The sequence below is a fragment of the Salarias fasciatus genome, chromosome 23, assembly GCF_902148845.1.
Source record: "Salarias fasciatus chromosome 23, fSalaFa1.1, whole genome shotgun sequence".
Taxonomy (NCBI): domain Eukaryota; kingdom Metazoa; phylum Chordata; class Actinopteri; order Blenniiformes; family Blenniidae; genus Salarias; species Salarias fasciatus.
The window spans coordinates 16,477,589-16,621,051 of record NC_043766.1 but is presented as its reverse complement, the minus strand read 5'-3'; the positions used below and the strand labels follow the sequence as shown (position 1 = coordinate 16,621,051).

The 143,463-nt window shown below is 40.5% G+C and overlaps 9 protein-coding genes across 11 annotated transcripts in view; 3 read left to right on the top strand and 6 right to left on the bottom strand.

Annotated features, from left to right (window-relative positions):
- Window positions 1-4,681, top strand: part of tab3 (TGF-beta activated kinase 1 (MAP3K7) binding protein 3) — a 16,201-nt gene extending 11,520 nt beyond the window's left edge. The window contains exons 4-7 of the mRNA XM_030082413.1: window positions 181-341; window positions 434-527; window positions 3,015-3,098; window positions 3,816-4,681. Of these exons, the coding sequence (XP_029938273.1) occupies window positions 181-341; window positions 434-527; window positions 3,015-3,098; window positions 3,816-3,961 (485 nt within the window). The 3' untranslated portion in view covers window positions 3,962-4,681. The remainder of the gene's footprint in view (window positions 1-180; window positions 342-433; window positions 528-3,014; window positions 3,099-3,815) is intronic.
- A 1,402-nt stretch (window positions 4,682-6,083) lies between these two features.
- On the bottom strand, window positions 6,084-11,196 carry tmem47 (transmembrane protein 47). The gene is made up of 3 exons (XM_030082419.1): window positions 10,750-11,196; window positions 6,440-6,580; window positions 6,084-6,268 (listed from the first exon to the last, which is right to left on the bottom strand). The coding sequence occupies exons 1-3, from the start codon at window positions 10,973-10,975 to the stop codon at window positions 6,090-6,092; spliced, it is 546 nt and encodes a 181-aa protein (XP_029938279.1). The 5' UTR covers window positions 10,976-11,196; the 3' UTR covers window positions 6,084-6,089.
- A 5,479-nt stretch (window positions 11,197-16,675) lies between these two features.
- On the top strand, window positions 16,676-22,744 carry prrg1 (proline rich Gla (G-carboxyglutamic acid) 1). The gene is made up of 4 exons (XM_030082418.1): window positions 16,676-16,754; window positions 17,491-17,531; window positions 18,336-18,496; window positions 19,961-22,744. Exons 2-4 carry the CDS (start codon window positions 17,522-17,524, stop codon window positions 20,423-20,425), a joined length of 636 nt encoding a protein of 211 aa, XP_029938278.1. The 5' UTR covers window positions 16,676-16,754; window positions 17,491-17,521; the 3' UTR covers window positions 20,426-22,744.
- A 251-nt stretch (window positions 22,745-22,995) lies between these two features.
- On the bottom strand, window positions 22,996-27,663 carry cpox (coproporphyrinogen oxidase). The gene is made up of 7 exons (XM_030082417.1): window positions 26,987-27,663; window positions 26,675-26,818; window positions 26,364-26,474; window positions 26,119-26,260; window positions 25,273-25,491; window positions 23,872-23,976; window positions 22,996-23,777 (listed from the first exon to the last, which is right to left on the bottom strand). The coding sequence occupies exons 1-7, from the start codon at window positions 27,537-27,539 to the stop codon at window positions 23,693-23,695; spliced, it is 1,359 nt and encodes a 452-aa protein (XP_029938277.1). The 5' UTR covers window positions 27,540-27,663; the 3' UTR covers window positions 22,996-23,692.
- Window positions 27,664-27,854: 191 nt separating this feature from the next.
- Window positions 27,855-33,729, top strand: ccdc181 (coiled-coil domain containing 181). Of its 2 annotated transcripts, none has more exons than XM_030082415.1 (7): window positions 27,855-28,068; window positions 28,638-28,666; window positions 30,470-30,574; window positions 31,155-32,135; window positions 32,243-32,389; window positions 32,757-32,914; window positions 33,357-33,729. In XM_030082415.1, the coding sequence occupies exons 1-7, from the start codon at window positions 28,005-28,007 to the stop codon at window positions 33,526-33,528; spliced, it is 1,656 nt and encodes a 551-aa protein (XP_029938275.1). In that variant the 5' UTR covers window positions 27,855-28,004; the 3' UTR covers window positions 33,529-33,729. The 2 variants fall into 2 exon arrangements, with proteins under 2 accessions (XP_029938275.1, XP_029938276.1); XM_030082416.1 differs by having other exon boundaries at window positions 30,464-30,574.
- A 4,406-nt stretch (window positions 33,730-38,135) lies between these two features.
- Window positions 38,136-42,179, bottom strand: LOC115381707 (uncharacterized). Its single transcript, XM_030083268.1, has 10 exons — window positions 42,109-42,179; window positions 41,661-41,801; window positions 41,365-41,546; window positions 40,983-41,119; window positions 40,782-40,875; window positions 40,296-40,631; window positions 40,115-40,173; window positions 38,992-39,125; window positions 38,682-38,809; window positions 38,136-38,492 (listed from the first exon to the last, which is right to left on the bottom strand). The coding sequence occupies exons 3-10, from the start codon at window positions 41,452-41,454 to the stop codon at window positions 38,172-38,174; spliced, it is 1,299 nt and encodes a 432-aa protein (XP_029939128.1). The 5' UTR covers window positions 41,455-41,546; window positions 41,661-41,801; window positions 42,109-42,179; the 3' UTR covers window positions 38,136-38,171.
- Window positions 42,180-44,615: 2,436 nt separating this feature from the next.
- p3h2 (prolyl 3-hydroxylase 2) lies at window positions 44,616-97,341 on the bottom strand. The gene is made up of 15 exons (XM_030083490.1): window positions 96,716-97,341; window positions 59,548-59,700; window positions 59,030-59,219; window positions 54,709-54,840; window positions 52,961-53,088; window positions 49,768-49,857; window positions 48,927-48,967; window positions 47,787-47,878; window positions 47,542-47,669; window positions 47,356-47,451; window positions 46,971-47,121; window positions 46,714-46,831; window positions 46,550-46,625; window positions 46,088-46,228; window positions 44,616-45,907 (listed from the first exon to the last, which is right to left on the bottom strand). Exons 1-15 carry the CDS (start codon window positions 97,130-97,132, stop codon window positions 45,815-45,817), a joined length of 2,046 nt encoding a protein of 681 aa, XP_029939350.1. The 5' UTR covers window positions 97,133-97,341; the 3' UTR covers window positions 44,616-45,814.
- Window positions 97,342-102,333: 4,992 nt separating this feature from the next.
- On the bottom strand, window positions 102,334-103,934 carry LOC115381876 (claudin-7). The gene is made up of 4 exons (XM_030083503.1): window positions 103,705-103,934; window positions 103,157-103,321; window positions 102,628-102,706; window positions 102,334-102,533 (listed from the first exon to the last, which is right to left on the bottom strand). Exons 1-4 carry the CDS (start codon window positions 103,904-103,906, stop codon window positions 102,368-102,370), a joined length of 612 nt encoding a protein of 203 aa, XP_029939363.1. The 5' UTR covers window positions 103,907-103,934; the 3' UTR covers window positions 102,334-102,367.
- A 13,280-nt stretch (window positions 103,935-117,214) lies between these two features.
- On the bottom strand, window positions 117,215-138,333 carry ccdc50a (coiled-coil domain containing 50a). 2 transcript variants are annotated; one of them, XM_030083329.1, is made up of 12 exons: window positions 138,019-138,333; window positions 134,798-134,860; window positions 131,989-132,118; window positions 128,741-128,831; window positions 127,908-128,010; window positions 122,858-123,763; window positions 121,898-122,049; window positions 121,602-121,646; window positions 121,189-121,332; window positions 120,953-121,035; window positions 120,752-120,861; window positions 117,215-120,148 (listed from the first exon to the last, which is right to left on the bottom strand). In XM_030083329.1, exons 1-12 carry the CDS (start codon window positions 138,071-138,073, stop codon window positions 120,129-120,131), a joined length of 1,902 nt encoding a protein of 633 aa, XP_029939189.1. In that variant the 5' UTR covers window positions 138,074-138,333; the 3' UTR covers window positions 117,215-120,128. The 2 variants fall into 2 exon arrangements, with proteins under 2 accessions (XP_029939189.1, XP_029939190.1); XM_030083330.1 differs by lacking the exon at window positions 122,858-123,763.
- Window positions 138,334-143,463: the final 5,130 nt, after the last annotated feature.

Here is a 143,463-nt window from a genome sequence, read left to right as displayed (position 1 = left end):
ATTATTTGAAACTGATGCTTTATTTCACAACGTTGAATAAATGTTTTTGCTGTTTGTCATCATGATAGTGGTTATCTCTCACCCTTTGTGTGATATCAAAGTCGATATGTTAAAAGCCACTTCTTTGCTGTTCCTCTGTTTTTCATTTGACATGTCAAATATTTGTCCGTTTCTTTTAAGCTCTTCTGCTCCATCAGCGTGCAAGGATGGAGCGCCTAAAGAAGGAGCTTCTGCTGGAAAAGCAGAAGCTAGAACAACTGAAGGCTGACGTCAACAACATGGAGTATGATGCTCTTCAGAGACGCTTTCGAAGAGTCAACGCCACCAGTCTTATCCCAAGAGTAAGAACTGAACTTTTCTTTACTATTTACATACAAAATCTTATCTGTTTTCTCGGTAAGTTAACTGGGTTGTGTGTTTATGTTGATTGCAGCCAGAAGAGATGACACGACTGCGAAGTATGAACAGGCAGCTTCAGATTGATATTGACTGTACCCTGAAGGAAACTGATGTACTGCAGTCAAGAGGTACACACACACACACACACACACACACACACACACACACACACACACACACACACACACACACACACACATTTCTACACAAACCTTTGATGTGTGTCTCTTATTTATTTGAAAGCATTAATCTTGAGAGGAAAAAAAAACCATGCCTGTAAGCAGATAGAGTGGGTCCAAGTCAGTGAGTTAGGATTCATCAGTGTCATTGTGAAATTTCTAAACTGTTACTCTGGTCACTAGTCGAGCTGAGCCTGATCCGTGCTACAACTGTCACCGTCGTCCAAGCACTGTGTGACTGATACACGGTCCTTGTTGATTGTCTTGGAAATCAGTGGTTAAATTGGTTATGTAATGTGTGGAATTGAGTTGCAATCGTCTGTTCACCAGACCTGCTGATTTTGGAAGGCTGAAAAGCCTGTCTGGAAGCAGACTGAGACCAGTTTTCTTGCCATAAGCCCAGTGCTAGAAAACTTTTGGGCATTGTTACTCCTCGGGGGGGGAATCCTTTCCAAAATATTGGTTATCTTGTAAACTGTAGCAATGCACGTTGCTTGGCTTTCTCTAGCATAATAAAAACCTTTCACGCCTGTAAACAAATGTAATTTATTGAAATTTATAATTATTGTTAATATTACTGTTAGAATTTTGCCATTGTGTTTGTACTTTAATACCTCCTTTTTAATGTCTGACTCTTGCAACAAAAAGCTTTTGCAATTAAGATTCAATTTTATAATTCTGCTTTTAGAGCGCCATGGGTTGTTTTGTCTTTTTTGTTTTTTGTTTTTTAAGAATTTTATGCCGATTGTTTGGGAGAAATTCATTTTAATAATGGTGTGCAAACTATTTTGGTCCTGATTTTTAAATTCAAGAATTCCTTTAACTTAGCGTTAGTGGTGCAATGGATCAGTAAACTCACGGATCGGATCATTTTTCGGATCGGCAAAAAAAAAAAAAAAAAATCTGTTTTGTCTGTTTCTTAGAAACTTAAATTATGAAATTTAAATATATAAGAGTAGTGCAGAAGGCATAATAGCTTCTTTTTAACATAATTATTATTGAAAAACAACTTAAAGTGCAATTTATATGAATATCTCCTTCATTTAAAATATAATAATGAACCAAAAATCAATTTAAAGTACAACAGCAACATAAAAAGGCTGGTTCAAAAGACCATTAGTAAAATAAACTCAAAGGTAAACATAAGAAAACATCTTCCTTGAAACAAGGAGAATGAAAGAAACTGACCGGTCGGACTGCACAGGGAGAGGCTGCTTAAATGTTGCAGTGTCGCTTCAAATGTGCGGACATGCTCGATGTGTTTCCACTTTCATATGGCTTTTTTATGCCACAGCGCCGACACACACCGTCGCGGTTTTGCCCACTGACCTCTTTCCTTCGTTGTCATATTTGACAGGGAAACCAAAATGCAGGGGATTTAAGTGTCGCGGGGCGTTCAAGCTCCTCCTTTCCTCCGCTCGCTATGTCTGCTCTCCTCCTTTCTCCGCTTGCCACAAGCTGTGTGCGGACTGAGCACAACTTTCTCTTTTCTTTTTTTTTTTTAATTTTTTTAGAAATCGATCCGTGGGTCACGTTGGGCCGAACCGATGATGTTGATCCGAACGGCTCACGGATCAATGATGATCCGTTGCACCACTACTTAGCGTTCACGTTTTTTTTTTTTTTTCCCTAAGATATTTCTTCTTCTTTAAATGACCTTTGAAGTCTTTTTAAAAATGGTGATTGTTTCTTGCTTTGACAAGAGTTAATGCAAATATTTTTTGTTTTTTCCACAAGCTCCTCTTTCGTTTTCACACACAAATCCAGTTTATTGTACCTGACAAGTTTATATTTAACTTGCATATTTTTACAGCTGGATGGGGCTTTCTTCAAACATCTGACAATTTGTCCTGTTCTTTTTTTTATTTAACTTTTATTACCTCATTTCAATGAGGCACTAAAATTTTATGTTTATAAAAGGTAATATATTAGATTTTGACACGTGGAGTTTGGAACAAATTTGATCAGAATATTACAGGCAAGAATTTTTTTGAATGATGTTGCACTGTGTACTGCCCATGTTCCACATGAAGGCTACAACAAATACTATGTCAATAGGTTCATATGTAGAGATGAACTACAACCCAGCATATTCATTTTGAGTAATGGATCCATGAATTAAAACATTTAAAGACCAAACCACTGAAGGGTTGCATTGAATTCTTTTGAGGCAGAATTTTACAGCTCTGGAAATATATCAGCCATTATTCTGAGTAAGATGACACTGTTTCTGTTTCAAATCGTTCTTAAAGTAGTATGGGTCTGTGCTCTGCTTGCTCAGTGGGTGACGGGAGTTTCTCAGTCTTGTAATGCTGTATGAGTTCAGTGGCTGAGAGGGGAGTGGCTGGAAGCAAGACGTATTATATCCTGGCTGGAATGGGTGCTCCTAAACAAACAAATTAAACGTCTGTATCTGATTTCTGCTTTCCTCCACAGAAAAGTTTGACCCCAAAGCAATGAACAACTTTTATGACAATATTCAGCCTGGTCCAGTAGTGCCACCAAAATCTGGGAAGAAAGGTGAGAACTGCTGCTTTTTCCAGGGGGTGAAATGGGGCTTTTTGTTCACAAAATGAATGTGTGTGTGTTTTACCGGGTAGAGTCACGCGTTAATATTGCCAAGATACAGATTTGGGTTTCAGTGAAAGACCATTCAGTGCATCTTTTTTCATATTTGTCTTATTTGGCTTCCAGCAAGGAGAAGATTTGGGACGTTAAAAAAAAAAAAAAAAAAAAAAGCAGGACTAAGCTTAATTGACTTTGGGCTTTGTTGGCCTCCACAAATCTGTTGGCATGGAAACTAGTCGAGAAACCTTGCCCATGTCCGTCAACATTTATACTTGAATAGTCGATTCTTTCTTCATGTCTGCTGAAATCACAGCCGTGGTTAATTGTAGCCCTAAGTTAATGACGCGTAATTTGTTGGCATCATATAATGGATATGAAGATGGATGACTTATCTTTGCGCTTTGTGGAAGTGAAACAGAAATAACCCAGACATTGGCACTGCTGTTTTTTATTTGTGGCATTGTTTGTAGCTACATTATGCAGCATAGTCACAGAGCACTTTAGCATACGCAGTTGTCCAATTCAGTCACAAAGTGAGTTTAAATGGCTCACTAGCACTGAAGATATTTGTGGAAAAACTTGCAAACACTTTTCTGTGATTCATGTCCTTAATCACATGAGTGTGCAATCCCTTTTTAAAATGACACACATGCACTTTGTTGTTGTCAGATGGAGAGCAGAGCTCGAAGCCGGTGCCCAGGCCTCAGAGGGACGAGGACTTTGAAGGGGCTCAATGGAACTGTGAAAGCTGCACCTTCCTCAACCACCCTGCACTCAACCGCTGTGAACAGTGCGAGATGCCACGCTACACCTGAGCTTAGCACTGTATGACACACCCCACGCCTCCCAACCTTTTCACATTTCTTGGATGCTATCGCCCCTCCGCTCCAGAATCTGCCTAGAGGTCTTTCCCTGTCAGTCACTATATAAGCCCCTCCTACCTGCTGAGGAAGAGCCAGTATCCTCCTGTGCCCACTATTCCCGCGCCCATCCAGAAGTCCTTTGCACTTTGACCTTTTGCTCCTTAGAAGGATGATGAATCATTTTCGGGACAGTTTGAGACTTCTCTCATGGCAAACATATGAAGGAGGGAGTGATGCAGCGCAGCTTCGGCTGTGGCAGGACCAGGTTTGGAGAGGTCAAATTGATTTGAGAAAGAGGAGCAGCTATGGTTTACCTAGCGAACATTCCACGCAGAATGAATGACTGCAGTGTTTACACAACTGTGCCCATTCCTGAACTCAAAATGGAGGCACCTCCACTTAAATCCAGGACATCTGACACTTTCTCAGACAGTGACTCGATAAAAGCAATGGTATAAAAGTTCTGACTAATGCGAAATGTAGACTGTACACTGTATCTGGCTCTGTTGTGGAGCTTGTTTCACTGAAAGAACACTAAAGACACTTGCATATAAGTATATTCCTGGTACTTTTATGCATATTAAGCAACTCTGTATTATGTGTTCAAGAGATGTTGATTTCCTGTGCAAATGCCTCAACTTGCTGTACTTAATAAAGGAGCTGATTCTATGTGACTTTATCGGACACAGTTGCACCACTTGTTATGTATGAACCGATATTCCTTTAACCCAAAACGACGTGTTTTTTCTTCAGTACATGTTTATTATGTTGTGATCAAACCAGCAGGAGTCAGAAAACAGCAGCAAACAGTTATAGCATGCACACACTCACTTCAGCTGAGGTTGCAAGGAGGATAGACTTATCACAGTGAGAGACTGGAGAGGAGAGTCATTACCAGAATGGAGGTTTTCCAGCACATGGTCTTCCTCACACTTATACACAGCAGTGGCGTTCATTTCAATGTTATTGACCTTAGCGATAATGAAAAACGGAAGTGTTCTGCTGTTTTCAGATGTAGTCCCTCTCTCTGGTGGGAGAACAGATGAGTTCTTTATGGTGGCTGCTCCACTGGCAGTCTTTCTTGGAGGGTGGGAAGATAAGGAGGCATCACATGGGGGGGTCTGTGAGCACATGCCGGTTGGTATGATCATGCAGAAAGGTGTGCATGCTCTGCAAACATGGTCATTTGCCATCTTCCCTGATATGCTTTGAATGAACATTAATGTGTACTACACATACTTACATATGATACAACCATTTTCCAAGGAAGCCATGTGACTGGGCTGAAGGATTGTGGGAATGCTTATCTAGTACATGTTTTCCTCAATAGTGTGATATAATTTGTAAGCTAGCTGGAATGTTATAGTCTAAGGTAACCTTGGCTTATTGTTAGTAGTCCTGGTGTTTTTATTTGTTTTTTTTTTTCTTAAAGTTTAAATACCAGGAAAAAAAAAAGCATTGCCACTCCACTTCATCTCTATCACATGCTTTACCCATTCTTCTATACGAGAGAAAAAAACGTTTGGCCATGTTTCAGGTGCGGTATATATGAGGAAAAGTAGCTTGTATTCCCGAAGTGTGTCTTCCTCACTTTGTAATCCTTGGGATGTCTCTTCAATGACACATTTTCCTCTCCTATTTTACAGCAGCCTTTTCCCTTAACACTGACTGGTTTGTTGGTCCACCGATTTGTCTGTGCATGGGGTCAGTTGATCCATCTGTTCTGTCCAGATTTGCCTCCCAAGTGTAAGACCTACTGGAGTTTGCCTTAAAGGGGACGCAGAATGATCCGACTAGTGACATTCTCTCCCAAACAAACCTTTCTGGTTTCAGATGGATGTGCTGCCAAATCGCTTAAGACAGCTTAGAGCCCCAGTCCAGAGAGTGAAGATAGTCTTTGAGACAAAAAGTTCACAGTATTGAACAAAAATTTTCCTTTCCAGTCCTGAAACTATCAATAAGCACATTTTTCTATTGCTAGCTGTGGTTGTGCACTGTGGAATACACAGAGAATACCTATCACTATGTGGACAGAATGAAACAGAAAGTCCAGGTTTCATCCTCTTGTCTGACATTTTTTTTAGTAGTAGTCTTCATAATTCTTGGGGTTCAGGCAGTATAGGATGGCACCTCCGAATGAGAAGATAGTGGATCCCCAGGCCAGGCCATAGCCCCAATTAAACTCATGATACACTCTCAGACTGACTGTTTCGATGAACTTGATGGGGAACAGCACCAAGCTGCACACCTGAAGTACCACTGCAAAGGAAAGAGAGAAAAATATATCAAAAGACAAGCTTTGTAAAAATGGATTGCGTATAAGCTACAAACATCAACTTCTTCTGTCTCCCTTGAGAAGATGCAGTCATTGTTTTACTTTGTGTACTGAAAATTTTCTTTCTTAGGAAAAGACACTACCTCTGTACATACCTGCAGAGAACAGCATGATGGCCACAGGCTTGTAACAGCGACTCCTGGAGCCAAAGCACAGGGAGACGAGTGCAACGAGGAAGGCATGCAGGGTGAGGCCTGCACCCCCAACCAGCAGGGCCAGTGTGGCGATCTGCCAGTCTGAGACAAACAGACACAGGGACAGAGAGGAGGGAGGGGGCAAGGGAATTAGGAAAGCCATGAAATCACACTGAGATAGACGGTGGCATAGGTAGCTAAAAAGAGGTTACTCTGGAGAGCCGTGTCTGTGCCGCTGACAGTAGGGAGAAAAGTGGAAGGATAAAAGTTAAAAGAGACAGCAGAATAGGTCATAGGCTACAATGGATAGCGAGAGTAACACTGAAATGTTCGGTCTCATATGAGAAAAATGATTTGCCTGTTGAAGCCTGTAGTGACTTACCACAGTGTAAACAGAAACTATTTGTGGTTCAGGGGCTCGAGAGTGCTCCTCTTGCATATTTTGAGAAGCTGGTGATGGCTCATACTGTTTTGATGTGAGACCCTGGGGATCTATGGTTAGTGGCAGATGAAGAATGTGAACCATGCAGTGAGCAACCCTCTAAACCAAGCACAGCACTTTTGGGGTTGACAAGAAAACAAACAAATGCACACACGCTTGGCTACTCAAGGATCTCACTGGTTCGATAATGGATCCCAACGCAGCACAATGACTGAAAGTGAGTCTGTGAGGTGACTCAGATAATGAGCACCACTCACCCATCACCCCTACCCCCTCTTGGCTGATGCCAGCTCAGCAGCGTTCTCAGCATTTCATTAAAATTTACTCCAAAAACACTCAAGTAGGGAGAAAGTGTCTTCTCAATCTTGTCTGCATCTCTTCTTTGAGTGGAAACAAAACTACTTACAAAAGAAAGACGAAAGAAAGCACAATCATAGGCTGGGTTTTTTGTTTGCCTAGTGTTGTGCCAAAAAACCAAAACAAAACAAAACAAGGAAGCAGTACAATTTCCTGACAGCAGGTATTAAGAGTGTGCATTAACCATGAGAAACAAACTGGACTGCTGATATACAGTACACGTGAATGTTAAAATATTAAGAGTATCTTCAAGTCTTCACTGTGAATTGGTAGAAACAGGAGCTCGTTATGTAAAAAAAAATGAGGATATAATGATAAGGTATTTGATTACACAGGAGGAAATTATTTAAAGCACAATGGCTTTAAAAACAAACAAAAAAACCACAACTACCATCAAGGGAGAAAGGGGATTGGTCACTACACAAGTTTTTCAATAGTACTAGAAAGGTTAACAAATGACTGACTTCAGTTCAAATATGTCTCATCTACATATACAAAACACTGTCTATTATGTAGCCCTAGAAAAAAAAAAAAAAGATTAAACACTGCCAAGAATATTTCCTCATTGAAGCAGAACATCATTAAAACACTCACCAGTGGGGAAACAGTAACAGAACATAAGCTGCTTAAAATACAGTTCCCACTCCTGTTGGAGTGACACTTTATTCCAGAGGCCAAGCAGCTCAAATATAAACAAACACCAACTACTTTTGACCAAATATGGTTCAGGATTTAGAGTTTAAAAATGGGTTCTGTCACCACAGGATGTTGGATAGAGCCCACAATAAGCAGAACACCCGTTCCCTTCGACCGCCAGCTTGCACAACACGAGACCCCCTTAAAGAATGACCCCTTGACATTCCCTGTCTCAGTATCACTGGCTGCCTTGCAGCACACAAGCCACAGTCACTTGACCTGCAGTTGTCACATCTCATCCCTGCTATCTTCTCTGGGTCAGTTTGGTGCCTTAAGCTCAACCAGTTAACATCTAAAACCGTTATCAGTACGTTAGTGAGCAGCAGGGTGCGGGAAGTCATCTCATCTCAAATTTGGAACAAACCCTGTAAGCTGTGCAAGAAACACAGCCAGAGTCAGAGTGCTTAAAGGCTTTGATGAGCAGGAAGCGCCAAACTATTAATCTGAGCCCTGCATGATGACAGATGGAAAAGGAGATACAGTATGCAAGATCCAATCTGAGCATTAATTATGGTTCCCTGTGTGCATGTCAGAGACTGCTTAAGTGTTTATCGAAAAGATCCTTCAGGGCCCCAATTCACTGTCTTTGTATGAGACAATGGAGGAAGATCTGTGTCACAGAAGTGCTGCAAGTATCTTTCCCGCTGTCGCACACTCTCAGCCTCACTGTCTGGGCAGCAGGATGGAGGAGTGTTTGGAACGGGAAGACCTTCAAGCAGAGGTCTCTGGTTCAAGCCCTTGGTTTCTCTGAGCAAGACACTAACCCGCAACCATCACTGTGGGAGCAGTGCTGTGTTGTGGCTGCTTGTGGCCTCTGAGGGAAGACAAGGATTGTCAAATGAGATTGATAGCGTATTGCATTGCGAGCATGCTTTGCCACCGCTGCGTCTCTCTGAATTGGACTCAGTCTCACACACTGGCTCCACATTCGCCTCCTCATCTCACACCAACACGGCATCAGCATGCACTGCCCTTGCGTTACTGTTCCACATTCCTAACCCAGTTTCGAATCTGTACCTTTTACACTTGACCTTCAACTTACTCCTCAATTTTTTTGTGTATGTGTGTGTGTGTGAGAGAGAGATATTCCATATGTGAGTAAATTCTAAATACTTGAGCATGTAGTAAGACAATACCTCGTGTTAGTACTCCATATTACTGTGGTTTCCAGGGCACACACACCCATAGTCCTTGCAGAACAAGATCAAAACATCTGAGTGGCCAGCTGGTGTTTCAAACTAACAGGATTTATTTAATGCCCAGAGCATGACACTGAGGAAATATTGGGGGTTTGAAGAAGGGGTAGAAACTGATTACTGGGATTCAAATCAATAAGCCTAGCCAAGCACAAGCCCGAGGAAATGGGAAGTTTGCTGTGTGCATTTACTGTGGTATGCTGGTGCTGAGAGCTGAGCGCTGACATGGAGACTTCATGTCTTTATATGGCACCAAAGTGCACTTTGTCTGCACTGACAGGGAAGGAACGGGGCCAGCATGACCCACAGTTACTCATCTCAGACAGAAAGAAAACATTTTGTGAGACTAACAAAACACAGTACATCACTCAGCCGGCAGGAGTAGGTCAGGCAGCCAAAAATGATGTATTTCTATAAATATATATTCATCCAGGAGCACAGAGACAGAAGTTTCCCACAAGCAGTTCAATTCACAGATGTAACAGGATTAACAAATTTAACATAAACCCAGGCTTACCTGTGTGTGCATGCTTAGACAACTTTTACTGAAGATGAGAATAATCATCATATTAACATTCCCCACAATATTACCTGCAGCAGTTTAGTAGAACAATAAAAGGTATTTTTTCAGGATTTTCCATTGCACAACACTGAACTGAAAGGGATAATATTTTCCAGGGTTGTTTCCAGTATGACAGAAATCATTTCTCACCATGTTGCTCTGAAATTGATGGACTGAACTCTTTAAAAGTCCAGATAAATTCTTGTGCTGTCACTGATTTTTATGGAAATATGTCATGCTTCCAGAAATGCCTCCATGAAGAAATTTCCTTAATAGAGGAAATCAGCATTTTTAGAGTGCTACTCTTGTCTCCCTGGTTACTAATCTCCAGGCATCTGGATCTCTGGGGAGCTCTCTACTCTGTGCTGCCCTTGCTCCTTGGCCGGTGAAGAAACCCACACAAAGGCTCATTTTGTACGCAACAAAAGGCCAAATGAAACCCCAGCTGGACTGCTCCCGGCGAGGCGAAATTCCCACATCATCCCGTGGCGCACAAGGAAAATGTTGCAGGGAAAAAAAGAGAAAAGTTAACTAGTCCAGATATAAAACTAATGTATCCATTCTTTATCAGAAGTCCACACTTTTAAGACTTATAGGGATGAAGTCCCCCACCTCCCATAATCGTTTAAAACCTTCTTGAAAAGCAATGTGCCGCTCATTGTTCACTATCTCATTTCACTTAGTGAAGTTCCTCACTTTGAATTAACCAGGCAATAGCTAATTATAAAGTAATTAACATCTTGCGCTCTCCTGAGCTATGTTTTATAATTGTCACCCACGGAACAGATGGTTCAGCAGAGCAGTGTCTGCGGGGACTCTTTGTTATCCCCCAGTATCACACTTTCATTTGAATACCAACGTGGGTATCGGGCTGCATCCACAATTGTGTTTTTTCAGGAAGAAAACATCCACAAAACTACTCAAATTCAACTGGATCTAAACTTCTAAACAGACATTGTCGGGGAGCCATCCCGTGAGGATGAGCGTGTCTGGAGGGACACCGGAGCGTCTTTCTCACCGGTGGCCAGCGTGCTGTTGCAGGACCACTCCACGGAGCTCACGGGCTTCCAGCAAGACACCCACAGCGACAAGTAGTACTGGTCATCCGCCGTGACCCACGCCGGGCTCAGCATTGCCCCAACATCCAAACACAGCGCGAGAAAGACGCACACCAGTCCCACCAACTTCAGGGGCGTCAACGCAGACACCCGCACCTCCTCTGTGCCGCTCACGGATGAAGCCATAGCCCACCTAAAGTATGTCACTCATTAAAAAGAAAAAAATAGGATCAGGTAGAGGGCACCATGCGTGGCGTGTGTAGTCCCTTAAGTGCCACGGACGGAGTCAGTGCGAACTTGAAGTTGCTCCCCGTGTCCGTGCTTCGGGCTGCGGGATGGGGAGCGCGCGCTCACTTGGTCCACAGTCCCGAGGACGCTGCTGCTGCTGCTGTGTGGAGCCACACTCTGCTGATGGGACTGAGCTGCAGAGCACTGAAATAACACCGAGCTGCACCTGCTGGGTCCTAGTGCCTAGACCCAGAATCCACGAGTCAGTGTTCATATATGAACCAATGTGGCTTTATTCAGTGGCATGTTTATTATCACTGAACACCACACATGGTTTCAGGATTCGTCTGGGTCTTTCATTTGGTAAGGACATCTTCTTCAATCTTTCTTGTTAGGCATATACACATGTAAGTGAGTGTGTTGCTCTACAGTGAGGTCAGAGGTTCAGATGCAGCAAGCGGAGGAGGCAGAGGTGCAATGTTCAAAAACGTTTTTAATGAAAGAGTAAATCCAAGAAAACATAAAACAGTCCGAGATGCAGAGTGTTGAGCGGATAGTTCAGGACGGACTCACAAACTCGTGTCCTCCTGGAGTTATGGGCTGCAGCGGAGCCAGAGTGGGGCAAGGGGGGCGGTCGCCCCAGGGCCCACAAGGTCATAGGGCCCCGTTGTGAATAAATTATTATAATAAAATGTACAGTGTGTGCGAGAAGGTATACGCATATGATTGTGGGCTCCAATTTGCCAATTCTTACATTATGACTGTCCATGAATGCATCAGAGCTGTAAGCCAGCGCTGATTGGCTGTGCGGCATGAACCAGTTTTTCTTTTGCGCTTGATCTGAACTCTTTGGAGGGAAGTTAAACAGTATGCTAAACACTATGCTAGCCGCTAGCGGTACTACCCAAAACCTAACATCGGAGCCATTGGTGAGTCAGTGAAACCTTCAAAAATATTATCTTTATCAGAATGCTGTGGTCTTAAACACCTGCCTATTTGAATGTGTCTTGTGTTGCTCTCAACTATAAGAGAACACCGAGTCTATTTTTTTTTCTAATAAACGTGAGTTCCAAAAGATATAGATAGCTGTGTCTGTATCTATCTGAATAGATTGTGTAATTTTAGACCAGCTGTGTTCATTTTATATTTAAGCTGTATCAGAGATGGTACAGATTTAGCCCGTGAGTTTCTATTTGAGTTTTCAGCACCATGGACAGCGGATGCTCTGAGATTGACAGCTGTCTATCAGGCTGCATTTGTGTGTGTGTGTGTGTGCGTATGTGCATTTGTTCTTCAGAACAAGTTTGTGAACTGGTTTGTGACTTTATTCTGCTTTCTGAGGCATATAGGTTTGCTTGGCCTAATAAAAGTGAGCATTAGTGTGTTGTTTGATGGTAGCATGAGGTATTGTTTGAATGGTAAAATTACTATCTTAATGGCCCGTCGAGAATGCTCCGCCCCCTCTGTACTGAGACCTGCTTCGCCTCTGGTTGTGGGTGCAAGTTCTGAGCGGACTTGTGGTCAGTGCATGGACAGGTGAACAGGTGAGTGAAGCTTAGGATCTCGCACCAATAAGATCTGAGGCCAGTTAAATAGAGCCACAGTTGATCAAGGGCCTGATCCTCACCAGGCACCACAAGTGATAAAATGACTGCAGGAGCACAGAACATGACATTATAGGTGTCTCTAAGATTTAGTTATAAATATGTTATTATTATTATATTATTATTATTATTATATTATTATTATTATTATTATTATTATTATTATTATTATTATTATCATTGTTGTTATTATTATTATTATTATTATTATTATTATTACATTTCTTGTCACAGGGAAAAGTTATACATTCATTTAATTCTTTTCAATTGTGTAAAAATGTATGTCCACAAAATTGTTAACAAATATATATAACAACGTCAACTGGAAAAATTACATTCTAGTTGAGTCTGTATTCATGGAAAAACTTTTTCTTCTTCTTATATTGGGTATTGTAGGTATTTCTGTTTCATGTAAAATCTGCCGTGATTCAGTTCTTTAAGGTTTAATCCATCAAATACAGCATAAACATCAAGTAATATAGTTTTGAGATATTTTAATACGGGGAAAATGCAATTTTAGTAAGTAAGGGCATATTGCCATTTCTGTACCATTTCATTTATTTAGCTGACAACTAAAAACTATATTCTGAATTATTCTTATTTACTTTCAAACTAAGCAATCTACCTTGTATGTAAATTTGAAAAATATTGTTTTTTTAATACATTGATTTATTACTAATATTATAATTTTTTGTGCTACTTGGCTTATTATTTTCACATTACCAAAAGGTTATGGCTCAAGAATGTGTCCATACGTGTACATTTACACAGATATGTTTGAAATAGTTGATTTTGCAATTGTTGTTTGTTTGGTTTTTTTGTTCTTTTCTTTTTTGCTTCAGTTTTCTTTCATCTGCAGATAAATACAGTGTTAAAGTGCTCAATACTGGTGTGATAAAATGCATATTTGTCTTTTCTTTATTTTTTTCACGATGGCGGTTGTTGGTTATGTACAGTGATTTGAGAAAATTTGCCAATTGCTGACAGAATAAATCCAACAAAACCATCAGTTGGAGCGTGGCTTTCTCTGGTCCAAATGAAAAACTTTGGGAGCAGTTACATCATGAAAGAAATTACATCTAAGTATAAGCAGGCAATGCAATGATGAATTCCTCATATCAGTTTAACAATGCAATCACCAAAGGCTCTCAGTGGCTCATGGCACACTTCTTGATTTCGCTGACAGCCATGATTCTTGTTCAGTGTGAATGGACTTTCATCAGGGAACAGCACTGAGGTGCACCACACCGGTCCCTCATCCAGTGTAACAAATGCTCCCTGGCCCATAAGACGATGACATGTGTGCCTTGAAATGTATATATGTGGATGAAGATACAGACATCAAATGGAGGACTCTTGAGTATCTTAAATGAAATTGAAGCTTTTTTCTAAAACAAAAGGCTAATCCATCTCATTTGCCTGATTTAACATCAAATGCTTCTTAATCCTTATACAGCTCAAATAACCAATGACATGTCACACTTAATGCCTGAAACTTACACACAGAAATATTTCATTTTTTTTCCCCCTTTAATTGAACTAAGTCCTCAGGGTGGTATCTCAAAATTAAGTCATACTGATTAAAAAATGTGCATATGCCCATGAACACACACACACACACACACACACACACACACACACACACACACACACACACACATTAATAGGTACGAAACAAATGCGCTGTTGTTTGGTTAATTTCCTCAAGCAAAGGTAAACAATAAAAAAAAAAACCATTTGACTGTTGAAGACCAATAGAATAACACAATTATGAGGTTAAAAGTTACTGTTATTTGATATGTGCATTTAAGACAGAGAAGCATTTGTGTTTGCTGTTCCGTTTGTGACCGTCCAGCCTCAACTATCTGTACTCAGTGAAGATGATGAAAAACTCTGCTGCCAGGAAGACTTGACCTATAGTCTTTGGTAATGCTATTGCTCTACTTTCTTTCCTTTGCAAGGTCAAAGTTTCTTAAATCAGGTACTGGGACCATATATAATTTGCAGGTATTTTTAAAGTGTAAGCTTTTGAGATTAACAAGGTTTTTTAAAGGCCTTCAGTTGAGGCTTTGTTTCCTGGGGGGCCAAAAATAATTTCTGAGGGAACCAAAGCATAAACAAAAATGTGTGGCAGAGCACATACATAACGGTATGATGTGAAAGAGAGAGGTTACTATTGTCACCATTTTTATTGATATGGAATAATGCTTTGTTTTCAAGTTCATAGGAACACAGTGCGAAGGACGCTCTGTTTTGTCTGAAGTCACTTGGTCTAGGGACTGTTCCCCTGAGAACCAACCTGTTTTCCCCTGAGACTATAATTATTATTATGAGTAAGACAGTTATACATATTACCCATACAGATATTGTAATGGGCTTATCAAGTTTGCAAAACATGCTCATGCTGCCTTAATCACTTTATTATCCTGTTAACTTTTCTACATTTTTTTTTTACTGTACTCATGCTCTGTAGCACTGTTGTCACCTTGGCTGTTGTGGTTTTTGTTTTTGTTTCCAGTGGGTTTTGCATCTATAATGGGACTTTTGCTGTTGTGTTGTTGCATTATTCTCCTGGGCCACCCCATCATTATCTAACAGGTTGTAGACAACCTCATAGGAAACATTCTTCTGCATGGTACTACATGGAATTTTAATTTAAATATTCATGTAAGTAGAAGCCATAGTTATCATCCTTTTGGTTAATGAACTGAACATTTGTCATTGTTTTGTTCTGTTTCATTGTTCATTGTTCTGTTGACAGCTCCACTTGCATTGGGAGCAATTTGTGGTTTAGTGTCTTGCTCACAGAGAACCAGATGGAGATCAAGAATCAAGAACAAGGCACTTGTAAAAACAACTTGGCAACAATTTAACCATCTTCAAGTTGGGATGAGATTTTGACATTTTTGTCACCCTCACTATGACAAGCTTGTTTCTTGGTCTAGATCCAGGGTTCGCAATAGGCGGACAGCGGTCCATGTCCGGACTGCAGACCACCTCTTTGACACACTTTTTTTCTAACATGCAGAGAGAGGGTGCTTCAGGGGTCCCTCTTCTTCTGTGGTGTCTGTGTAAAATAAGGTTGAACACCCAAACAGCACACTTAGTGGCATGAAGGGAAAATGCATGTGACCAAAACGGCATCCTATCCTAAAAAAGTCATACTCGGCTTATGAGTCATGTGAGGACTTTGTTAATCTGAGGATGTGAGGGTTTGTTGAAATGGACATTTTGTTTTATTTTTGATCTCATATATGCAAATATTTGAATTTAGGAGACAATTGATTCACCTTTAATGGAAGAAAAGCAGTTTCCCTCTTCTTTCCCAGTGTGTGTATTTAAAAAAAGGGGTATCTTTAATGAATGTGCCATCGTTTTTTTTTTGTTTTTTTTTTTGCACCTTAATGACTGAGGTCTTGTCATTTGTTTACCAAATAACAGTATGAGGGTTTGTTTTGGTTCATTTGCAAAAGGAAAAGGACACTTTGTTTTACTGTTGAGATAAATGTGAACATTTGAATTCTCAAGACACTTGATTTGACTTTCGTGAAAGTTGTTTATTTAGTTTTATTTTACTGAGTAATGCTAAGTAAGAAAGAATATCAGTGTGATGCTGAAAATAATTGTTTTTGTGCCTTCCACTAACTCCTGATTATTACAGTACAGTACACCAAGCCTCAAACTGCATGAAAACATAAAAAAAGAAAGTCCAAAAATTTTCACGGACACGCATGCACTGTATACCTATGACTTCCTCAAAACTTATTTTCTGGACCTTTTACATTTCTAATTGAGAACCCCTGGTCTAGATCTTCAAATTCATCAATGTCCATTTCTCAGCTGAGCTCAGCTGGACATATAAACAATTACCGTTATTTGACACAGAGACCTTTTCTCTAAACTCTCAATGTTCCTCAAAAGGTTGAAAAAACAAAAAACAAAACAAAACCCAAAAAATTCGGAGCATTTTGTTGGCGTTCATGGGCGCTTCCTGTCCTGTCTCTTTAATCCAGGGGAGGGGGATTACAGGATGTCCAAGAAGCACACTGCGCATGCGCAATCTACATAGCAACTCTCTGGAGCAGAGGAGGAGGCGAGGGATCGCTAATGCGCATTTTGGGGGACGAAATAAGGTAAACTGGACCGATAAAGTTTATGTCTGTAGGAATAGACGGTTCTTACAAGATGTAAAACCTTCCATGTTTATCGGGCGGCTGCCTTTCGACCTCTTTTTATCGGTTCTTCCCGTCGTTTGTGTCATGTGTTGCTCGTTAAGCTGCATCCAAAGCTGGAGGTGATCGGATCCAACAATTCATCCCCGCCTGCCTGTGTACACACCGGGGTCGACAACCGGCTAACGGCCGCCGCGCGCACTCCGCCGGGGCCGGGTGGCAGCGTCTCGGTGGTCGCGGTTGTTTGTCATTGTTCCAGCGGGCCAGCGGCGCTTTGTCGGGGATGTTTCCGCTGCTGGTCATCTATTTCTGGCAGCAGCCAGCAGTATTCCGGGTACACACGTCCATGTGAAAGAGCGGTCAGCGGCCGCCATTGGTCACTGTTGCTACAGGCGGGGATGCCTCATCCACACCGTCATGTCGTTCTATGCGCTCATCGAGCTGCTGTTTTCACCTAGATTGACGTGGGAAAGGTGGAGATTTTACTGAGCTCTGGGTCAAAGAGAACCTTCGTCGATTAATTCATGTTTACATTAAGTGTTCCCATTCAGTATTATGGGAACTTGTTATATTTGCTTAATATGTCCTGATTCTCTGTGTATCACAAGTTCTTTCTGTTGTTGTTCATGACAATCTGGCTTGTTCCAGCAAGTACAGGCTGTCGATTCATGTCTGAATTTCTCTTGCATGTGTGCAGATAAACCACCCCAAACAGACCTGCGGGAATCATGGGGAGTGGTAAGTGTTTTAATGCTGTGCTCATGGATATACCCCACAGGCACCTAAAGTATGGTGCTGATCTTAAGCATTGTTATACAGATGGAGTACATGCCTGGAATGTGCCCTTTCTATGTTTTTTCCTCAGATTTTCTTGACCCAGTAACAATCCTTATTATTTCCCAGGGGAAATTCCTTCCTTTCTGCATGATGTCCTTGTTTATTTCCTTCTCACATCCCTGTATTCACGAGTCATGCATGGCATTAGTTGTTGAATAAGTAGAGCATCAAACATTCCTGAGGCATGTTTTGGCATTTTGTTCTCAGTTTTCTTTGGAGAGTTTATGTTTATATTCTGGATGTGTGAAACAGAGGGGCGCTCTGTCTCTCAAAGTTCATTCTTCCACTTTCTCTTATGTGGCCCAGGGATGGATGCCTAAATCAAAGGAGCTTTTGTTTTTATGCAGAAATGTGGGCACCGAGCAGCGCTGGGCTCTGTGCTACTGCCTTTGTTTCAGTCCCCACCTCTCTCCCTCTCAGTTTTTTTTTTTTTGGTTCTCCCTTTTTTTCAGTATCTCCATCCTTTTTGTCTCACTCTCAATTAACTCTCTCTTTGCTTAATTCCTCCCTTTCTTCTGCTTCCACCCCTTGCTGTTCTGCTTGCCAACTCACCCCTAATTTACTAACTTTTTCCTAATTTTATGGCGTATGCTTTATTATTGATTCCTGTATTTTTTTTTCTTGCACTTCTCAAACTCTAACATCCTTGTCTTCACGCTGCCTTTGTCTTTGTCTCCCTCATTTCCACTTGTGACCTCCTCTCAGTGTTCCTGCCAGCAGATGCAGCCCACTCAGTGCTGCGGAGGCTGCGCAGGGCCAACTTCCTCTTGGAGGAGATGAAGCAGGGTAACATCCAGAGGGAGTGCCGTGAAGAGATTTGTACTTATGAGGAGGCCCGTGAAGCTTTTGAGAATGAAGAGAAGACGGTAAGGGAATGAAACTGGCGTCACTTTAATCAGATATTTCCTAATTTTGAAGACTGTGCATACACAAAGGATCAGACATGTGGAACTCATTAAAATACCTGGCACACATGAGAACCCATGTAAACGGCATTGAAAAGATTTTATCTTTGCATGGTAATTATGCTCATAGTTTCCTTGAAAAAATAATCTGTTATAGTACTTACATTTGAAAGATTCTGTATGAGTAGAATTATCATTACTTGTAGCATTAGCTTTCTGTTACTGTGTGCATTATTTGAGGTACATAGTTACTGCCTAAACCTAACATGTGCCAACATGTTTGCTCACTTTTTAATAGAATATATACACAATAACTTTTGAATGTTTTTATATTAAAACCGTATTGCACACATGACAAATCAGGGAAGAACACCCCAAAGTGCACTATAAAGAAAAAATATAGAAAGAAAAACTCTTGCTGCTGATATAGTCTGCCCAATACTAGTAAAATTATTTCCTTTTGCTGAGCAAGTTCTCCGTGACTCAAGATGGCTTAAGGTTTTCTCATTTCCTGTGCACCCTCTATGATTAATTTTTTCAACATAGTTAATTTGTGTTGAAGTAATTGTTGCAAAAAGAATACGTGTTTAGTGTGAATAAAAGGCAGGTTTAATATATCAATGATTGCAGATAATTAGAAACTATATATAACACATTTTTCATTATAGCCACCGGTAGTGTATTATTGAATTCTCAACTGCTTTCGTGGGGAAAAAAAAAAAAACCCAGTGCAACTGAAATTAAGATACATTTTGGAATACATTACAAGCAAGGATGATTATCACTTTTGTTACCTGGACATGGACGATTTACTTGACAATGTGTAACCAGCCTTTCTAAAATGTACTTCAACTAATTTGTGTATTACAACACATACTTTCAAATCATTACAGGAAAAACAGAGAAGTAATTCATGTAGTTTCCTTCAGTATTTGATTCATTCTTACTTTGCTTTCTTACTGTAGATTGATGCCAACAGACTACTGAAACATGATTCCTGTTTATAGCATTCATAAATCAATATTACTACTGTTGAGTAACTCAAAGTAAATACTCACCCTTTTAATTCTTCAAATGGATTTGTGCATCCAGCAGAGGAACAGTATGAGAAGAGTGGCAGCTTGTGGAATGTGGTGTGTTTTTTCAGGAAGTGATTACTATCAGCAGGAAGAACAGCCCAGTGTATGCAAGAGAGGGAGCCGAATTTGAAGAACAATTGTGAGACACCAGGGAGCAAATTCTCAGATATACATACACAATCGTGCTTATGTGTTTCTTTGTTATATTTATGATGAGGAAAGAAGGAATCAATCGGCATGTGTACTGTAGCTTTGATGTTTGAAGAAAACTTTAGACAGTGTGCAGCTATCTATCATCTCTTTATGATTCTCACAAAAAGCATGTCTGTGGTCTGACTGTCTGCAGAGGCGCTTCTGGGACGAATACGTTCGGGAAAGCAGTCCATCGGGGGGGCTGGAGACGGTGGTTGGTGGAATCCACTCTCTGTACTTGCTCGTGCCATTGCTGCTCGTTGTGTTCATCATTGCCGCAGTAGCCATCAGCGTGTGGCGTTGCCACTCACTTAAGCGCTCACAGCGCAGCCCCAGTCTGGGACACTCGCATCACAACCACGTCCTGTCGGTGGTCTCTATGGACCAGTGGGGGCGAGATTACCACCCTGGTGATCATTCAGAACTGAGTGTCCACAGCAGCCCAGCCTACCCAGGCTCAGAGCTCACATCAGGGAGAGGGAGTGCCGGAGACCCACCACCATCCTATGAGGAGGCCGTGGGTCATACAGATGTCCAGATAGAGACGGAGCCCCCTCCTCAGTATGAAGATATTGTCAACACCAGCTCTACAAGTGTCAGCGGTGGCCATGCGAAATAAAGGTGACTTGAACGACCGCCCCAACAAAAGCCCCAACTCACACAACGACTCATGTTATTGTTTAGCAGTGCTACTGCTGTGATATCACCAGCCTCCCCTGTTCAACACATGCACCAGAAACACCTATTAACTGTATGGTCAGTTGACAAATGCAATCATTACCAGCCAACGCTGTGAATTTTGCACTAACCTTTTATTGTGAAGGTGAAGTGATCGCAGAAAGAAGCAAGAGACATTACAATACCAAAACCAATCACCACCTCTACAGCATTTCCTCACGTTGCAATTATGCTGAAGCAGATGCTGTAAGCCAGCATATAAGAACGATGTTGCATGTGGCGGGAAGCAAAAAAGGTAATTATTGCCATGAGATAAGTGTAGGCGGAGGTTGGACTGATGTTTAGTGTCACAGCAGTGGTGGTTTTATTTCTAGCTGAGGGGATAATGTCAGGATATTTTGTAATGAGTTTTATTAACTTAAAATATGAGCACTTTGTTGTAGAAAATAGTGTGTAATGTTTTCACTTATAAGGTGACTTATGATAGATTTTGCATTGCAATGCTCATAAAAAAGCATCTACTCAAGAACACAGCTGATTTAATAAATTACACAGCCATTTGTGACTACGAAGTTAAAAAAAAAAGTGATGCACATTGCAGATATATTGCTTGTTGTGGTGATTTGAGTCAATCTCACATTTAGTGACATGAATTCTCTCTGTGTGAGCATCCGACTTACTCAAGTTCAGTGTTTACTTTTACCTCAGTTTTAGATGGCAAATTCACAAATAGTCATAGTCGGTAACTTATGAAGGGAGTTTTTTGGTTTAGTTATTATTTGGCTGTGTGCTGTTTTCATTGAAAGGAGCATTAAGATCTCCGACAGCCCTTTTGTTCAGTGTGGAGTCAGTTTGGGCTGAAATAGCTATTATTGGTTGAATGACAGGTGACACACACCCCTACGCCTGTGGCTAATTGAGAGCATAATAATCACATTTGACTGTGGGAGGAAGCAGGGACTCCTCGAGGAACCTCAAAAAACCACAGAGAGATAAATAAGCCTCACTTTAGATTCAAATCTGGACCATTTTGATGGGAGGTGATGGTGCGTCATACTGTTACAGTGCTGCCAGGCATCAAGGCTTAACGACAGTGTTGTGGTCAAAACCACGTGAAGGTAAAGCCGATCCTCACTGCATTCAGCTGTAATGTCAGGCAATCCCTTAGGTGTTGGTTTGTTGGTTTCAACAATGTGCTGTGATACTGTTATGTATTCATAACTGTCAATTTGCCAAATCAGTGCATTAGTCCAACTTCAGCATACACTTGTGAAGGTTTTGGAGGTTGCGAGTTACAAAAGGGGCTCTGTTGTATGTGTGTCATATGTGCTTGTGTCTTGGTAATGCATGCATCTCAGCCTGTATACATGAAGTTGTCTGTCTCTGCACTGTTTATCGATGGTCAGGGCTCATGCCATCTGTGGGTCACTGACTTCTGCTCAGAGCCTGCTTTAACTGTGAAACCACCCTTCTCCTTTTTCGTTTAAGCAACTGTAACCTCTGTATTTGAATACAGTCTTCTTCTTTTACCGTCACTTGCTGAAGTGGAACTTGTGTTCCATATCACTGTAGCAACAGGAGCTTTTTGGAAAAATCACTGAGATCTGTATTTAACGTCACTATGGACAAAGTCCATGCCTAGCATGTGTAATGCACCTCTATATAAATGTATATAGTTTATATGTTTGAAAGTTACAGTAAGATTGTTGTTTTTGTTTGTTTTTTTTTACTGGATGTGAATGCAGTGATTGCATTGGTACTAATGCAAGAAATTTACACTAGGTTGTGAATAAGTGAAGGCACTTGTATTAAAGGTTAAGTGAGCTGTTAAAGGTAAAGGACAGTCTGGTTTGACGTCTCCGGCGTCACTCTCAGCAGTAATGTTATAAAGTGCTCATTAACTACATGCAATATTGCTGCATATTCTTTCATACCAAATACACCAAATTTTCAAGATAAATCTTACACACTTCCTGTCTACGCCGCCTAAATTTTGAGCACTGATTTTTATTATACTTTTTTGTGAGTTGACCTGTGAACCTCAGCACTTGCTATGACATTGGATCGAGTTGTGCTGATAAAGGTTGTTGTTTTGGTTTGGCCAGGTACACTATTACCTGCAAAGCTTTTTTCTTTTTTTTTTTTACAATGCCTTATCAGAATATTATATAACAATAAATGCAAGAGAACTTGTGATAAATAATTGACTTGTGCAAGAGCTTGAATTAATTTGTAATAAAACATTTAAATGTGCTCTGTGCTGGATTACCATTTTTCTTTGCTTTGCATGCATTCCTTTAAATTTCCGTATCACCCCTTGATTTTTTTTTTTTTTTATGTGACATTTGTACAGTCAACTGAACCCATAAACACATTTGTCGAATGAGTCAGAAAATTTTCAAGAAGCTGTTGAGATATATGATTGAATAGTTAGCTATAGCTTCTCTTGGATGCTAGAACAAAAACAATATAATTTAGTAGAAAAACAAAGATGGTTTATAAAGGGTTGGTCCCTCCCAAAGTTGTTTCACTTTGATTCATAATCATGATCCATAGTCCAAGTATTGTTTGGGACCATTCAAATAAACCAGACAGTAACTCATTAACAACGAATGAAAGACCAAGTACAATGCAAATGAAGCTCAACGGAACGTTTCGCTCTCATTATTTAACCACCACTGTGGAAAATAATCCATTGTTTCACATTTGAACACCAAAATGAAATTTATTAACAATGATTGGTGAATGAATCAACAATGAATCATTGGTGACACATGCACTCAGTGGCTCAGGTTTTTTCCCGTTCAGTGTGTCATGACAGGAGAGTAAAGCTCTGGCAGCTTCAAGTAGAGCAAGCCACATTTAGCCCAGACACGCAAAAAGACAGCAGCCACTTCACACAAACACCTGTCGAGGAGCACATTATCAGTCTGAGTTGACCAAAAAAGCAGACTGAGTGAGGCCGAAAAAAAAAATCTGATAAAAATGTTATAAGGCTGATCTGAAAAAAAGACACAGAGAGAACAGAAAGAAAAAGTACCAGCTCAAATCATTTCAAACAATTGCAGTGCAACTTCATCTTATTTGGGTAAACCTAGACTTGACTGGTTCAACCTTTACAAAGAGACCACGCCTTTATAAAATGCAACAATGACATTTTTCCCTGGCTGTTTTGTCCACATCGACGTGCAATGAATGAGCACGGTGCTCACACCCACTCCTTGGGGTTTTTCAAGACTTCCAGCATCTCGGCCTCCTGGGTACCTTTGGCAGGTTCGTGCATGTACTCCCACCTGAGGATGAAGAGTGCGTCGGTTACCGGGCAACACTGGCAGCTTTATACTGTCATCCAAGAGCAACTGCTGCATTTAGTTGGTGTCAGCTTACCTGGCAGTGAGCGGGAGGGACATGAGGATGCTTTCAATTCGAGAGCCAGGTGTGGCCAAGCCAAACTTCACTCCCCGGTCATACACCAGGTTGAATTCCACATATCTACAATGCACACACACATTGAGATACAACGCTTTATATGATTTATCACGATTAGCTTTAGGTTTACGCTCTTCAGTAAACAGCTATTTAGAAACTCACTTGTTTTTCACTTTTTAAAATTGCTTGAAATAAAGTTTGAAAACTCATGGTGTGAATACTGTCATTGCTGATTGTTAGGGAATCTAATTCAGTCTGGATTTAAAACAAGAAACTTGCAAACCAAATTTATTTCAGTTTTCATGTCTTTGTTTATTGCTTGTTTTTAAGCCTGTACCAAGACCATTCTAAACCAAATAACAGTTGACCTGAATACAGTTGTGCAATTTCACCTCTAGAGGCATGAAACTTTAATCGCTCAGTGTAAGTCACTTCAGTTCAATGATGAGACAAAGTTCAGACTCATTCACAGTTAAGTCTCATCTTTTTCCTCCCACTGCACCTAAACCAGCCAATCGCTGACTTGCTTTCTAACTCACCATCACATTTCTTCCCATTGTAAAACTGTACCCTTCAGTTTGTTCTTTGTTCTGTCGCTCTCTTTATTGAGGACTCCCAACTGTGGCATTGAGCTCTGCCAGGATGTGAACCATCAAGGCTGAGCACCGAGTGCAACTTCAGTCAGACACAGTTGGCAGAGGTGAAAAGTAATGAACTACAAACATTTTCTGCACTCCACGTACTTTTTTTCTTGACAAGTTGTGACTTTTGATATGGTTCCATAAACAACTGTACTTTTATTCTTATGTTTTCCAAACAAATAATTTATAAATTGGGTTTGGATATGAGAGAAAAAAAAAGATTCTACATGATAGCAAAATCACTTTTTGATCACACTTTTTTTAAAACAATTACACAGAAAAAAAAAGTATTTCTTGTATCTATTTTCACTTTTGATGCTGCTTTATTAAATTTGTAGGGTGTAACGACTGATTCAAGCCGACTTTTGGCAAATTTCTGAAGTCCATTTCATTGAAATTGACTTAAATAAAATTAACTCTTTACATTCGGTAGTGCAGACTTTTTTCAACTTTATTTTATAAGATAAATAAGTACCCTTAGTTGTATTGTTATTTTGATACTAATATCTACGTCTCTGAAATTTTGTACCTTGACACATCATCTCATTTTCAGGTGGGTCCCAAAACATAACAACCAAGAAATTAACAAGTTTTTAATCTGATGAATGATTGAATGAAAGCATAAGAATCATGACTCAAAATTCAATGTGTTCTGGACAGTATCTCATGTAAAGCTGATGCATTCTTCAAAAAATACCTGTGTGGATTTTTTACTCACCTGCCTCGTCGTACCTGCTGCCAGTCCTTCTCTTCATCCGTAAAAGAGTCACTGAGGTGTTTGTATACGATGGGTAGGTAACAGGGCACCACAGTGCGGGCACAGCTTTTCACAAAGCTAAATGCCTCTTCTTGACTTGGGGAATCCAAATCGTCAAAGAAGATCCCTCCAATCCCGCGAGTCTCTCCTCTATGGCGGATGTAGAAGTACCTGTCACACCTGGAGAGCAGAACAACAGTATCGCAAAGTTATTTATTTTCGAAGCTGAGCTACAGAATAAATCAGCATATCAAGTTTGAAGGCATGAAAGGGCGAACAAATTAAACAAAAACATAAATAAATCAGAGCTCAATTAAAAAGAAAGCGATGCTGAAATTTTATTTACAATATGTAAAGCACATCCATCATGAGTGAATAGATAAAAAACAAGGATGATGCAATGCCAAAGGCAAAACCACAACATTTTTTATGTTAGCATAAAGGCTGGGGAGCATGTTTCATATCTGATAAAGATATATTTAAATGTTCTCCCAAACATTAAACATGCTTCATCTCTTGATTCATTGATTAAAATTTCAAAGAAACTCAACAGAATTTTTCTTTATTGCAACATCTGATAAGCCACACCCATCCTTCCCATGACCATTTACTGGTCATTTACTGACTGCTGTCATTACTCAACGGTTTTTTTTTTTCTGTAACTGCAGATTTTAGGCTGAGTCTTCCTCTTATCATCATCCTCCAGTGAGGATCCTCCCATTGTAAACCACACACACGTCCACATTTACTCAGAAATCATGCACACCGATGAGTCAGTGCCGACAGACACAGGATGAATCTAACTACCATTTCTTGAAGTCAGTGTAGTACTGCGAGTGGTGCTTGTCACACGCCTCCTTTAGGGTGTTGTGAAAGTGAAAGGCATCTTCTTTGTTAATGTAAACTGGGGTCAGGTCTGTGCCGCCACCAAACCACCACTGCTTATTGCCTGGAAATCACACACAAAGCACAACAAGACAAGGGTTATCATTCATCCAAACAATCAATAGTGTCACTGACACAAGAGACTAGAGTCTCGCACCAGCACTCACCATCTTCCTCTTCAATCTCAAAGTATCTGTAGTTGAAGTGCACTGTTGGAATATGGGGATTCTTGGGGTGAATTACGGAACTCACGCCCATGGCACAAAACGGCAGCTTACCTGGTAGAAAACACAGAGTACATTGTGAAAAGTGAATAAATAAATAAAAAAGATTACATCGGCCCATTCAGATTGTGCTTTAGTCTCAGTAAAGCATATTACAGGAAGTGTTGCAGCAGATACAACAGTAAGTTCATATTGTCTGTGCTTCAGGCAAAAGCTGTTTACTCCATGAGAAGACCTCACCCACCAGAACTCACCATCTTTTCCTTTGAGTACTTTGCCTCTACTTCTCATCTGCTTTGCAGCTTCCTCTGTCAGATTCCCAAACACCACTGACACATTGACCCCTGCTTTCTCAAACACCTTTCCATCCTGCATCACACAGCTGATTCCTCCTCCACCTGACAGACACACGGACAAACATATGGTTACAATAAACACATCCAGGAAGATAAGTTTACACAAGTTTAAAATGTAGAAATGATAGAGGAAGCACAGTTAAATGAGGTGAAATGGCCCCTTCTGGCCCATGCTGTGGTTCGTGTATTCAGGATTAAGACCCCCCTCACCTTCCTTCCTGTCCCAGCGGTCCACCTTGAACGTCCCACCGTCCACCTCCTCCAGGGCTCTGCAGAAGTCGGCCTGCGTCTCCATGATCAGCATCTCCATCCTAGTCCGCATCTCCCCTTTCATCTGCTGCAGCACACTGATGTCGGTCACGGGAGGAGACATGAACCCTCGGCATCGCTCCAGGATGTCCCCTTCTTGCTCCTTCTCCTCTTTGGCCAAGGCTGGGGAGACACTCGTTGCCATCTCTGCCCGCTGGAAGTGGTTCGCGTTGGCCAAAAACCCCGCTACGGCCGCTGCTGCAGTCAGTGCCGCGGCTCCGCCGAGCGCCACGGCTCCCCTTCTGGTTCCTCCGGCGGAAGACCCTCCCGCGGTCCCATGGGACATGAACCGCACGCCGGCACCTCTGGAAGACCATCTCGGAGACGGAAGCCAAGTCAGCGACACACAGCGAGAGGGGGAGGACGGCAGAGGAGAGTCTCCTGCACCTGGCAGGTTCTTTAAACGCGACAGCAAACACCGTCTCTTGACGGAGCAACGAATAATGGAGGCCATTTGTGGGAGAGAGCCTGCTCCGTCCTCGGCGCAGCGACAGTTATCAAATTAAGAGTACTTAATAACAACTCCAAACATTGTGACAAGTGGTGCCTACGTGCTATCAGTGGTGCGTTAGTTCAGGAGGCGGGGACTCCCCGCGACTGATAACAGCGGTTTGGGAAATGTAGTTTCTGTCCTCTCGTGCTAGCTTGATGCAAAGAGCTGGAAGAGGATACTAAACACTTCAAGACCCACAATGCAGTGCGTTTGGTCAAGCCCACACGCTCAGACTTCTTGCGCACATTCAAAGTTCTTCCGTTTTTCCCCAAACGTCACACGTCATAGAATTTGTAATAATAATAATAATAATAATAATAATAATAATAATAATAATAATAATAATAATAATAATAACTAAATGTCCATATATTGAATTAGATCAGCAGGATGGCCTCTTTTCGTTTATGGAGTTTCCTATGAGCAATGACTTTTCGAAATTTCTTTCTTTTCTGTACTTTACATTGTGGATTGTTTCATTGTTCACAGGGTAAGTCTCAGGTGATAGTCTATGTGTTCCCGAAACAGATCTTCATTAAATCTGAAATGAAAACTTAGGCAATTTACAAAAAAAGAAGATGTCTCGTGCAAATTTTAAATAGTAGCTTTTTTTTACTTTAATTGGGTACATATCACAAGTAGTCGCCTTTGTTTTAGAACAAGTTCTTCTTTATCTTTATCAGACGACAAATTGATATATCATTTCAGGTGCTATAGTGTTCTTTTATTTAACTTTCGCTGTGGTCTAATAAAAGTAATTGCAGAACACTAACAATGGTGGTATTTTCTGCTCAATACACATCTGGAGGGCTCTTTTCCTTCTGTTTTTTAATTGCTGAGGCTTCTGTGATGAGCTGTGTGCGCATGCCCAAGTGGTAAAGCGTGTTGTCCGTCTCCATGGCGATGGCTGTGTTAAACCTTTTAGAGCTGCAGGCTAGAAGCAGCTTACAGGTGCTGCTCTGCACACACTCACACAGTGTGTGGAGTAGGTAGACTGGGCAATAGTGCTAGGCTAAAAAGACCAGCATAATATGCCCTTTTATTGCATTTACCCAACAGCACAACTCCACGGGAGGAACCTGCTGGCGGTGAGTTGAATGAATACTATTTTCTATTGCTTTTCCCCCCCACATCAGACCAAAAACAAAGGAACAAACAAACAAAAAACACATTAATGTCACGTGCTGGCTGCAAATTTTGCTCAGCAGCTGTCACCATTTGTTCTCTTTATTAATATAAAGCCTTGAGCTATAACAGGATTCGTCTATTTTACTTGACTCTCGTTCAGAAGCTGGTGACAGTGGTTCCTAACTGGCTGCACTTACATAGATAAAAAGGCTGTAGCAAAAAGACACATTATGCCAGTAAGTGGGACCTATTTGTGCACAAAAAGAACAATGTTTTCTACCAACTCTGCAGCAGTAATATATAACCAGTAGATGGCGGCAGAATATATTCACAGCCCTGTAATATCTGAAAATACTGTTAAAGTTAACAACAAATAAACAAAAAATTCTCAAAATACTCGACCATGCTGAAAGATATTTTTTCACCAAAAAAAGAATCACCTCATAATCCATTAACAAATATTGTTATTATAGAGCTTTGTTTGTATTGAAATTATTTTTTTGTTTTTGTTGTTGTTGTGTGCGTTTGGCCCTCAAAACTATGTAATACCATTTGTAACCGCTAACCAGTATTTGAACATTTTTATAATAGCAAAACCTTATTTGAAAGAGCAGAGAAAACTGGAAGCTGACCCTGCAATTACAAGTTTATCTTCAGTAAGAATGAACTTAAGCCTAACAATGATATTTCAGTTGAACAACCAAAAAAAAAAAAAAAAAAAAAAAGTAAATCTTTGTCATACTATGGAAAAAAGAGTGCGGCAGCAGGAATAATATTGCAAAAACACCCCAACCCTAAGCTGCATGGGTTGAATGTTAGTGCAGTTCAACACACCTCAGTGCACTGACTGACTTCTTATCAGGATTTCTGCAGAGCTTCATGATGAGACATTAACGAAATTGTTTTGCAGCAGGGAAACATTGAAAACATGCAGGACCGTGGCCCTCCAGGATCTGTCTCACACCCTGATATGCCCATTAATGGTGAATTGAAGCTTGTGGAGTCACATAGAAATACAGTGTAACAGATCACAGTGTAAACACAGATAGTATTCTTTTGTGTTTCACCTTCAGTAAGCTATAAAGTTAATAAGATCTTCAGAAGAATTTCACATTGTAAGAAAAATGATGAGCTATTGTTCTTCACCACGGTCACTGATCCTTAAAAAAGTCTTGATATAGATAGATGTTTTATTGATGCATAAGTTTAACTCTACTTCCTTGACTGTAGAGTTGATATGGTTGCAGTTGGGTGGGCATCTGGGGTGAAAACTAGGCTTACCTACAGTGCAAGTTGCGATGATTTGCTGCAACAGCGCTTGTTAAAGGGAGACAGTATCCAGTACAATCTCTCTCTCTTATATCCTCTTCAGGGTCACAAGTTGCTGGACCCAAATCCTGATTATGGGTAGGAGACACTGGACAGGTCTCCAGTTCATCAGAGTGCAAGCACAGAGAGACAGACAACCACACACACTCACATTCACACTTAGTGGAATCTTAGTCATCATTTAACTTCACATACATGTTCTTGGACTGTGGGAGGAAACCCACACTCACACAGGGAGAACATGCAGATCTTTTTGCTGTGAGACCAGAGCACTAACAGCAGCTGAAAGGTGGCACTTTCTGTGCACAAACTAAACCAACAGATAATTTCTAGGTGAATAATGTTGTCTCAGACTGTGTTATACTTTCGTTAGTGTCTGGAGCTCTGGGGAAAACATCCTTCAAATTTTCTATCTGTTTGTTTTCCAGTTGTAGATTATGAGTGAAGTGGTTTACACAAAGTCTCAGGAGGAGTATGAGGATGACTTTGAAAAGGATCTAGACTGGCTGATCAGTGAGGAAAGCCGAAACGAGGACCAGGTAAGTATTAGCTCACTATAGGTTAACATACTCAAGAGGATTGGAGTAGCAGAAAGCTGCGACCTCTGAACCTGGTCCTGAAAGGTTTCTTCCTTTTAAAAGAGAGTGTTTCCTTTCCTCAGTCACTTGTGCTTGCTCATGTGGATCTGTTGGGTTTTCTTTGTAATAGTGTGTAGAAATGAAGAAATGAATTGAATTGAATTGAATTGAATTGAATTGAATTGAATTGAATTGAATTGAATTGAATTGAATTGGAAAGATACATTCTTAATCAACTTTCTGAGAAAATATGCTTGAAGTGCTGCTTTATTTATCGAAGCCCATGTGCTTCATGTGTCTGTGCCTTTGCTCTTTGAAAGTATGTTGGCGAGTCGTGTTTAGTTACTCGTCCTGGCACTTGATGGCATGTGAAACCTGTGGTGTTGACATACAGTGACATACTTTCACTGTTCCTCCTGGATGCAATATTGATGAACCAACGTACACATATCTATTATCACCACTACTCGTACTTACTGGTGCTGCTCTTTCACCTACATTCAATCAGTAAACAATGCGGCACTCTTTTCCTTACTCACAGGGTCCTGACTATGAGGACATCGAGGCAGAGATCGACAAAGAACTGGAGGAAGATGAAAAACGACAAGGAGTAAAAAGAAAAGATAAAGGGTACAAGCAAGAGGCGAAACCTAAAAAAGCAGAGCAAATGGAAGACGATGAAGAGAGGTGGCCGTCGCCTATGGAGCCGTTGGAGTATGATTCAGACAGAGACAGTCCGAGAAAGTCCCCACCTACAGACCAACCGCCTCTGGGGATCGGTGATCAGACAGATGAAGAAAAAAAGTATATTCTTGAGAAAATCCAGCAGGCTAATCGAGAACTGAGGGACCAAGAAGCACCAGATGCAACAAGACGGAGGCGACTGCATTTCAAAGACACCCTGGTGGACCTTGTGGTTCCTCCGCTGCAGTTTGTTAAAAATATAGTTCAGGTACAGGAAGGGAAGATGAAGAAGGACAGAGTGGATAACGAAGATACTGAAGTGTCTGGGAAGCTGTCTGAGCTAAAGCTTTCTCCCCGCAATGAAAATGGGGCATATGGAGGCAAAGCGTCTGAGAGCAGTGGAGGAGGACAGAGAGTGAAAGAGGGCAGGGTCCTTGTGGAGAAAGATGGAAAGTTTGACTTAGTTAATCTCAACGAGGTAGAAAGTCAGAATCTTCTCCCTCCTATAACAAACAGCTTCAGCGACTATCCATGCAGCTCCCCTCGGGCTGCGGAGCAGACTACAAACCCCACTAAAGCCTACAGTGTGGCCTCTTCGCCTCGCCCTCGGTCAGGCACTTCTTCTATTGATCACCTTTGTGCGCCGAGACCTCCTGCACAGCCCAGGAGCAGGCCCAGCTCAGCCAGCCAGAGCCAGAAGGGCAGCCAGAAGAAAAATGCCAAGCGGCGAGTGCAGTCCGCCACAGGGACCCCCTCCCAGGCCACGTACACACTCTCCCCCCAGCAAAAAGAAGTGCTGCAGAAGATCCAGGAGAGGAGGGAGAATCTGGCCAGGGAGGTCAGGAATAGTTAGTGAAATAATGGTTGATAGAAGACATTTTTAAATTGTCGGTTAGTTTGTCACTGGTAATAGTTTCTTCTTCTTCTCTTCCTTTGGGTGACCAGGCCGAGCAGAGGAAACGCGAGGAAGAGGAGATGAAAAGACAGGAAAACGAGCTTGCATTCAAAGCCTGGTTGATGAGAAAGAGAGGACAGCTTCAGGAGGAGCGAAGAATCCACCGTGCACAGGAAATGGAAAGGATGAATTCTAAAGTATGACCACACATTGCACAACAACAAGTTGAAACTTGAATTCAGTTTCTATTACTAAAATATGAGAGCATGAAAGCGCTATAATGTGTGAGGAATTAGCTGCTACATTTTCAGGACTGTATTTTATCAAGCATACATTACTGTTGAAGAAAGACATAATGCTAGTAAATCTTCATTAGGCATACATTTTCAAAAGTGCTACATTAATTTGTGAACTTTTTTTAGACAAAGGGACTTTTTTGGTTCTGATGTTTTTCTTTTTTTTTTTTTCGACTAAATGCAGTTTTTTGTGGTGGGTGTCAGTACTATGAATATGGCAATGCAATGCTGAAGATGTTTGTGCATGTCTGTTTGCTTCCACTCACAGAAAGACAGCAGCAATCCAGAGGAAGCCTTCCGGCTGTGGCTTCAGAGGAAACATGAGCAGCAACAGAAGGAAAAGCAGCTAACAGAGCTGAAGAGGCTGGAGGAGGACAGCAGTTATCTGTTACACAGCCGGGAGGAATGTGAACGTGCTTTCAAACTGTGAGTTCACCTCTGTCGAAGTCTGGAATATCATTGAATGAGTTTATGATAAATGTGTTTAATCTGATTTTCATGGGTAACCACTTTTATATGTAACACTATCAACTATCAACATTATAGAGTGTAAAAGTACCGTCAGTTGGTCTGTTTGACCAGAGGTTTTCTGCTTCTTCAAGAACTGGCCTGGACAAAAACAAAACCATGTTTACCAAAAAATGTCACAGGTCATTAATATCGGTAAGAGCTGCAACAGAAATTAAAGCTTTTGAAAACACTTCAGTTACATAAGAACAAATAAGTCAAATAAAACACTCGGTTCTCTCTTAGCCACCAGAGGGAATCTGGCCCTCAACTTTCAAGAAACAGCACGGTTAATGGCCATCATTTGACTGATAATGCTTGCAGTGACTCGTCTCCCCCATGGCCGTGCTCTCATTCGCAGGTGGCTGAGGCGTAAGCGGGTGGAGAAGAGGGCCGAGCAGCAGATGGCTCGAGAGCACTCGCGCAGGCTGGTGCTGGAGGAACGACGTGCACGGCGCATGAGGGACCTCATATGCACAGCTAACGAAAACAAGCCTTTCAGATTTACTGACCAGCTGGCTTATCACTTCTGAACAAAACAGCCCCAAACTCACTTCACCAAAAACACCACCAATAAATGCATCAGAAATCTTTTTATGATAGAAATTTTGTTTCTATTGTAATTTGGATTTATTTTGGGATTTACTTTAGTATTTATAACTCTGTGCTGCTTTAAAAAATGTTTTTTCAAAAAGTATCCTAAAGTGACTTATAGTAACTGTAAATAAACTATTTTCCGAATTCATAAACTCTATTTACATTTGTGATTAAAAAAAAAATGTATTTTTTACTATGTTAACTTCATGTAGAAGCATATGCACCTCACTTTAAATGAACCACCATTTCTCACCATCTGCCTTTCATCATGATAGTGTTTGTTGGGATATTTACATTCTTTCTCTATTAAGACACTGTTCCTGAAAAACAGCACACATTTCCCAAAACACTGCACCCTATTTTCTTTATTAGGACACAATTTTCAAAGCACTGCACACTTTGTCAAATTTTGAACTTTGTTTTTTTTTTTAGATTATCACACGCAGCAGAAGTACGTCGTAAACACAAACACATCCTATAAATGAATCTGGGGTGCCTGACTGTACATTACAAAATAAAAATTATGGTAGAAAAAAAAATCAGCACTGTATGTAAACATTTATACCAAATCTGCATCATTTCAACCTGGTCAGGCTACAGGACCTCTTCAGCATCACAAGTTATGTTTTCTCAGACCAGACACATGGAGAGAAAGACCTGGGGTGTTTGATCCAACCCTGACATGCATCGACAGAAACACCACCACATGCCAAGACCACTGATTGCAAGAGATTTTTCAGAATTTATGGCTGCCGCTCAAATACCTTCCACCTCCATGTGGAGGAGAATTCTTCTGTAGTATTCACAATGAGAGAAAATGGCGGCAGAAAAACCACAATGCAGTACCAGTGACAGAGGAACTGATTTAATCTGGAACCGTATTTCTTTGCTTGGGTCTTTGTCTCTGCCTAGGCCTTGGTTTTTAGTCATGGTCCAGGACCAGGTGAAGAGGCTCGGTCAGGTTCTGGACCAGGCACACGGGCAGGTCCAGGTTCTGGCTGCAGTCTGGGTCATGCACAATCACATCCTCCTCTTCCAACATGACTTCCTGCTCCTCTGACATCCATCCTGAACAGCTGATGTTGTTTCCCAGCAGGGTTCTTGGTGTGCAGTTCATTGGCAGAAGTGTTTTCATTTTTGACCTGTTGTGTCTCAATTATGACAACTGGGTTGGAACAGTGTCAGAATTCTGTCTCCTCATACTCACTTTTTGAAAGATGTGTGCTCTGAGTGTGTTCAAATGAGCAAAAAGCATGTTCAGTCTTTTGCAAAAACAGTGCAAGAGTTTTGAAAGCTGTGCAAACCATAAATAGTGTTCAAGCTTTGACACCAGCGTTCTGTTTCTGAGAGATGCGTGCAGTCAGCTGGTGCACAGTAAAATTGCCAGTGTAAATACAACACTTAAAGAGTCAATTTTAACACTACCTCAGTGAACATATGGTCCCTATCTACAGAGTGTTAAATTTACACTGAACATAGAGTTAAATTTTCAGAGTTAATTTTACTCTGTCAGGAGTTAATATTTTACACTACACTACACTAATCAGTGTCAATCAAGTTTTACACTATGTGGGAAGTAACAATCATAGTGTTATTTACATTTAACACTGAAGAGTTAAGTGTTAAGTTTTGGTGTTAAATAACTGTTCTAGTGTTAAACCTCCTTAACACTATGTGGATTAAGAAATTACTCTACAGAGTGTTGATTTTTAACTGACTCCTACCAGTGTAATATAATGTATTTGCGTAGTTTGCAGTGGTGAAAAAACACACATTATATTTTTTACCAAATTTATTCAAAGCACACTTTAAATTGACATCTTAATTACTACATTCTCCAATAAAAACAGGGAGAAAAGATCACACGGAAAAGCTCATTCTCCACTAAAAAATAAGGAGAAAATTACATGTAGAAGCTCAGTCTCCATAAGAAAAACATGGAGAAAATTGCATTTTAAAAGATTGAATAGCTCGAGCTTCAACACTACACCCTTACAAAACAAAAACAAGACAATGGTTTTCAGCTGGAGAGAATACAAACTGGAATCCAAAAACTGTTCAAGGTTACATCAAATGGCAATAAGGCACTACAAATGAGGATAAATCTGTTGGTCCATATGCCGTCTGAATGTCCATTGGTTTGAAATAAATCAACTCTCGGACACTGAAGACCTTAAGTGCTGAGGATGGCTTACAGACAATTTTGAAGGCATGGTAATGTTCATCAAAACAAACAGTTTCCACAACAGTGCCAGTAAATACAACTTGCTCATCTTTGATTACAATAAAACTGATTTTACAAAATACTGGCAACTCCTCACACATCTCAAGACACACTAGTAAACCAGGGCGATATTCAGAACCATAATGCTTCACCCATTTGACCAACAGAACATTAGCAGATGTGTCTACATTAAGTTTGGCAGCAATTTCATGGCCTCCTTGCACCTCTGTCAGCTGTAGCATCTTTCCTGGACCGTTACTCACTCTGCTCAGATTAAAAGATTCCCAGTGCAAGGCCATGTATCTCTGGTGTTTCCTGGCCAGTGTCTTTGTGATATTTTTGAAACTTTTGAGTTGAGTTTTAAAGAAGTTATGCTTTGCTTCGTACCGCATGCACCACACATGCAGAAGAGGTCCTATGTTTCTTACACATCGAGGATAGTGGATCATGAGATGATGTTTAGGCAAGAGATTTCTGGTAGGAAAAAGGCGTTTAAAAAGCTGATGATGGTCAATAATAATGTGCTTCAGAAAGATAGTCATACCATGTGTTATGATGGGAGAAAACACAATATTTACTATCTGCAGCAACAATATTAACAGACGCCAGCACTCATCGTCTCTCTGCACTAGATCACCAAATATCAATGGCATGTTTCGCAGTAAACACCAGGACTGAATGGCATTAAGACCCAAATCATTACTTCCATCAAGTAACTTAACTGCAGGAGGGCGATTTCTTCTCTCACTGTACCCATAGTTAAACGACTCTATTCTACTGGCCAGTTGCTTTGCAGTTAGGAAATTTTCCAGGAAATACTCCAATACAAGTTTAACTTCTAACTGTGCAACACCCTCTAAAATGTCATGCATTATGTCGACGGAAAAATTATCAGCTGTGTTGAAATATTTCAGAGAGTTTAACAAACAAGAACGCTTCACACCATATACGTGAGGTAGATGTGGATTTGTTTGTATAACCTGGCAATGTTCAGCATGCATGTCTTTCGTCCGTAATATCACAGTTGAGTCATCTTCACTGAAGACAGTTTGAAATTCACTTTTCTCAATGATACAAAAACGACAGCAATTACGGGCACTGAACGATTCCACAAACCCAAAAAGTCCATGCATAGCAAGATTATCACCAGTAACCTGCACAATACTGCCATGAACTTCACTTCCGAACAAGGGAACTTTGATCCCATTGGTTTCAAGCACTTTTATGTCATTTATGATGGGCTCAAGGATGGTGTCAAAACCATATGTTTTGATGTCCTGGGCATGAAAAAGTGCACACAAATGTATGTTTACTAAAGATGAATTTAACTTTGGTGGAAAGTTTCTGAGCGTAAAATATATAGCACCCAATTTGTGTATGCCTTTTTTGGAGCCTAAAGGATTAGCAGTCTCGAACTCGTCAAAAAACAGTTGAATTTGCAATGCATTATTTTTTTGAGAAAAAAGAGGATTCTTCTTCATATGCAACCCATCATTAATGTCAAAATACACATTGTCCTTGAGAGGGTGACTTGACATAAACATATCACTGATGTTTGGATTTCTGAGAATAGATTGCAGTGTTTCAAGAATTGGAACATATGAAAATTTGTCTGTTACAACTACCTGATCATAAGTTCCAGTGCTTCTGTTTCTTCTATTTTCCAATCTGACACCAAGTACTTTTTCGACAGGGTCAACAGTTCTCCATTTTTGTTTGAAATATGCATCACGTTTTGACTGAGTGTTCAATGCTGTGAAAGGGTTTTCAAGTTTTTTAAAAGTTTGTTCAATTTTAGACTTCACATTAGTATCCACAGAAGATAAGCTTTTCAAAACTGCATCTTTAGTTTGATTCTGTACATCCATTATTATTTCTTCCATGGATGAAACAAAATTGTTTAAAGTGGACTGGCCTACACCAGCTACTTGAAGCTGAGCAATCGCAGACGCACACATATCATGAGTACTGATGTTGGATGCTGGCAGGACTACAGAGCTACTAGCCGCTCCTTCAAGATATTCTGACAGAGTGTTATCTGCAGTCTCACAACTGTCAGTAACGTTACCTGTTTCAACTTCACTCTCAATGTTCTCAGCATGCTTAGAGTTTAAATGTTTCCTTAAACCAGAAAAGGTACTAAAAACATGACAACATCCTTTCTGAACACATTTAAGGCGAAGTGATTTGCCTGGATACAAACCATGACTCAAGCGCATATGCCTCACAAGTGCATTGGTTCCCACAAAATGACAACGGCAAACAAAACAAATCAGGCCCATTGTATCAGTTACTACTGAATGACAGGAAAGTCACTCACAATACTGATAGTGGGTGAAACGTGACAAATGTCTACTAATTATGCAGCAGCCTGGCCCTCACCTCAGCAACACGTGGGCTCTCCTGGACTTTACCAACATCTATGTTGTAAATGGTTGTCTGAATGAAGGTGTACATGTTGTGGAGCATCTGGTGGTACATGGTACCGAATACAAAGTGTGCCTTGAACAGTTCGTCAAAAGCTCCTAGGGAACTGGTTGAGTTGCATGGTATGACTTGCTTGTCCAGGATGATGAAATACTCATGGATGGTGCTCCTCCTCATCCCAACAGCAAGAAGGTATGGTTGAGTGGTGCATTTGATTGCATCAACATGTTCTTGAATACTTGTTCCATTCTGAAAATAAAGAGTAAGTCAAAATTAAAACTTGAAAATAACTGATAAAAACAGGTCCATTCTCTTAGTGCTAACTGTAAAGATAAAAAGCTTTGTCTATGACAAATAATCAATGTTGCTGAACAAGATTTCTGCGGAACAGTTTTGCACCACAACATTTTTAACATCCTCTGAAGCAAAACCACAAACCTTCTTGAACAGGACAAGATGCTTCTCAGCTTGGGCTGCAGACACCTTTCCCGGTCTTTTCCGGCCTTGGGCTGAAGGAGGTATCAGGTGGAGGAGGAGGATAATTGATGAAAGATCACTGTCCCAGCCTGTACATGGAAATCACAGTTAAAACTTAAACATACTATGCTACAATTTGAAAATGTCATTACATTAAATGTAGCTGCACCAAATACAGATTACTGAATAAAAACAGATTTTTTTTTAAATTATTTAATATTTTTAAAATTAAAAAATAAATTTTAATTTAAAAAAAAATGAACGACACTACCAAGGGCACGAGCGTCATCCATTTCCTCTTCAACCGATGTCACCTGAGCACAATGGATAAGTTCTTCAAGGTCACTTGAAGAAGGGAGAGCCTTACACTGCTGAATGATCTTTTGCTTGAATGTTGTGGGCCATCTAGATAGAAAAAAACAGTCATAGATTGCGGGAGAAAGACAATCAATGTTAAAATAAATACACTGAGTGTCACAAATATCAAGGAACCATTATTCGAGGAACCAAAATTTCCCTCTATAAGGTAAGTGTAGATACGACTGAATAAAAACACATGTTATGACCCGGAGAGTCAAACATATTCTTCAAGGACACAGGACAAAACAATGATAAGGGTTCAATGATTTATTGAATATTCTCCACAGAGTCGGCGTCTTCGTGCTGTAAGTTGACGGAGCTCTGGAAGAGAGACGAACCCTTTTCACCCGTGCCCAAGAATTGTGTCAAACAGGAAACAAAGTATCAAACAAAGGAAGGCCCAGATGCACCAGCCAAACTTAAGAAAAAGACGAGTTCACCACCCAGCTGCTATGCAGCCGTCAAAGCTGATCCCTCGTCCAAACTAAAGACAAAAACCCCCAACTAAACCCGATCAAAAGAAAGACGAAAATGGGACGGCTGGTCACACCTGGACAAAACAACGACAGCGATCAAAAAAAAGGAAAAAGAAGGAAAAAGCAAACACCAAGTCGGCTAGCTGGCTAGCATGCTGTGGCCAGTAACATGCTGCCTGACGGAGCCGGAGTCCGAGACGCGCCGGCTGGCGCACCTGTCGTGGCAGGTGTAATGAGGTGAGAGCGAGCGAGAGAGAGAGAGAGGCAGACCCGACCAAGAGCGCCGCCTCCACGCTGCTATTTATAGCGCGGCGATGCGACTCGCTCCAATCACAACCGGAAAACAGAAAAAAGGAAAAGATAATTTTTTCAAAAAGTAACAAAACACAAAACAGGATCAATATCCACTAAATACCTGAATGGAAAAAAACAAAAAAAACAAACGAGAAACTTTAAGTAAAAAAAAAACACGATGTGCCCGCAGCACATCACAACACAACTATTTGGATTAACACTCAAAATTAGTTTATGACTGAAACTACTGCAGTTGAGACTAACCTTTCCATAAATCTTGCCGCCACATCTTCTCCAAATTGTAGGATGAAGTCTTGCTCGATCTGCAAAACAAACAAAAACAAAAAAAAAGAGAGAGAGAGAGAGAGAAAGAAAAGAAATTTAAGAAATATTGAGAGAGAAGTGTTGTCATTAACACTGAAAGGATAACTGCACATTCAATTACCAGGCCTTTGACATCTTTGAAACGTGGAAATTCAATCAAGACATCTGAAGATTTTTCTCCATCAAGAACCATACTGCGACGATGTTGGAATGTAATTTTCATCTTCTGCTTGATGGTGGACTCGTCAGTACTGTATCTCATCAAGGCCATGGCCTGCTGGCATTGCTCTTCACTTAAAGTCATCTCAGGACTAAAGGAAGCCTCTCTTCTGGAAGCTGGCCCTCCAGTCAGCTGACGTGACGGTCCTCTGCTCTCTGTTGAAGCGCTTCTTCTCTGAATAGTTTTAAGCCGCCATGCCAAATAGCCAGTTCCACTTTCACCATCATAGAAATGTTCCTTCAAAATCACAACAGGTTCATTAGTCCAAATGCAGAACATGAGTTGAAATTATTAAGTTATATTCATGCAAAAATGAATAATAACACATTATTCAGTACTTGATTTTATGAGCACATGCACAAAATTTTTTCTCATGCAAACACTTACGTATCCATTTTTAGAGTAGGGATCCATCAGGTATGGGAAGAGCTCGATTATACCTCGGGCGTACATCTCCCTCACATTCCGTGGTGGGGCCGTCCTGACAAATGTAAAGTCAACACTGTTAAATGACAAACTTCCAAAAATTTCACAGTAGAGCAAATAACAAGAAAACCACAGAGGAAAAATTCTGGCAGAGGCAGTTACCCATGCTTTTCAGTCATGTCAGCCACAAGTATATTGATCATTTGTCGGCGTGAGGAGTCACTCAGACTTTTGGTGCGGTGGTACTCTTTGATGATACGATCTCCCCCAGGTTTCTGTGTTAGCGCCAGTTCAACCACCTGTGAAGAAGACAAGCCTTTCACTACTGCCAATACTTCAGTGGCAATTTCTCTAAACTGCAAGGGAAGCTCAGCCTCCCCCAATGTCAGTTACTGCTGTCATTTCTTCAACAATTACTTTCATCATCAGATATCTCACCCATTCCTCTCTTTGAAAGACCAGAAGCTTCCACTGAAATACATGTAACAAACTTCGGTAACTCCCAGAGTAATCCCTTCACGCAATATTAACTACACCAACTCACATGTTTAGAGTCTTCATCTTCCCTCTGTCGCTTTCTGGCTGGAGTGTCATTCTCTTCCAGTAGGATTGTGTCATCTGAGTTGCAGGACATGATTTCAAGGATGATTGTGTCATCACTACTACCAGCAGGCTGCTCACTGGAATTTCTTTCTTGGGAGCTGTTGGACAAAGTCTCCTTGCAATCTGTAGTTCAGAAGAAAAACAGAACAAAATATTTAATTGTAGTTTTTAAGTGTTATTTATCAACACATTCCATTACACAGTGACCTCAATATAATCAATAAAGAGCTATTTTACCATCATCAAACTTGATGGTAAGTATTCCAGTGTCAGTCTGCTGCGCTATGTCAGCGAAGACCTCCTCATCCACCTCAGTTCCTGTTTCATCAAAAACCTTCACTCCTTCACTGACATGTGGAAGTGAGAACTTCAAGAAAGCTATGACCAAAGACAGACAAACAAACCATCAATCCATACTGCTCAAGACTAAGCACATTCCAAACATCATTATTGCTTCATGAGCACGGTCTGAGACAGCATGCTGTACTGATGTTGGCAGGTATTGAATCATGGTGTACAACCGCACATACAACTTGTCTAAGCCAACTACAAAATTCTGATGTTAAATGCTGACCAAAAAGGTGAAGATGATTATTCTCAAGTTATAAAAAATACTGAACACACAAACACTCTTAGTTCCCTTCGCATTATCAACTGACTGACTATAATGCTGAGTGTGGCTTACCAGAATTTAAAAATTCCTTGAGGCTTGCCTCTTTTATCTTGACATATTTCTGTGCATTGTAAATTCTGGTTTTGATCAACATGGCAGTATCTGCAAAGGCAACAAACTGGTAAATATTATGATCCCAACACACTGTGACATAAAACAGACAACCTGAAATGGCCAATTTCAGAATTTATAATGACATTTATAATCAAATACAATGGCATACTCACCATTGGAGAACCACAGCGAAGTAGAAGCAATCTGAAAGAAAAAAAAAATGTCAGAAAATGCCTATCAATTATCAAACAGCACGAACATGAAGCCATCTCAAGTGTGTGCATGAAAATACCGTATTGGCCCGAATATAAGACGACTCTGATCATAAGATGACCCCTATTTTTCAAATATCATTTTGTGAAAATAAAAATATGTTGAAAACAATTAGGTTACTCATAAGAGAACTTTTTATTGTACAATTATTTAAACTCAAAAACTCACAACAGAGATAACATTTCAAGTGATTTAAGATCAAAAAATATTACTGCACTATTAAATAATAAATATATTCTCTTTTTCAAAATAAGCAACAATAAGCAACTATTAAATACCTCAAAGGTTCAAGAACTGCATTAATTATGTAAATAACTTCATAACCATCAAATTCCATTTCTATTCAACTTCATGAACATTAATGCCCTATGTGAATGTTGGATTCAGTTTGGCCTGTAGATAACAGTTCTTCAGAAAGAAAGCAGGAGATTTCAGCTGGTCTGAGCTTTTATTACTTTCTCCTGAAGGCTGCAAAACTGAAACAAGCCAGATATACATATAAGTGAACAAATACACAAGATGTATCACAACATACATCACTGTCTAAAAACAAAACAAGTCAGTATTTAAAATCAAAGCCGCGAGCTCAATGCTAACTATTAAAGGGAACGCCATTAACATGCTGACGGAATTAGCATCTGCGTTGAAACTTCAAAACAAACGGCCAAACTCACAAGTATCAGTTTCACCTCTATCCTGAACATCAACTAAGCAGATTCGAGTACTTACAGGCAGATATTTTCGATGCGCTGTTTAAAATGAACCTTAGAAAAACAAACGCGGGCACGTTTGCTCAGTCTTCTTCTCACACTGCTGTAGGCTTACACTCTGTCCAGCTCACTAGCTCCCCCTAACGGGGCGGCTGAGCCACTGCATGAAGCAGAGGCAGTACAGGTCACCGGTTCTTTGGCTCCATCTAGTCCTCGATTATAGCACGACCCCATTTTTGAGAATACATTCGGGCCAATGCGTTAGTAAAAATATAACACACACAGTCACTCACAATTTAGTGTGATTCGCAAATTTCCAATTCATGCTATTCTCCATACAACACCACCTCTCCAGTCAGCAGAGCAGACATCAGACAGCGATGCTGATGTACTGACACCACACGGGTTAACAATATCAGGTGCGCGGCGCCCGGAGCACCTGTTGCGATAACAAATACCGAAAACCAATATATTCACGGCCACGTTTGACGAAATCTCAATACCATCTTTTCCGTTTATCTCCCCATAGCCTGGCTGCATTACCGCGCGCGCGCGCGCGCACACACACACACCAGCTACTTTAGCCGATTTTTGACACGAGCAGTGGCAACTATTTCATTACAATAAAAGTGCAACCACGACACATACCGCACCACAACAGCCGGCCCCGCTGACATTAACGGTAACTTGTGCCGTGTTCGTTCAGTTTTGCATTGAGTCGTCAGCCTAAATTAGCTCCACATGGCTGCTGCATTAAGCTAGCTCCCGACCCGCTTCATGTTAGCCATCCCAAATTCGGTATAGGAATTACAACAACGATGCAACTTTATTCTTACAAAGATTGTGCTTTAATAAACTAACAATAGCAAAACTTTTACAAAAACTTACCGCAGTCTGTCGATGGATGCCGATGGTCGATCAGTCTTCTTCCTCAGGTTGACCGGGGAGAATGGTTGGCGGAGCTTTCCAGAGAGGTGTTTTTTTTTTTTTTTTTTTTTTTTTTTTTTTAACACTGACGGGTATCCTACTCTAATCGGTGTTAAATTCACTCTGAGAGAGTTACTTTGCTTTAATACTGAACATGTGACACTTACAGTGTAAAACCTCTATTAACTCCAATTATTTTCACCAACACTGGACATTTTTTTCTTCAGTTTTACTCTGTCCATTGTTGGACGAACTCTGAAAGAGTTAAAAAACTTTGACTATGCATTTTTGACACTGGCAAATTTACTGTGTGGCTGTGTGTAGAGACTGGAAGTTAGTATCTTATCAATCGAGAAAAAGTGTACATATATAAGGAATTCCATAAATTTTGTTAGGTCACTTGAAGACATGCAACATTACAAGAATACAATATACATACGGTATATTTGTGATTTTTAAAAATGAAATAAAATAAAGATGTTAATTGAATTTGAATTTTCTTCTGAGGCATTTGAAAGAAAGAAATAATTAAAAAAAGACAATAATGAATGATGATATGACAGTATTTTAATTTATAGGAATGTACACATACATTTTTTGTGCTACAGCATTTCACAATTAAATATCAGTGAAACTAAAGTGGCCGACAAAACATCAGGAAAACATCAAGAAAACAACAAGATTGAAATTATAGTTAGCATTTTATATCTATGTAGCGACAAAGTCACTCTTTGTTGTTTATTTCCGTTGGATTTACAGTGCACGACTTGACCTATCACCTGCATCATCAAAACAATTACAAAGAAATAAAAGACCAAACAAAATTGTATTCCTTGAAACAGGAACGATAGGCATCTTTTATGAAAAAAAGTTCCTCATATCAAATGCAGACAGCAGCTGTCTATTATTAAAACACATAAATTAAAGTAGAACATGCACACGCGCACGCACACACGCACACACACACAAACACACCACATCCTCGTGTCAGCAAACATGTAAACCAGTAATCTGTCTGCATGAGCAGAGGGGAAGAGACAATATTATCACAACAAGCCTCTTGAGTGACTGGAGACACCTGCACTTTCAGACTTGACACACAGAGAAAGACAATGAGAGCGGGACCCTCAAATATTCAGCATACAACATGATCTCTTGTGGAAGTTCTTTCAGACACAGATGCCCTTAGATGAAAACAGTGCACTGCCTACTTTGAAAATAATCATAACTGGCATAGACGTAATGTTGTTAGTGACATGATATACTACTGTACCACTTGTGAAGATGAAGTTAAATATTATTTTAAGCAGCTGGCCATTAAAAATGTGAACCTGGGATGTTTTGTCATAATATACATAACAAACTGAAACCTAACCAAAGCAGTGAAATATCAACTTCACAGTTCAGTGAGATTATACTTATGAACATTATGAAACATGAAATTGTCAAGTTCTGCTAATGCACTAGGTAGCCTTGAATAAAAGTAAACTGAGTTATCGTGAAACCAAAGCTTGTGAAAGGAGCAAAAAAAAAAAAAAAAAAAAAAAAAAAAAAAAAAAGAACCAAAGGTAAACTCAAGTTTTGGATTGAAACATGGCAAAAAAATACAGTTGACAACACAAAAATGACAACATCATTACCCTTGCACTTCAAACAGTACAAAAATAGATATGTTCCGATCCAAAGGTCATTTAATAAATACTTAAAATGTTTCTCTCAAGAAACTGTGGTAGGGTGATGTCTTTTTGTCGCTTCTACAGTTCATCTTTGGGGTTGATGTTGAGGCCTTGATTCCACACCGACTGCGTGTCCAACGCCAGGATCACCTCGTCTGCCTGTAACCTCTCCTGGAGAAGGAAATGAAGGACAAGGATGAAGGACACAGCAAGGGGAAGCACTGACCAAACGAGAGGTGGTACCAGCTGCAAACTGGGGGCCTACAAATGTGAACTTATTTGTATATTTGCATTAATCAAAACAGGTTTTTGACACCAAATGGAGCCTGAATTATAACAAACCCTGTTTACCAGTTCTCTGAAGAGGGGGTCCAGGGTGAACCACAGAGCCACAGCACACCGCTGCCCGCTGGTGACGGCTTTCACCCCGTGTGGATTCTCCCCACCTGATGAAAAACCTACCAACCGGCCACACTTGGGCTTTACCGATGCCTGGGGAGGAGAGCACATGTGAGGACCATGATCAGCAAATATGATTTCATTTTTCAAAGACAAATTCAACTTTAAAGTCTGTGTGACTATTTCACACTTTATATGAATTCTTGAAGAAAACTAGTGTTACTCTGCACAGAAATAACATTTCATTGAGGTTATTTGAAAAAAAGAAATGTTGTAGCTTTCATGCAAATAGATCAATTTAAAGGAAACTTGATTTTACCCAGATGCACAATGAGTAAATCAGGAATCACCTGTTCCTGAAAACTAAAACTTCGACACTGAAGCAATTCTTTTAACTCAGAAGAACCGTCTCACCGTGATTGTTTTGGCATCCATTTCTGTGAAAATAAATTCGCCTCCTTCAAAGTCTCCATTTAGATATAACAGTGCACTAAAAAAGTAAACGAGAACAGATTGTGAGTGAAAAATATGTATTGCCTTTATGTCTTTTCCTTCCCTCAGTAGAAGTCCCCCCATACCTGTAGTCTCGGTAGGTGTATGCTGGTGGTTCCTTCCAGCATTCGTTGGCTTCAGGGTCCAGCAGGCAGTTGTCAGCATGGATGGGGTGGCTCAGGTCGTTCCTGTGATCTTGCTGACCTAAATTTGAAAAACATATAGACATATGAACAACATTTTTACACACACTACACACCCACGCACAAAAAAATAACAGTGTACACTGTAATCAACACTGTACGGTACATCAAGTGACAAATGTCTCAGGTTAGTTACTGACCTGTGATGGCGGTCCGGCACACTAGATGGGTGTAGGAGAAGTGCAGAGTGGAGTTCAGCATGAAATAGGACTCAATAATGCGTCTGGCTCGCTCACTGGCATCATAGAACAAACGGGCACTCTTCATTGGCACTCTGCCCTCATAGCCGTACTACAGAAGCAAAAACAGAAGAGAGCAAACAAACAACAATACTGTTATTAAAAAAAAAAAAAAAAAAAAAAAGAATGCAGGTATTAAAAATACTGTGATACAAGTCAGTGAATATCTTAGAACAAAGCGCCCAAATTGATAAACCTGACTTGAATGCACAACATGCATCCATAAATATCATGCAGTTACTATTATTTTGCTATTTGACTTGTTTGTGTCTGGTAGTTTGGGCACCTGGAGTGTTTTTAGGACAGTGGCTCCTTCAAACTTCTCATTGGGAGTGTGTGGAGACATCCTCCCTCTGTAGCCGTCTCCGGCCATGGTAACAGCCTGAAAGACAACGATACAGCCACAGGCGGCATTCATACACAGACGCTAACACCAAGCCGAAGCTACAGATTCTTTTGCTGATATCCGTACGTGTGCCAGTTGTTGGAGGTCTGCACACTCGTCCTCAGATATAACTTGGTCCAGCAGAACTCTCTGGGTCCCGTTCAAGGCCACAGAGTCCTGCACCAGCTTCACACTGTCATATATCAGAGGGCCACCTAGCAAATATTGCAGCATAGTACAAAGAAGTAAAATATTATGCACTTTATTTCACCTGTTTTGACAAAAGAAAGTGTTTTTTTTTTTTCCATCAGGACAACTCTCATTGTTTTTACCTTCTTTCAGCTGTTGTGGAGGAACAATAGTCACATTTTTCTTCTCAGAGATGGGAACATACTCCATCCAACCATCTGTGCCAGAGGGAATCCTGAAATAGCAGCCAAGAAAGAAGAGTGAATTTATAGATTGTTGATCTAAAAAGCTTTCAGCCCACAATAAATGGACACGATGGCTGACTGGCAGCATGAACAAATAAGCTTTAGGCAGCTATCAGATGACTTGGGTGTCACAGACAGTTTTCTGCTCTTCTAGTTGAGGCTAGAGTCATAGACGTTCTGTACAACGCCTGAATAAAAATATTTAATCTTACTTCAGCATTGCCTTTGAAGGGGATAGATTATTTTTATCACTATTATTGTTTCGATTCAGCCACATCAACCATATACAGAGCCAGTGGTCGTAAGATGTCCTGTTAAATGTTAACATGGCTCAACATGTTCTGAAGATAATAACACTCACACAGTGTCTTAAACTGTAAGACAAAAAAATTTGTCCAACTGCGAGTGAAGGTCCACCCCATCTGTCGGAGCAGGTCTAGCCCAGAAGAAAGCGGTAATGAAACTGACTGTCACGGAAGATTTTGACCACTTTCAGGGATTCGGCGCTGAACATTACCACTGGCTATCCATAAATAAACAGCAATAAACAGTCTTGATCGTTTCACTTGGTATAAAAAAACGCCAAAGAACTGGGGGTGAGTCCATGGAACTGTTAAAGTCTCGGACTCCACCTATCTCCTGAAGATAAAAAAACTGACATTACTAAACGCTCCTCTGCACACTGTCTTCAGAGTGTACAGCAGGCTTTTAAAGCCCTTTTAAAAACAACTGTCTGATGCAGCAAAAACTGCCATTATGGAAGAAGTGAGTATGAACCACGACAGGATGTTAGCGGCCGGAAAGAAAAGCAAAGACAAGTTATCAACCTCTGACTCTGAAACTCTGTGGCAGGACGAGTCCACTCAAAGAGCTTAAACCTCATTCCCATGGCTTCCCATGCAACACACACACTTTATCTCCACCAGGTAGTATTTTATCTCCATGACACTTACAATAATATTAAGCTGCAAAACATGTGTCCTATTTTAGTAATGAACACTCCTGTTCTCTAAAAAGAAGACTGTAAAATCGTTTTACCTGTTTGAGTCTTCTCTTCCACCGGTGCTGCTCCAGTAATTCTATGAGAAAAGGAAAACACAGTGAATACATTTTCTTTGGTGTTAACAGTGTAGACGACCTCGTACAATCGGATCCGAAATATAATCCACTCCGAGTGAAGCGGATCCACTCAGGCGTTTATATGACACATTTACAATCTGCTTCGCCCTACAATCCGATTATACGGGCCTCATGTAAAAGTGGCCAGTGAGTCTGAACGATATTTCACCCACACAGGTGGGACTAAAAAACAAGTCCTGGTCTCTTTGGTCCAAAAAAGCAATTGCTATTGGCAACAATTATTGTTATTGTTTTCTTGATTTCCTTTACTGTTCCTTAAAGCCAGGTAGTTGCCATTTTAAATAATTTTAATTTGGTGGCATGACTGATCTGTCTTTTTTTTTTGTCTTTCTATAAAACTAAAAAACTGAATGAACATCCTCAAAGACCGGCGATTCCATCGTTTTTGCCAGGGGTTGTAGGGAGTTCGCCTCTGACCATGTGAGTTATTCCATGTCTATGAAATTGCAAAACATGAGGATGACCACTAGGGGGCAGTGTTGGCGAAACAGACCGTAATAAACATGGTGGCCATGCCAGACACCTGTTACCCTGCTTTGAAACACCCAGCAGCAGGGGCACATTAAGACTCTTACACACCCAGCAGGAGGTCTGCTCTGCATCAGCGACATGTGGATCGGCTTACAAATAAATTACCATTAAATTACAAAGTCTTCAGTCATTTCTGGGTAAAAAAAAAGGAAATTACAGAGCACTGGTAGTCAAGAGTCTGTTTCAAGGTTTCATGTTGGTAACTCACTCCTTCAGTGAACTCCACACCCATGGTTTGGCTGCCAATCAGAAGGAGCTCCAGCTCCTGCTTGTGCCTCCTCAGGTACCAGGCCGCTTTCTGTGGACAGAAAGGAGACAAGAGTGTGTTCATCACTTTGTTCTGTTTAAAAAGCAGACTTGCATTGATCATGTATCATGTAACAATAAAGTGAAAACACATATTGAATTGAAATACACTGCACATACACACACAGTTCCAATAGAGCAGTTTAATAGTTTATCAGAAATATCCTGTTCTGCTATTCACTGCCCAAATATAGGAATCCATAATCAGTCTGTATCTTCCTGGACTTGTTTCAGTGCTAAATCTGACAAGGCTGTGATGGTCTCTTTCTTTTTGTGTATTCACTGGAACAGTTTCCTCCAGCAAAGCAGCTTAAACGGATAAAATTGGCTCTCTCTTAGGTTTTGAAATCAAACAACAGAAATTGCTGCTGATTTTAGCTTTGTCATACGTGAATGATTGTGTTCACGAATGGGTGAATGTGACGGACCATGTGAGGCATGTTCAAAATGCTGAAGCAGTAAAATGAACTATATCAGTAAACTTTGTTTACCGTTCTGAAAAGGAAGTGCTCATAGTGTTTGACATCGTCACATTCACCCATTCACCCTCACTCACACACCAGTTTAGGGAACGGCCATGCAAGTCTCTCAGTCCATGTACTGGAAACAGTTTGTGGTTTAAAGTTTTACTCAAGGATTACTTCGACATGTGGACAGATGGAAGATAAAACCTGCAAACTTCAGACTGAGAGATGGCTCTTTCACCACCGCTAATACAAAGCAAAAGTCATAATGAAGGCACGTCATGTGTTATTTTACTAATTTCATACAATATATTTGACAAAGATCCCTGAAAATCCATAGATATGTGTCATATGTGCCAAAAGGCTTGACAAAGCTGCAAGAAGCAAATATTAGAGTAAATCCCTCTTCTTAAATTATTCTAAAGGCACAGAGTTATTATTATTATTAATTATTATATCATTTTTGCCAAACCTGAGAAGCTGGCAGCATTTTTCTGACTGTGGTTTGCTCAAAGCAAAGCCCACTTTTCCATCATCCTCCCAAATTTTCCAGACAGAAACCTCTGTGGGTGCTCGGACACAATGTTTCCTCCCCTCTCAGAGTTCCTGAAAGGCAGAATTCTTTGGCAGGGAAGGCAGGTCGAGTCTGGCAGCGCTGACATCCAGTACTCTGCAAATGAGCTGCCTGAGGCTGACGGCCGAGAGGACACAGACAGAGGAGGTGATCCGTAGGCCAGTGACTGTACTGTAAACTCGAAGGGCTTAAGTACTAAAAAAAAAAAAAAAAGTAAGCAATGGGTAAAAAAAATAAAAAAAAAATAAAAGGAACATGATGACATTCAGTTGCTCTTTATCTCCCTCACCCTCACACACAGTTCTCACACTGCTGCTGGGAGTCCTGTTTCCTCTAATGAGGACCAGGCCTTACCAGGAAGAAGAGGTTAGGTATTTGGGGCTGCTTGGCTTTTCAAAGCAGCTGCACAGAGGTTTGAATGAGGAAGAAATATATACCCACACATGCACAAATAAATAGCAAACTCTTCAAAAGAAGTGCCTGCCAAGCGGCGATTAGAGGCTTGTCCACGAAATGACCTGCTGCTTCTTGTCACTTTGTTTTTCTCTAAAACTCACTTTGTCTCTCTCTGTCTCGATGACGCATCTGATGATTTCTGTGACTTATTTACTGGAGCGTCCCCTTTAAAACTGAGTTTTCTCATCCTGAAATTAACAACAATGTAATCTTAATATTAATGTAACATCTTGACCCCCAAATCCCCATAGATTAGTCTGGAAGGCTGGACTTCACAAGTGTAGTGTGCTCCAAGTTTTCAGGTCTTGCGTTCTTTTCAGTCCCCATAAAATGAATCACAAACAATTCCCAACATGAATCAACAGAGTTTTTAAAGCTTAAATACACTTTAGAAACAAAAAGCGCATCTACTGCTTCAGCAGCCTCGACACACTTCACACGATGAGTTATATTCACCTATTAAGCTGCCATGCAATGTGCGTACACATCATTGGGAAAACGTGGGGTTCTGTGTTTTTCCCAAAGACACTTTGGCACATGATAGAGTGATGCTGAGGATCAAACAGCCAACACGGTGTTGGATGATGACCCACTCTAATAGCGGAACCATGGCTTCAATAAAAAGGCTCCGTATAGAAGCCAGATGAGGCGCAGTGCAGAGCAGCAAACCTTGCTGCACTGCCTTTAGTCAATTCAAGAAAGTAAACTGTTCCTCCAACTTATGTATGCATACAAAGGCATTACAGTTGTAGTCCCTTAACTCCTGCAGTATAATTATGCGTTGTGTCTTGATTGATTTCTTTTCACAAATAATTCCCTTCAGAGAAAGAAAGTCCCTCCAGCGAAGCTTACATTCTTCTTATTCTTTAATCATCAAGAAACATCACTTCCATTAAATAACCATCAACTTGTGTCTCAGTAGAGCCAGCTGAATGAAGTTTCACTGCATGTGTAGTTAAATCCCCTCATTCTGTCCATTTACCAACATGTCCATGAGCAAGGCACTGAATGTAAGTTGCCGGTTTATAGAAGTTGATCAGTCATTGACCACAGTATGTGTCTGACTGTCACCAACAGTGTAAAGCATTTTGAAACCATTGGAGCTGTTCAAATGTAGGTTAAGTCAATTGGAATTATAGTTCTTGTACTGTATACTGAATGTTTACCTCTGATTCAAACTCATACTTAGTCTTCAATCCAGTCTTTCAGATAAATATAAAGTTTATTCTTTAAACTAAGTCTGCCTCTCAAAGTGAATATAATAAATGACAAACATACAGTCAAGCAGAGGTCTTCAATAAGAGCAATGGGCTTTTCAAAACTCTATTTATAGAGCTCAGCAAATAAAGTGGAGTGTCTTCAAGTTGTTATTAGTATATCACCAATTACGGTAACAGCTTCATTATTTTATTAACATCATAGAGTTGAAAGAATTGGTGATGTTTTTCATCTTTGTCTGTGTTGGTGGCCTACGGGCTTGATGAATAAACAACCATGTTGATGTAAAAACACCAAACATCTTTAATAGCGACTTTTATCTTGACTCAATAACCTCAACAATCTGCCTCGTTACGCCCTGCAGAGACACATCAGGTCCTGACCTCTCGCGGTTTGCCGTCATGTCCCAGCATCTCCCTGTAGTAGTCAACGTTGTCCGTCATGAACTCTTCGCCTTCGTGGAACAAAAGGTAGGTGAGAGCGCACTGCAGCGCCTCCTCCAGCCGGCCCACTGCAGACACACAGACAGACAGAGATGGGGCAGGCACTTACAGAGAACTCCCTGTAGACATAAAACACGTTTCCTACAGCTGAAAGTCATCACCTGAATGGAATTTCTGACATAAAATACATCTATTGCGACATTTGAAAACTATAATGCAGCAAGAGCCGCTCTCTGGTTGACACACTGTAAACCAGCACCGATACAAACCTGAGGTTAATGGTTCGGACTAGGATGTTACCATAACATAAGACACATGTTCAGCTGTGGTCTTTGCCCTGTCTCGATCCACCGACTGCTCACACAAAACCAGGTTTGCATATATTTCCGCAAACATATGGACAGGCCCCCACACACACCTTCGTCACACTGCTGCAGCAAAGTGCACACAAACACATTTTTTTATTGCATTGTTAAAGGTGCGGGGTTAACCAGACACTTCCTTCCTTGGCTGAAGCCAAGTCTGTCTATCTGCTGCCGTCAGCGGCTCGCTGCCAGGTCAAGAAGCGTCTGGAGATTTTTGCTCAAACAGCAAAAATGTCACTGAGGATTTATTTTGGAACGTTAAGCTACCTAAAGTCAGGAGAGATGGCAAGCGCTCGCTTCAGCAGTGAGGTGCAGAGGCCACCGTGCTGCTGAGTGCCGGAGGCAGCCAAACTCATGATTTGTGGGCAAGAAGTTACTGCCTTAAATTTTGAATGTCTTTAATGTCAAGAATACTGCCATTTATTTAAAAAAAAAACAGTGCTGCGTATAGCTCACATTAAAAAAAGCTTAACATAAAAATGAGCGCAGAAAAAAACGTTTTTTTGGAATCTGAAATGAAATCTGAGTTGTTTCCACCTTTACACTAGAGCTGGTACACCGATGTGCTTGACCACGAAAGCTTTTCAGGCAAACATACTTCAAACCTTCTGAAACTCTCACACATTTTAAAACTATACAGACTGTTCTGCAAATCAAAGTTTGCTCTCGACATGTTTGTTCAGATGATCCACTTTTCTTTATTAGAGCTACATGCTTGCAGGTCATTAAATATAATCTGGCGATCTCAGAAATATTCGGCACATTGCTGTTTCCAGCTATGCTTTGTTGCTGTGCCAGCATACTTGTCCAGAAGAGGTTAGCTTCATCACCAGCTGAAGACTCAAAGCTTTCCATCCCCCCCCCACCCCCACCCCACCCCACACACACACACACACAGACACACACAAACACACAAACACACACACACCTGAGAGGCTCAGTATCAGCCTGGATACAGCCTGACGAATGCCCAGATAATTACAAGCAAATAATGTCTGTAAATACTTGTACAGACTCCTTGCAGGGTGTGGTCTTTTGATTGACTCAACTTGTCTGCAGCCTGTTGTGGCCACTGTGAGCTCTGCATGCATGTATTGTATTGTGTGTTTTGGGGTTTATATATGAACTGTATACCAAGCAGAGTCAAGTAGATTCTCCAATTGTAAAATTTACAGGCAGACAGATCAATGGAGTAAAAAAAACAAAAAAAAAAAAAAAAAAAAAAAAACAATCAAACATGGCCAAAAAAGAAAAAAAAAGAAAAAAAAAAGAAAAGAAAAGAAAAACAAGAACCAGAGCTACACAAAATCCTAAAGAGCCTACCTTTGAAGTAGGCAAACTGAAGGTAGTCATAGTGCAGAGGCAGGTAGTTCTCCATGGGGGACAGGCGGCCTGGGCGAGTAGCGAGGTCTCTGACACACTCGTGTTCACAGTGCAGCACCTGAGTGAAATGATCTGAAGAAAAACAATTTCACATCAGTTTTCAGGTGAAACAATTAGGAACTTAAAGATAGGAAATGGCACATGTATGACATTTATAGCTAATAGCTGCTGTAATTCATACAGAGCAATGGTGTTTTTACGCTTTTCCAGTGTACAGCTTTTGAAAGGTAAAAAAAAGATGGCTCTGTTAATTCACAATATAGACTCACTCAGTCATTACAACTTTCTCCATCAGTGGTACCCGACTCTAGAAAATCCACAGGTCCAAACCTGAAGGCCTGATGGATGCTGGATGGAGAGACTTTTGGATGGACCCGTCTGATACCTTATCTAACATTACCAAGATTTCAAAATCTCTATATTCTGAACTCTGACTGGAAACTTCATGAAGATCGATGAACCATTAAACAAATACCACACAAAATGTCTTGGAATAGCATTAGGAGTGGAAATAAAATGTATTGCTCTTACAAGGAAGTCTGGTGTCCTCCTGCCTCTAACCAAACGGTACAGAAATGAACAGAAAAAATAACTTACAGCATAAAAAAGTCATAGAAAACCTTTAACAAAATTTGGCAGCCTTACTTAGACTATGCAGGTATAACTTTGTAAACTGACTGCCCTTATTGTGTCAAAACTATCTAACGATCTAACTTCTAAATAACCATCAAACTATACACAAAAAAACATCCTGCTGTTTTTAAGGTAGAATTCTGCCAGCTGTGTGCCACAAAACATGGTATTTTTACTGCAAAAAGTACAATTTTTTTCGTCAAAATTCCTAGATGCCACACTAAAAACGCCATTGCCATTTTCTTTTACAGTTAAAACCTCAATAATATAGCTGATTTTAAAGTTCAAACTTGCAACACTTTACCATGAAAAATAAAACTTTGTATTACAGAAACACTGTCACGCATATGTAAGATAAATGCACATCATGAAAAGCTCTCAGGTACTGAAGTGGGCATCAGCAGACTGGTATTACAGAACAACATGATGCCTCCCAATACTAAAACTAACAGTCCATAAACAGATGGCGGAGTCGAGTTGTCCTCTTGAGCTGTACTAAACTGAACACAGTCTATAAAACAAAAAAAAAAAAAAACTTTGCACCCAGGTTTTTTAATTTATCACATGAGCCAGTTATTTGCTCATCCTTCTGGGAAGGCGGCTTTTAGAGGGCGCAACATATCATTTCCTAAAGCTGAATGCAGAGAGGGGAACCCACAGAGGGGATGAATAGCATACTTGTGTGTGTATGTGTGTGTGTGTGTGTGCATGTATGTAAAGTGAGGTCACTCCTGAGCAGCTGCAGTAGTACTCTCCTCACTCTCAGACAGCTGAACTTTAGTCTGTTTCAATCTGTTCAGAGTCTCTCGGGAGCAGAAATCACATCTGAATCATACTGTAATGGGTCAGTGGATTTCAAACATGTATTTCAACTGGCGAATAAGGAAGTAATCCCATTAAGTTATTTTTATTTTATTCATCTCTTAAAAAAGGTTGTATTACTTTCAAAAAGTGCACACATGCATCTTAAGTCAAATAAACATTATGATCAGAGACTTCACTATAGCAGCGCTATGGAAAATAATCCCCTGATTGTAAGTCAAACAAAAGCCTGGCCAAAGCTAATTAGCTGTCTTTCAATGTTTACATAGCCGGGCCATACATATTTGAAGGAAAGCCTACTTGTCAGCAATTTAGCTGCAGCTACTGCACCAAATCTGCGTCAGTTTCCAGAGAAAAAACTATGACTCGAGTCAACAAAAGTGCCCCGGACCAAAGCCAGTGCTTATGTTTAACAAGTATAATGGAGTAATTATGACCGAGTGCAAGAGTTTTTCTGAGGTTCTGTGCGTCCTCTCCACATCAACAGTGCCTGCCGTTATGCAGGAAGACAGCTTTGGCCTACAGACTCCTACTGGCGCCAAAGACAAGCATAAACACAATTAACTGGCTGCATACAAAAAAAATAAAATGTGGGATGAGTCTCTGTTATTTCAGAGAGTTCATTAAAACTGCATGATTAATATTTGGAGATGACACAACACCATTCCTATTTCTCATCACTGAGTGTTGGATGAGTCCTGAGCTGTGTTGACATTACTGTATTTCCAGATTCATAACATATGACGAGGAGATGAACAAAGAGCATCTGTCCTCCTTCACTGGTTTATCCATCAATGTTTTTTTTCTTTAGTAGCCAGTCAAAGCAAGCGTTGGGTGTGAAGCAGCATCATAAGGCCGAAACAGAAATACAGAATAATCAATCACATAATCTCAAGCCGACGACAAGGTGATCATGTGTCCTCTTTTACATTTAAATTTCTGGTGTTTTTTTTTTTTCTTTTCCCCAGAATCTTTCAAAAAGCTACAAACAGGAAAGTGCGGCGTTTAGGTTTATTGTGCTAACCAACTATCCCACCACTTCCCTGCTCACTAACATGATAAAACAACATAGACGTGAGAGCTGCTTTATAAGCCTTATGAGGGCTTTTGGACTGCCATGCTGTATAAGAAGAACAGAAACTGTGAGAATAACAGTGATAATGAAGTAGCTGAAAATGAATTACAGAAATGTGACACCGATGAGTCCGATGCATCAATCTCCAGCAAAACTCAATCAATCCATCTTTGATGGACACGTAATACAAGGGCCAATATGAAAAAAACAAAACAAAACAAAAAAACAAAAAAACTTTGACATAGTCATGAGCCTCTGGAACTAAAAAAATGCAGTAAATCTAACATTGGATTTAACTTTAGTTTGAGCTGAAACCTAAATGCACTGGAACATACTAAAGTACCAGAACACTGTTTCAAAAGAAAATGCCAAGAACAACACTGAAGTTACACCAGAGACATGAAGTCAAGTGAGAAACAAAGAGAAGCTGCTGGAAGGACAGTGAGGATGACGACAGAGACGAGTTGGACGTGGCTTCTCGGTGAGTCGGGGAGATTTCAGGGTCACTTTGGGCTACTTTCCTGGACGTTAGTATCATATTTCTGCTAAATCCCAAAGCTAACTGCACCGATTGGCTAATAGTTTTGAGCAGCACTCAACACACTGACTTTCAGTGCCAATTGTTTTTTCACTTATTTTCATTTTTTTTTATCACGTGTGAGAGCTGAAGACATTGAGATCAGTTTCCTGTCTGCATTTACATGCAGTATAATGTAGAGTGTGTGTGTGTGACCATATAACAGAGTCTCGGCACTTTCAAGACCGGTATACCGTTGTTAGCATTCACCGTTGAGAGACTGAGTGAGCCGCCACAACGCAGTCCGACATGCTGGTGGAGGACGTTATCACACATGTTGGAGCGCAATATTAAAAAACACTAACATTTGGCAAAGAGAGCAAGAAAGACAATATCATGCTTGCACTCGTTTTTACATGCGTCACCTTGTAAATAGATCAGGCCCTCTAAGTTTACACTGAGTCACTTATTCCCACCATGTCTGCTCGACTGAAAAACAGACCGCACCTGCTCTCTGACCTGCTGCCAGCTCCCATTAAATACCTACTTGCTGGCAGGAAGGCCGATCTGATCACCTAATGAACATGAGCGGAGTTGCTTGGCCTCGCCTAAGCCTCCCCAGGCTCTCACAGCTCAGTCAAACCCAAAGCTGAGGCTCAGACCCACGCAGTATGACCTGAGGTGTTAGGGAAGGAGTTGCAATAACCTTTTAAAGGCTTTACACGCCACCTTAACTGACAAATGAGTTTATCTCATCCTCCCATGGACCTTTGAGAGCTGGTATGTAGTATTTTTTTCTTTAATAAATGGCCTAAGAAAGAATGTTTATGGTAGTAAGGATAAACCACATCACTTAAAACTTCAAACTATAAAAGCAATAAAGCATCACCAAATGCTGTGTAAACCAGATGAAGCAGCCGCTGGAGACGTAACATGTACACAAGCATCAGCATGCTTTTGCAAACGCAATACACCGTGCACTAAGCCAGGAGGGCAGGAGCAAAACATATTAACATGTTAAATATCTAAACTGCCGTTATACTCGAAAACATGTTTTACAAGGGAAAAAAAAACAGGTTATTCGCCGTTGCTGACATTCAAACACCATGGCAATTTACACAAAAAATAAAGGCTGAGCCTTTAGAACATTAGTCAAAAAACAAACAAAGGATAGTTTTATGTAAACAAATGTCTTTCAAGATCTTAACTCTAACCTGATATGAGTTCATGGAGGCTGTACCGGTATCGGAGGTGGTCGTGGCCCTCAAATTTCTGAGGCCCCTGGCAGAGGGCCCGACACTCCACATCTGCCTTGTAGTATTCCAGCAGAGCGTCTTCAAACAGAGACACGGCTGCATCATAGTCGCCTTTATCATACAATCTCACCGCTGCTGTGAAGGAGTGCTGCGACAGGAGACAGACACATAAAGCACACTTCACTGTGAGAGGACAGAGAGGCTGCTGGAGACGCAGTCCAAGAACTCAAACACCAACCAGTGCTGAGTGACTTTCCAGTCATTACTGAAATTACCATTACCACAAACACTACTTCATGCATAAACAATAGCTGCATTTTTCTTTCCTTTTAGAAAGTAAAAGATAAGTGAAATGAGACATTTTGTTAAAGACTGACAAAAGATTTTAAAACACATTCAGTGTGTTTGGGAAGATCAGCTGTTTAGAGGCACCGAAGTGCAGTAATATACATGCTGTTGCAGCCCTCCTATCCTACCTGGTGCGGTCGGGCTTCCCGGTCCACAAAGTGCTCCTCTCTGACGTTCTGCAGGTCTTTGTACTGTTCCAGGTCTTGACCCATCTCCACGTGTTCGGGATTGGCCTGGAAGTAGGTGTGAGCTGCTGCGGCTGCCTTGTCAGTTTGCTTCAACTGCAAAAGAAATGAATGGGCAGAAGAAGAAATAAGAGATGCTATTAAAGTAATGCAAAGTGGTGAAAGCAAACAATTTCTGAAAGTATCGTCGGTACAAATTCATCTGGATTGCAGAGGAAAATGGCAAAAATAGAGGTTAGCATATAAGCCCCATTACCACCCAAAGTCCCTGCACATGAAATAAGTATTAACATGAAGGATTATACTCTGCTCTATTGTATTACACAATACAACACTCTTCCTCCGTCATCCGCAATCCACGGCTCAGACAAGGAGACTTCAAATGTTAGTTTAATAAAGCTTCAGCATCTTGTTTCATTCCTTAGAAAAGAAAAAAAAAACATTTTGGAAGAACTTGACTATCAGAAAATCTCTGCTTTGAATGAGATATGATTGCAGTCATGCATTGAATCAAGCCTGGACATGGAAGTTGTCTCAAACAAACAGAGAGAGAGAGAGAGAGAGAGAGAGAGAGAGAGAGAGAGAGAGAGAGAGAGAGAGAGAGAGAGAGAGAGAGAGAGAGAGAGAGAGAGAGAGACAGAGAGAGCAAGAGAGACAGAGAGAGAGAGAGAGAGAGAGAGAGAGAGAGAGAGAGAGAGAGAGAGGAAAGACTTTGCCTTTCACTGTAGTCGTTATTTTTCATATGGTTGTCCACGTGTATTCGACAGAGCCATTCTTTGATTAAAGGAAGCCCTCCTCTGCTGTAGTGCTGCAGAGCCGGGTCATTCTGTGTCACTTGTTTGAACCGTTCATGTCGCCAAACAGGTGTAACCTTGAAACAGACCCGTGTTGTTTCACAGCCACTTTCAGGCTCTGACAGTTGAGAAGGTCAGTCAGGCCTGGCAGCCAGAAACACAACTGCATTCTCAACCCACTCAGCTCTCTGCTTTACAACACTGAACCAATTCATGTTTACCAGGAAAGACATTTGCTCAAACAAAAGGTTTTGTGCTTGATGACTGAAATGGTTTTTATCTCACCAGCTGGTAAGAGATAAAGTCTGGGAATTTCCACTTTTCTTCAATGATTTAGGAAATCCTGAAGGTGAGGAGTGGAATGATTTCTTTCCCCCCCGAGCTGAGAGTACAGACCCACACAGACACAAACAAAGACCTTTGTGTTTTCCATGTGGGAGGCAAACATGTTCCAAAAACTCTGTGTTGTGCATCACAAAAGCTACGCTGAAATTCTCTAATGGAGGAAGCAGAGTGCCTTCTTCCCACACACTCTGCCCACTTCTTTTTGAAGAATGAGTCCCCTGTCAGATGACATAGTGTGCCTTTCATGTAGGCAGCGCATGAAGCAAGGGATAAAAGTTGGCCCTGGACATGCTTGGTTAGCCCTGAAAGGCCAAAAATTGAGGTGGTGTCGAAAGCATTCCTGGTAGGATCACCTGGCTGGAGACTCCCGGATGCCATTCTCCTCACGTCAGGGAGAAGTATCAAGCAGCAATGTATGCACCGACTCATTATTCACCATGAATGGAGAGGGAAAACCAAATAATGTTTCTTTACCAACTAAAAATGAGATTTCGATTAAATGAAAAACAAACAAACAAACAAATGTCTAAGAAGAAACTCTTCATGTGAAAATTTTTTGACAGCTGTGAATTCATGTATGGAAAATACTCTGCTTATGATTCAGTTTATGTCTTACGGGCAAAATTCCTCGAAGCACATTTCAGTTTTAATCAATTCTTAATCAACTATGTACTTTATGGTCTAAATGTCCTCATGTGAACAGAGCGTTTAAGAGTCAAAGTGTAAAAATAAATTATTACCTTGTGTTTTTTTGTGTGTCTTAAGTACTAATTGTACTGACAGTTTCATTAAGTTTTAAAACAAATGTCTGAAATTGAGTAACTAGTTTAATGGCTTTTTTTTTAAATAATGGTAATACCAACTTTTATTCTTAAATTATTGCATTAAAGACTGATTTCTGCCTGAATGTCCAGGAGAATGAAACACAAAGGCCAACCTTTTGTATCCATCAGTAAATGACACTGGACAGGGGAGCGAACTCACTGAATGTGATGTCTGTACTAAAGAGAACTACAGTGGCCATAACCCGGCGATAACAGAGCAGGTTCAGAGCAGCAGCTTCATCTCTTACACACATCAGGAGCTCTACCCTTCACTGTGTACGCTCACTACAAGATATTCATTCCCTCTGGTGTTTCAATCCTGGAACACATTACTACTAAGACCATCAGTGTTCATAAACTTTGTTTATTTTATACTGACCTTTTTGATCGTTTTGTAATTCGTGGGTGTAAATTTACTCAAACTATAGTATTTTTTTTTTTCATTTCCCATTATACTAGTTACTAGTTTCTAATGCATATTTCCATCTGTAGTGTTTGGTTTGAGTGTTCTTGTTAAAGTGAACTGGTTTGAAAGTGTGCTTCACAAATAAACTTTACTTCATTTCACAATGAATGGCCTTGTTAGAAAAACATTCAAAGTTAACTTGAATGTATGGCAAAGAAATGTCCTCTGAAGAGTTTCTTTTCAGCTTTTTACTTTTAGCGGATTTCAGAGCCTTTATTTTGTCTTTTTAAAAACATGAAGTATTTCCACTTTTACCAGTGAAAACCTCTGTCTCAATGCTAGTTCAGCTGCTACAAAAAGGGATTTGATCAGCTTTTTGAAACACCACAGCAATGAGATCAAGTTGGCATCTCTTAAATCTGACTACTAGACAACCTGAAACTAGTCACAGTGAAGCTGTTGCTCCAACATGACTCAGTAAATGAAACAAGTCTTGACGACTACCGCTGCAAGTAGTTACCATAATTGTTTTCTCAATGGCGTGTGAGCAGCCACAACGCCTTAACACAGACGTAGACTTCACACAAATAGAAGTCTTTAAAAGCTTGTGTGGAACATTAGAGGGAGGTAAAACCTGGGCTGCATTAAAAATCAAGTTAAATCAGTGTTTGCATATTTGAGGGTGAACTCTAACACTGACTGATGGTGTAACACAGATACGCCACGCGTCTCTGCTACCGAGACCCTCAGCGGCTCCATGAGATAATTCAGGCATGACAAGTCTTCTTAAGGACGCAGCAGTCATCTTGTCTTGGCTGGATCTGATAGTGATCAGTCTGTTTTGTCTGGAGTACTGGAGACTAAACACCAAAGATTAAGTCGACTGTGGCGCAGGAAAGTGTAACCTCTGTTAGTGTGCAGGGACCGATCTGCTCCTCCATCACCGCTGGGCCGGCTGCCCCCTTCAGGGGTGACCTGGCTCAGGACAGAGGGTCAGCTGGAGGCTGGTTAAAATCACTTCAGGCTCAGACACAGACAGCTGATACTGAAGATAAACATCCCACAAGCTGGGGAGTGGGTGAACACCACACATTAATGGGAATTTTTATACTTTTATGAAGGGGTTTTTACTAGCATGGCACAGTATTTCCTGTGTTTTTATTCATACATTTAATAGCCCTACTGAAAGGTACTGTGGTATTATAGCGAGGCATGCTGCTGTGTCTCACAGCGAGTCATCTCCAGTTAAAGTCCTGCCAGGAAACCTTTCTGCACATTGTTTGGATGATCTCCCTGTGCATCTATGATTATTCTCTGAGTACTCCAGGGTCCTACAACAGTTCTAAAACATACTTTTGGACGTTAGAGAGGAGATTTTTTTTCTTAGAGGTTTTAATCCCACTGACAGGATTCTTCCTCTTAAACAAGGCCTGTAGCCCTCAACAGCTCCCCAGGTCCTCCTTCAACCTCCTTTCAGGTGTAGTTAAAAGCTGAAAATCATTCTTGTTTGTATGGGTTGAATGCAGAGACGTTAGTTTCTCAAATGGATTAATAAAGTACTTAACATAAAAATATATATACTTGTGAGCGAGAGTGTGTGACTGTGTGTCTTCAGTTTTAACTGTTACAGATGGGCGCACGCTGCCTTCAACTGCAGTTTGCCGGGACGGCCATCCAGCAGCACCCCCCACCTTAAGTTGGATGAGCAGTGTAGAAGACGCACACGCACACATGCTATGCCATGCTGTAGCATTTCATGAAAGGTTGAATGCATTATAGAGTAATCAGGCTTTACAAAAAACGGTTTATTTGGGAAAATCTAACATCACGTGGCTGAAACCTAAAGTTTCCAGGTAGAGACGACTGTTCAGTGGAATAGTCGAATCACAAAGGAAAAAAAAAAAGTCCAGATGACTCATACTTGATAACAGATCCAAAGTCATATTTAACAACTACTGAGTTCACACGTACAAGATGGCCACTACTATTTTATGGAGATGCATAATTCAGCATGGAGTCAGTGTACTGTTTCAAACTGTGAAATCCCCCCAAAAGGGTCAAGGAGTGGGAATTGGAAACACATGCTCATATATCACATGGAGCACAGCGAAAGGTTAAAACACCCCCTCAGGATGACTGAGCAGGAATCAATCATGGCATTAAAGTGAGATTGCACTGAAAAGTGCAATGGAAAACATTGCAGACCAGAACAGCCATGCCTGGGCGAATCATAACGACAGAGGGAAAAATGGATTTTAAGAGCATAAGTCATTTTTAGAGGCACCAACACTGCAGCCATTACATCATTACAGCTACTATATGTCACCAGAGACAGTGACGGTGAGAAAACTGAAAATCTGCTGGAAAAAATTATTCTGATGATGCAGGGTACAAAGGATAAATCACCCATGCACCTCTGATAACAGCTTTATCCGATTCATGTGTTGTAGCTTATCCCACCTGATAAAGGGTGGAGGCCAGGCTTTACCCTGTCAGTCAACAGACACACACACACACACAGACACAGATGCAGACAGACACACTCGCACACACACGGCATTTATGTCTTTAAAATGTGACAGGAAATGGGAGAAGGAAAAAAAAAACCATGAAGCTTTCACAGATAAAGCTCCATAGCTCAGAACCAAACTGAGGATATTCTTGACTTTGAGTTACAGTTGGTATTTAAATTGACTCACAGTGAAAATAACGTTATTGCTAAATTTCTGAAAAATTATGTTGATCTGCTTTCAATTCAGAATTCACTTTGTTCCCAGTACATAGTTTCTAAATCCAAGTCGAAGCAGGACAGTAGAAATACTCTCATTTAAAATCAAAGCAACACTGAAATCTTCCAGAGCTTTAAACACACTCAGATGTGTACAACTTGTACCCATGAGTACATTTTTCCTCCCGCATAAATTTCAAAGGAGCACCTGTAGGGGTGAATAACTACCACTCAGTGTGAGTCCTTAGTTTTCCTGGGTGTTAAAGAGCCGCCTGTGTACGAGCTGCTGGACCGCCCTGCCACTCTGAGGGGTGTGCTCTTGATGTGGGCGAAGCGTGGTGCCAAGTCAAATGCACGTTTGGATGCTTTTCTCCTCTGGAGCTCCCGCGCGGCTCACAGGTATGTAAATAGGCCTGGTCTGGCGCCACAGACACAGTGATGATGTGACAAAGAGCACGTATCCCCATTTGAAAAACAGGAGTTTCTCATACTCTGGTAAATTAGACTGAGATCAGTGTTCAGGTTAAGACTGAAACAGCTGCAGTAAATCAAGAGTCTACAGAGAGTACAGTGTGTGTTTGTCTTTGTGCGTGAATGTGTGTGAACCTCAAGCATCTTTAATTTCTTGAAAACCATTTCGGATAGTCTCGGATAACTTCAGACTGTGGCATATTAATTTTGCAACGCATTTCATAAAGCCACGTACCAGCCAGTTTGCCTTCTGTATCCGTATTTTATCTGTTGCGAACGGGGATGCCGCTTCTCTTAGAAGCCCAAACCTTCACGCAATGCTGTCAGCTGCAGTGGCGTTCCCCGGACCTCAGCAAATTCAGCAGGACTGTGGTGGTGTGGTTCATTTATAAAAATGACTGATGAATGGTGCTTTTATAAAATAAAAATAATCTGGCAATTCAAAGCACTGGATAAATGACAGTCTATCACATTCCTATAAACTTCAAACAGAATTAATTATATTTTGAAGACAGCATGGACATTTTATTTCCGTTCATTTGATTTATAATTTTAAAAAAATTCTAAACAATAAAAAATGTGCGTCTGCTGCCATTTAGCCAACTCTCACAAATGTAGCCCATCATTTTGATAACATTCCAGGGTTTCTAATCTTTCCCTGGGGTCTTAGAACACCCGGTCTTGTGGTTTGACAAATTAATTCAAATTCATCTATCATTCAACTGACTTGTCCTCAAAAGTTGCCTTTCATTTCTTCACTGTTGAGCCACCAAGCATCATGAACTCCCTCTGAACTATCCGAAAACTTCCTGTGGAATTCAGCAACTTGACATCAGACATGGTCCAGCAGGAACATCTGTAAGTGTGGCTGCACTGTCCTTATAAAGCCACTCATCTGCTTTAAAGCTGCTGAAAGGGAGCAACTGTGGCTGTTTCAGGGGGTCAGTGTGTGGATTTCGATGCAGCGGAAATGTCCCATTAGCACGGACCTAAACATCTCTGCTCCAGATGTACACAGAGAAGTCAATACTGAAGACAATGTTTACGTCAGTGAAAAATATACGGGTATGATGTTTCACAAACAAAAAATGTAGAGAGCTAATTTTCAGAAGCTGGAGAAAGTAGAGGATACTGAAGCACCATGACTCCCTATAAACTACATACATCTAAACTTTTTTTTAAGTTTGATGGCATTTAACTCCATAGTGTTCTGAGCAATACACCCCTCAAACTATCTTTGCCCATCTATGTTTGTAACTGTATAGAGAATTGTGTCTTTATTGTTTATTGTTTTAAGATTACTTTTTATGAGCAACTATTTGAGATATAGAGATCACAGACTATTCTTTGATCTTTGTTTAGGAATAAAAGAAACCAATAATATTCCTTGGTTTGTATTACACTTACATTCTCACATTTAGAGACCCCAATTGCCTTCAAATTTGTGTTTGTGTGAGAAAACCACATTATCCTGAGAAAACCCACATATACCAAGGGAGAACATGCAAACATGATGTTTCAAACTGGGGAAATCTTGGCTGTGAGGCGAGAGTCTAACCACTGCAACACTGTGTGACCTTTCATAACACTTCTGAGTCAATATAGGAAATAAAACAGTGGATTAGTTTAGTGTTGGTTTAGTTTAGGTTGGACTCCGTTCTGGCTGGCGATCACTACTGAATGAAGGTGATGTCTGGCTGGAGGACCTGATTTAAGAAAGTTCAAGCTGCTGATCGTCTTCCCTTCCTCCTGCAAACACAGAGCATTCCGGTGACGCCAGGATTCAAAAATTCCTGAAAGTCTGGAAAAGAAATGTCTATTTTCCTGTTTTTAAACTGAAACATATGAGACAATATAATAAAAGTCTCTATCAAGGCAGACAGTGAGGGGATGAGAAAAGGACAAAGCATGTGGCTGGTGGGTCGCTTGTACACAGGAACACAGAGTCAAAGCACGGCTGTAATTTACGTTTGATGCTAATTAGTGAGGACAACATTACAGTTTCTACAAATGAACCTGTTCATTATACACACTTAAGCCTTTCGTTTCAACTGCCTCATCGTGAGTTTAGCTGACTACACAATCTTCTTACTGCGCAGGCAATGTAAAAATAATTCACTTAGTAATAAAGCAGAGAAGGGCTTATTTTTTTCTATTTGATAATTCAAATATTACTAGCACTCAATCTTGGCTGTAACTCCTATTTCAGATACTAGTGAGGTATGCAGCCAGTCAAGTCAGGCTGCACATTACGCAGCATGGCTACACCGTGAAGCACATGGTACGTAGCTCGGCGGTTTTTCCTCCTGGTGATGTCAGTGGTTTAAGCTGTCCACTCTGATGCCGTCCGTCTCTCCCTCCCGTCATGTCTTTCTCCATCACGCCACCCCTCTCGTTCTAATTTGCCCGCTGCTGCTGACAGCTCTGCACAGTGGTCTCTTTCTGCTTGGCCTCGCCCCACCCTCATCTTCAACGTGTTCTTCCTATAAGGTCACGTCAAAGGAATTTCCTAAAAAGCCCCGCCGCTCCTGGTGCTTAAAAGCCTCTTTCATTTAACACGTGGAGACCCAGGAGTCATGACAGGGCTGGAAAGGCGACCTGTGCTTCTTCCTCGCCCGCCTCCATCTGTCACTTTCTCCTTAAGGTCCATGTGACTGTACACTGAAAAGACAACAGTGGTAGAATAATAATGCCACTGTTCACAGGAGCAAACCTGACTTTGGCTTGTGTTTCATGCCCAATCACTGTGCTTGGGAACTGCTGGCATTGACTATAAGGGAAACAATTTGAGTGAACAGACTTAACCACAGTGACCTGACCTCGCTGAGAACCCAGAATGGGAGCCAGGCAACTGTGATCGCAAATCTATTAGTTATCCAAACACATTTTGTCTCGATTACGAGCTAATCTGGATCAGGAAACTTGAAATGAGGCGGCTGTTTGTACATCTGTAGCCATGTATGCCCTGATACTGACGTCACTTGGCTGGAGAGGGAAAAGTCCGCTTCCTTTATTCTCTCCATCTTTCCAGACACCCCAGTTAATCTATGAATGAGTTCACAGTAACAGACTGCACAACCTGGACGTTTTCACGACTATACCCGGGACTACCTGATACCACACCAGCTACTGTATCTTTAGCATCACACTCTTTTCCAGGTTTGAGCTTGTTTCCTCTCCAGTTTCACCACTCATAAGGCCAGCATTGTGTCTGAACCTTGAAAGCACAAGGCGTGGACGTTTAAACTGTACAGACAGGGTGGAAAATCACCTATAATGTCTTCCTCCTCCTCCTGTACCGCCTTCATGACCTCCTCCCAAAACCTTTTTCATGTTCCCTCCTGCTTTAAATACAGCAACACACAAGCACACACTGACCTTTCTCCCAGGCACTTCTAAAAACAGTATGCCCAAATCTTTTAAATGGTCCCCTCCTCTCATCTCACACTACATCAGTTTCCATGCACATAAAGCTCCCTTTTTTCCCCCAATGGAAAACTGACTGCTCCCAGAAACAGTTGTGTTTTGTCTCTGCCATTTTGCATTTGGTTGAGATGATGGCGTGTGTATCAAAGGTGTGTATGGACTGGAACTGGAGCCCCAGGATGGGAAACCACAAATACTGCCAGCCAGGCTTTCCTCGCCATGTTAGTAAGACCATGTTGCAGAAGAGCAACGATAAACCTCTAAATTAATGCACCTCTTTTTAATGGATTGTTATAATGTGAAGTATCAGTACACCTTTGACAGGTTATAGATCATTCTCGGGGCCAACAGAAAAACAGCCACGCTATTATATGAGTTGGTGCTATTTTGGCTCAGCCTTGCTTAAAAAAAGAGATAATTCGGTCTCATGCAAATTAAAGGATTTACCAGGTCTGGTAAATTAATGAAACGGAATCAAACTCCACACAAATACAATGAGCTTTGCAACCAAAACTTGCTGATAACACAAATTGTGTTTAGTGGATCAGTTACTCCCTAGAACAATAAACAAAAATAAGCTACAATCTAAATCAGCTTTACTAGAGTGTCATGTGTTCACCACCGCCACTTTAACTTCCAACATTTCGGGTGATTTGATGCTTTTACATCAAAAACACAGATCTTTTCTTTTCATTATTACTTTAGGAATATTGTAAAATGCAAGACACACAGCCAGTAAACACAAACCAGTCTCAAGTGACTTTGACACCCTGGACAGCCTCCATGGACTGTGGAACCCTAGAAAAAAATTAACTCAGATATTTACTAATGTATTTTATGTCAAACAACAAAATATAACTGAGCCTATTTCAAATGCAGATTGAACCATGGCAGAGTAACCTGGCAGAGTAATTTAACTTTTGAGTCGTACTACATTCTTTAAAACATTTACGAACCAACATGTGAAATTGTTCCTGAAGCTCACAGCTCATATATCACAAAAACGTGATGCAAATGTCCGAACCGCTTACCCTTGAGGTCCAACAGCTGCGTCAGAGGAGAAAACATGAGACCGAGGCACTTGGAAATTTTGTAGACCTTTCACTCTAGTTGGTCATAAAGCTGTAGAGATGAGGGGATTTCTTGTCTGAGGGGAAGATTACGAGGAACAGCGCATTTGAAGAAAACATTTACAGGCATGCCACTCAGAGAGAGAGGTCAAAGGTCTCTCTCGCACGAATGTAGGAGCACTCAGCTTTTCCACTCTGGATATAAAGTCACTAGTGTAGAAAAATAAATTAAAACGACCATTATGTTGAGCTTAAGTGTTCAATCTTAAAGCGGACAGGTTTTTAATTGACACACAAGATGCTTAGTTAAAAAAAAAAACCACAGCAACAAAAAAGTGTGCTATTGGAAAGTGTGTGTACGTGCGCGAGAAGCAGGGAGCACGTGCGCCTCGGCAGACAATGCCAGCATTCATCCAACGACTCTGTTCTCACCCTGTCTGGCCCCCGCCAACCCCAGAGAATTTTAAAAATACATTTGTGCATGTTGAAATCATTACGCTCTTATAGCAATATGAAGCACTCAAAGACAAAATGTATGATTGCACTGCAGCGGTGGAGGTTTCACTGAGAGGCTAAAATCCATCTGAGGACAAATGGTTCAGGCAAAGAGAGCTCGTATCGAGACACACTTTGACAAGGCTTTGACAATTTACTGCTGAGTAGCACTTGAAACACATCAAACATACACGGTGTCCCTTTAATCTGACATAATCTGTATGAATCATCCTTTTGCATAAAAGTGCACAAGCGTTAGCTTCCCGGTGGAAAATGTCAGTCAGTGAAAAATGTTAATCGGCCAAGATGACTACACTGCAATGACAGAAACATCCGCTAAAAGACTCTTTAAGGGCTGAGCGTCAATAGATTTTTTTTTCCCTCTGACTAACATTTGAAAGGTTCAAGTGCCCTGAAGGCGTCTTTTCCCTGGTTCAGACTTCAAACAGGCTTTCGGCTTCGGTCTCAGATGACGTGATAGATCCATCTTTTACACAGAGCTAAATCAAACAGTGACAACAGAGCAGACCTGTCCAGCGTTTCAGCAGAAAATCAGCCCATCAATCAGATCGCCAGCCTTGAGGCTATGGAAAATAAATGCCTTCCGCATACTTTAGATACTTTGAATGGAAAGGGTCAATAAATGCTCAGAAAAGCAGGCAAAAACAAGAAAGCCTGCATTATTTAAGGATTACCTTAAGTACAGAAAAATGCACCTCCTTAAGTCTCTTTTCTCAGGTGCTGATGATTGGAAAGCTGACGCTAAGCCAGGACCATCTACACAGAGGCCATTTGTCCAATATATGAATCCGCTTCAGGTGTTTTTTGGAAATGATCATGTCAGTCAGTAATATGTCCACAAAATAAATCTTTTTTTGATCCATCCACAGAGCCAGCATGATGTTGCAGAGTTTATCATCAGTTGTTCAATGTCTTTCCTTTCATACAATCACGTAATCAGGCTGAACCCAAACAGGGACAAATGCTAAAATAAGAATAACTTCATGCCTTGACGAGGCATACAGGCACCAATTATTGAGTCGTGTAATCCCAAATTACTGTGGATTATGTAGTGTGATGAAGCACGATACCGACACATTCTTCGTCACATCTGAACTTTAGTACCGTCCACTGGAAGTTGGGAGACACGTAGTGGGTTTATTTCCTGCATTAAAGTGAAAAACAAAAACTTCGTCAGGTCGTCTTTATGTTTAGGTTATTCGGGTTCAACCTGTTTTTGTTACTGTTAAGTGATAGAAATTAAAGACTCATCCATTTAAGGTGAGTAGACAGAGTATATTCTTGGCATCTTTCAGGTCCCCAAATTTAATTTTTGGTGCATTTTGTGAAATAAATATTGTTTCAATGCTATTTTAACACTATGTATACATTTTTTTCTGTTTCAAAGTAGTTCTGTTACATTGTTGCCTCTGTGTACAAATTAAGGTTTTCTGGTGAATTAAGTGCAGCTTAATAAGTTTATTCATACTCAGAAAGAGCTGATGCTTCAACAACTTCACCACTGAATGCCTCAATAAACAGTGTGTTATTTTCTCTCATGAAATAACCCAACATTTCCAAACATGTGACGTGATTTTAATGTGAGGAATCTTTAGTGGTTAGAACAAAACTGATGACGCATTCTTCTTGGCTCACAAAAAAACTCATTTATTGAATTTCATGAAAATCTGACAGTAAATTTGTTTTTGTAATTCTGGCAAAATGCACCAAAAAGAGAACCTCTTTATTGAATGAACCAATAAAAAACACATTGAAATCTGTTGAAGATAAATAGAGAAAAACAAAGATACAATATATATTATGTAATAAATTTAGAACATTGGCATAACAGAGTAAAGTGTTGGATGTGAATTACATGGAAAGTCTTATAAACATTTGTGCATGGAAGAAATGTTGCACTCCGCTGTGCACAAACGACCTGAGAAATGATTCAAAGTTGAGACATGCATCTGTGTGTGCACAACCACTTTTACATCAGAACACACTTTTACTTACACCCACTGGGAGAATATGGCACAGACCACTTGCGTGTGACAGCAGCAGTAATTTAAATTTATTGCAGAGTTCATTTTAACAGTCAAAACAGGACCGGCTCATAGCGAGATGATACAAAGAGCAAATAAATCTTCACTGAAAGTGTTGAGGAGAAAAGGTGACATAACCAGATGCAAGGCATTTTCTCAGCACGTCACCACCTTCCTCTCAGGTGCTCTTCCAAGAATCTGACCCTGCAGCCGCATCAGGGGGCCAAAACACTGCTGCATTTCATCTGGCTTCTTACACATGTTTGCAGAGTAATAAAAAGTATGAACACACACGTGCTAAAACCCAAACTTGCGAATGTGTTTGCATGTGTGAGAGGCCATGTTTGCTGGCTAGTTTGTGTACGAGTACCCATGACTCTTTACCGAGGGTTTACACAAAAAATACACACACACAGACACAAGTGTGTAACTGCAAAGAGGCTAATTAGCGACCTTGTACTGATGTAAATAGAAAAGTGAAACAGAAAAAAATGAAATAGCAGGGCAGCCTGGGGGAGGTTTCTGAATTACGAAACACGCTTGTGAAAATTCAACTGCACACACACGATTCGCAAAGTACTGAACGCTATCCCAAAGAACATATAAACATCTTCCAAGACAAATGACCACATTCAGTTGATCTTATTAAAATTGCTTTGAGGTGCCTTCTTCCTTTACTGCTCTGAATATGCTTGATAAGATGCGAGTTGGATGGAATGTCCTTTTACAGGTATCATCTCATTTATGCTTCTTTTGTGACTTTCTCAGTGGGGGTGTTATGAACCGATTACAGATCAATGAGGTAAATCTCTTCTCATACTTCACACTACATATATCTGCTTCATGTTCTCTCAACAGTATCTGGAGGAACTTATCGCTTGATCTGAAGCCTTGGTCTATGTGTGTATGTCTATGCCAGGACACGGTTCATGATGGTAGCAGTATGAACACACATTCCATTCTCAGATGTATCTCCAACGATTAAACTCAGATAAGCAGTTTGCACAGGGTTTTTTTTAAATTTTTTAATTTTTTAATTTTTTTTTTGCTTGTTTTTGTATTTTTATCTTTTGAACAAATTCTTTCGTTTTCACTTGAACAGATTCTGCGATAAATAAGTGATGCAAGTGAGCATTTAAATATACATGTCTGTGCCTGTGGGGTTATTTTGTATCTGTGGGAACTCCTCAGCACAAACAAGCCCGCCAACCTCATCCGTTTTCCACTGATGAGATTGGCAGCAAGTGAGTGAGCGGGGCTGAGGTCAGAGGTCATAAGAGTGCCAAGCTGATGACTGAGTGGTGAGCAGTGACAGGAATGAGCATGCCTCACATAATGAAGCTGTGATGGAGCAAGAGTTGGGGGGGTAGTGTGTTGTTATCACTCCAGTCCATATTCTCCTGACTGCTCCAATACATTTGAAATGCAGCATTTTAAAGATTCTGAATGGTGAGCTAACAACAACAAGCACCGCCTGTAGCTGTTGTGGCAGCAGGGCACCTGAAGTTTGACTGACTCAGTCATTTTTCTATAAGGTCACATCCAGCATGTTCTTTCTGTTTCTGAGACTCCCGTTGTGTCGTCAGCGCATCATGGCATCAAGAGCTGGCAATTAGACCCTGAATAAGAGACAGGAGGACCAGAAAGATCTGGATCTTTCATCAGGGGAGCTTTCACACATGCATAAAAGATGAGGACTTTCACAGAAAGTCCTGATTTGGTCGAAGTTCTGGTGTGAAAGTGTGTCAGTGTTGGGGAGATCGGGCTCTGAGAGGTGCCAGCAAAGTGGAAACTCAGCTGAGAAGTTTAATTATTCCATTCACCCCTCCCTCTGACTCTTCAGGCGTTAGTGTCACATCTGGAAATGTGGAAGTCGCTATTATTAAAACCCGCCACAGAACCAAAGAGTGAAGCAAGACACTGGCTGTGACGAGCCTCCCTGCATGAAAAGAAGAAAGTGTGCTAATGAGAGGTTAGGCAGAGTTGCTCGACTGCACTGTGTGTAATCCTGGCTGCATCTTGGCAGAACATGAATGACACGGTGAGAGGTTTTTTCTGATTTATAACTGTAATCGTGTTGCTGGCTCATTTCTCCAGATTTAGCTCAAGAGTCAAGCAGCACATGTGGAATTTTATGTGAAAGTGATCAAATCTAGAGATTTACTCAGTATCGTGAAAATCTTACCTGGAGTTAAAACATACAACACTAAAGTCATGCTAATCTATGACCATCATAAATTTGGACCTGGAAATAATGTGCTCCATGTGTTTTTCCCATGAGGCCTTAAATATGGTTCCAGCTTGGATTCCGATTCCTTATTATGGAAAGCTGCTTCCACTTTACTTTTGCCCTTCATTGTTCTTTGTTACGGGGGAATCCCTCACATGCCTAAACTGCTGGAGGTGCTGGACCAATGCGGATCCCGGCTAATGGAAACCAATTGACCCCGGTCTGAGTCCTGCTCTGCCCACTGGGTTTCTTCTGCGTGCCATATTCAAGATAGAGTAAAAGTGTGAGTCTACATTATCATAATGTCTATAAGGAAAGTGAGCTTTAGTGAGCCGCAGAGGCACAAACTCTTTCAAAAATAACTCATATCCGGTGGAGATCAACACTTGATTGCCTCTTCAGGTGATTCAATGAGAAAAAAAAAAATCAAGAGATCACCGAGGTCTTTGGATTTTTTGTCTGGGATGAGAAAAAAAAAAAAACAACCTAAATCCTCCTGAGGATCACAAAGAAAATAACAAGAGGTTGACAAAAAAAGCTGTCTGCAGTCTCCAATGAATACAAATGCAAAAAACAAAACAAAAGCACTACGTTATGTTGAATACTCCAATAACGGTCAAATATTTCAGTGTGGTACAAAGAGCACAGTAATTCCTTGACCCTGACCACAAAAATGAACATGTTTCCTAATTGATCATGGCTAATTCTGCAAGTATTTATACATACAGTTTATTTTATTGGGGACAAAAATGCACTGTAATTAAAAAAAAAAGTAAGTAAATGTACTTTTAGAGCAAACTTCTTCCACTGCAGAAGCCTGAAAACTCTTCACCCATTCACACAGATTCACACAGCAGTGACGAAGGCTGCCATGCAAAGTGTCACACTTTATTAGGAGCGGCTTCACTGTCTTTGTCCTCACAGCTCATACAAAGTATCACAGCAATACTGGAATAATGCAGCTTTGAGGTTGATAATGTGTGTGTGTGTGTGTGTGTGTGTGTGTGTGTGTGTGTGTGTGTGTGTGTGTGTGTGTGTGTGTGTGTGCTGTTTCTCTAAGCACTGCCCATGACAGTAAATAACTGACAGCAACAACGCCTCAGTGCCAGCCATCCTGAAACACTTACTGAGGGACAGATCTCCTTTGGCAACCCTCAGTCCGCCCACCTGGCAGTGTTTTCTCCCGCTGTCATGCTGGGTCCGGCAATAAAATAAACACACTTTTCACTAACATCGAACCTCTTCCTGCAAAGAGCACCTCTGGGACTGAACACACTGCTAAGATTACCCACAAAGGTTAAACCAAAGTCACCAGGAGGTTTAACCTGGCACAGGGAGAGAGGTAAGATCTGTGTGAGCAGGAACATACACATGTAACATGCATGCGTTGTCCACATTGGTTGTTTGGAATTAAATGAATGAGTGAGGGTAAGGGTGAATCTGCACACCTCCCCTGATATAACCCTCTGCCAGCTGGGCCACAGAGCTTTCAGACCCTCCAGTCTAGGTGAGCAGGGGTCATGAATCACGGTGAGTTGTGACCCCCGAAAGATGCTCCTTAAATCGTTGCGGTTTCTCTCAGACATTGCTCCCTACTGAACAATGTAGCAGAACAGGCAGAAAGAGGGAGTTCTAGTTTTCTTCTGCCAAACAACACAAGCCAAGTGGAAAGGACGTCTTTTTCCAAGAATCCTGAGCATTCTCATTCTGGCAGCACCAGCGCTATTTGCTCCACTTGAAGACTTATTTTCAGGGCTGTGACTTTGGCGAGAAACTATGTCAGCTGCCACATAAAATAGTTAACAGCAAGGCTTCTGGGCCTCAGTGACTATTAAACCCTGTTGAGTGTTGTGAGATATTTGCTGGATTGATGTGACCTGTAACTACAGAAAGGTCTTAGTTTGAGGTTGGGACTCTGTTCCATTAATGTGCTGTCAGCGAGAAACTGGTTTGGCAGGGCAGGACACACAGGAAGATCTGAATTAAACATCTGTTCACTGGAAGCAGTCTGCTTCTCTTCACCTGAGAAACCCCGACTGTACCTGGAAACGCCAAACTTCAAACATGACTTAACTTTTTTTTTTTCCAGGTATTGAGCAAAGGCAGACAGTTGTTGGATCTTGAATTTATTCATGTAAATACTGACAGAGCTTTCATCCAAACAGCTCTTCTTTTAACCTGATGTTTTTTCTTTAATCAATCAATTCATTACATTGCATTAACAAATGCTATGTTTTTTCCATGCTTATGGGATAGGTTAGTCACATTTAACCCTTGGACATGACAATATTTAATATTTTACTTATCTAATTCTTATATGGTCTTAATACTTTCCATTAAATTCATTCTATTCCATTCTATTCTATTCTACTCTATAACACTTAAGAATAATTCTATAACACAATAATAATTTGAGTCAAGAAAAGTCTGTTGTGAGAGGCCGTTATAAACCACTACACTATAAAGCAACCCCGATTTATATGCAGTAAAAACTAAAATCTTGATATTTATGTTCATTCAGTTGCTCTTTTGGTAATTTTAACAGATAAAACTCCTCTAAAAATATGTCATTATTATAGTGAAGAAATAAGCGAAAGTGACGCAGCTTTTGCTTGAAGGGAAAGTTATTAATTGCTGAACATCAGTTATCCTGAAAACACCCGGCACTGATCTGCAAGCAGCTCCGCAAAGTGCTGCTGCAAATCCTTTGAAGTTAACATCCTCCCCTTCCATTATGGAGCAATGAAAGGGGAGGATGTTATTTTTTATAAGTCATGAATCCTCTCGGTTAAAATTATATTGTTTCTTCAAACAATATTGGAGCGCTGGACTGTCCCACTGTGATTTCTACTGATAGTGCTAATGACAGACATAAAAGCCTCCAAGTTAAAGGGCTGTGACTTTTCTGAGGGAGAAAACAAGGAAGGCAATGAACAATGAATAATGTTAAAAACCCATATTTGAGTTGACTTTCAAGCACATCAGAAACAGATGATTTTCCTCCACAAACACTTCAACCCCATGCATTGAATCATGCAATCTTCCAGCTGATGGTTGGAAAAAAAACATCTCTTGGGGTGTTAGTGTAATTTGTACATTACTTGCTTGCATTCTTTTCATACACGCATGTCTGCATCCTGATCCAGGCCTGAGAAGCTGTTCTTCTTGCAATCCTTCCTTTACAGCTGACATGAAGCAATATCAGTGTCATGAGCGTAAGTGAATGAGGAAACGAGGAAGGAAAATGTCTCATGCTGAACTTGGACGTGGCAAAGGTTGTGAGTCAGGAGGCCCAGGACCACGACGTAACTCATAAAACAGATTTTTGGACAGTTATACTTTTATTTCTGGTGTTGATATGTTTGTGTCTCACTCCATTTCTTTCCAATGTGAATTTGCTTTCAGGCATCATTTGATTTGAAATTTCACAAATTTGTCAAGTACCGACACCAAAACTTCAAGACAGCATCACTGCTCCGCTCTGAAAGCATACGTGTAACTCGACAGGAACACCGCTAAAAACTATTTCTAGGGAGAACATAAAGGATACAAACTGACATGTTAACCAAAGAGGCCAGAGTTCACCCCACCCAGCTGTTTGACGAGAGGCCCCGGGGCATCGCTGGCCTCCATTTCTCCATCCTCCTCTCAGTACTTAGTAACACAGTAATGTTAATTGCTCTTCAGAGACACCTTAAGTGTCACGGGTCAGGCTAAAAAGATCCAAGTCATGATGTTTAATTAAACAGAGGAAAAGAGGGCACTCGGGGCTAAGAGAGATTTATACTCATGTGAGGTCAAGCTGTTATAGTGAAAAGTGATCGGCTTAAAAGTGCAACAACAAAAAGATCCCCGGGGGCTTGAGATCACTCAGAGGACTCTCGTCTCATTGTCAGGCCATCAACCATGTGGAGAAAATCCTTAAAAATTGATCCTCCATGGCAAAAGAGATTTTTCTTTCATTTTTTAAAAAATCTCAATAGATCAAAACAAAATACTGAGTCTTTAAAATCTGGCTAAGATGAGCTGGTTTTCCTGTTTCTGTCCCATTGCCACAGCAATGAACTGCTTTGGTCTTCAAAAACATTAAAATTGCTCCAAGCTATATTGAACTCTTGACACTGAAATCCTGTTTTGCGTTTAGTTTTTTCTCCACCAAATCAAACCTGTTATATTCATTTCCTTTCAAGAAAAAAAAAAAAAGCAAGTTTCCATTTACCCAGAGTGGTCCCACACACAGCTGCAAAAGTTATATGAGAGAATGAAGGATCTATTTCCTTTTCTCATTTTCATACAAGCAGACGACTGAATAAAAAAATCACGTCCGGGGGGAAGTCTGATGTACTATGACATTACTCCACATCAATGGCGAAAAGCTATTTAATGTCAGAGTTTCGAGATTAGAAAAATTACTGGCATCGACCAAATGCAGAAATCTAGAAGCAAGAAAAAGTCCAGTCACTGAAATGAGGCCTTTCCACTGAGTCAGAGCTCAGATAACAGGATGTCCCCAGGGCAGGAGAGGAAATCCCCAGCAATCTGGACGGGAAAAACACCACCAGACCTCCCAAAACAAAGCCCTCTGGATAGCTGCACCACCGTCACTCTTCAGAATTTAACCAGAATCAACCAGGTATGGCCTTAGTCCACAGGCCATGAGGGATCTCATTTGGTATTGTGTTGTAGAAATATGGATTGTGCCCTGTGACCAAACTGGGAGCTGATCAAAAGACCTTAAAAAAAAAGGAGAGCATCATCATTATTGGTGATGTGTACGGGACAGTTCCAAAAACGTGACTCCCTAAGTGGAGGCTGACCTAATTTCCTTTCTGCTCACAGCTGTCTCAAATGGAGCCCATGAGAATGAAATCAGCCCTCACTCCCCTCGTCTCGTCTTCCTGCCTCCGTTCACCCGGGACGTAGATGTGACACACGGCATCCAACCATGCAGCCTCCACTCGCAACTGCTGTTTCCATTAACTTCATTAGCAACAAATGTCATAAAACTCCAGTGACAGCTCTTTTTTGTTTGGGTTTTATTGTGGCTACAACATGAGGAATCGCTGTGATTTGTATCATGTGTGGTACTCTGAGGAAAAGTAATAGCTGGAAACAGACAAAAAAAAAAAAGAAAAAGAAATAATCAGCCAGAAAGCATAAACTTCAGTCTCACGTCATTGGAAAAATGGACTCACTTGAATGTTGTGGTTGCCTGAGGAGGTAGGGAAGCTACTGAATGCATGTGCTCGCAGCTGAAAGCATTATAATAACACGCTTACTGAAGAGGGGGGTAATTCCCAAAATACAATGACAAGTACATGCTTGAACTTTCCCTGAGTCATCTTCAAGAGTCTGAACTCACATTTCCATGCTACAAGTGTTGGACAAAGGCAGTTAATGATGCTCTCTGTGGTCCTTTAAGGGTCGGCAGGATACCCACGGATTAAGGATTGTTTTGAGTGTAAATTTTAACACTAAGCCAAACCAGCTGGATGTGGTGAGACTGATAAAAGCAAAGCATGCATGCAGCAATAGCAAAGACTCGAACACTGACTGAGCCCTCTGATCACAAACAGGTGATAGAGCGGCAAAATGTGATTTGCCTTAAACTGCAAAAGAGGATGGATGTCCGTCTATTTCTGGGTGCAAAGAGAAGCTGTCTGGATGGGAGTGGAATTTATTAGTCTATTTGACTCTAATTTTCTTTATGTGCCTCAGCACATTGACAAATTGTCCTGGGACCCCCTGTCTCCCTCAGCAAAGATGCAGCTGTTCAAAACGAGGGGTTCTCTCCAACTCTCACACCAGTGATCTAACGGTAGATTATCATCAGTGGACCATTTCAGCTTCAGAGCCCAGTCCAGTAGTCTCTCTGTGTTGCTGCTGTTACCGTATACAGTCAGTAAAACCAGAAAACAGCTGAAAGCGTTTTCACTTTTCACTCTAAACTTTTTCGGCAAAGTAACTACGCCTAACATATAAGAATGTTGCGTTAACAACAGATATCAGTGGCAAAAAACATTGTTTGACAATGGCAAGAACCTGGAAAAGGTTTTTACGGACACAACCCACATATTCAGCTTGACTGCTCATCCCACAAATGCATGTGTCGTACAGACGCTGATTACCAAGAGCCGCTCTTACAACAATGAAAATATCAACAAAACACAAAAGTAGTTCTTTTTTAAATGCAAAGTAACTGTTAGGGGACAACAGATTTATTTGTATAGTGACAAATAATGACAACTGAAGTGACGAGAAAATTGATTTACATATGCAGAACCAGATTATTATTCTTGTTTGACTTTAGTTTGCAGCAAGTTGTGAATTTCTTTTCATTAACACTAATGTTAGTCTAAAAGGAACCTGGTTTTTTATTCATTCATTTATTCAAATGCAAATATTGAATAGATAACATGCTCTGTAATGTATGATAGCAATAGGTTTGATTAAATTATTAAACAAGTAACTGTAAATGGACTTATATAGCGCTTTTCACCCCTGCAGGGGTCCCAAAGCACTTTACACTGTATTACCTCATTCACCCATTCACACACCAGTGGAGGCAGCTGCCATGCAAGACGCCCAATCCATCCACTGGGAGCAATTTAGGAGTTCAGTGTCTTGCCCAAGGACACGTCGACATGCAGACAGGGGGAGACAGGAATCGAACTAACAACCTCCCGATTGAGAGACGACTGCTCTCCCCACTGAGCCAGGTAACTGTGTTTTTCTTTTGTCCCTATTCTTTATCAGCAGTGACAAGGACATGTTTTCCATCACATCGTGGCTGTAGCTCCATAACTTGCTGAAACTGCTAACAAAAACGCTAACTGGAGAGTAAAATGGTCATTTCCTTACAATCAAAGCATTTTTAAAGACTCACGGAAACCATCCTGAAGTGTAGCATAAGTAACTTTGTTCATGTTTGGAGTGACTTATCCCCTAACCATATTCAAGTTCTGTCTGCGTTACTCTAACTTACATGAGCTCATCCTGTCCTGGCAGCGCCGCAGCGTTTCAGACCAAGGCAGCACTTGGGCGTCCCATTACTTAAACCTTCAGCTATGCCTTTCACACCACACATGCAGCCAGAGCTGAGGCCTCCCCCAGGCTGTCAGTGCATCAAAACCTCACCGCCTCTGCCATAAACCAAAGCCAGACTGTATACTACATTCATGGAAAACATGAATGACTGAGACTTCACTGTATGCATGACGTGCCTACGCGTTCGTTGAAACCACACTGAGGCTGACTCGTGAGAGGACAAAAAGGGCAGTTATGATTGGCTTTCACACAGACGCTAACACAGAAGGCAGAAAGGATGATTCCAATCCCTGCTTCGTGCCAAAGTATCATCAGAGAAAACAAAATAAATCCACTGCAATTCAAATAAATGGAATTATGGATTAGAAAAGAAAATCAGCCATGTTGAGCCTCACACTTCATATTGAAACTATCTGGTTTCTGGCAATCACAGTGACACAATATGACAATACTATGTGATTGGCTTTCACACTGACATTTAACCATAATCATGTGACGTTACCGGCACTAAATATCGATGCGTCGCATCAAATTCAACATGAAGATCACTGTGATGATAAATCAGACTGTAATATTTCTGATTTGTTATGCATTTATGCAACAGATAATTAGGAGATTCATACGAAGAAAAGTTTAAAGCAGCTGCTCAAAAGTGCAAATTTTCTAAGATATGAACAAAAGCATGACAGTCCGTTGAAGTACTGATCGCCTCAGAAAACCTCACAGCTCAGTGGTATGCAGCGATGAAATTTTGTGGGTCAAATATTCTTTTTTTTTTTCCAAACATTTTATTATTTTTATACACAAACAAAACAATCACAACAACCCCACACCCTTGTAATCCCAACAGACAGCCTGTTATCGATTTACACCGGAGAGAAAAATAAATAAATAAATAAATAAAAATAAATAAATAGATAAAATAAAAAAGGGGCAAATTACAGCCCAGTTGACCTTATCAGTAATTATAACACTAAGTTCAATAAAACCAACAAAAAAAAAAGAGTTCTACTTTGTCTACAGTCCACGAAATATAATAGACAATAAAGAGCAACCAGTCGTCAGAAGCCAGCAAACTCATTGTCCCTGAGTTTGAGTGGGTGAAATATTCAAAAATAGAATCAGTTCATGAATCTACTCTTTAAGTTGCATCTGAAGTCAACAAAAAAATGTGACATTCATTAAAAGTTTGAAGAAGAACTAAATACCATTGTAGAAAAACTGCAGTTATCTAAAAACAGATGTTTTTTTTAGCTTATATTGATAACTACATCTGTAATATGTTATTATTAGATTGTAGGAATCCAATGTATTTGTGGAAGAATAAAAATATAGCAAAGTTGACATAATCCCCTGAGATATAATACTAGCATCCCCGCTGCTATCCAAATGCCACTGAATGAACCAAACTGAGCAGCAGCCTGTAGTTCACAGCAGAAAGGTAAACGGGCTCCATGTACAGAGTAAATGAAGTCGTCAACATATGGAAACAACCTGCCACTCATAAACACTAATTAAATGCCACTCCAGCAATTCCGGAAAATCTAATAAGCCAAAGCAACATTTTCCCCCTCCAGCTGTGTCAAACAAAAGACGGTTGTTTACTGTCTGAAACCTACATGATGTCATGAAGCGGTTTTTACACAACGTTACAAAGGCTCCACTGTATAGAAACTCATATTCCAGTCCCATGTCTACATTACAGGCTCTCTGGGGGAATTAACCGCTCATTTCCTCAGGGTGACATAGCCTTCAAGACTCAGCTTTCTGTCCAAACCATGCAAAAATTCTTCTTTGATGAAGAGATGCTGGAAGCCACCAACCCACAGAGCAGCACCCTTGTCATTGGTTTTGTTTGTATCACCACTGCTGCGCAGCAACCAGCCCACAAGGTGTGCTACCGGGCTGGTGCTCTTTAATTAATAGATTTTTCTGGGAGGAAGTAGTAGGGAAAGAGAAAGCTGGGCTGGTTTTCCGAGGCAGCTGACATTCCGTATCTTAATGAGATGTGGTCCAGCGTATGCGAGGCACAGTTAAACATCAAGAATTCAGTTAATTACAGCACAACAGCTCATGATTTAATTCAGCTGTGCCAGAAAGCCCCACTCCTTCACAAACATATGCCACCAACATGTGAGTTATTCTTAGTGTTAAACACCTATAATTAACAAAAACCACGCACGTCTTTATTTAGACCCATTAAAGAAAAACATGCTGGGCTTGACTTTACAGACGCTCGAGGTCGGCTCCTGTGGTTTTCTGCTACGTCAGCCTCTTTAGGACTCCATGGAAAAATGTATGGTGCCCTGAAGGAGCTGGCTGAAGCTACACATGTTCACGTTCGTGCAGTATCCAAAGAAAACACCATGACAATAATTCTTGTAATCACAATCTGCGTAGACTGATGCACATGTGGAGAAACAGCAGGATGTTTCATAACTTATGGTGGTTACAGAGATTTTTACACAGATATCATATGCAGCCTGTCCATGAAAGGAATCCTCTGTGGGTGTGCTTTTTTTTTTTTCTTTTTAGTTGATAACATCATTCAAACCATTCAAATCATTCATCTGTTGCACCACTTCAGAGGATTTGTGGATGCTTGTGCATTATTGTGCTGCTTTTTCACTGGTTTGACGCCCTCAAGTTTCTCTATGAACTCAAATGAGTTTGACACAGCTCACTTTAGCCCAACAAACATGTATTTTTGTTTAAAACGCATTGCACTTTCTTTCACCATTTTTTCTGGAGAACTCACTTTTTTAGGACAATAAATGGAAAACTGCACCGTGTAATTTCGCTGTGCAGCGTTGCATTGCCACAATGACAAACTAACTAAAGAGATGTTTAGTTTATGCCGCTGGTGTTTAATAAAAATGCCTGCTTTGCAGTTTATTTGTGATTCTGACACAGAATTGTCTTTGTGGTCAAACTCTGACAAAAAATGTATTGAATATATATCATATATACTAAATCAAAGCGTGAAATATTAAGCAGACAAATGACAGAACTATAAAGACAAGATATCATTTCACTTACATTATAGACTATTTTTACAGGAAGGTAAGATGTTATCAGATGTTTGTTTCTGAATGATGATGTGATATGTTTGCAGCTTTGTAAATATAAACACATGGTTACTGGAAAGGAATTGGAAGGTAAGTTCCAGACTATGCAAATATTTGCATAGTCTGGAACAAACTTACAAACTTACAAACTTTAAAGTTAGTAAAAACTTCTATGGTAAGAGGGAACAGCATTCTCAGTCTCACAGTGAAAGGATGTGTGCTGAAAATGTTCAATATCATCTCACAGGGTACAACAGTACTGCAGGTCAGTAGAAAAATAAAAATGAAACCAGCAAAATGCAATAAAATACTCGACTTAAGGGTACAACCAAAAATAAATGTTCATATAGAAATATCAGTGTCTGTTTTGTGCTACTTCATTTTAAGTAACAGTAAAAGAGGGTAGAAGAGTAACCTGAAGCCCTTTTTGTCCTCTAAGCAAAAACTTGGCAAGAGCTCAGCTCGTCCAGAGCCGGTCAGTAGGGTGTTGGACTGCCTTGGCCTCACACCCTAAAATGCCTCTGAGCTGGATCTGAAGCACACAAAGCATTTAGTTTGCTAAAATCTGGGATCATTATACTCTGTTGTCTGATGTGGGCAAACAGACAGTGAAACAAAGACAGAGAGTAGTCCTGTTCATATTGAATTCTTCCAAAACTGAGCTGTGACAGGAGACATAAAAATTTAGCTTCTAATTAATCCTTAATCCTTCCATCTCCTAAAGCTCAGTGATAAAATATGCAAGAAGACTGTTGCGTTCCCTTTTATTGAGTGCATGTGTTGAGCCGGGTAATACATCTTCACAAGTTGTTTGTTCTCAAAATCAGCACTGGAGCCAGAACGTTTACATTCTTCCAGGGGGCTCTCCCACCAGGTGACACCACACAGCTTTGCATGTCGTATATATCCAAATAATACACATTAATGATTCATTACTAAATTACCAAACTGAGCAGAATGTTAACAAAGGCCCGAAGCAGCTTTACAACAAACTAGAACTTAGAAATCAAACGTCACTGTGCAGTTTTGGTGGAGTTTAACCAGGTCTTATATAATTCAGAAAGAGTCATTTTGAGTGAATCCTAAAGCATGGCCACAGACAATGTGGATGGGTGGACTGTTCAGCAAAAACTGTAAACACACATGTAAGTATTATTAACCAAATGTTATCGAAGCAGGATTAGTCTCAGCATTCAGCTCTACTCATCTCTACTCTATTCTACTCACCTTTGGGAGCCAGGCCTGTATTTGAGTGTTTCCACTGCAAAAATAAGATCACTCTGATGCTATGGTGCAATTTTCAGCGTGACTAGACCCAAACTTTAACAAAGCAGCATCCAGGGCACAAACCAGCATCGAGGAACAGTGGGGGACATCGACATGCTGATATTTCTGAGTTTTTTTCAGAGAGCTCAACTGAATTCACTCGTGTCGAGTGGAACCTTCCAGCTCTGTCTGAATCCAGACGTCGGCAATCAGCATGAGGAAGAAAACAAAGAAGATAACTGCAACAAAAGCCTAGCTTTTTGAAAAGGCCAGGAAGTGGATTGTATGCTGCTGTTTACTCGTGTGTGGCTACTGTTGATGCAGTGAGGGTGTGACAAGTCTTTCAACCAACCACTGTGTCTGCAATGTGTCTGTGTAACCTTTTTAGACCAAGTTTTTTGTTTTTTTTTTTTTTTTTGGGGGGGGGGGAACTCCAAGGGAACAGGTAAGAAAAAACGTAGCACAAGGTACAAGGCACCGGGTACTTTCTCTCAGTGGAAACACACAAAACTGCGAGTACAGCAGAGCCAATACTGTCAGTGGAAACACAGTATTAGTTGCCCCAAGGTGTGAATGCCAGTGTGTGTGGTTGTCTGTTTCTGTGTTTGCCCTGTGACGGGTAGACGGCCCATCCAGGGTGTGTCCTGCAGGCTGAGCCGGGATGGCTCCTTTCTTTGACCTTTCTTTGGTTCACTTTTACACCCGGCAATAAAGGGAGGCAAAATAAAGCAAACCAGATGATGAGGAAATACGATTTGATAGTTCAAACATACGGTCATAATGACATAAATAAAGAGTTGAATTAAGTGAATTAAAGAAATTAGTATTGATAATGACAAGTTACGGTATTACTGTACCAACCTTTCTGCCATACCTGCCAACACTCCTGATTTATGCGGGACTCTCCTGATTTTTAACCCATTCTCCTGCTTTGCTTCCGATTTGTGATTTATCCTGTTATTCCCTGACTTTAAAGTGAAATGGTAAATTGATACTCTTATACAGCACTTATTTTACACTGCTTGAGCAGAGCCCAAAGTGCTTCACACTACTGTCGATCACATTCACTCGTTCACACACCAGCAGAGGCGTCTGCCACGAAAGCGCCCAATGCATCCACAGGGAGCAACTTGGGGTTTAGTGTCTTGCCCAAGGACACTTTGGGAATCAAGCCAACAACCTTCCGATTGTGAGTCGACCACTCAGCCAACTGTTTCGTGTGTTATAATACCTGACAACCTTCACCTGCAACCAGGATGGTGTTTGGTAATCCGCATGCTTCAAATCGGCAAAACTAATACAAAAGTTATTCTGAATTCAGTGACCGGGAGCTGTGAATACCCGACCCTGGACCCCAGGACGCGGGTAAATTTAGCAATATTGAAATTATTTTCATTCAGTAGCACCAAGCAAATGCTAATTATGTTCAGCAGCGCCTGAAAATGTGGCAAACAAATCTGTTTTAAAAGGTTAATAAAAAAAGGTCATTATTGTAGCAATGCCTTGGTTTTGTTACTTCCAGTGTGAACAAAGTCAACAAAGTGAAAATAAAAGCTACTTTTTGGTTAAGACTTTGACTGATTGCAGAAACAGTGTGAAAAGTCTAGTTCCATTCACCTGATAACACTGTTTTCAGCAGTGTTACTCAAGCCAAAGGTCTGTCAAAGGTTGCCGGCTCTGAGCTACTCCTCACATCTCAGTTTTACTTGATTAATCAGCTCAGCTAATCTTTGAAACAGGAGAGGAGCCAGCTGGAGGGGACGTCAAACTGACTTACCTTAACGATTCACAGATGATGCACTCCCACTGCTCAGATGAGGCCTTTAATCTAAAGAAAAGGCTCTTTAAGGATATTTGGCTCAGGGTGCATATAAACGAAGATCCAACGCATTGCCCTGTTTAATCACCATCTCCTCAAGTCAGATACAAGTCGCCCATAAGAAGAGAGTTCAAACTTCTAACAGTCATCCTCTGGGATCAACTGTGGAAACAGATGCCTTGTTGTTGTCTGGGTTCAATTTAGGTGGCATGAGTAATAGTGTAAACAGCAATCAAGAGCTAATTTGGGGGATGTGAAGCTGCTCTGTGGCATAAGGACCTTTACACTTACAACATTTGAATAAATGAAACAAGGTTTACTCCAAACATTGAGGATCATGTGCTGACAGTTATGGCCTCACTGCCTCATTACCGGAATCACTGAGAAGGACTACAATGGACTGGCAATGACATGCAGAGCTATGAGCGGAGGGACAAAATTAGTTTTACTTTAACTTTCTCCTTTTCCAGTCACCTCACTTTGATAAAGCAGACAGGCCTACTGGGGATTTCTTGCGCCTGATGCTTATTTGCTGCAATTCGGAGATCTGAACCAGATGTAGCGACACAGTGAGGTCAGGTGTCAGCATGGGGTCAGGTCAACATAAGATCACAAAAATACTTTCTTCTGTCATCTAAGTGAGTGTAACACTGCCTACAACCTAGAGAAGAGAAGATGTCGATGTCCACAGTGAGCTGGTCTCTGTGCAGAAATAATACTTAGAAATCCTGGCGTTGTGCACCGCCATGATGTCTCATCCTCTGGCAGTCATAAGCCAAATGGAAGAGAAAAGGAGGGTCTGCAAATTGGAAATGGACAAACTTTTCTCTGCCAGCTGTTAAACGTGGTAATGTGTGGTATAAGGTTGATTTAGAGAACTGTAATGCTATCTTTTAAAAGTGCAAAATTTACGACGATAAAAAGAAACATTGCATGGATACACACAAAACCTGACCTGTAATGCCTTTTGATGAAAAGTATATCTGACATCCTCTCGACTATCGTCTTCTCTTCTGAAACCAGCATTCCAACAGGGTTTGTAACGACACATGCTAGCAGTGCCACATGAGCTCCCATTCACTACAAAGTCCCCATGTGAGCCGTCGGCCAGCAGGCTGACGACAGCGGAGTGGGGCTGGATAAACAATCAACACTTCTAATTGAATTTTACAGGAAACAGCTGTGGGGTCAAAAAGGCAAACAAGCTGCTCACAGAATATGAATGATTCTGGCCTCTGATGAATACTTGCTGATATTTACTTTTTTAACTCTGCGGTTGAAACCTCAATAAATCCTTTTTTTTCCTCTTTTTTTTTTTTTTTTTGACTATTCATTGAACAGTGGGATACTACAAGTATGGGCTGAAACAACAAGTGGCCTTTGACACCAGTTAATGTGCACCAGAGTGAGCATTTGGCGCATACCAAATTGCAAATGAGCCACAGTAGTTTGATGTTACCTCCTTCGGAATGACTTTCCTCCACGTTTGGCCAAAGTCGTTTGTGCTCTCCTTCGCCATCTCAGACCGTAGTGGAAATGTTCAGGAAGTGATCCACAGTGCATTGAAGATCACACGGACTCATACGGTTTTGTAGCAGAAAAAACAAATAAGCACAGCTGCATTCACAGGTTTCCTGATCAAAGCAGCATATGTGTGTAAGAATATTGTCCGTTATGTCTTCGGTATGACTGGACAAAGTCCATCTGCTGACATCCATCCATCTTTATTCTCTTTAATTAAGTTAGGGGTGTGTGGGGGTGGAGCCTGCTCCCACAAACACCAAGTGAAAAGAAAGGGCCCAGTACATCACAGGGGTAACACAAAGAGGGGCAACGAATTATGTCTTCAGGACATTTTAGTCACCAAGTAACCTAATTAGTCTAAAAAAGGAGTATGCAGATCAAGAAAACTCAGAAGCAAAGCCTCAAGCCTGGAAAGCAAACTCCAGATCCTCTTGCTTTGATGAGGGGTGTGCCAACCACAGCTGAACTACACATGATCCTAAATGTAACCTTATGTAAATTACCAATAAGCCATAGAGGTGAGTCTATAACGGGAACAGAATTAATACACAAGTCACAGGATCCTAAACAACAGCACAGCTGTTCGGTTTCATTCTTTCACTCCTCTTACTGAACTGCAGCCAGACTGCTGTTGCACAAGGACTCAGACTCAAGCTGATTTGATTAATGTCAACACAGCTTGGTTGAGAGGGCGGAGACCATTGCTGTTTGGCTTTTCTCCCACATAGAACCATAATATCAGAGCAATATCGGTTACCTTCTGCTGTGTGGAAACACATACAGCCACATCGCACCGGAGTAAGAGTGTGCTACACCAAGTGGAAAAATGGGATAACAGACATGTGACCTTGCTGTGCTCTGAGGCCTGCAGGCCCCCCGCTACTGGGACCTCAGCACACCAAATACCACAAAACTCCCGTAATAAACGTCTTTAATGAAACTTTATCCAACACACCAAAGTGGCCTCCGTTCCAGTAAATGGCTGAACAGTACAGGCAAAATATCTGATAAACTGTGTGAAGGTGTGAACAAACTAACCATCGAAGGACAAAATGAATGAACACACTTCTACAGTTCTTTTGTACTTCATTCTCTACCTAATATTCCAGTAAGTTTCTGCAAGTGATTTTAAATCCTTTACTCTGATGTTGTTGTTGCCATTTCTCCTCTAAAGTCTGTAACAACACTTTTTTTTTTTTTTTAAATGTTCTCCTGTCTACAGAAGAAACTTGAGATGTCAGCACAATTCATGGCTCTGGTTTGTGCAGGGTAAGTTGTGAGATGGATACAGGATATCTGAGGAACATTTCAGTCTTTCTGTGGACAGAAAATCTGGCTAATATCTGTGCCAGCAGTTCTGTCAAAGCCAAACTCCTGCTTAGTTTGAGGATTCTACTCACTACAGATCCCCAAGTGTCCACTGGCCTTACAGTCACATGTACTTTGGAAAAAAACACAGTCACTCAGTTGAAGCTGACCCATTCCATCTGTCCCACGTGAACAGCTGTTTTTGGCATTTGAATGCCTGAATAAGACGAGTGCCGTGATTCATGCAGGTTTTGCCTCATCAGCATCATTCATGGCTTAGTAATAACTTCCTTCTTTGTTGCTCGCTCTGCAAGGACAAAAGCAACCTGTCTGGAGATGTTCTGTTTGGCGCAGCACTTCATCAAAACCATCCAAAGTTGACTGAAGTATTTTCTGGGAAAGTCAACACAGTTCTCAGACACAGGAAAGGTTACCAGAAACACATTTCTGCTCACTTTCTGTGTACTTTGTGGGTGTTGACTGTCATTGAAATAGTGTTGTGGAAATTTTTCATTGCCACAGGTTTGCCATTAAACACAAGGAGGGTTTTGAGGGGTTTATTATTAGAGACGCTCAAAGTGAAAAGGTGTGTTTTGTTTATCCGTACGAGAGTAAAACAGAAAGTGTGGGCCACTAGTAGAGGTGTTTCCTAGTTAGAACAAGTTCAAAAGAATTCAGGGGCTGATCCTACAACATTCAAGGTTACATGTTCCAATGTAGGAAACTTTCATGTGATAAAAGCACAAACTTTCTTATAGAGTGCCTTTCCAATACAACAGGATGTTTCCTGTCTTCAAAGAAGACAAAATCAAAGTTAATTTCCATCTGTTAAAAGAAAAAAATAATAAAAAAAGATAGCTGGACAAATAGAGGGGGTTGCTCTGTTTGGGCCTCGCAGCACATAGTTAAAGTGACTAGTGACGCTGAACAGATGCTGGCAAACGCAGCTTTTTCCACTGATTTCTCCTCTCAGACGCCCAGGAGACTTTGGCCAGATAACCATTAAACAAACACACACACACACACACACACACACACACACACACACACACACACACACACACACACACACACACACACACACACAAAACATTCAGTGACGTGCACGCAAATATACTAACTACAAATTTTATATAAAGTTAACTATTGTTGATGACAACAATTAAAATGCTGAAGAAAGTAGCAAACAAAAATTAACTCTCTCACACGTCCAGACACACATAGACTGAAATGCTCAGCTGTTTGGATGTTGGCCGAGCATATCAGTCCAAATCCTCCTTTTTGTGATGAGGAATATTGTCACTGTCTACAAATAAAAAAAAACCTGCTGTAGTCACATTGTGATCACGATAATAAATAAGGCTCATAATTAAAAGAGAGTGTTTGATTGTGGAATTGATGATGCCAAGGCTGCAGTCAGCTCCTATTTCTGGCTGCCTTCTGCTGTACTGGTTATCATCAAAGACTCTTTAGCAGAGGCCAGTGCTCAACGTGGCCACCGCTGTGCCAATACTTTCCTTCTCAACCTGCTGCCGTCTCCTCCTGGCTCCTCAGCCACCGGCATGTTTTCAGTGGTGATCCGTAACCAGCCTGATGCACCCTCCTCCCCTGCTGCCGTTTAATTGTTAATCAGGGCGAGAACAATATAGGTGCCACAGCATGCCCCCACATTCCTGTGATGTGTTATCCGCTCAAATCCAGTCATGCAGAAGACCTCTGGCACAGCCAAGTGCCACAATGTCTGATCATCTGGGCAAAGCACAGCATCGCTCAGGGTTAAGCCGATCTGGAGAGGATGCTAATATCACTGTAGCTGCAGGAACTTTTTTTTTTTTTTTTTACAGGTTTAATGGAAGTAAGGCTTTCGTCACTGATGTATCTGATCTTGTAAGCACTGTTGTGTATAAACAGGAGTTCTGTTTTTGTATAGATTCCATGAACAGAAAGCTAATAAGAAGCTAGCAGTAGACTCATACATAGATGGGCAATCTGGATAGTGATTATGACCTTTTCATCTTTTTTTTTTTTTTTTAACTCATACTAGTCTTGGAAGCACATGATGAAGTACCAAGTGACTTAAGCAAAATGACAGCGTACACACTGGGATTGACTTTGATCTTATCTTACAAGATTGAAACTAATTAACACAAACTGAAATGGCCACGTATCCTGCACATTTTATTTGTTTTGTCATGATCTGTAACTTTACAAATTAATGGTCTTTATAACATTTTCCCCAAACTAAACTGTTTGAGATTCTATCTAATGAAGGTCTTTCTTTAAAAAAATATTTCAATGAAAAACACGAAAACATGCTTGTAGTTTGACACTTGCCTCATAAGACAAGCTTTTATAGGAACAGATGAATCTTTAAACAAATCTGTGTTGACTGTTCAAGCACAACCCACAAAGTGAAAGAGGTCTGAAGACTGAGCTTTTCCCTCAAAGTGTTTAAAATTAACACAATACAGGACAATATTTTTTTTATCTCCTAAAAAGCGGCATGATGATTCACACAGCATCAGTCTGAGCAATGTCCTGCATCACAAACTTCCATTTTTGCTTCTTTCAACGACTCCAAAAGCTGTGCTCAAACTTCCTCTATTTGAACACACCGCCCCCACCTTCAGTTTATTGGCAGCAGATGACATTAACATCACAGGACACAAACACTCACTGCTTTATGTTTTGGTGATGAGAAAATTTGTTCCTTTCCCGACAAAATATTCTATATGTCCAAATGCACTCAGGAGGAGATCAAGCCACTGATAAAAACCTAAAACTGTAAACACTGCAGCCTCAGCTGTCGTGTTTGACTAATTCTGTCTGTTTCTTTTAACTCAGCAAACCACATGCACATCTGAGAATAGGAGGACCTCATTTCAGCCACAAGCTTCCTGCTGTTTTGTAATCAAATCAGAGGAGAAGGAATTACAAATGAGTCGGTCTGTGAAAGCACAAATTCCCAGGAAGCCTTCAAACATTAGCAGGCTTCAGAGTGTCCTGACCTCCTGTGACCCCTTCCCATCATGCTGGGAGATACAGAGGAGTTCTCAAAACAAAATGAAGATGTTGTGGTTATTGAGCTATGTGTCACAATTTCCAAGACAAGTTAACTCGCGAGAAAGCTGTTCACTTTTTTTGTCTGAGATGAATACAAGCACAAAGTGTCCCTGACAAACACAATTTCTCAAATTTGATGAATGAAGCTCCCAACCCTGCTCTGAATCAGCTGAACGCTTAAACTCTGTGAGATTATTTTGTGTGTGAGAGAGACGAAGGAGGGAGCATACGAGGATGCTTAACATAGACCAACAAGAGTTTTTCCTTCAAAGTTCATTTATAGGAACTTACAATCCATCGTAATGTTAAAGAACACTATATTATTTCTTTTGATCTAAAACATTATTTTTAATATTGTAATAATATTTTTAATTAACACACACACACACACACACACACACACACACACACACACACACACACACACACACAAAACCTAGTCATTTCAACCTCCTTCTTCTGCCAGAAGAACATGCAAACTCTGCACAAATGACCTCCAAGCTCTATTCATCTGAATACTGCTCTTGATGAAATCAAGTCATCCAGAACTTATCTAAAAATACTGAAAATAACAAACACATTAAACTTCTTTCACTTTCTTTATTTAACTAAGAGCTGTTGTTTGACCTGTCGTGTTAAGTATAAAGCTGCAGGAGAGCCAATCTCTCCCCAGAGGCCAGTTCAGGGCCTTTGATGGTTCTGGTTGGGCGAAAGTAATGAGAGCTGCCGCCACTGGCAGAGAGCACTGCAGACTTTAAAGTCCTCCACCCCCACCCCTCCATCCCGACCGGCTAAAAGAGTCGCCCTTTAATACCTGCAAAAGGTGGCGTGGCTCTCCTTTTTTTAGAAAAGCAAACAGACCACAACAGGAAAATAAAATATTTGCCATACTAAATGATGGGCGAGCTGGGGACATACACAGCTGCCTGAGTGAGGAGAACAGTTGGTGACTGTGGGGCCTCTTCCAAAAGGTCCAATGGCAGCATTATACCAGAGGCTGTCAGGAGGAGGGTGTGTGACACAGGAATGTTAAATACTGCAGGAATGCTATTTATTTTCATAAATACCACCAAGTGCCTTGATGCCAACACACGTGTGAGGGTGAATGTACACATGAACACATTCAAAAATAAAACGATAGCATGCATATGTACACATTAATAGGTCTGATGTGGTCACATCTGCTCACTTTTAGCCGCTTGCCTGTGGTCAGATCAAGATCAGAGCACTGTGAGCTGATGTGTTCCCGACTCATGAAGACGTCAGCAAACCAGGAGACACGGACCAAAACAGAGGAGGAGGAGGATAAAGGATCTGCTCAATTATTCAGGGAGGCTTCCATTCCTTCCTCACACAGTGTGCCACTCTTTTGTCCAAACAGATGTTACAAATATCATAATTCTGCACACAGAAGTTGAGTAATATTTTTACAGCTGGACAAACATCAGAGGATAAAGCCTCGTCTACGCACATGTCTAGACAGCAGAGTGGACTTTTATGAGGACACTGATTCAGCTCTCACTCCTGCTTTGCTGATTCAGAAATAAAAAAAAAAAAAAAAAAAGAGGGTGAAACAATTTGCCAACAGACAGCAACTGGACCGATGAACTTCCTGCCACTTATAGGCAGTGGAAGCTGTGTGTCATCGCTGGAGCATTTGAAGGCGTTTGCTGTCAGCGGCCAGGGAAGTCTAGTCTCAGCTACACGGGAAAAGATGGTTGCCAGCTTCCCAGTTTAACTCCAACTCGGTTAAAATGTCAAGGCCTTACTCACTATTAGGAAAAAATGGATTAAGATTCACCAACGTTTTTTTCCCTTCGATTTTTCTTTTATATGGTGTTTGAAGGATATTTTAATAACACAAAAAAAAAAAAAAAATCCCAACCCGGAAGTGGCCTGAAGCTGAAGGAACTGCTAAGAGAAAGAGAATCAATGAACAGGATCACATCTAAAACTTGGAATAATAATGTAATTGTTTTAAGCTGGACTTGATTTCCAGCTAGTTTGAGATAACACTATAAACATATTAACTGTTATTCAGTATTTTCTAAAACTATGCACAATAAAACTGTGACAAACTTTCCAAACTTTCTCACAATACCAGAGATGCATCAAACCGACTCACTCCCAGAGGACACCGGTCACCCACTGATTCACACACAGTAAATAAACCACTACACTTTGTTCCCAGCTCTCCCATTTTATCTTTTTCCTGGATTGTTCCCACGCCTTTCATCAAGTCCCAACCAAAGGATATACCTCATGGGAAATGCTGTTTCAGACATGTGCAAGACTGCTGAATGAATTACACCAGTCTGTCCCTGTAGGTGCTGTTTGATGGTTTCAATGACAGAAAAATGTCAATTTTTGACCTGAATGTACTATCAAGGGCACCTTGTCTGTTGCATTTTTAAGAAACATGTTTGCAGTGCTGTGGATTTCCTTTACAGCAGGAAAGAGGGTGAGGAAAAGCATAACCCGCAAATATTTATTCAAAAATAACACAGCATGCAGAGGAACCACAAAAATAAAACAAAAAGTGCAAACAAAGAACTGAAGCAAGTGCAGGGACATCTGTGGAGTGGGCCTGCTATGAGTTAGTTGCACAGCTTTGATCCACCTCCATGTAAATCCGATACCAACAACACACCACTGGACACCTCACATTGTACCACGCTGCTGCTGTGGCTGTCAACGGAAAATTACCTGTTTCCATAATACCATCTTAAATAGACTGAAATTTACAGACAGACAGACAAATAGACAGATAGACAGACTGATAGATGTACTGATTCTGCACAGTTGGAATAATAATAATAATAGCTGGTATGTTTATATATTTGCATCCCCTGTACACCTGAGCCAGTGTTCAGTTAGGATGTTTACAACTCAAGATGTGTCAACAACGTGGACAAGCTGCACTAACTTTTAGTCTGATTTTCTTATAGAAGTGTGGAGCAGTGGGGACATAGCCAGTTTTTTGTGTGTGCCATGCAGCAAGCGTGAAGCCTGGTGACCTCTCCTGATCTCTGCATCAGGTTGTTGGCCAGGCAGCTGCTACAGCTGATGGAGAATGCAGCAGGTAATGTTGAGCGAAGAGAGCAGTCAAGCCAACCTCCAACAACAATACTCCCCATTCACAGCCGCTTTGCTGTGATTCACGCGCAGATCTGCCCCCTTACCTTCTGATAAGCCAGCTGCAGGTAGTTGTACGGGATCCTCCTGTTGAAGTCCTGCACTACATCCTCGCTGACTTTGTGCACGGACTGTGCGCCGAGTTTCTCCTCGATGCACCGGTTCATGCACGCCGCTCTCCTGAGGACCACGTCGAAGAAACGCAGGTCTGAGAAGGTTTTCCCAAACGGATGCTGGTCCTGACACCTCAGCCGGCACCGGACTCTGGTGCGTCGGACCTCCCGGTGCGTGCTGAGCGCGCCCTCCATGAAGCGCACCACATTTCTGTAGTCGCCGTTGTAAAACGCCTGCACCGCGTTGTCATATAACAGGTCGTAGGGCTCCAGAAAAGCCGCCGAGGACGTCAACACAGCTGAGAGCAGGACTACAGACAAGATGAGAGCCGGGGGGAAGTTCCCATCCATCCTCTGCTTCGGTTCGGACGGTGCGGGGCGACGCGGCGGGGAGCGGACGGAGCGGCGGTCACAACAGGCGGCTCGAGCTCGTCTCACAGTCCATTTAAAAGCTCCACGGACACTCGGGACGGCACCAGGGCGGAAATAATGTTAGTGGATCAGGGACACACATTTTGTTTTGGCCCCCGTGAGCCTCTGGTGACTCCTCCCCTCTAAGAGATGAATGGCCAGAGTACAATCACAGCGCGTTTCCCCTCGCAGGCGGCTCGTGGGGAGTCTCAGGGCTCCTCCACGGAGAGCGCGCGAGAGAACACTGGATTTATGCGTCTTCACGAGACAGCCTGGAAACTCAGAAGTGACCTCCAAACAGGTTAAGGAGGAATTTCCAAGGTTTTTAAGATGTGAGAAAAGCTCAGAGGGGGAAGTGTAGGACCCCTGCGAAGTTGAAGCAAAAGGTCTACAAAAATGTATGACTTTTTTTTATTTATCAAAACTACTACTACAAAAACAAAAATCTATGCGAACCATAAATACACATATTTATGCAGTTTTCCCAATTACGAGAAGACTGACATGACATAAAAAATATGTACATATAGCTATAAATGTAGCTACATGGAATAAAATACAATTTTGTTTTCTCGTTAATGTCTTTAACCCTCTGAGTGCATAGTAGTAAACATGTTTTAACCTCTTTCTTGTCCTCTTTCGTCCGCTTTTCCAAAGTTCTGATGGTCAGACAGACATCTTTGTAGTGAGTCTGCAGTAGAAGAACATGCTTGCTTGCTTTGATGACGACAGTCTCCCTCTTGTGGTGACTTTAACCACATGCATTTTCACAAAATAAGTACAAAAAATTCAGGAAGCAAGCAAACAAAAATGAATTAACAGTGCCTATAGTTAAAATGTTGTGGAGTTTAGTCTTCCCTTGGTCCAAGAAACATATGTGATTATTGTTGACCCCACATTGCCTCTATTTGCGTGTCGTGTGATAGATTGGTGACTTGTCACCTTTAAAAACAAGACTTTGTTTAGATAACTTAAAACAGTGTAGATGAGTGAGCAAAAACACGTTTTATTTACTTTAAGAACAGCATTTGGTCTTCATTCTAGCCTTTACTATGTAGAAAAGCTTTTCTTCTTTCCATTTGACTCCAGCTGTCCCTTAATTGGTTACTTTTAAAGAAAAACACCTTTGCTTGTCCAGGTTTTCTCCGGGAGGCCAGGATCTCATTTTCACGAAAGACTCATTTTGCATTTGAAGACATAAAGAAAAAAAGACATTCACCGACACATTCAAATCACATCTGTGAGGAAAGCAGAATGAAACAAGTGAAAACAAGTCCAACAGAGGAAACAAAAAGGTCAACTCTGCACAGAGGAAGACCAAGAGGAGGAAGAGAAAGAAGAATAAGATAAAGGCCGTTGAGCCCAGTTTATGGCTGTACTGTCAGTGTGACATCTGAGAGGACAGATACGGTGGAAGCCATCCAATGGTCTCTGTGATAAATACACTATGTCTAGAGAGCCGCCTCGATCAGGTCTGAGATCTGAAATAGTTGGAACATTACACCAGACTTGTTTTCCAAAAGTCACTGCAAGCAGTTCTCACCAGTAGGGAGCAGTGAAAACCACAAAGTTTGCACAGACAGAAGCACTTTTTGTTCAACAGAAATAACACATACTTACACACCTTAATCCAAATGGAGTGGATAACATTTACCCATTAAAGGCCATTATATGATTTTATGCTACATGTGAGGATTATCAGAAGAATAGCAAGTCTAAGCACAAAAGCGTATTATTAAAAAACCAAATAAATCACAAAGGCCAGTCATGTGTGTACTCAGACATTTTTATGGGCTGAAAAACTAAAGAGAAATTGGAAAATAAATCAGATTCATGATAAAATATCTTTAACATTATATTGGCCAGGTTTGTTTGTTGTTATCCGTTTTGTTTTGTTTTTCCTTTCAATTTTTTTAACGCATTAAAATGAAATATTTCAGTATGTCTGGTTGTCTATTTCCCATTTATCATCGTTAGATGTGTTTAATGGCTAGATGCAACACATAAGTTATGATTTCACCCCGCTCTGCAGCATTCTGTATGGAAGCACATGGAAAAATCAGATACATTGTGTCTGTTCAGAGAAAGTTTACATTCAGCTCTACTGAAATGTCTGTGTCAGTGTCCAACTTCTTTACAGTGTCTCAATAAAGACTTGACTGGACTGAGTCTGTTTTCAAAGAAAAGCCTACAGAAGGAAAAGAAAATATTAACATTTACACATGAAGTGGCAATAAAAGAGATGTTCTTTGTGTTAAATGTGTATTTTACAAAATGATGACACTTCCTATGATAGGTCAGTGAGTTAGGACACTGTGAGAAACAAGTACAATAGATGATGATGGACTGAATGCCTTACATGGCAGACGCCTCCACTGGTGTGTGGATGTGTGTGTGAGCGGGTGAATGTCATAAGCAGTGTAAAGCGCTTTGGGCTCTGCTCCAGCAGTGTAGAAAGCGCTACATAAGTGTTGTCCGTTTCCTGTTCACCATTTAGATGGGTTTAAAATCATAGTGATGCTCTACAGTAATAAAGGCAATGGTGCTGAGCAAACTCAACAAACAAGCACCTTTGCATTGACCACAGTGGTATGTATGTATGTATGTACCGGTATGTATTCATTTATTTATTAATTCATTTTCAAAGTCAGTTCACCAACTTTAATGCCACTGACGATTGCAATTAAGTCATATATCACAATTCTCTAGTTATTTAAAACGTTAGAAACTTTAAATCCTTCATCAGTAATTAATAAGAGTTTATTACAGTAATGAAATACATCTTATAAAGTGAAAGACAATTGCTGCCATAAAATTGCATCACAGATATTGCTTATCCTTTAGAAAAATGCTTGGCAGTTTGTTGAACCAACAATAGAATTTATTATTGATTTCTCTGTAACACTCACTCACTCACTCTCTCACTCACTCACTCGCTCACTCACTCGCTCACTCATTTTCTTATGTCAATAAATCCCCCAAAAAGCGTCAGTTTTGTATGAAGAGGGAACAAAAAATATGCCATAAGTGGTTTTTTTTAGACTCATTTAATGTTTTTTTTTCTGGACTGTGGGGAAGGGTTGATCACAATCAGACTGCAGAATGTATGTCCTGTGACTGATAGCTGGCATCCGCTGGACTCAGTCAGGACACAGCACAGCTCCGCCTCTATGTTATGTTTCAGCTGAGATAGTCATGAGAATCCTGCAGCTTTGAAGATGGTACTGCTTCAACTGTTGTTGAGTAAAACGCAAGCAAAGCAAACGTCTGACAGTAACCCAATTAACACATACAAAATTTAAATGCAAGTTAATTTAACCGAATATGTCTGCATTGTGTCTGTTTCTATTGTTTTCCTTTAGTTTATCTTTTATAAACAAGACTGAAAAGAACGGAATTTCAATGATATGGCCCTCATTATGAGTCATTACTCTGAAGGAATCGCTTATCTTATTTAATGTACATTGAAGTAGATTATGCACTTCCTTTCCATTAAATACTCATCTATAAAAACAAAATTGTAGTAACAGCTGTTCTCACTGATGTTTGTGGTACAGTATTAAAAAATAAACAAATAACATTATTAAAAAAAATTAAGTCTACTGATCCAGATATTAAAAACAATAATGTAACTTGTCCCATTCTTATTGAAACATTATCACCAAATATTAACAACTCTGGCAAAATATGAATGTGTATTTATAAGTCAACAGTAGATTTTTTTCCAAAAAAGTTTACAAAAGAATGAAAAAAGAAAAGAACTTACAGAAAAATGTATTTTCCAAATCAAAAGTTGGAAAGACTAAGGTCTTTGCTCAAGTATGACTATTGTAAACTGCATTCAACTTGCAATCAATTTCAGGTGAAAGAATAAAATACACCTCTCATAAAGTAGTTACTTCAGGAGCACTGCAAAATGCAGGCATTACATTCAGCTCACATGCATGACATCTTTAAACATCCAGAGCACACATCTTGGACAAACAGTAAGATAAATGGTTCAGGTTATCAAACCAATATGAAGTGATTTTAGCTGAGAGAACTTCACCTCACACAGAGGCTGTCTCTGGTTGGAATATGGGTTTGGGGCTTATTTTTGTGTGGAGTTTGCATGTTCTCTCTGCTTCCTGATGTTCTATTTTCCTTCCATAAGCCAAACAACAACAAAAACAAACAAACATCAATTTGGAGCCGGACGGATGGATGGATGGATGGATGGATGGATTGATGGATGTATGGATGGATAATATTTACTTATTTATCGAATATTAAGAATTAAATTAGCAGCGAGGTGTCAGGAAACTTTGAAATGTTCAACCAAATTATGGTGAACACCAATAAATAATTGAACATTTTGAAATATATTTTCCCTGCTATATTTTCCTACATGGCTAGCAACTCTCAAAGCCTTTTTCACATATAAGTCATATTTACAGTGACATTTGGAGTAACCGTGCAACTCGATTTGCACAGTTACTCCAACAAGCAGCCACATAATAATCAGCAGAGTTGAAGTGCATCTCAGTTTGAAAACAGCAGAAGACCGTTACTGGAGAACTGCACGATAAAATGATTGTTCACTCAATGGAAAACTGAAAGAAATGACTGTTTACTAAAAACATCAGATTTGTCTACAAAGCAAAATGAAAAAAAAATCTTTATTTATCATTTGAAAATGTACATTAAACTATCATTTAAACTGTCACATAATACATAACATATACAGCAAGGAAATAACACATTATACTAACAGCAAGGTGAAACTGAGAATGTAAAAGGGATCTTTTTTTTTTAGGCAAGTACAGCAAAAACAAATCTTTTAAACCTTTATGTGCAATATGGAAAGTAAACAAATAGTTGGGAACGTTGACAAGTATCTTTCATGATTGATTTACAAATGGACTTCAAACAGGAGAAAAAAAAATTAATTATTGACAAGTAATTTAAATAGTACATTTTCACATCCTTAAAGGTGACAGCTTGAGATACTACTGCTGTGGTTGTGTGTGTGCACCTAAAAAAAAACCTCACATTCAGTCTTCTGAATCACACAGTGGGGCTGTGAGGGACTGATCCTGGTCAGATGGATAACCTTCTCACTGGGGGGGGGGGGGGGGGGGGGGGGGGGGGGGGGGGGGGGGTGTGCTGCCCTCTCCATGGTTCCTCCTGCCTCCACTAGACGTAGTTGGACTTGGGGTTGGAGTTGGGGAGGAGCTGGTTGGAGCTTATGGACTCGGATGATTTGGATCTGCAACATCTGCGGCAGCTCAGGAACGCTCCGCCCGCCATGGTAAGGAGTCCTCCAGCCCAGCTGACAAACACTGCCTTACCGAACTCATAGCTGCCGAGGAAAGCACAAACATCCACATTGAGATCTGCGTTTCCTGTGCATGTGTGGCTGTGTTTGTAGGAAAGGCGTCTCCTGACTGCTGCACCTCAGAAGTCGATGAGTTTGATGGAAGGTCTGGACGATCATTTTAACGTACCAGGAGGTGATGGTGATGGTCAATAAACCTAAACAAAGACAGCAAGAGAAACTGATCATCATGACAAACATTTTCTAAGCCCAGCTGTTCATGACAAATAAAAGTCAAGCGACTGAAAAAAGTGCTGATTCAGCAAATAAGTAAATCTATGCTATCAACAAAGTGTCAATTTACATTATCTCCACCATTTATTTAGTATCCATATCACTTGTGTGTTTGTATAGAATCATCTAGTTATTTAAGATAAAATCAGTTTAAAAGAAACACCCCAAAGATATATGTTTGAAGAATAAACAAAGATCATACTGTGTCTGGAATATACCTCATCAATGTAACTCAATAACACTGTTTAGCTATAATAATAACAATAATAATGCATGAACTGACTTCACAGGAAGTTTTCCACATAATATTCTTGTTGTTGTTGCCTGATGAAGCCGGTCAGAGGCCTGTTTGGATCTGCACTCACTGAACTCACCTGAAATCATGAACATGATTCCTCCAATCATGGCTGTAGTGGATTTGCTCTTGGCCATGCCATCCATGAAGCGCGTGCACTTCATTCCCACAGTGGAGACCATCAGTGCCAAAGCGGAGAGGAAGAGGCTGAGCAGTATTGCAGCCCTGGTAGCCTGGACCTCAGCTTCAGGATGAGAGGCACACACGTTACTACAAATGTACAAAAACCTTTGATACTTATGACTTATATCTTTTATTGCACCAGTGTCATTGGTGTTTCCTTTCTGGCAGGCTTTTTTTTTTTCATTTTGCAGCAATACAAAATGATAAACTTTGATATTAAAATGAAAACTTTGATTTATCAAATATGCACAAATATTAAACTTCAGCAATAAAAACTGCTGCATGTCAGTGTCAACAGAGGTCAGTGGACAGAGGCTATTGTTAAGACGCACTTCTGCCTAATTATAGTAACTTTAATGCCAGTGGAAGGTATCTCAAGAAGCGAGGTCTGGTCTGCAGAGGACACACAGATATGACGACTAAAGAAAACTAAACAAAACTTACTTGGCAGCTTCAGGAGAGACTCGTGAATTTCACAGGTCGTCCTCTCATTGCCGCTGCAGCTCATCCAGAGACCCTCGTAGATGCGGTGCCCCTTTCCCTGGTACTGCTTCTTCCACTCCACCATGAAGGTAGCGGCCACCGTGGCGGCGACTCCGGCCAGAGAGAGGAGGAACCCGAGGAGCTGCAGTCCGGAGCTGGCCATCCTGTCCGGATCAAAGCAGGGGCAGCACGAGCTCAGGGACTTTGAATTAAAAAAAAAAAAAAAAAAAAAAAAAAAGGTTCCTCCTCCCTAAAAACAGCAACCAGTGGCGATGGAGGCAGCAGGATGGGGGTCCCCGGTCTTTGATGTGCAGCAGGACTCTGCGTGCAGCTGCTATTTAAAGCGCACGAGGCGTGACGCAGGAGAAGACCCTGCTCCACCTGACCGAGGGCGGCGGCGGGACTTCTGCCCTGGAAGTCTTATCAGCTCAATTAATTGATGATGGCAACATGAACCGCTACTAAAAAAAAAAAAAAAAGCTGACCCACATTTAGAGGGGGATGTTTGGATGTTTCTGCTACAGCTTTAAACTGTGTTTGTCAACTGTTTTTCCGCCCTGTTTGTTGTTTTTGTCGCTACCAAGGAGAATTTTAAGAAAATGTCAACAAATAAAAGTGGAAATGCAACTTTAAAGTACTTTTTTCACGTAGAATACAAGGTCATATTATGGAAAATAGTTAAAATATAGCTTTGAAACAGGCACTTTGTCTAAAAAAGAAGAAGCATATGTTTTAATATCGATGCAAATCGTGGACGTAACTGTTGAATTTAACAGTAGCAAAGTAGATCATGGTGTAGTTCAAAGTGAAATAAGCCCACTTAAAAATAGTACCAATTCAACAATAATGCAAGAATATGTAATTAATTACCTCGTACTTTCAAAACTGCCAAGAGAATTCTAAAGGTTGCCAGATAATTTTACTGAATTACAAATCTGGATTTCCTGCATATTGTTGGCACAAATTGATTTTTAAGACCAACACATAGGTTGAAATGATAGTTTCTACAAAAGATACACAGATTTATGCTTAACTGAAGTCATGGTATATTAAAAAGTTATGCCTGATTTCAGAAATAATGGTTGTTTTAAACTTGAAAAAATGTAAACTTTTTTATCGACCTTACTTTTAGTTATTTAATCAGGAATGGATAAAAAATTACAAGCAAACAAATACAAAATAGTGTCTCTACCAGATCAGATTCTGATGAACACGATATGTGACAATGTGGTGAACAACGACAACAACAACAACAACAACAACAACAGTAATAATAATAATAATAATAATAATAATAATAATAATAATAATAATAATAACAGTATGTCTATATGTCTACAATTAAGATTTGCCAAATCTACCTGTAAGTTATTTATATTTTCCGTACAAAACTGCAATCAATAAAAGAGTGATCACTGAATATTTACAAATAATATCAGGTTAAACCAATTCCAACTGGAAAAAAAGTCACTTGTGAATTGCTGTTAAACTGATGTGATAAAAGGTAAGTTTTGAGATATACATGTGTTTTCATCCCATGCAATACAGGTGATTTATCACTTATAATCATTAATTAATGTCTCTTATGTGTTTCAATGAGGGAATCATCATTTTGTTCCTCTTAGTGAAATATCTTAATCCTGACCAATAAGTACCTGTTTATCTGCCACACCATACCAGCAACAGCAAATGCCTGAAGATAAAGTAGTAAAACTGCAGCCAGAGGAGGCCTGTAACCCAGGCAGCTTAAGGTTAACATGCCCAATTGTCATTCTTCTCTTCTGTAATTCACAACTGCTAGCTCTGTTTACGTGGATACACTTTACTCAGACAATTACCAAATTATTTGACCAAATTTGGTGAAGGGGATGCCAGTATGTAAACACTTGCATTTGTCTGTCTGATTGGATCAGTCTCCACCTTTTCCTGAAATAAGCCTCCATCAAAACACTTTGCTGCAATTAAGCTCCCGCCTGAATTTTCCCGAAGTAGGTCATCTCGTTGCCCTCCATTAAAAGCACTTACTTTATTTGTGTATTCAGTTCTTGCCACCCTCATTGTTTAACATCTCTTATGAGGGTTATCCTGGTCAGACTTTATTTTCAGAGAATTCCTCTTGTATGTTTGCAGCATTCATGCATGCAGCACCAACTGGCTGATGAAATGCCGGGAAGTATGACATCCATCAAGTGTCCAAGCCAGCTAATGCACACTGAGGTGTTGTAGAATCACATGTGGAGGCCTGAGAAAAATGTTCAGTCTTTAACTCACAGTGAAAGAAATGTGACGAAATGCAGAATCAAAGAAAACATTCTTATTAATTTATGCATTTCTAAATTTGACAAATATGTAACTTAAGCTCACATTTACTTGCAATTACACAAACACACAAACCGAGCAACAACAGTGCCTTGTTGCCTAAATTTACCGGTAATTTAAAAGAATGAAATGGATCTCACAAACTGCCTCTCTTAAGCATTTGATCAGCACTGGCTTTGTATGATTCTTCATTATTTTTCTTTGGTATTATTCTCAATTCAAATAAATGTTCCTTAGTCCAAAGTATGCATGTTGTTTACTGCCATCTTCCCACTAGATGTAGCTACAGTCAAACAGTGAGGTGTCTCTTTGACGTCAATGAAATTGAGCAAGTTCAGGATCTGACACACACTCAAGCATGGCAGTCAAAATAAATGTCATCGTGGATTTACCACCTTAATCATAGCAAAGGTCTGAGTTAGACTTGTATCACAGTTTTCAATCTCTAATGATAAACCATATAGATCTTTGAGTCACTGAATGGCCGGTGTTGATTTTTAGCAACAAAACAAGGACGAATAAAAACAGGAAAACCTAATTATGCTTAAGTCCTTCCCTTATTGCAGCCAAAAAAGGAAAAGCTTAGCAGCTGGACAGGACACCAGCTCCCTTTTTTTGCCACACAGTTTTGTGATGTTGCTGATAAACAATAACCAATCTATAAGCACTGTGACACAAATCTAACTTTGACTTTATGTGGACTTTATCATCAATTCTACTTAAAATGTTGATGAATTGAGTAGTTTAACAGATCCTGCTTTACTTGCATCCTCCACATTCCTGATCAGTTGAGGGATTTAAAAACAGACACATTACATTTTAATGGCGTTAATATGACTCACATCATGAGTAACTGTGGCTGAAATCTGGACTTGGTGGTCTTTGTGTTGCATTCCCCCCACGATGTCGTCCCTCCTCACCTTTTTAAAGACATATTCTCCAGCATAGGTCAGTTTGTTATTACTCACAGCACTCTGTCCTCTGGCATTGTCCCAGTAAAAAAAAAACAAAAAAAAACATGAAGTAGTACAATCCATTCAGTAGGCCCATCTCCAACCTGCCTTTAATTTCTAAAATCTTGGAGAAGGTTGTTTACCTGCAGCTAACGAACCACCTGGACAATCATAACATCCCCAAACCTTTCCAATCTGGTTTTAAACCCCTGCACAGCACCAAGTCAGCTTTACTCAGGGTGTTGGAGCATAGGAAAAAGGTTCCGGTGACGATATGGTTCTTATTATTCTGGACCAAACTGCTGCATTTGGCACTGTGGCTCACAACATCTTAATATCTCAACCACAGCACTGGGTTGGCATCAGTGGGCATGCACTTCAATGGTTTAGGTCCTACTTGGCAGACAGAGTCATCAATGTTTCTCTAGTTGGCTCCAACTCCTCCTCCACTCCTCTTTCTTACGGAGTTCCGCAGGGCTCAGTCTTGGGGCTTCTGCCTTTTTCTATCTATTCACTCTCACTGTGGTCCATCCGGAGAACGCATGGCATCTCATTCCACCGATATGTGGACAACAGCCAGATTTATATCGCGCTAAGGAAGAAAGATGCCTTGCGCTGATGTCCTTTACACTGGCATCAGTAAGCACTCCCTCCAACGTCTCCAACTAATTCAAAAATGCTGCCAATTGCCTCATTACTGGGACAAAGAAATCTGAACACACCACCCCCTGTCCTGACCTCCTCACACTGGCTTCCAGTTCAATTCTGATTTCAAAATTCTGCTAAAGACTTTCAAATCACGGCGCAGCCTCGCTCCCCCTTACATTTCAGATCTTCTAAGCAGATATAATCCCTCTAGACCACTGAGGTCTGCAGACGGAGCTCTGCTGGTAACCCACAGAGCTCGCATGGTGACTAAGGGTGACCAAGCTTTTGCAATAATGGAACTCTCTGCCACTCAAGCCCTAAACTGTTTTTAAATCTCTGAATAATCTCACCCTGCATTACCTCTCTGAGCTGCTTGGTGCCTCAGGTCAGCTGATCAGCTGCTCCAGGAAGCTCAGAGGTTGCAGAGCTTTTTCTGTTGCTGCCTTTAAGTTGTGGGGTGAGGATTCACCAGGCAGGCCCCCCCACTGTCCATTTTTAAAAATGGTCTGAAAACACATTTTGTGATTTGGCTTTTAACCCAGCCTGAGGCTCTGCTCCTGTTTTTACTGTTTTATCAACAACTATGTTTCCATTACACTTTTTTGTAAATTAAGTGCAATTGCGATTTGCAGGCATTTTCTTTTTTCCCTGTGATGGCCTGGCCCCTGTCTGGAATTCACCCTCAGCCACTCATATTCAGCTGCGACCAGCTCTAGACCCCCACAACTCTTTTTTGGACAAAGCAATGATAAATATTGATGTTTATATGAGTAAAGAATTCACCAGTGTGTCACTTGGCAACAAATGTATTTAATTCAACTTAAATTTCCATTCAACTGACTTATCAAAATTTCATAAAGATGAATTAATAACTCTCATGATTATACATTTCCTTTTTAAAAAAGGATTAAATGTGATTAATGTTAAAGAACTGAGTTGAAAATAAAATCTCCAAACATGAACAGGAAATCAGCTCTGTCAGTGAAGGAAAATAGCAAATCCTTATCACACCAACAAAGACATCCCCGAGACTAACAAAACAAAAACAGAGACCATTAGCCCAGTTTTACAACATCCTTTGCTGCGCTGCTTTACTGGAAACACGTTATTTTATACATTCAGAGTTACAGGGACAGATTTCATACTGCTATATATAAATTAGAGACTGAATGTCATCAATAATAGGCCTTATTCCTCCAAAAATGTTGTTTCAGTAAAAAAAAAAAATCTATCAAATAAAAATGCCTTCACTTTTTTGTGCGTAATGAGGGACTAAAAAGGTTTAATATATATATAGGTCTAATATGCCTCTGATAATAACTGCTGTCAAATCCATGATAACAGTTTTACCAACGTCACCTTTATTTTGTGCATGTGTATGTACATTTCAGTGAAGCGTTTAACTCAGTATTTCATCAAAGTCATTTTTACACAGTTGTTGCTACTTTTACTGAAGTAAAAACTGGGAATAATTCATGCTACCTTAGCCAGGTCTCCATTGCAAAAGATAGCTTAATCTAAATTCGACTTAATAAATAATTTATGTTAATAAATCTTAAATCTTGAAACATCACAGGTAACAGATGAAAATATGTCTACTTTCAGTAACACGTTTTTAAGTGCTTGACTTGAATCAAATGCTCCTTTTTTGTTTTAAGTTTATTTTTGGAAATTGTCTGTGACTTTATTAGCTGTGCCAGCTTTGTTTCATTTGTGTGATTCTCCATTGTTTACACATGGCTGATCAAACCAGTTTTCATTATGAGTTATGTCTTCTGTCACCACAGTACGCGCTGTGAGCTGAGATGTGAGCTAAGGATCGGCACATTCAAACTCACTCACACCGGCAGAACCAGATTCTCTGATCTCTCCAACATCGTTGACCCTCTATGAAGTAGAACATGACTTTCTACAACTTTTTCTCAAATGTGCAAAATCTGTGAACCGGACAGCCTGAAAAAACTCAACAGTTTGGATCATGTTCAGCAGAGATAAGAAGGAAAAAGCACAGTGGATACAGAATCTCCTTTAAAATGCCCCCTGCTGAAATGTAACTGGATTACAGTGCATGGCCAAACCTCCCCGGCACCATTAATATGGATCAATTTAGGGGATAGATAAATTTTTATGTGCCAATCATACAAATACTTTATCCATTCAATCCATTCCTCTTAATCAACATGGTTTGGGCTGTGGGAGGAAAAACCTGAGTATTCACAGAAAACCCAAACACACAAAGAAAGAACATGCAGACTCCACACTGGCAGGCCTGTGAGACCAGGTCCTGTGTTTATACGGGATGGCTTGATGTGTGAATGCCAGCTGCTCATAATGTTAATATTTCACAGATTTAATAATGGTTCTTCATTGTAGTGCCTGATTTCTGAGGATTTCAGTAATTAGCGGCCTCTGCATGGCGGTCACGTGGCTTCCTGCAAGCGCTGCCTCATGCTCATCAGTCTCACAAAGGAAGGAAACATTGGGGAGGAGCTACAGTGTAAGCTCACTTCTGGGAAAGGTGGAGCACGACTAGAGGAATAATACCCAAATATTTTTTTAGTGAAGTCACTGATTGAAGCCAATTGAATCCAAAGCAGAAGGCAATGTGTGGGTTTTCACAAGAAAGGGGTAAAAAGTGTGGCTGTTTTACTGGGATCAACAACAGCCAAAATCCTGTTTACATTCTGGAGCAGACATGGACACTTCTGTAGTTGGAAGACCACAATCACAACATGCTCAATGTCTTCTTGCCCCAAATGCCCTGCATTTCTCAGATGTGTCATAATGAATTATCTTTAATGCCATTCCACACCTTGTACAATGAAATTCTACCAGGCTTCTCTCTTAAAATCAACAATTAACACACAGCTAAAATTGCAAAGAAAACAAAAGAAAGTTTGAAGCTGCAAGCTTGAAACAGCTTGAATGTGAGATTATATCTTTAATAAATATATAACACATATAACTAATGACCATAGCAGGTTAATACTTGCAAAAATTAAAATTTTCTAGTTGTGCTAATGTACCATCACAGTTTCAGTTTTTTTCACTGAAGCTCTGCAGGAAGTGACAATGAGACACTTAATACCTCCTGTGGTCTAACAGAACATCTGGGTTCAAACCCAGAGTTAACTGGGGATGCATCACAAGCTACAGGATACATTATATGGGAAACATGCCATCTAGTGCCCTCTTGGAGCAGGACAGCCAGGACTGGGCGTCGCTGAGGATATGCACACAATGAAGAAGCAACCTGATGTTGTATAGTTGTCATTCAAAAGATTTCTGAATAATATTGAAATATAATAACATGCAGTCGAAGGAACAGCAGTTTTCACTTCTTACTTGATGGTATGTCAACATGATCTGAGGGGGATTGTAGTAGGTTATGCTCTCACAGGACAATTACAGCTTATTTATGGAAACTTCAGAACAAACTGTCAAGCCCACATGAGGGTACTATTTGCTCATAATTCAGCAAAAACCTGCTTTAGAGACTCTAAGTCTGTAATTAAAATGATATGTATACCTGGTTGTACAGTTTTCAGCTGTGATGAACCGATCTGTCAAGAAAATACAGATTTGTCTTGGTCGCATTCCCTCAAACTTGCAATAATATTTAAAGTTGAACATTAGTGTTCCAACATCAAAGAGACGGAGCAGGAATCTGGGAGTGATGGGGATTGGCTGCTATTAGGTCTTCTCACGTAAGGAAAGTCCAACCTGTCAAACAGGTGTAACTGATTCCATTAAAGATGGCCAACTTTTATCACTTCGCCGCTGTCATGTGGCAGGCTGGCTCAGCATCACAGACTGACAGCATCTGAATGTGACAAGCTCAGTTCATTCATCACATTTAAAATAAACTCAGGTTCTACCACCTCTCATGTGGAGTTTTTTTAAGTCGTCCCTGTGCATATACCAGTTTTAATTAGATGCTCCACTTTGCATTGACAGTCCAAACACATGCGTCTGAGTCTGGTTAGTGACTCGAACCAAGCAGTATGATGTGAGTGTGTGTGGATGTCTGTGTTTGCTGTGTGTTGGTCTAGTGACCTGTCTAGATTAACTTACAATTGAAACAACTATTCTGTATTTCTCTCAGACTTCAGACTGACATTAAGTTGATATTCAAAGTTTAGTCAATATGCAGCACTTGAAGTCTATTTACCCTGGCTAGTTATATTTGAATTGTATTTTCAGCAATAATTACTGATTTCCATCTTCAGGAATAGAAATCCACTGGATTGTGAACAATCGTCTGATGGTATTCAGAAGTAATATGGGACTTGGTAAGCAATGGTAAAGCAGAAGATCCATGATTTCATCAGAGTTTTTTTTTCTGAACAAAGGTAATTCAATGTTTTAAATAATGTGGAGTAAGTTTTTCTTCTTATTTTCAATAACAGCAGATTATTCCATAAGTAATGGAATGATAGAAAAGGACTGTGGAAATGTAACAGTCAGATTTCCCCAAAACACGAGTGGAAGGAAGGTGAAGTTATTCATTATCCCAATTACCAAATGTGATAATCAGACATCGGGAAATCTGTTGTGTTCATGTGCTTGTAGATTTCAGTGTTCCTGATTGTGTTTTCATTTTAGTGTTTAATTACTCGGCATAAATCAAGACAATATTAATCTAAGCTGATTTTAGTCGTCTGAAAAAGCAACAAGACTAAATCCAATTCTGTTCTGTTATTAGTCTTAGCAAGAGCTCTCTGAGAAGAGACTCTTAAGGTTACAGAGATTTTTTTTTCATCTTAGAGATCAATCAATCAATCATAGTATCACATGCATTTCAGTGAAGAGCAGCAGAGTTCAGTATGGGGGTTGTGACCATGAAAAAATAATCCCAAAACTTGTCAATGTCAACCAGCTTTCATTGTTGTTGATTCTTATCTTGAGCTACTGGTACAACCTGATACTTATGTGTCTTATGGTGACGGCCAATGGCTAATTTTTATTTTTAAATAGCCGTGGATGCCAGATACTGCCCATGGAGCGTAAAGACTACAAAAACCAAACAAAGGGAACTGAAATGATGTGCAGGTTTAAAATCAAGGTTTGCAGGATGGTATGACTGCAGCTTTCTGCTGAGACGATCTTGAACAGATTCGGTCAATTCTCAGGGCTCATTGTGCTGGCTTTGGTAACGCGCGCACTAACATGAACGCAAGCTTCTGTCTTCATAGGAATATCACTCAGTATATCTGTTACTTGCAAAATTGGAAGTTATATCTGGGAAACTATTTGTGTGTATGCGTGTGTGCGTGTGTGCGTGCGTGCATGTGCATGTGAACTTTAAAATACTGCATCTTATTTTTGAACAGCTACCGTAATCATGCAGAGTTAAAATTTACATGATTCTTATGGATTCTGTAAAAATTCATTAAAGCCACTGTTGGATATGAAAAGCTGCGGGTTAATTTCTCTTTTTTAAATACCTCTGTTGTCTATGAACAATCTCATTTCAACAATATTTGAATCACTTTTCTTTTGATCTGAATTGCAGGGGTCATTGGTGGTCTACAGGCTGGAAATACACACTCAGGTTCCTCAGCTCTTGACCCCAGGTGCCTCCTGGGTGCTACATTGCGGCAGTCCACTGCTACTCAGCTGTGTGATTAAGGTTACCTACACCGATGGACTGAATGCAGAGACACACAAAGGAATCATCTGCCAAATACAATTTCTGTTTATTGTGTAAAGTGTTGCGCTGCTTCATCAGTGAATGGGTTGTTAATACAGTGTGAGCTTATACAAGAAAAGCAATATCTTTTAATGCAACAGAAAACACTTCCAATCTGGAGTTCTGAACTTTCTACAGTATAAAATACAAAGAATAATAAGGCTTCTCCTCAGCTTCACATGAACAGAAATTCTCTTGAAGCAACAGCTCAAATATGAGGCTTTTATAAAGTACTTAAACACAAACATGCTGAGCTATGGTTGTTAGCTTAAATTGTTCTTTTTTTTTTACCCCAATAATACAAATCCGAGTTATTACAGTTAATAAACTTAAACTTCTTCATAGTTTAACATATGGTTTGTGCATGTTTTTATTTGTGCATTTTGTATGGACATCTGCTTTGTTTCAAAGGTACCAGTCGATCAGTATCCTAAAATAAATTCAGTAGTACTCTGCTGTGTTGTGCATGCTTAAACAAAGCACTGAGTATTGCCTTGGCAAGCGCACAGTGGTGACTCCCTGTGTAGATGGGCCTGGTTGCTGCTTCAAACCAGTCGGATGTCATTCTTGCATCAGGCACAGCTCAGAGCGCCTCAAGCCAAACGGCCTGATAACTTTTTTAACCCCATGATGAGAGTGCTTGCTTTTGGACTACATGGTGCTGTCACCTTCTGCAGCTCCTTTTCAGCCTTTACAATATGATCGACCCTCCTGAAGAACCCTTAAAGGAGTCGAAACTCTATCAGAAAGTTTCTCGCCAAAGTAAATAAATGTGAATATTTATAAAACCCATGGCACACATATCTCTCACTAGCTGTTTGTATATAAGGCCTACGCTCTGTTAGATGATCTGAAATCATAAAGTGTACACTGCACAGACTCATGTGGGATTAAAGGCTCCTCTGGTTTGATATTAGGCTTAGAATCCTGTTTGTCGTAGGTGATTTTCAATGAGGCAGTGTCTTGGCTTAGGTGTGGCACCTGAAACTAACTGTGGCTGATGTAACCCTGCCAAAGCAAGACGGGCACCTTGAAGTAATCAGCAGTTGTGCAACATTAACTCTCACATGGAGAGTACTTCATCAGGCTTGATAGATAGATAGATAGATAGATAGATAGATAGATAGATAGACAGACAGACAGATAGATAGACAGACAGACTTTTGTTTGAAGTGTTTTGATCTGTGAATAGCTGCAATAAAGCTGTCCAATAAAGAAGGTGGAGCTTGGATTTTCGGTTCGGAGAATGACTAAATACTTATCTGACTACCTCTACCGGTTTTTCTTGAAGATGTGCCCCAGGCTTTATCAAGAAGACAGTCAGAGAGAGAGAGAGAGAGAGAGAGAGAGAGAGAGAGAGAGAGAGAGAGAGAGAGAGAGAGAGAGAGAGAGAGAGAGAGAGAGAGAGAGAGAGAGAGAGAGAGAGAGGGAGAGAGAGGGAATAAAAACTGAGATGCATCTTCTTCACATTCAGTCTTTTCCTTGACACATCAAAGTGTCCTGAGCGGAAGCCTGACACTTTTTCTCTTTTTATAAGATGCAGTCTGATTAAAGCTGACAGGGACTTGAGAAGACTACGATTGGATGACTACTTGCAACAAGTGGGTGTGTCTTCGTGTCTCAACACGGCGTGCAGTGTTTGACAGACGGATGCTCTCAGCCCTCTACCTGCCAGGTGAGACTCCAGGCAGTCAGTCCTCGCAGGCAGCACGTGCGTGCAGCAGCTCCTCAGCTCAGCTGAATGACTGAATGGAGGATCTAATCACAACCTGGACAGGTTAGTTTATACACATATTTATGAGTATATACTGCTGTTGTTTTTTTTGCACCCATGCTGCGCAGGTTTTGAGGTGATTTAGGTGATTACCTGCTCGATGCGTCCTTTCAGTTTCCAGTGAAAGCACCTGTCGACCTGCTTTGTGATTAGTGCAGCACGCGGCGTTGAGTCAACTCAGTCAGCCAACAAGCCAACGAGTCTGAGCCTGAATATGAATCAATATTTGCATGCATTTCTTAGTTCCTCTGGTGTTTGTCCTGGTGATCGTGTTAGTGCAGGATGAACACATACACACTTCCACAAAAGCCTTTCACAGGAAAGAAAAAAACAAAACAAAACAAACTTTTGCTTTTTTTCCACAGGATTATTACTCAGCAGATCTGTTACCCGCACAGCTGGAAACTTTGCCTGGGAATTTATGTGCTGGCAAATTTCAGTCATTGTTTCTGGTCGTGTGTGTAATGAGCAGCCATGACACAAGGTGCCACAGAGGATCACCTGATGGATCTCTGTGGGGAGAGTTTACAGACTGAACTGGACAAAAAAAAATTGAAACATGCAGTTAAAACCTGCATGATTATTATGGCGTGTCTCGAAATCAATTAAATCCACTGAGGTGTCGAATGGTTCCGGCTGGTGGTGAGCACCATGTCTATTTCTTCTCCTTTCACACTCTTGTCATCTGCGATCTCCTCTCAAAATGATTAAAACATCATCAAAAAGCTAAACTCTTGTCTTTTGATTTGAACTTGGTTTTTGTTTCCCCATGCTGTAGTAGACACTTGCTTATGGACTTGTAGCTTCCAACAGCTTAGTTGTGACATATCCCACAGAGGGCATGGCAGCGGTGTTACCACATGCAGACAGACCTGCAGTATTTCAGGTATGTTGGTGAACCAGCTCCACTCTGCTGCTCTCAGCAGATGGGTGTAACTTTGCTCCCTCCTTAAGAGTGGCATGGTTTAATTAAACTGCTACACTACTGGGAGCGGATACTGTAGATCTGCTTCCAACTAAAAGTTGTGTACAAGGACGGTGTCGTACACTAAACAAACGTCCTCTAAAGGATCTACGATTTTCAATAAATTTTTGTTAAAAATAAAAAGTCCATCTGAGGATTAATGCTACAAGTCAATTTGTTTTCTTTGAATTTATTTCTGTACAGAAATATATATTTGCACTGCACTAGTCTGGGGTTGAACATACCACATTTGTATACACAAATATCTGAAGGTCTACACACAGTTGTTTTCAAACTGGTTTCCTTTTCATTTAGTATCACTGAGTTACTCCACAAATACAAAAAAAAAAACAAAAAACTATGTGCATAAACAGAGTTAAAACACTAAGCTGATGGGTCACTGCCATCTTTTTCTGGTTCACTTCATGTTTGAGGTGAGATATCCCTCAGACCATGAAAGGTTTTTAGCTGTATAATAAAGCAAACTGAAAGCCCTGGGTATCCTCTCTTCTCCCTGCTGCCCTTTAGAGAAACTCTGGTACATCTACTTTAGCCCTTCACTGATAAACTTTGGGGAAGATCTTGGCTTACGAAGGGTCAAATGATTACTACATGGTCTTATAGCAAGAAAGTTGAGGGTTCCAATCAGGACCAACCATTTCTTTGTACTTTGCTGTCATGTTCTTTGTTCAGGAGTGGATTGTTGAGGGACATTTTGATTTCCTTCTACAAACATGCATTTGAGGCTAATTGCTGATCCTAGGTTTCCTGTGGTGTGTGTCTGTCTCTGCGATTACCCTGTCACGGAGTGGCAGCATCTCCAGGACAGACCAGGCCTTCGCTCACTGCTAGCTGGAATCAGCCCTGCAACACTGAATTGGATTAAGTGGTATTAAAGATGGATGGAATATTACATCAAACACAGACCAATACAATTACCAACAGAATAATCCAGAAACATTCACTGTAGTTAGTATATTACTCTGCATGTACAGCACTCAGCTGGCAAGCAGTATTTCATTTATCCTTTTTAACATCGTTCAAAGAAGCTATATGTTTAGAAATTTAATCTTTAGTTTATTTGTGTAAATAAGATGAACAAATAAATCACATTCAAACAGTCAAGATGCTGATAACAGTTTATTACATACTGAGATGCTATAGGAAAAGCAACCTGTCAATTTCACTTTCATAATAAAGAAAAAGTTCTGTTACAGCAATTCCCAACACACACGTGTTGATTGATTGAAAGATTGCATACAAGCCCTAGATTAAAGGAAAAAAAAAATTGACGCCGACAATGTAATGTCATGTTCACAGCATCCACAAATACACAAAGATGCATCCTGATGATCACCAGTTCCCTGTTTTCTTTTGTTCTCACACAACCGAGTCCACAAGGTGGAGCTCTCACAGAATAAATTAGAAGACCCAGCTTGACCGGTGTGGCGTTTCATTCACTGCAACTTTCAGCTTTCTACCCCATTTTTGTTAATTCCCTGAAAAAGTGACAAACATTTGGCACACATCCAGAACTCTGCACAAATTACAACCAAGGAACACCGGCACGTTTATCCTCAGCAATACAAAAAGATTCACATATTCAGTAAGGAAAAGTCTTGACAGTTGAGCCCATTTAGGAAACCGATTTCATATCAACATTTATTACAATGTATGAACCTGCAGACAGCACCAAATATTCAAAGGCTGAACCATTTTGTGGCCATTATAAACATTTCAGTTAACTTAAGACTTGAATGTGCTCTTCGTTTGTCTAAAGATTTTTATTCAATATGAACAGAAAATAAAACATATCCTGGAGCAGTAAAAGACTTAAATAGGTCCATTTTGGGCAAAAAAAAATTAGATTCTTTGACTTCCCTTCATCCAGACACACTGGCTTAGTGAAAACTGGCAGGCAGGAAGTGACGCCTGCCTTTGAGTCTGAAACAAGAAGTGACAGCAGGAAAGCTTAGGAATGAAAAAATAATGGAACAATGTAAGGAAAGAAGACAAAATATTGTACAAAAATAAATATAAAGCTCCCTTTTTGAACAAAGATAATCACATGGTCTCAAAGAATCTATTGTTTTCCACAATGGACGACACGTTTCGGGTAGCACAACAAAAGAAAAACATCAAAAGCAAATATCTAAATAAACATCTGCGCCGTACGCACAAGCATGAATCCAGGTTTAACACAGACGAGCAACGTACATGCATTTCTATTTGGTACTGGTTTAATATGGGCCAGTTTTAGTTTGAATGAAAAACTGATATGAAATACAGGAAGAAAAGTTACATATTGAACAGCAGTATATGAGCCTGCAGATATTTTCTTCATTCACTTAGAGAGGATTATTGGCATGTTGTGGCTTTAACCCTTTCTGATACCAAAGAGGGAGCCAAATAATGGGCTACAGAGCAGAAATGCATGTACACTGTTGTACACTCTCAGTAAGCATGCACATAGGAACAGTGGGTCATCTACAGTCATTCCACTTTCAGTTTTAAGGGCTTTAAAAAAAGTTTCCCCCAACATAAAATAATTTATTTATATACTAGAAAAAAAGACATGGGCAAAAGCCAGGTCAAGTCCATAGATCATCAAAAAAGCCCCACCTCGTCCGCGCTGGGAAAAAGGTGGTAAATATGTCAAAACCAGAGCTCCAGCACCATGAGAAAGGCTTGATTTATATGGATACAGCAACAAAAATTTATCCTTTCAGCACGACACGCTGCAGCGTGGCACATGGATAAGGCCGGTGAAGCTTCGTTGTGCAGTAAGACCGGACTGCGGCAGGAGGCGAACGAAGCAGCTGCCATGTTGTGACCCAAGACACGGTAGCAGTCGCAAAGGACCAGACAGGCGCGTCTCACGAAGAGTCGTGAGGAAATCTGACATTGCATGGGTAGATCCAGCAGGGGACTCAGGCAGCTCTAGTGATGGCACGATCCACACCCAAAGCAAACATCAGCACACAACCACCACAGCAGGTGAGCCGCCAGATGCTCCATCTCAAAAGGAAACAATCATGGGAGTTCGTGTCACAAGGCTACTCGTTTGGCTACACTTGATCTGACGTCGGGTAAAAAAAAGAAACATGAAGACGATATAGGAAATTTAAAAACTGAAATTGATCTCCCGGAGGGAAAGATGAAGCTTGGCTAACTGGACTGCTCTGAGACGGTGCCGAAAGGGTGGTGAGGAACACCTGCGTGACTGTCCGGGTGCACGGCCACACCTCTCAGAAGGACGCAGCCCCTCGCTGCGGGTTTGATGCCACAACAGAGAAAGATGTACTGGTTCACTGAAAGTTACCCCGTGCAACACAAAGATACTGTTGACGGCAGAGAGGCAGCTGGTAAATAATGTCTGTTTGTTCGTATGCTGAGCAGTCTACAAGAGGATGAAGCATTACAAACTAATTATCGGTGTAATTGATGAGTTGGGGGCCGTTAAACGAGCCTGAGTGTTTGAAAATTACTTTATAAGCTTTGAAATGTATTTAATGTTATAGATTTAATTAAATTAATAATTCTTTATTGTCAGTGCTTGAACAAATCGGTAGTGCTCATTTAGAAATTATTGAACACTACATCAACTAAGTCATATAGGTGTTTGTTTCCATTTTGTGCAATATTTAATGTGTTTCTGTTCAAGGTTTTTCACCTCATGCTAATGCAACAGCTGCAAAACACTTGGGACTTCAAACAGGATTTAAGTTGAAAGCTGCTTTAAAAAAAAAAAAAAAATCTTCGTTTTGAGTGGAATCCAGTGATGAGCAGGAGCTAGAAACTTAGAAATGAGGGTGGTTCCAACCATCACAGGGCCCAATTCCTATACTTTTATTAAATTAAAACAAACAAAAAAAAGTGGATGCCATCCGCCAACTTGCTAGATTGTCCAAAGGTTTTTGGTCAACAGAGCAGTTAAAAAAAAAACAACAAAACAAAACGACAACAACAAAAAAAAAAAAAACGCAAAGAGGATGGAGGACTGACGGCATGTCTGGACAGCGTACGGAGCCTGAGTCACCGCTTGTAATAGGCACCTAGGAGAGATGGAGGAGACGGAGAGATCCATCAGGAGCTTGACACATCATGCTGCGGCTTCAGTTTTGAGGTTTTTGCCCGGAAGTTTTCTAAAAATCAAAAGTGTGTCTCCTCTCATGCTTATGTCTCACTCCTGTGGGGTTAAAAATGTAATTAAACTAGGACCCTAAGAATTTCTTATGCCAAAGCGTACAACATTTCTTAAAGCTAACAGCCATTAGTGAATTTCATTTTTTTTTACTAACTCATGCTGAGTTTGGAGACTGGTCACATGGTTGCACTGAATGGCCAGACGTGGCTATGGTGGAATCCTCCCCCTTTAAAAGGTTTCTGTTTATATTATTGAAACTTCCTTTCCAAAACATGTGCAGTGAGGACTATTGTGCCTTCTGCTAAAGACAACCAAACATGTTGCCACACAAAAACAAAGTGGAACTGCGCCAAAGCAAAGGTATTATGTTCTACCACAAAAAAATAAACTATTGTCAATGTGCATTCTAGGAATAATATAAAATAAGGTGAAAGATGCTGCTGCACACACAGGCTACAGCCTTATCACATTACAATATACTTGATAGAAGATTAGGTTGATGCTGATTTACCTTTCAAAGCAGCCTCAGGTCTGGCAGGAGCACGAGGGGCAACTTGGTGGTCTGAGTGGCCATAGGCAGGACTCACATTCTCATAGTTATGTTGACGAGGCTGAGGAGACCTGACAGAGACAGCGGCACGGAGAAGAAACGTAAATTAAATGACGGTTTCTGTTCCTAGACCATGCTGGAAACATCTAGCGACTCTGATACCTGGCAGGCTTGCTGTGGTTCTTCTGCCTCTGGTATTCATGCTCGTTTCGTGTTCTGGGCCGGACGACGTCTTCTGAATGCGGCTGGAGACCAACACAAATTAGGGTTGTAGTGCGGTGGCAGAAATAAAAATTACAGCTTAGCCCCAAAAAAAAAACCCCACAAACAAATCCCCACACATCCAAAAGTGCACACTTTACATAAAAAGAAAAACCGTTGTGGTTATACAGCGTTACCCTGTAGTCTCCCTCTGGCCTTCTCCTTTCCATTGCCATCCTCTCCATTGCCAACCTCTCTCTTTCTCGCTCCTTTTCTTTCTCCCGTTCCCGATTCTTCTTGTACTCCTTTTTGTCCTGTTCCATTAACAGTCTGGCAATTTCCTGGAACAACAGTAAAACTTGATACAACAAGAATCTTCACACACACGTGGAAACTGAAGTAATGAAAAACTAATGAAAACAGAGCGTATGTCAAGGAGTAATAACTATTACTACATTAAATAGTGTTATTTCAAATGCGGTGGAATACAATTAGAGTTTAACATGTCCATATATACTCATATAGTGCAGTCTTCACTGCCTGAAATCAAGAAATGACAGGATGAATCCGAAAAGCAACACAGCAGCAGTTTCCAGTCTTGTCCACTCACCTCATCTTGTGCCACCTGGGCTGCACGAACTTGCATGCTGGTTGACTAAAACATGAGCACAATCAGAAAGTCACACTTTGCCAGAGTTGTACGCATTGTTCCAGCATCTCAATGTAACAAAGGAAATGATTGAAACTGAATACTTTCGTTGAGGCCTCAAGCGAATCACAAGACGCTGCAACGTTTATGTAATTAGAGTAGGCGCAGAAGCTTCTGCTGCAATATGAACAGGTAAACTTTTGTGGCGTAAATCATCAGGTCACTGTAACACTGAAATCGAGGGTGTTGATTCTCACCTTCAGCTCCTCCTCATGCAGCTTTCTGGCCATCTCCAAGTCGATTATCTCCTGCTCTTGAAGATCAAGCTTCGTCATGCCCTTGGTAGCCTCATTCAGTCCGTACTCCGTTTCTGCGACGACAGCGCCACTCCCTCGGTGCACAATACGGCCTGTCGACGGCACCACATCACATCAATGAGTTAGGACAGCTAGTTGAGAAACTAAATGAAAACAATCAACGGAATTAGGAAAATAAGAAATGGTGAAACATCACTTTCACAATTTCTTAGAACATAAGAGTGATAACTTTAGATTGTGGAGCTGATCGACAGTCAAAAAAAAAGAAAAAGGAATCACACATTTGCACATCATTAGAGAACATTTCAAATTTTCTTGACAAATCAATTACGAAGTGTTGATCAAAATAATTGTGTATGTACAACGATCTTGATTGTTTTTATTTATAGACCGATATAATAACAGATATTGTTTAAGTCACAAAGCCAAAAGCAACTGGAAGGGCTGCAGAGCGTCTTTACTGGCGTTTTCTAGTGTTTCTGTTGCTCGAACAAGAGAGAGAGAGAACAACAGGGTCTTATTGATTTCGTGTTGTTTATGAACTTAATAAGCAGACCAGCTCTGAAGCCCTTGATAAATAACACATTTGAGGTGATCAAAAGCCATAAAGCTCTTCTACTAAAAAAGTCACAGCACACCCTGAAATCACAGTCTCAATGCACAATCCAGATTAGACGACGAGCAAATCCCACAGCGCTAAAGCAACAGTTCAGCTCCATTCACACAATCAAACTGCAAATTACATCAACACTCAGCGCTGACTGCAAAGACGGCACCACCTTCAGATCCCCATTAGTGATTGCGATGTTAATTCAACCCACCACCAGAGAAAGTTAGAAAGGCTCCAGCACACAGCACAGCACTCCCACACAGAGCCCAGTAGGGGTCTCTGGGTGGTACCTGTCTCTCCGCTGGGGTGACTATGATTGCGTTCCCTGCTGGGACTGTACCCCTGCCGGGGGTCGTAGGGCTCTCCTCTTCCTCCGTCATTCAGGAATTCATCAAACACCTCTTCGGGGCTGGAGTGGACACGTCGACCCCTGGCCTTTCTCCCCCTCTCATCATCCTCTTCTTCCTCCAAGGAGGCCCTGGTTTTTTTTGGTCTTTCCCTGCCCGGTACCAGATCTCGATGGTCATCTGCAAGTCCTCTGTCTCCACTTCTTGTTCTCGCTCGATGTCTGTCTTTATCTCTTTGTCTCAGTCTGTCTGTCTCTCTTCCGTCCACACTCTGTACCCGGTCTCTGGATCTTTCCCTGTCTCTGTCTCTAGCCCACCGGTCCTGCTCTCTGTCTCTCTTGCGGTCTCTCCCCCCGTGCCTTTCCCAATCATAGTCCCGCTCCCTGTCTCTCTTGTCTCTTTCCATGTGCCTCTCCCATTCATAGTCTCTGCCTCTGTCATGCTGCCTGTCCCACACCTCGTCTCTTTCTGTCTGCGCTGTAGGTGATCTAGCCGGTCTCTCCTTTTGCCTCACCACTCTCTCTGCATCTTCCCAGCTCGGGCGCCTGGCTCTGCCCGTCTGTGCAGACTCATAGTCAGGATATCCATCCCTATGTTTTCCTCTGGAGGGCAGCAGATGCTCTGGATATGGATCTGCATGCCTGCCATGCCCTCCTTCGGCCACTAGATAGTGCTCTGGATATCTGGAACGGCTGTGGGGCGAGGCTGAGTCCAGTTTTGGATGTCTGCTCTTTCTGGGCTCTGTTGAACCATGATCGGGGTTGTAATCAGTATGGGGGCCCACAGGAGCATGTGCCGAACTTAATTTGTGACGTGACTGTTGGTCCAAGTCAAGTGGTCGTCTTGCAGCTAAGCAGGACAGAGTGAGGGAAATGATGAAAACGGATGATGAGAACACAGAAACATGAAAACCAAATACGCAGATAGGAACCGGCATAAGCTGTGATGTGTTAGTAAACGCAGGGTGAGACGTGTGTGGTGATAAGAAGACAAAGATCATGAGGCCCATGTAAAGCAAAGATGGTGAGACATTCCAAAATAATGCAGAGAATTCAACAACACTGTGACACTGTAATTTCATCATGTTAAGGGTCGCGGGATGCTCAAGCCAATCCCAGCTCCTTTAGGGTCCTCGCCAGTCCATCCCAGGGCCAACACACACTGGGACAGACAACCACACACTCGCATTCACACCTAGGGGCAATTTAGTGTGGCCAGTCAACCTCACATGCATATTTTTAGACCGTGAGAGGAAGCCTGAGCATCCAGGGGGAACCCAGGCACACACAGGAAGAACATGCAAACTCCACACAGAGAGATCCCAGGCTGAGGCAAGAGAGTTGAACACTGCGCCGTCGTGCTGTCAAACTTAGGACAATTTCAGTTAAAGACCCTCTACATTGAAAAATTAAACTCAAGTGATGTAGTGAAACAGTGTTAATAGAAACATACACCACATGAACTTTTTGATGTGACATTATGTGCAGGCGTTGCCTGCCTTTTAACACTGCATGTGGTTGGGCACAATAGAAAACAAATATATGGAAAATTACATCAAAGCAAAAGTGTAATCAGAGTGTGACGGTCCTAAAGTGAGAATGAAAACTGTTGAAACGGAACAACATGTTCGTCTGTAACAAAACCAGTCTGCTGGGAGTTGCCGTGACTTAAGCTTGAATGAATACAAGTGAGTGAAAATGAACTTTGAGGAAACACAAAGCACAGGCCGGTCCTCACAGCCAGTCAGTTCAATGGAATTTGTTATCTAACCGCTGCTTCACATCTACTGAAGTTCAAACTCTGCAAAACAGGCATGTACAAACACAGTTTGACAGGTACTTGCTCAGAGCGAACAAAGTAATTTAAGTCTGCACATTTTTCTCTTTGGTGTCGTTTTGCTTTCAAAAGTACCTGTTTCTCGATTAAGATTTCTCTTTCCTATTTGTGCATCAGTCAGGCAGAGACAAGTTCTGCTGTTATGGTCCTGCATCAAGCTCTGTCCATTTAATGAAAAAATAAAACCCATAAATCAGAGAGTGGAGTTTCTTGTTAGTAGCCGCCCGTTCCAAGAACCTGATGAGGAAAGTGCATGAAAATGGGTGATGCTGGATTAAAATATTTCTTACACTAAAAGTGACTAATCTTAAAGTTATTTTCCTCGGATTTTACACACACCGGAAGTGTTAAATCCTGCATTAAATGTATCTGACTGATCATTGTGATGTGTCATTCTCTCACAGATTTGGATGTCTGAGCTCATTAACACCTCTCCAACTGCATGCGCACACACACTCAGCAGGTGTGTAGTTATGAAAATTACAAGACTATAAGTGACACAAATTACCTAAAGCAGTGTGGTTGACGAGACGACAGCTTGATTCAGCACATGCTACCAAGTGACACAGCACCTGCACGACCTGTGGTCCACAAACAACAAGACAGGTCCTCACTTACAACCGATGACACCCACACAATCCAGAGTCTGTCAACAAGCCAGGGTCTGCCTCCACACAGATCTGTTTACAGTCAAAACGCTGCATCTGAATCTATTCATAAATACATCGAGGTTCACTTTATGTGTAACAAATATAAAAAGCATGTAAATATACCACAGTGTGAAACTGCTACAATCTATCATTTGTTGACTGCTACACTGGTGGGAGTTCTCAAACACAAAAGCAATCGGTTTACACCTTTTTCTGCGACCTACAATGTTTTATCTATGCTAGACTTTGCCAAGTGTCCATTTCTCAAGAAGGAGAAAAATAAAATAGGCTCCTGGGATATAAGCAGGAAAAGCCAAATTGCCAGATTCAGTAAGAAAAGGCAACTGGAGGGAAAAAAGCGCAACGTGAAATATCTTTGGCCTCCCACACTGAAAGTCACACCCTTGTTCAAGAACCACAAGTGTATTCAAAGACTGTCCCTGTGTTTTCCATTCCTATGAAGGACCCACACTGAACCTGCATTCCTCCTCTTCTCATTAAGATAAAGCTTGAAGGATCAACTCTGATCTCGAGATGAGTCTCCCACACAAACTGCTTGAAGTAAAATCAAAGGGGAAGACTAAATGAGTCAGTGTTTCTCTTGCAGCCTCCTCTTGGATGAATCATGCAGGGGTGTAATCCGTGATTAAAACAAAATAACAAACAATGAGACTCTTCAATACAGAAGATGACAAACAAGGGTGGCCAGCATTAACAGTGGCATGCTAACATGCAAGCATAATGAGTTAACATATAGGGGTGTTCTCATCAAAGGCACGGTTTAGCTGGTGAAATGTCAACCAGGCACAGTTAATTTGGTCTTATTCACACATAGAAGAGTCTTTTACTGGCCCTCCAAGGTGCTGGCACCTACACTGACGTAAAGGCTCCACTGCCACAGGTAGGAAGAAAGGAGACAACACTGACCTCTAAAGTAGTTTTCACAGCACAACATAGTAAACTTAGCCTCAACTGGTGGGTGCAAGCATTAGTCTGGATGGGTTTAAAGGAGTATAATTCATTACACATCAAGGGTTATCAAATCGTGTCGGAGTCTAATCATCAGCTGAGTGAACAGCAGAAATGATAAATGTTGAGCTGGCTCAATTCTGATGCCAAAGCATCAACATAATGCATGAACAACCACCACCCAGGGGTAATTAGACTGTTAACGATTCAGCAGAAACAGTACTGAACTAGTGAGCACCAGAGACAAGGGAGCTTCTCCTGGTCTGTCGGGATGGAAATTGTCAGCAAGTTACCCGTGTTCAGTTCCACAATCAACGTGCACAGCAAAGAGCACAGCCATGCAAAGTATCTCGTGATTTCAATAAGAGTTGGCCATTAATGTGAAGTTTTTCAAAGTCTGACATGTCACAGAGTGTGGCTTGTTTCAAAAAATGAACTTGTATAAATAGGAATTTAGACAGCAATGATGTTCATGTACCAGGCTTTAAAAGCCTGGTCCATGCTTCACATGGACATGGGCTGCGCGCGGACGTCCGCGAATCGATCCGAGCGGACCCTAGCGGACAGGAATCGATGAAGATTTTTACGTCACAGGGACCAATGCGCACCCACGAGGACAAGTAAAGCATGGACCAGGCTGAAGTTTGACTTCTTCACAGTCAGGGGCAGATCTGCTATCTGTTCGCACCTCAGCAGATTTTCCTGAAAGGACACTAACAAAACAAACGCTTGTCACCTAAAACTCATTCTTTTGCTGGCGTGTTTAGGTTAAGCTCCCAGATCTGGAGGTAACCATTATTGGATTACTTCACTCAAACCACAAAAAAACAATTATTTTAGACTTAAACATGCATTGGGGAAATGCTTCATCATTTTGGTAAAAAAAACAAAAAAAAAAAAAAACAAAAAACCTATACTAAATGGATTTATTGCCAATACAATGAAAGTGAAAATAACAAAAAAGTGAAAAGTCAACTCATTAATTTTACGATTCAAATAAATTAATTGCACAATTTTCATAACAACAAAAAAACAATACTGCGTGAAACTGCACTTAGTTCCTATTGTATTCATTGGAATTTAACAAATTATATTAAGATCAGAGGTAAAAAAAAAATGACCGTGTTGTGTTTCCTTTTCAATGGCAGTCATCTGACAGTTAGAGAGAAGAGTTGCCCCTTTCTTTAAAGTTAATCATGGTAAAGATGTGGAAAACCTCTACTTGAGCAATCTTCAACACTGTGGAGCATACAATGCTCATGTTAAAATTCTGAACTGAATGAAGACAATAAACACAAAACTGACCGAAAATGAGAAATCTTCAATATATAACATGAAATCTATGAGTTCATTATCACCAAACGTATGCTTTATTATAATCTCAGAGTGACTGTTTATTGGATATCAGCTTAAGCGCATTCTGTTTGCACTTATGAAGGAGACGCAGTTCACTTCTGTGTGTCATGATGCATTTATGTGCATTTTAAATAGTTCGCATACAAACAATGTAACATGAGCCTGTGTTGCTCTCTTCTTACCCCCGTGATCCTCAAAGTAATCCTCATCAAAGTTTGTTTCCATCTGCTTCTGTCTCCTCCTCTCCTCTTTCATCTCCTTCTCGTGCAGCTTACGAGCGATGGCCTACAAACAAATATGACACAAGTGAGAAATCCGGCATGAATATGCAAAAGTCACAGTAGAGACACATCATTCCTTGATGACTTGGAAAAATCAAAACAACCAACTGCTGCAAAATCTTACTCAGGCCAATTAGTACATGTTTGAACCTAGAGTCTCACTGGACCTTCAAGACTGAGCAAGGAGTAAATAAGCAGGAGCATCTCCAGTATCCTCACAAATTTACTGGAGCTGAGGTTTGTAAACTCCACAATTCAACACATTTATGTCCTCATAGCAGTAAATACACATTGTCTGGAGCTGCACGACTTCATCTGCATTCAACTTTTCTGTGAGACTTTATATTTATTCATCCAAGTCCAGAATGAATGCAGGATAATTCAACAGTACAATTTGTCAGCTGTGAAACAAAAGTAAAGAGCATCAATGGTTTTTATCACAATATAGAGCCACTAAAAACTAGATTTTGGACCTGTATTGCGAATGCACAATACATAATAAATACAACAAATGTGAAAAAAAAAAAAAAAATTAAATGGAAACAAACTGAAGAAAGGGGAACAACACTAATTTGACCTCAGAACCAGATTGTTTAGAAAACATGTTGTTGCATCTGTACTAATTAGATCTATGATGCACCAATTTCAGGACAACAGTGGAAGCATGTCGCTCACAGGCAGGTGCAGTTGGCATTGTGCTTGACTGGCCAGATATGTGTGACTGAGTTTCTTACCGCATCCTTTTCTTCTTGCTGTCGCTGCTGCTCTGCCTGTCTGACCAGTTCTTCCTGAATCTCCTGGGCGATCTCATTGTCTTGTCGCTCACTGAGGTTCGCACAAGGGCATGTGTCATGATGCATACATGTGGAAAAGTATAACCATAATGAAAACGTTAAAATAAAGCATAACTTCAAATTTAGGACTCACATTTTCATCTCTGATCACTTTACCTTTTAACAGGACATACAAAAGACTAACTTACTAATGAAAAATAGCAAACATGCAATAAGGACAGACGATGTGAGAAAATGAATGTGCTGAAGATCGAAGTAAATGTATTTCATGAATGTGTGAAATAATGAACCCTGCATGACCTTCATACATGACAGTTTTATACTTCAGGTCGACTCAGCATTAACATCACGTCTGAAGGCACCTGATTGGCAGCACCTGTACTATGAAACACATCGTATGATAAATGCTAATCCATTTTTGCCAAATGACAATATAGATGATACACATTAAAGCAATCACTCACTGAAGCCGTTCTCTACATGCGATATATACGTATCAAAAATAACGATATATGAAAACTCAATAGATTGAGAACTTTTAATAATATATTGCATAGTTTTGTCTTAAACTTTGAAGTCAACATTCCAGGACTGAAGTGTTTCAGTGAAAGCCCTGTACGGAGGCTCACAAAGCTGGTGAATCTAGATCCAACATGCTTTCGGTCAGCCCTACACCCAAAAAGTAAATATTGGATTTTCAAAGCAGTTCATGAAAGACAAAAAGGAGATGGGCACAACTATCCAGCTAATGCTCAAAAACAAAAAAGAAGTGTGGAGAACGTGAGCACCTCTGGGCCCTACCCGGTAATTATGCTCTGAGACTGTGAGCGTGCCAAAGGCAGAAGCAGAATATCTTTGTCTATCGTGATTTTGATCTCAACAGCTTGTCTTGGCTCACTCATCTTTTTGCATCACGACTTTAACGAAAACACCATCTGCCTGCAGCGCTGTTATGCAAAGATCGCTTTTCTTTGTGCGTAATGTAATGTTTTACTGACAGCACTGACAAACGTGACAGCTTATTGTCCCTGCACTTCACCTGCTTATCACTTAAGCAGTTACCTGCTCAGGAAAGCATAAGCTGGCAAAAAAAAAGCAAATGTATAATCTGAATGTGCAAAGCTGGTAAACATGTGATGCGGTACTGCATTGTATCTGACTGTTCAGTGTTGTGTATAATTGGTTTACATGAGATGACACTGGCAAGTGCAGGACGGAGGGAGAGTGAGCTCTCAGTAAAATGCTGAAAGAGCGTTTGCTCTCTCTCTCCAGGAAAGCTATGCTACTACTATATCCTACGACTATGTGTGTAAAATGTGTGTTTCAGTCTGAAATGTTGATTATAAAAGGTTTAAAGCAGGAGAGGAGAGCATCTTTTTGTAGCACTGGAAAATATCAATGAAAAGAAGGCGAGCAACTTGGTTTAGCAGCAGCCACTGAGGCTTGATTTGTTTCTGCTTCAGGCCTGAGTGGTCAGTACACGCTGCACAGCTTTGGACATGCAGGCTGGAAAGGAAGCCAAACTCTTTGAGGAATATAATTATGAACCACAGTTAGAGATGAACCACAGACTATGAAGGATATGCTTAAGCTGCTTGTGTCAGTGTCCGAGTGCTTTTTGAGACCGGTTTCTGTGAGTGATCGCTGTAAATGTTTATTTCCACTGACTTTAAAAAAAGAGCATCACTCCAAAACATTTCCCAACCTTACGAGCTTTGGGTTAAATTCATAAATGTTTTCATGTATTATTGTCCAGACTCTAACCCACAACACGAGGAAAGTTCGCAGCATATGAGTTAGTTACCATTTCACTGTCATTCTGGTTTTCCAAAATATGACGCAGATGGACGATGGAGTCAGGTTTGCATATTAAATGCTTTTGATATCACTCGCAAAAAATACTGAACAATTGCTTTCATGTGATGTGTCACCATACTGACCTGTCTTCAATTGCTTAAACTGCATAATTCTTTGTGGATTTTATTTTCATTCTCCTTTGTGGATTTTATTTTCATTCTCCCAAATGTATTTACAATTTTTTTAACACGTACATTTTATTTAACTTGAGATTCATTTGGAATACTGTAATAAATGCAAATACAAATTTAACCCCAGATTTATTAAATCCTATTCATTCATATTCTCTACCCTAAAGACTAATGAACAGTATCAGGTATTGAAATTTTGTGAAATATTTTACCATTTCATGCTATACAACAAAAGGCTTGAAAACTAATGGACTCTATGCACAACTTCACCACTTCCTGAACTTCAGAGGCTCCTTGTTTCCTGTCTTTCGTGACAGGACGAGCTGATTAATCCAGGTGTGTCTGACCTCTGTCACCACAACAGTAATGGTCAGACACACCTGCAGTAATCAGCTCGTCCTATCATGAAAGACAGGAAACAAGGAGCCTCCTGGAATTCAGGCAGTGGTTGAGTTGTGCATAGAGCCCATTGACATGAATCACAAACAAGTTGAAAGGTAATGCACAACTAAACCGTTCAACTGGTAATTAAAAAAAAAAAAATTAAGCATTTCAGAGATACAGATCCTCTCTATGTAAAGATTATCTAGAAACAATTGTCTCCCCAAACACTAGTAACTGGTGTCTGGACTTCCCAAACTCTTATAGGTGGGAACATAACAAAAAGCATGGCCCTGCTCCAAGTTTTTTGCTGCCGTCTTCTGATTCAGATTGATCCAGGTATTTTTTTTTTTGTGTTTGATAAAATGGTAAATTATCTCACATCACTATCAGTTCGCAAAGAGGTTAGTAGATGGATGCATTATTTACGTTTTTAGTTCCCACACTTTATATTTTTTCTTCCAATAAAAATGGTGATGATTCACTTCTTTCTCAGTTTTTGGTCATATTTTGAATCCTTTAACAAATTACCCAAGACAGCCCTGCAGCTGTTAATAACAGGGGTGTAGCATAAATCTAAGGTATAGGTATATAGGAACCAAACAGGATTAAAATAATCTGAAATAGATGCCACCATCAAAATGACAGATACTGAACAAAAAAAAGTGTCTTTGAATTTCCATGAGTTATTCATGCAGTCAAGTCACACTCAATCTTGATCCTCAGCTTTCTCTTTGCCGAGTGTTTTACTTTAGTTTCCATTTCTTTCTGACCATGGTGAGTGTGTGTTGAGTGTGTCCTTATGTGTGAGACACCCACATGTCACTGTGTTGTTTCTGGCTCTGGATCTTCGCCCTCTCATCCTCCTCCTCCTGCAGCTTTTTGGCCACCTGCAGGTCCTTCTGCACCAGACGGCTCTTATGGACGTTAGAAGCCAAGTGGCTTTCAACTGCAGATACAAACACAAACACTGTTTTTTTTCAACTGTGTAAACACAAACCAGAGTAGTAGGTCAGCTGGCTAGACCGTGGGATTGATGAAGAATCAGATAAATTACCAAGCACGCTCAAGAGTTTATTTACAGATCTACACTGTTTTGATGTTTTCCTCTTTGGGAAGTTGAAGTGTCGCTCGTGTCTGCAGTGAAAAACAAACACTGAGGACTCAGACGCCTCAGTCTCTGGTATTGAACTGATAGCACTCTTAGTCACTGAGAAATGAATGTTGGCCGCTGAAGCGCCGTTCCAAGGTTGTGTGACGGCACCTTACGGGCCATAACAGATGATAAATTCCACCTGCTGACGCACTCCAAACACTTTGTAAGCATGGAGAGCATCACTCACTCAGCTCTGTTTCACCTAGCTATTGATCTACTGGCAGCTTTCGCGTGAAAAGAACCAAATTGCATTTAGCAATTTCAGCTTCTGATCGGTGGAATTGAAAAAGGAAACTGGGTGACAGCTGTGTAAACTTGTTAAAAAAGTTAAGAGCCCAACATTGATTTTCTTTTAGGATGACGCCATGATCAACTGTTAGCGTAAGACACCTCACAGAAAATATCTGAAGTCATAACTGATGTCACGACACGGAATAGGGCTATCATTTATCCACTGCCATGTTTTTCAGAAAGACAAATTGATCTTTCAAGAGCCAAAAAAAAAAAACCAACCACATGACAGGACATTGTGATATATGTTCATCTGACAAAGCTAACTGCAAAGAGGTCTTGAGTCATTCACAGAGAGGGGAATTAGGGTGAAAGAGCTGACAAATGACAAACGACAGGAAAACTTCTCATTGAAATGGAGAAAACACATGCCAGACACAAAAGATGCCAAGTGCTGACACAGCCATAAGAAATGTTTTCCTTTAGTTTTGGATACTTCATTTGTGCATGGACAACATTTTGAATGTCAATAAAACTCAGCTGTAACTCGATATGGACTTTAAATACATAGTAAAAAGCCTTTTTTGGAATGATCATCTGTGTGTTCTTTAAATTAAAAACAGAAAGACGGTACACAGTCAGAGGACTTTCAAGATCCATCAGCTTGATCGATCAGCATGATCCCTCTGACCTCCAGGGTGTGAAATGAGCATTTTCCAATTCAAATAGCATCAGTGTTTGTTGCAACAAAAGAACAAAGCATGCGCCTTTGTTACAGATCACCAAAGCTTTGAAAGGGTTAATGACAGCAGAACAGCAGGTCCGGCAAGAGCCACATTAATTATGGTTAATCTACATTTAGGATGGGTTGCGTGACATCTGGTCTTTTTCTTTGCAGAGTCAACCCAGAGATATGAAATGACCGAAAAAAAAAATAAATCATAAAATACTCCAAAGCCCACAGATCTGCATTGTAAAAAAAAAAAAAAAAAAAATCAGTGGTCAGTGATCATTTTCAGATATTTGTGTATAGTTAAAAGGTTTTTTAAATTTAATTTAGAAAATATCTTTTCAACAAAAGCCACCAGAATAAATCTTGACCTATAGCTCACTCAAGCCAAAAAAAAAAAAAAAATCTGATGTAAAAAACAAAAAACATAACACAAAAATACTTTCATCTCCATGAAAGCAAAAACTACTGCAGCTAAACATAAATGTGAAAAAAGCTGCAATTAATTTATCAAATATCAACTCGGGACATGCAGAAACAAACAGGCAACAAAAAACAACCAAGAACACCAAAAAGTACACATTCGCCTAACGAAAAATAAATAAAACCAGTCTCAGTGTGCTGCTCTATCTAAACTAAACACTAAACTATTTTCTAGGGACTTCTATTGTCTCAGTTTCAACAACCAAAAACTAATGTGATGCAAATTAATCACATAGACTAGTCAGTCCACAGACCTGTGCTGACACACTCCTGTGCCTCCTGTACTGTTCACTGTGAACTGTGTGACGGACACAGGATGTATCCAGGTCTCAGCATGCTGCAGCCACTGATGCTGTAATTTGTTCAGTTAAATTTAACACATACACACAAACAACACATTTAAGTGAGCACCAACAGTGAAAGTCCAATTTGTCTATTTTAAAGTTTATCAGAGGTTGGTCCATTACGAAGTAATATGCAAATGCATGATGACGACACCCAACTGAGAGGCAACAAAGCAGGTAAAATATAAATAAAAGAAATAAACAAACATAAAAATGTCCTACCAGACAGCTTAGAAAAAAAATACATATTGCATGGATTGTATCTGGGCAAACAGACTTGTCCTATCAACAGTTACTTTGCCTGGCTTTTTACGTTTATTTTCTTCAAATGCCTGTAAAAGAGATGCACAATAAACCCAACCTTTGCTGTCGAAGGTGGGAAATGTTGAAAGTGGTTACATGAAAGATACATTTGTTTTGATTAAACATTCTCTCACATAATTTCTTCTACAGGTTTAGACCCAAATCTCCCTGATAATTTGTTGAATATTATTCATTCTGTCTTTGAGGAGCAATTTTCTGTTTTTTTACATTCAGATACTGATTAATCAAAAGCAGCAATTTTTTTTGCCTCACTGAAACCAACTACACAGACAACACTGTATATATTACTTTTTGAAGTAAGCAGCACTCTCCTGTTTCCTAGAATGGAAATGAAAGGAATTCAGTAAAACCTAGTCTTACTTTCTTGCTCCTGGAGGTTGTAGGCCAGACAGTGATCCTCCAGCACGGCAAAGTCTCGGCACACTGGGGAAAAACAAAACAAAACAGAGAGACAAATTAATTTAAAAAGAAATAGTTTGAGGAAGTATTCATTTAATGTTCAAAAATGATCAACATTGGATGATTAGTCATTGAAGCTATTCATGTAACACTTGTGAAACCTCAGCAGAGATATTTAAATTTTATTTTACATTTACAAGTTTCACATCCTGCTCTAAGGATGCACCCACACACACTAAAGAGCAGTACAATTATTTGAAAGTCTACCATCAGCAACAGGATGCTAAATTTAATTTAATATAACCACAAGCAATTTTTAAAAAAATCTATAACACAATGATAGAAGTAACACTGAAGTATAGATATGGCTTGTGACATTAATTAATGTAGAAAAGAAAAAAAAATCACTGCACCAAACAGTGTCTTCAATCTAATAAAGTTAGGTGATCCAGAAAGTGGTGTGGTCGACAGCACTGGTAAGGAGTCAATACTGTTCAGAGGCGAAAAGCAGATTTAATATTTAGGCATGTAAAAGTTAGTTCCGCTTTCTGAGTTTCTTCTAGAGACTGTTAAGGAGCCTTCAGTAAGTGACATGAGTGTGCTGTTCATGAAAATAGACGTGTGTGTCATTTGCATGTGTCTGACAGTTTACTGCAACTCTATTTATACACACAGTTAATGCTCATGTAATTCAAATTAGATTATCGTCCTCCAAAATTTTGTGTCATGAATGTGACAAGCTAGGTGAAATATCCGAGCAGACAGCCCAGAGCTTTTACTTGGCAGAGTATGCTTGTGAGTTCACTTGTGTTTGCCTTCACTGCAATTTTTTGGCAAATCCAACATCAGATCCACAGTGTGTTATAAAGCCCATGTAGAGGGACTCTGGGGGAAAAGGGCTGTGCACTGCAGCTATAAACAATAAAATTCTAAATTCCTAAAGCCACAGCTGATTTTTTTATAGTACGGGAAGCAGATCAAAAACTGATGCTTCACATTTATAGTAATCATCTTAAAATGAAAATTCATCCAAAGACCCTGGCTACCAATATTTAACTATAAAAAACAAAAGCCATGGATTCCATCTTAAAGCAAAAATCTGCATAGCAAAATTACACTGTAACAATCTTTCAAAATGTGGTTCAGCATTACTAATGTAAAATATTCATCCTGAGTACTTTGCAGACTAATTTAAGAGGTTCTTCATCAAACCCTCAACGCACATTCATTGAAGTTCTCCCCATCGTCAGTCATAGACCATTTCCTGTGTCGGAGAGCTTAGAGCGACATCTAAGACCTTTCTCACAACCTCCACTAAGTATGGGTGTGCGGATACACTGCTTGGTCAACACGGACTAGATTTAGCAAAAGGCCTAAAAAAAAGTCAACAGAAAGTTTTTCATGTGTCAAAAGTTTTTGTAAAACACCAGTGTATCAAAGATATAGAAAATGTAAGCAGAGCATTAGGCATGATTTAATCTTACTTGACGGTATTCACCACTGCTGTGTTTTTTTTAGGGTGGAAGTGGGGGATACCAAACAAACAAAAACCTGCTCTTGTGATAGGACACATGAGAAAGTCATTATGTATTTTGCCATCATTTTAACAGCAATCTCATAAAATAGTCAAGTAAGCTATCATCCTCTTATCTTTCGCGAGAAAAGTCTAATTCAAATCACCTCACAACCCATTATCTTCTCAGATGATTACACATCCAATATTAATAACCAGAGATCAAGTCCATGTGTGCATTAGAGGGACCTCGGAGGAAATTACCTGCTACAATTACACACACACACTCTGATGTTCACATTGTTGTGTTTGTAATAGGTGTCGAACTGAATGGCTGGTACAAACAGACGCTGAAAGATGAGAACAAGATTTCCACAAAGCCCCACACTGATTGAGGCCTGTTGGATTTGATTAAGAGGGAGCATTTTTCAACCATATGCTTAATCTTCTTAGCCAAGAAACAAGTTTTACGGTGCCTGGTATAGCTTTACGCATCAGTGGCTTTAAGTATTCCAGCGATTGTTTTTTAGTGACAGATGCCATTAAAGAGCTTGAGAAAGGCAAAACAATGTTATACTGATAATAAGCAACAAGTGATGGCAGGATTTTAGCTTTTGATATTTCACTCCGTCACTAAAAGGGGATAACAGTAACATGAAGGCACCATGAATGTTATCTTAAAAGGTGAGTCTTCATGTTTAATTTGGGATGGGAGTTGGAAGAGTACCAAATATAACGCTGCTGACATTTTACAGTGCAGTAAAATTTGAAAGCTGTTTGCTATTTTCCCAAACACAAAAAGGAAGACACTGGAACTTCAGCAGCTTTATGGCTCTTTCACTCTGCAGACGAGACCAGCAGTGGACCTGCAGGTTTCTTCAGTCTCTGACCAGAATAACAAGCATTCCTGCCGAGCAGCTGCTTCACACACACAGGACCAGTTCCCTCCACGAGCACAGCATCTTGTCCACGATCTTCTATCTGTTTCAGTGGAATCCACTACTAAAACGCAGCAGACACAGGCAAAGTGAGGCGTCTTTGGAGGCAATACGGGAGGTGGGTGGTGTTAACAGATTCAGGAAAATTATATCGTATCAGAAAGTCTGACTTCACAAACGCATCATATCTACAGATCTGTAAATGAACAACAAACGTGATAATCAGGCGAACACGCCATGTAATCAGTGCTAAAGCCAAATGCCACCTGACCTGTGAACACCGCAGTTTCTCACACTGCTGCTCTGCTTAACTGTGCAAACCCAACACATCCTATCTGACCCGTGAATCAATTCATCGTAGCGTCACCCAAAACACCATGCTACACAGGGAGAAACACAATCCACATGGGTATCGACGTGAACACCAACGGTTGTCATTCCAGCCTCGAGCGGAGACACAAGAATCAGGCACCTGCACCCCGGCGGAGTCCAATTACCGCTGACTTTCTGACTCCTGCCTCGAATACCACTTAACGTGTGTTAGCATCCACTAGCAAAGTGTGCTAAAAGCCATCATCAGAGCCACGGCGAATGGGAGAGCACAATGAGACAATACACCTGCGGCCACTCGGTAAACATTAACCTCAGTAGTGTCTCCTGAGTGCACACCAGAAATGCTTGACAAGCTAGCTCGTTTCACATGTAGCGGGGAAATGTGTCATAGACGTTACCCTCTTTGACTCCAGGTAGTTTATTCTTGTCGATGCTAACGTTACATTCAGCCATGTTGTCACCGATAATAAGTCAAAAAAAGCCTTGACGGTGAGTTACACTTCCGCGTTTCTTCCCGAAGGTTGCCGCCGCCTGATTGATCGCCTTCACTCGTAAAGCCGATTGATGGTTCAGCTGCTGGACGGCCCTTTTGATTAGTTTCGGTATCCTCCCTCTCTGGATACGTCTTTGCCGTAATTGCCTGGCTGCAGCTGCTCCGCCGGAGCTGGCGTGTCAGATTTTCTACGAGCCTCCCTCCTCCCTCGGCCCGTCCCTCCCCGAGCCTTCTGCCGACCAGCGCGCACAGCTCCACGCGCTTCCTGCTGCCGCGTGTCGCAATAAAACCCCGCTCGGCCCTGACAGCGGCCCATCCAGAGCCACGCGGGGGGCTGCAAACGCCAAAAAAAAAAAAAAAAAAACTGAAATTAATACAGCAAAAACACACCAGGCGGATGGATAAAATGTACATAAACCAAAAAAACATGCTTTCACTGTAGGTGACAATGTAGGAAAATTTAAAATATTCTGGGAAGAGCTACGAAAACAAAACAAAAGTAGTTTTTATTGGAATGTAAACTTTTCTGGTTGCCTTAATCTCAGAAAATCCTATTTACAATAAAAAATAACAGGACACGTTTAGACTACAGTCTGACCAATGCAAGAAAAAAAAAGAATTTAATCAAATTATAGACCAAATACCAAGCAAAGTTTAAACATTTACAAGGCAAATGTTGCTTGGGTGCGGCAGACTGTTGTATTCCTTTTATGTATTTAAGTATATATTTAAAAATGTATTTTAATTGTATTTTATGAGAGACATTGAGATTTTAGGAAAGCAGTGTCACAGCATTTAACAACACCACACGTAATGAATGTAGAATCATTCACAACAAACAGAGATGCAGCTGTTTAAGTTGGAGGACCGATCTACATTCTTCCGGTCTAATTGGCACTGAAAGTGTTTAACTTGACGGTCTGCCGGCTTCAGTTATTGTAGATCTCTGCAGCTGCAGTTGCAAGACATCTTGATCAAAAGGTAAAACCACTGTCCCTGAGAGGAAATGTGCTTCCTACCTTGCTAATACAGTGTGTGTGTGTGTGTGTGTGTGTGTGTGTGTGTGTGTGTGTGTGTGTGTGTGTGTGTGTGTGTGTGTGTGTGTGTGTGTGTGTGTGTGCACATTTAAAGGCATATTAGTTCCAATGATGACTGAATGAAATTATGTATTTTCCATTGATAGTGAATCCATGGTTCTGTGTGCTTTTGTACTTCTCATTCATACTAACTGCGCCCCTTATGACAACTCATAGCAGCCCGCCTATGGATGTCAGAGCAATTGCACCATCTAGTGTTCAGAAGTTCAACCTGGAGGTCTGCCGCACTTACACCTCACCTGACCGCAGTTATTATTTTTGGCCTATTTTTATTTTTACGTAGACTACAATAAATTCATCACAGCCGTCAGTTGACAGACTGATCAATAAGATGCTGAGTAAACAGCCACATACTGTGACCATATACTGTATATAATGAAGTGCTTTGACCTTGACCTCTAATATTATGAAGAAAATAAAGAATTATTGAAAGACTTCTGCCATCTGTGGGAGTCTACATCATCCACAACATCAGCATTTTATACCAACAGTAGTTGTGAACTGGTTTAACTCTTAGTCAAGATGTTTAAAATATTCAGTCATCAAAAATACTGTTTCCTTTGGGTGGAACATCTGACCCACCAAAGAAAGGCTACTCCATGAATAGTTCACCGGCCGATTACCTTGTGACACCTGATACACAGAGCATCATGGATAAATTAATGTATATCATCCTCCTCCAACTACTTGTGTAGCTGCTGTCGCTTCTCGTATTACTGCTTCTACTATTTGGGGCTCATCAGGGTCTGTGGTGTAGATGTTAGAGCTCACTCCTAATAGTAGAAAAGTTACGATGCTCCTATACGTACTTTTACAATTCACAAACATAAACCTAATTGCCTGTATGTGTTAATGTGATGGACAAGCAACCACTCCGGAGTGTAGCATACCTTTACTTATTTGCTGGGATCGGCTCCATCCCCCCATGACCCCTAACTGATGGAAATGTTTTCATTTACCTTTATAATCCAACGTTCAAGAAGTGCCTTCACAAGAACTTTGGCAATAATGAGTCAGAAATGTGAATGCTGAGAAAGTACAATAAAAAAAGAATTAGCAGAGCACATAAGACAGAATAACAGAACATGAAATACAAAATAACATGGGCTCAGACGGTAAGCCAACATTAGTTAAGATAGCACTTCAACAGCACATGTTTTGTGAGGTCTATAATAATAATAATAACAAACACTAAAATAACAGAGCATGAATAAATGTATACAAAGAAGAAGAATATTGAATAAGTTGCCTAGAAGCTGGCACAATAAATTAAATTAGCTGCAGTAACTTCAACAGCATAGCATTAATACAAGTCTATAAAAGTGACATTCAGATGTGACTTAAAAGCAGCCATTCATTCTGTGAGCCTGATCTACTCAAACATGTCAGTACAAACTTGAGGTTCCCTTATAAAAGACAAACTTGGCCGCAGTTGGATTTCAGAATAGTCGGAGGGGTATCACCTGAGAAATCAAAGTCACATACAGACTCGTACGGTATCAGCTTCTCAGAAACGTTTGATTGAGCCAAACCCTGCAGAGTTTAAAATGTACCACTGAAATCCTTGGATCAATTCTAAAACTAAAAAGGAGTCAATTTAGGGAATCTATAGTAGGGAATGTATTGTATGTGAGCAGTGCTATTTGTTTCCTTCACTTAAGTCATTGAGATTTGTAATAATTCTATTTTTAATCTTTTCCAATTTGTAACTGAAAACACAATCAGCTGTGTAACCTACATTCACCCCTGGACAAACTTTCTCCCGACTTGGGTCACTTCTTTGTTGCATTCTTTGCCTGCTGAGTAATAAATTGTTCAATGACTAAACAGCTGTGCTTGTGAAAACATCTTGGATGAAAGCTTCCAAAGTCATGTGAAGTTATGAGACCTTCACCAGCCAAATATAGAAGGTGCTAGCCAGGTCATTTCCCTAACACATAGCATGCTCCTCTGGCAGAGTTATGAGATGCGATTGCATTGATGGACTGGATGGACTACAGTGACCTGGGAGACGCTGGGTGTTCGTCTTGTTCCCAGTGATGAATGTTCCTTCAGCTCCAAGTCCATCCTTAAACCAAGATTGAGGAACTCATCTCAGACTATGGTGCACTTAGGGACTGGATCAATTTACTTTCCTCTATTTCCCCCAGACCAATACACTCTCATATATTTATTTAAAGAAGCAATTAATGTAAAAGAAAAAGACTTGCAAGTGCCAAGAAGATCTGAATCTGGTCTCTCATAACCAGCCGGCTGATTGATAACTTCCTTTCAGTTTGATTTGCTCGTGTCAGAGTGATGTAGGGTTACTGGCCTTCACTGCAACGTCAGATCACCGTATTTCATTCAGACGCTTCACGGTCCCCGTGAAAAGGTGGCGTATTGACAAAGTCCACAATGAATAGTTGTTGATTTAATACGTAAGGGGCTGACTGGCTCCTCCTACCAGCCCACAAAAGTATAAATGTATTGGCAGGATGGCCACAAAGGAGTGGATTGCCCGGCTTGCTTTAAGGAGGTCTTACACCGCAGGGTTTCTTTGGGACCACATCTTCAGTACAATGGACAGAGTAACAGTTGTGAACTACTGCTTAGGACTCCTGGCTTTGTTACTACTGCAGGGAGTGCTCAATGTGGAGGGAAGAGGAATATTTAATCCTGGTGAGTAAACAAACACTGTGTGCATGTGTATTATCTGCATGAACTGAAGTGCTATATTTTTTGTTCGGTTTTGATTTGGTTGGTATCAGCTGCATTATATAATTATGATCTGAGTAAATTAAAAAAACCAGGGTGACTTCATTTTAAATTTTATATGTATATATATATATATATATATATATATATATATATATATATATATATATATATATATATATATATATATATATATAAAATTTTGATTTCTTTTGCACGTATAGGAAATCATGTTTTTAATGCCAAAGAAGACACTGACCTTCAGAGCAAGATTCTGGCGCTATTAGTCCATAAAAGCTTAGTTCCTGTTGAAAAAGACGATCCTCTGGGTGAGATCTAAAGATAAGATGTTATCCTTTATATACATATATACAAAACAAATACATCATTCATACTAACTCAGATTTTCTATCCACAGGTGTTGAACTCGCCAATACATTAGCTGAGCTAGAGGAGGTAAGACCTTTTTTAATTACTGCCAGCTAAAAACAGAGATGAACAAAGGGTGTTTTCACAATTCTAATAAACATTTTTTTTTTTTTTTTTTGCATATAATTGAATATCATGGGGTTAAAAAAATCAATTTAAAGAAGTCTAAATCAATCCTTACTTCACAACAGACACTAAGTGAACATCTGCTGCACTACTTCATGTAAAAAGGCCAGAGCAGATGGTATATTGATCCAGAGTTGACAGTAACCTGTCTGGATGTGCTCAATCTCTACAATCTCTCCTTTTAGCTGCGGGTGTTAAAGGATGATCTGGAGCTCGAGAGGAAGATTACTGCTAATATGGCAGAAGGCAAGTCCATAACTGGAAAGCGTGGTGAACGTAAGTTTGCTAAGAATTTCGCACACTTATTAAGACAATATATTACTGACTGATATATTTTTGGTACCTTTTTTGCATTATTATCATCAATCTGAATATCACTACCTCTTTTTTTATGCAGCTTGCTTCTGGAAGTACTGTGTCTGAGACAGATGCAACCAGGGGAGGACCACTGTGAAATCTTGCTGCAAAGCCCAACATAGCCTTAAACCTCACAACACCAGTAAAATAATCAGTGTATTTATTCCAGCAATATAGAGTTGTACCATATGTTTCATTTCATGTGCACTGAAGTTCTTTAATGAAAGATCTAAGCTCTGCAGCTACTCATATTGAATATGTAAATAGTATGCTTCTCATTGGAAACATTTGAGTGTTGCATATGGCAAATTCTGTTTCACTGCAAAGATATTATGACTTCAAGGGGGGGTTTGATTTGTCTGCTGCTTGCTTTTTTGTCGCCCTCTTGTGGCAGAATAGGGCATAACATTTTTGACTACTGTCAGTAAAACATACCATCTCGCACGCTTTTAGAAATGCACTGCTGTTAATTTTACAGTGTAAATAAAATTACAATATGAATCAATGACTCCTGTTTTGTTTTCTATTCAAACATACAGGTCAAAATGATAGTGATAGATGAAGACTTAGTCAGTGAGGATACATCTTATTATTTTATTTCACTTTGGAGAAAAATACAAGGTTTTCGGTGATGCCTCACACAA

What these genes read in the sequence shown, in the direction of transcription:
- tmem47 (XM_030082419.1), bottom strand. Translation starts at nt 10,975, where the DNA reads ATGGCTTCATCCGTGAGCGGCACAGAGGAGGTGCGGGTGTCTGCGTTG. An exon ending in CAACAGCACGCTGGCCACCG is followed by an intron (nt 6,581 to 10,749) that starts GTGAGAAAGACG and finishes TGTTTGTCTCAG; the next exon opens with ACTGGCAGATCGCCACACTG. An exon ending in CATCATGCTGTTCTCTGCAG is followed by an intron (nt 6,269 to 6,439) that starts GTATGTACAGAG and finishes TTTCCTTTGCAG; the next exon opens with TGGTACTTCAGGTGTGCAGC.
- prrg1 (XM_030082418.1), top strand. An exon ending in TTGAGAATGAAGAGAAGACG is followed by an intron (nt 18,497 to 19,960) that starts GTAAGGGAATGA and finishes GACTGTCTGCAG; the next exon opens with AGGCGCTTCTGGGACGAATA.
- cpox (XM_030082417.1), bottom strand. Translation starts at nt 27,539, where the DNA reads ATGGCCTCCATTATTCGTTGCTCCGTCAAGAGACGGTGTTTGCTGTCG. An exon ending in CCGCTGGGACAGGAAGGAAG is followed by an intron (nt 26,819 to 26,986) that starts GTGAGGGGGGTC and finishes TGTGTCTGTCAG; the next exon opens with GTGGAGGAGGAATCAGCTGT. An exon ending in AGTACTCAAAGGAAAAGATG is followed by an intron (nt 26,475 to 26,674) that starts GTGAGTTCTGGT and finishes GTTTTCTACCAG; the next exon opens with GTAAGCTGCCGTTTTGTGCC.
- ccdc181 (XM_030082415.1), top strand. Translation starts at nt 28,005, where the DNA reads ATGACTTTTCGAAATTTCTTTCTTTTCTGTACTTTACATTGTGGATTG. An exon ending in ATTGTTTCATTGTTCACAGG is followed by an intron (nt 28,069 to 28,637) that starts GTAAGTCTCAGG and finishes TTTACCCAACAG; the next exon opens with CACAACTCCACGGGAGGAAC. An exon ending in GGGAGAATCTGGCCAGGGAG is followed by an intron (nt 32,136 to 32,242) that starts GTCAGGAATAGT and finishes TTGGGTGACCAG; the next exon opens with GCCGAGCAGAGGAAACGCGA.
- LOC115381707 (XM_030083268.1), bottom strand. Translation starts at nt 41,454, where the DNA reads ATGTCCTGCAACTCAGATGACACAATCCTACTGGAAGAGAATGACACT. An exon ending in AAGATGAAGACTCTAAACAT is followed by an intron (nt 41,120 to 41,364) that starts GTGAGTTGGTGT and finishes TCTTCTTCACAG; the next exon opens with GTGGTTGAACTGGCGCTAAC. An exon ending in GCGGCAAGATTTATGGAAAG is followed by an intron (nt 39,126 to 40,114) that starts GTTAGTCTCAAC and finishes TTTTCTATCTAG; the next exon opens with ATGGCCCACAACATTCAAGC.
- p3h2 (XM_030083490.1), bottom strand. Translation starts at nt 97,132, where the DNA reads ATGGATGGGAACTTCCCCCCGGCTCTCATCTTGTCTGTAGTCCTGCTC. An exon ending in TCCACAACAGCTGAAAGAAG is followed by an intron (nt 47,670 to 47,786) that starts GTAAAAACAATG and finishes AATATTTGCTAG; the next exon opens with GTGGCCCTCTGATATATGAC. An exon ending in CTGTCCTAAAAACACTCCAG is followed by an intron (nt 47,122 to 47,355) that starts GTGCCCAAACTA and finishes TTGCTTCTGTAG; the next exon opens with TACGGCTATGAGGGCAGAGT.
- LOC115381876 (XM_030083503.1), bottom strand. Translation starts at nt 103,906, where the DNA reads ATGGCCAGCTCCGGACTGCAGCTCCTCGGGTTCCTCCTCTCTCTGGCC. An exon ending in GTCTCTCCTGAAGCTGCCAA is followed by an intron (nt 103,322 to 103,704) that starts GTAAGTTTTGTT and finishes CTCATCCTGAAG; the next exon opens with CTGAGGTCCAGGCTACCAGG. An exon ending in CAAACTCATCGACTTCTGAG is followed by an intron (nt 102,534 to 102,627) that starts GTGCAGCAGTCA and finishes TTTCCTCGGCAG; the next exon opens with CTATGAGTTCGGTAAGGCAG.
- ccdc50a (XM_030083329.1), bottom strand. Translation starts at nt 138,073, where the DNA reads ATGGCTGAATGTAACGTTAGCATCGACAAGAATAAACTACCTGGAGTC. An exon ending in TCACCCCAGCGGAGAGACAG is followed by an intron (nt 122,050 to 122,857) that starts GTACCACCCAGA and finishes TGCCGTCGACAG; the next exon opens with GCCGTATTGTGCACCGAGGG. An exon ending in CCCAGGTGGCACAAGATGAG is followed by an intron (nt 121,333 to 121,601) that starts GTGAGTGGACAA and finishes CTGTTGTTCCAG; the next exon opens with GAAATTGCCAGACTGTTAAT.